The sequence below is a fragment of the Saccostrea echinata genome, unplaced genomic scaffold (assembly GCF_033153115.1).
Source record: "Saccostrea echinata isolate AGI-Se365-2 ecotype Australia unplaced genomic scaffold, CSIRO_AGI_Sech_v1 ptg000009l, whole genome shotgun sequence".
Lineage (NCBI taxonomy): Eukaryota > Metazoa > Mollusca > Bivalvia > Ostreida > Ostreidae > Saccostrea > Saccostrea echinata.
In genome coordinates this window covers 43,899,771-44,043,949 of record NW_026889758.1, presented here as the reverse complement: position 1 = coordinate 44,043,949, position 144,179 = coordinate 43,899,771, and the positions used below count along the sequence as shown (strand labels likewise).

General features: G+C 32.6%; 6 protein-coding genes and 1 long non-coding RNA gene across 10 annotated transcripts; 3 read left to right on the top strand and 4 right to left on the bottom strand.

Annotated features, from left to right (window-relative positions):
* Positions 1 to 3,625: 3,625 nt before the first annotated feature.
* On the top strand, positions 3,626 to 19,257 carry LOC133182584 (long-chain fatty acid transport protein 2-like). The gene is made up of 12 exons (XM_061317432.1): positions 3,626 to 3,713; positions 4,021 to 4,094; positions 4,210 to 4,604; positions 7,760 to 7,870; positions 8,577 to 8,789; positions 10,797 to 10,952; positions 12,444 to 12,568; positions 14,186 to 14,377; positions 14,662 to 14,761; positions 15,947 to 16,151; positions 16,279 to 16,376; positions 17,600 to 19,257. Exons 3-12 carry the CDS (start codon positions 4,235 to 4,237, stop codon positions 17,911 to 17,913), a joined length of 1,884 nt encoding a protein of 627 aa, XP_061173416.1. The 5' UTR covers positions 3,626 to 3,713; positions 4,021 to 4,094; positions 4,210 to 4,234; the 3' UTR covers positions 17,914 to 19,257.
* Positions 19,258 to 23,282: 4,025 nt separating this feature from the next.
* On the bottom strand, positions 23,283 to 45,006 carry LOC133182582 (DAZ-associated protein 1-like). 2 transcript variants are annotated; one of them, XM_061317428.1, is made up of 14 exons: positions 44,914 to 45,006; positions 44,663 to 44,703; positions 43,210 to 43,376; positions 42,941 to 42,979; positions 42,695 to 42,829; positions 42,106 to 42,154; positions 39,632 to 39,714; positions 35,338 to 35,598; positions 34,309 to 34,414; positions 33,997 to 34,050; positions 27,888 to 28,142; positions 26,452 to 26,601; positions 26,239 to 26,310; positions 23,283 to 23,898 (listed from the first exon to the last, which is right to left on the bottom strand). In XM_061317428.1, exons 1-14 carry the CDS (start codon positions 44,967 to 44,969, stop codon positions 23,735 to 23,737), a joined length of 1,632 nt encoding a protein of 543 aa, XP_061173412.1. In that variant the 5' UTR covers positions 44,970 to 45,006; the 3' UTR covers positions 23,283 to 23,734. The 2 variants fall into 2 exon arrangements, with proteins under 2 accessions (XP_061173412.1, XP_061173414.1); XM_061317430.1 differs by lacking the exon at positions 26,239 to 26,310.
* A 270-nt stretch (positions 45,007 to 45,276) lies between these two features.
* Positions 45,277 to 53,705, top strand: LOC133182778 (rootletin-like). The gene is made up of 11 exons (XM_061317626.1): positions 45,277 to 45,314; positions 48,183 to 48,339; positions 49,571 to 49,634; positions 49,717 to 49,883; positions 51,420 to 51,435; positions 51,876 to 51,989; positions 52,090 to 52,171; positions 52,630 to 52,757; positions 52,904 to 53,037; positions 53,258 to 53,314; positions 53,523 to 53,705. The coding sequence occupies exons 1-11, from the start codon at positions 45,280 to 45,282 to the stop codon at positions 53,667 to 53,669; spliced, it is 1,101 nt and encodes a 366-aa protein (XP_061173610.1). The 5' UTR covers positions 45,277 to 45,279; the 3' UTR covers positions 53,670 to 53,705.
* Positions 53,706 to 55,188: 1,483 nt separating this feature from the next.
* LOC133183778 (uncharacterized) lies at positions 55,189 to 67,680 on the bottom strand. Of its 3 annotated transcripts, none has more exons than XM_061318686.1 (5): positions 67,324 to 67,680; positions 60,781 to 60,951; positions 57,928 to 57,969; positions 56,670 to 56,886; positions 55,189 to 55,702 (listed from the first exon to the last, which is right to left on the bottom strand). In XM_061318686.1, exons 1-5 carry the CDS (start codon positions 67,540 to 67,542, stop codon positions 55,695 to 55,697), a joined length of 657 nt encoding a protein of 218 aa, XP_061174670.1. In that variant the 5' UTR covers positions 67,543 to 67,680; the 3' UTR covers positions 55,189 to 55,694. The 3 variants fall into 3 exon arrangements, with proteins under 3 accessions (XP_061174670.1, XP_061174668.1, XP_061174669.1); XM_061318684.1 differs by lacking the exon at positions 67,324 to 67,680 and adding an exon at positions 61,854 to 62,443; XM_061318685.1 differs by lacking the exons at positions 57,928 to 57,969; positions 67,324 to 67,680 and adding an exon at positions 61,854 to 62,443.
* Positions 67,681 to 70,516: 2,836 nt separating this feature from the next.
* On the bottom strand, positions 70,517 to 91,581 carry LOC133182572 (treslin-like). Its single transcript, XM_061317417.1, has 19 exons — positions 90,826 to 91,581; positions 90,399 to 90,693; positions 90,090 to 90,150; positions 89,595 to 89,699; positions 86,753 to 86,909; positions 84,404 to 84,641; positions 83,895 to 83,988; positions 82,457 to 82,578; positions 81,625 to 81,807; positions 80,910 to 81,061; positions 80,721 to 80,821; positions 76,419 to 76,512; positions 76,000 to 76,082; positions 75,288 to 75,521; positions 75,117 to 75,204; positions 74,675 to 74,714; positions 74,321 to 74,443; positions 73,047 to 73,214; positions 70,517 to 72,468 (listed from the first exon to the last, which is right to left on the bottom strand). The coding sequence occupies exons 1-19, from the start codon at positions 91,516 to 91,518 to the stop codon at positions 70,721 to 70,723; spliced, it is 4,779 nt and encodes a 1,592-aa protein (XP_061173401.1). The 5' UTR covers positions 91,519 to 91,581; the 3' UTR covers positions 70,517 to 70,720.
* Positions 91,582 to 93,374: 1,793 nt separating this feature from the next.
* LOC133183777 (uncharacterized) lies at positions 93,375 to 97,527 on the bottom strand. Its single transcript, XR_009720724.1, has 3 exons — positions 97,452 to 97,527; positions 95,116 to 95,202; positions 93,375 to 94,791 (listed from the first exon to the last, which is right to left on the bottom strand). It is a non-coding gene; the product is annotated as an uncharacterized LOC133183777 (long non-coding RNA).
* A 4,837-nt stretch (positions 97,528 to 102,364) lies between these two features.
* Positions 102,365 to 131,179, top strand: LOC133182571 (ceramide glucosyltransferase-like). The gene is made up of 11 exons (XM_061317416.1): positions 102,365 to 102,461; positions 116,276 to 116,408; positions 117,586 to 117,701; positions 118,103 to 118,244; positions 120,702 to 120,804; positions 122,811 to 122,912; positions 123,047 to 123,162; positions 124,876 to 125,054; positions 125,206 to 125,292; positions 130,095 to 130,287; positions 130,566 to 131,179. Exons 3-11 carry the CDS (start codon positions 117,589 to 117,591, stop codon positions 130,755 to 130,757), a joined length of 1,227 nt encoding a protein of 408 aa, XP_061173400.1. The 5' UTR covers positions 102,365 to 102,461; positions 116,276 to 116,408; positions 117,586 to 117,588; the 3' UTR covers positions 130,758 to 131,179.
* The last annotated feature ends 13,000 nt before the right edge of the window (positions 131,180 to 144,179 follow it).

Genomic DNA, 144,179 nt, shown 5'->3' with positions numbered 1-144,179 from the left:
TACTTGATACTCTTTTAAACCTCTAGCTATCCCGATTTGTAGAACCTTGGTCTATTTATCAGTATGGAGTGCATACACATCTCGTTCGTACATCTCAAATAAGTTATACTGAGAAAAATGTTAGGGCTTTACCATCCTGTGATTGAATGTATTTCTTTAAAAACCTAAAAATAAAAAATCCCTGGCAAGAATATCCTCAAGGGCTCTTCTCCCCTTAAACACTGAATATCAGTCGAATCCCCTTAATGAGGTGGCTATAGGTGGGTGAGAGAGGACAACATCGATCCGCTCCACGCGGATCCTTATTTTTAAAAGTGTGTGTGGAAGGGAAGGGACACTATACTTTCAACGTTTAATTTTGCAGAGCGATATTTTGCTAAATTTAGACCATGTTTATTAAATATCAATTGTGAAATTTATGCTTCTCTTCATCCTCACCCACGAAATTGTTTTGTGTTGGTAAATTTTGGGAACATTTTCTTAATTTGTTTGATTTTTAAGGCTGAATAGCAATTACCATAATAAAGAGTCTGGTCGGTTATCATTACTGAAAGTTATTTTCTTTCGTTTCCTCAAGAATATAAGATATCATTACCCAAAATTCAAAATGATTGAAGTATTAATGCTCACACTTATACCCATCAATATGGGCAGCCATTCCAAAGAAGCAGAAAGATAACGAACAGTGGGCCAAAAGTATTTCAATCAAAGATTTCAATTGCCAGTTCGGAAGTGTCATATTGCGACGATGTTAAACGGAAGAAAATAGTTTTCACATTAATAAGAAAAAATCCGGTTATGTAAAATTGAATGGAAAACTGTGCTTTAAATCTGCTTTTGGTTTTGCTTGTTATTCTTATAGGTTAAGAATTAACTGTGCTATTGTAATAGTTTATATTTAAATCATAAACTAGTAATCTTACAAATAAAGAAATCTTCCTTTATTGCACAATAATGACCAAATTCAACATTGATGAAAAAGCTAAAGGTATGTGTAACAGGCCATTTTCCCAAAAATCCCAATCCTCGACCATATGATTATCGGGGGGGGGGGATATGATGGGGTTCCAAAAGACATCTGTTGTACATGAATTTAAAGGGGGTGCAGACTTCTGTTGTAGTAGGGCCATCTTAAAAAAAATTATTTGGTTGGCCTCTACCGACCGACTGGCTAAAAAAATGCCCGACTCATTTTTTTTTTACTTCCAGGGAACAATTTTTATTGCATTCTGGAAGATAGATTTTAAAAAAAATTTAGCTTTGATGTTGAGATTTTCTTGGGGAAAAAATTTACCCACCTACATGTACCTACCAACCCAATTTTTTCATACTGAGTCGGGAGAGGGCAAACAAACATTAGTTTAGTTGGCCCAGTGCATGTAAAATGTTATAAATACTAAAGATGGCCACAGGCGCAGATCCAGGGATTTTTTCCAAGGGGGGGGGGGGGTGTCCGCCCCATTCCAAAAATTTCCAACCCAGAAATTTCTTGACTGTAAGCAAAAAAAAAAAAAAAACAAACAAAAACAAAAAAAAGAAACAAACAAACAAACAAAAAAAAAAAAAAAAACAAAAAACAAAAAAAAACTTTCCCCAAAAAACGTATCAAACCCATAAAAAATTCTTGACAAGCAAAAAAAAAAGGTGTAGTCCTTACCCAAACGTGGGAAAAAAACCCCTATTATTTCGTGGTGGTGATAGTGTGGTCTACGTTTTCAGGGGTGGAAGGGGGGGTTCAAAGTCATTTTTTATTTGATGATTCAGTATATACATTTAATAACTCTGAAAATTCCAGCCATCCCCCCACCCGACCCCCCCCCCCCTTTAGATCCGCGCATGGACAATGATTAACCGGTAAATCGATTGATCGGTCGGAAAGATCGTAATTTTCATAATCGGAAAGTCAAAATATTAATAGTTTTTGCCTCAGTATATATACATTTCAATAATGTTTCTATCTTTTAAAGTTAGAAATATTAAGTAGCATGTTTAAAATTGAAATGCGACAATCGACCAAAATCTAAGATTAAATATTGCAAGATTTATACAAAGAACGACAACTCAAAAAGTATACCCAGCTAACTTGAAGAAAATTCAAATCATGACCATAGACCACGAATGAAAAAAAATCTTTATGTCAGTGGAAGAAGCTACAGTTGGCCTTTGAATGAAATTTCCGAACAAAATTAACAGGTAGAGACGCTTATCAGAAAATAAGTAGGAGGGGTATCGAGCTAATGCTTATGTAGTGTATATACATGCATGTATATAAATTATATAAAACTAAGTACGCGATGTGTTATGTGAACTTTACTTATTACATATAATTGTCTGTCGGTAGATTGACAATTTTCCATTACCCTTTTCTCTGATATATTTTGAATGTCTCTGAAAACTATATTCTCAAAATACTTTTCAAATTATTTTCAAAATCATATAAAGATGGTAAAAAGATACTGTATTTGAACCAATAACGTCATCAATTATTCTTCGTATACAATTTTGCCAACAAGTTTTTCCATTTCCTGCAAGTTTTTCATCTTCTGAATATGCATGCATGTTGTAAAAGCAAGTTTCAGTTCTCCTGATTTGAAACAAATTTCTGTAATCTGTAATAATATCTATATAATAATTTATATATTCTGAAATCAATGGGAGGAGAAATTAGAAGCTTTATTATGAACCCCTAAAATGTCTTTAAAGATGAAAATTCAAGTTGATTTTTTTTTCAGATGGAGTTTTGTCAAAGTCTTTTGTCATTTATGTTTAAAATCACTTACTCAAGTTTCCGAAGCATAAGTCAAAATTGGTATAATGCATGATTCGTATATCTTAAATTGAAGCTTTCCCGAGTGACTGAGTTTGTTTGATAGTTTTGATTTGATTGTAAATTATACCTTCCTTGCTCTACCTGCTAAATTCTCACATGCATTTTTCAATTTACCATTATTTTTGGGACAACACCCACATATTTATATTCGTCAATAAAATCAATATCTTCTTTATACCTCATTGTTTTCAAGATTCTTGCTATGGAAAATACCATAGCATTAGTTCTGTGTGGATTAACTTCTATCTTCCAGTCACAACAGCCCATCTGCTGATTCTGATATAAGAAATAAATCGTCTACAAAAAAAATAAGCTGTTTATGTGAATGTTGTTCAGTTTAACAGGGCATGTTTTTGAGAAAGCTAAATATTTTTGTAAAATCATCAATAAATATGCTAAAAAGTGTCGGACTCTAATTGTCTCCCTGTTTCACTTCACGATTGTAGGAGAAAAAGTCAATTTGAACATTTGATTGTTTCATAGCACATACAGTAGTAGAATATTTATTTATTTATTTAATTATTTATTTATCTTTTTATTTATTTATTTATTTATTTATCTATTTATTTATTGTTGTAGTTGTTTCTCAATGATTAAAACCATCTCTTTAAATTATAATTTTTATTTGTGTGATGATCGTAAAAAAAACAAAAAAAAACAAACAAAAAAAAAAAAAACAAAAAAACAAAAAAACAAAAAAACAAAAAAAACAAAAACGGATCATAAACTTTGTTTTGTGATCGGGATCGATGTTACAATAAACTTTGAACTAACCCACATTTGCTCACCCTGCTGTCTGCAAATTCCTATCTGTCGTCTGATTGTCAGCTTGACATCATTAGTGAGATGTGTAGTTTCTACATACTGATCCATTAAAACAAAGGTAAGTATGTATTTTTTAAGAATCATGTCAAAGAGAACTTAAAGAGTTCGACTGTAACGGACATACTGTGCTGAGTTAAGCTGTTATTAGCAAACAAATACACAATATTTTTAATCAGAGACATCGTGTTTAAAGGTAGAACGTTCTCCAAATTGACCTTATCATTAAACCACAGATATTTTATCTATTAGCAAATGTTTAAAATTCAGTGATCGTACAACACACTGAACATACTGCACTACACTTGCCAGTGTTTGATGAAGTTGAATTGTTTTTCAGAAAGTTAACATGCTTATTATTATTTCAGGGTAGAGCAGCTGGAGAGTACATTTTTTTGACTTCATATTTCGGAATTTGCACAGAAATACCTGAAATTAAGAGGTTGCTTGAATTTTAATCATTTGAAAAGTCTGAAGTAATTTAAATGTTCATTCATATGATTATAAGAATTTCTGAACTCTTGTCTGAAAGTAACTCTATATATCCTCTTTTGCAGCAACACAAAACGAAATTGAGAAAAAATGCCAAGTACCAGGGATAAAATTTTGATGGGCCTCGGAGGGGTTGCGGGTGTGTCTGTGGCAGCATGGCAGACAATGTTTCCATGGCTTAAGTATGACCTGCAGTACATGAAGTATGGAAAAGGGATTGGACAGAGATTGGCACAAGATGTAGCAAAGGGGAGATATATAATTGACATGTTTGAAGATAGTGTTGAGAAATTCCCCAAGAAACCCATGATCATATTTGAGGACAGAGAGTATACCTATGAGTTCATAAATGAACAAGCCAAAAAAGTGGCCAATATTGCGTATGAGTGGAATTTTCAGATTGGAGAGACAGTTGCCTTAGTTTGTCAGAATTCCCCAGCATTTGCTTGGACATTTTTAGGTAATTAAAATAACTTACTGATGCTGAATTGCTGAAATTTGCGGTTGGTCAAGCCGACCAATTTATATTTAAAACAGTGACTAAATCTGCATCCAGTAGTCTTCCGTCAAGTGACCAAATTTTTCCCAAAGTCTTTGATGAAAAAAATGAGTAATTTATTATGAATTGGTGATTTAGTGTATGCATAGGAAACTGCATGGTTCTCCAAGAATATCCTGATTTTTAACTCACCAGGATGAAATTGAGACAAGCTTATGAATATATATGCTATACTTCCAATGTTGGTGTTGGCGTCCCAGTGAAAGTTTTAGGAGCAGTTCTCATTCCCAAGTAACTATAAGCCCTACTGGACCAAACTTGCATGGTTCATGCATCACAGGATTGATATACTTTACCTGACTTACTCCAGATGCAGGATATGACCTACATACCCTGAATGAGAGACCAGGTTAAAGTTTTTGGAACAAGTTACAGGGGTCTAGAATTTTTTTTTAAAACTGCTTGACCATGGGAAAGCGCTGTCTGAAATTTCACTCTCCCAACTCCTAAATCCACTTGGCCAAGAAAATAAAATAAGACAATTAGCATTTTGTTGAATATAGTAATATTCTGAATTATTTTATAATTATTTTTTATTTACTAAACACCAAAACCCATCACATGTTTGTTTATTTAATTCCTAATGTAATGTAATTCTTTATGTAAAATATTTTCATCAAAACAGCTAGGAAAATAGATTTTTTTTACCCATGTATACTTTAACTGAGATACAGTTCGCAATCAGTTATAATTACTGATCAGATCAGTTTCATTTTTAGCTCACCTGAGCTGAAAACTCTGAAGAATTTTTTTTTATCATCCATTGTCTGGCATCCGTCTGTAAACTTTATTGACTTCTTAAGAACCAATGGGTGGATTTTCACAAAACTTAAATTGGCATAGAGCATCCCTGGGTAAAGGGGATTCTAAATTTTTCAAATAAAAAGCCAAACCCCATTCCAAGAGGAGATAATCAAGAAAAGGCAAAAATAGGGTGGGGTCATTAAAAAATCTTCATCTCAAGAAATACTAAGCCAGAAAAAATGAAACGTATGTGGAAGCTTCCTGAGGTAGTGTAGATTGTAAATTTTTCAAATCATGACCCCTGGGGGTAGGATGGGGCCACAGTAGGGAATCAAAATTTTACATTGAAATGTATAGAGAAAAATCTTTAAAAATTTTCTCAAAAATAACTGGACTGGAAAAGACAAAAGTTATGCAAAAGCTTCTTGAGGTTATGTAGATTGTAAATTATGTAAATCATTACCTCTGGGACTAGGGTGAGGCCACATAGGGGATGAAAGTTTTACATTGAAATATATAGGAAAAATCGAGATTCTCAAGAACCACGAACCAGAAAAGATGAAGCTTATGTGAACCAGAAAAGATGAAGCTTATGTAGAAGCTTCCTGAAGAATCATAGATTCTAAATTGTTCAAATCATGATCCTCTGCGATAGTGTGGGGCCACAATCACTCGGCACACCTCAGCCGATTCGTACCTCATCATGAAGGTGACGGAATCAGCCGAGGTTTGCCGAATGGGGCCACAATAGGGGATGAAATTTTTACATTAATATATGACATTTTTTTTTTTCAAAAAATGCTAGGTTCGGAAAGGTGAAAGTTATATGGAAGCTTCCTGAAGAAGTTCTCAATTTTTCAAATCCTGACCCATGGGTTTAGGGTGGGGCCACATTAAAGGATGAAAGTTTACATTGCAATGTATGCAAGAAAAATCTTTTTCTCAAGAACCATTGGGTCAGAAAAGATGAAACTTATTTAAAAGCTTTCTGGGGAAGTGTAGATTCTACCTCTTGGGGGCAAGATGGGGATCAAAATTTTACATTGAAATATCTAAGAAAATTTTTTTACATTGAAATACATATATATAAGAAAAGTCTAGAAAAGATGAAACTTATGTGAAAGCTTCCCTAATTTAGATTGTAAAGTGTTTAAATCATGGACTCAGAGGTAGGGTCAGAGTTTCCAAAAACCAGATATTACTATCAATCATTTTGACTGACGACTTAATGTGTTCTACCGTCTGAAGCAAATTCTATCAGTCCGAATAAATTGTAGTATATCATAATTCATGATGTAATTTAAAAAAAAAAAAAGGCACTGGTTGGGACTGGTCATGTCATTTCACCTGAAAGTATAGGGGCCACAATAGGGCATCAGAGTTTTGCGTGGAACTATATATGATTTTTTTTTTTTCAAAATGCTGATTATCTGTGGTAAATCTGGTATGATTATTACGTACACATGATGTACAAAATGGTTTCCCCTGTTGAAATGGTATCCCACCATGTTTTCTATGCCACAGCCAATACTTGCCACAGTCCACTTGACATGTAAATGCAACATTTTTTGGGTAAGAGGGTTAATGTTTTTCTTCCCATAATTTTTAAAAATCAGCAGTTATGTAAGTAACTGAAAATGCACATGAAAATGTGACTGAATTCCCAAAGTAATGTGAGTGTACCCATGCAATGGTCTTGACAACTTTATCATTTATTCATAAGAAAAAGAAAAAACCAAAATGTAAAATATTTTGATTTTTAAGGAATGTTAAAAAAAATGCATTTTAAAAACCATTCTGCAAATATATTTCAGGATGAAAAACTATAAGTACGGGTATCAGGGCATCTTAAAAATGCATGTTTTTGATATTTTTAATTTTAATTCTATTAAATGCAAATCTTTTATGATACAATGTGGTATCATTGCAAGATATCATATTAGTTTCAATTTATTTTCCTGCCAGATTAAAGGAAATTTGAAAAAAATTTAAAATGTCTTTGAATTGTCCCTTTTGTTTCAAAAACTTCAAACTATCTTGGATCATGAAAAGAAAATTTTTACATGAAAAAAATTTAATTTCAAGCTTCATTTTAAGACTTATTCAAATAAATGATAATTTCAGTAGTTACTAATCCTGGCTTAGGGATGAATCCTTAAATAGGGTTTTTAAGAAATGACTTCACTACAGAGTCATGCAAAGGAGTTCTGGTATTTCACTCTCATTGCTGGCAGTAGATTCTAGCTATTGGTAATTCATTTTGACAGTTTATTTATACTACATGTATTTATGATCATTTTTTCACATTTCAGGGCTTCAGAAAGTTGGTTTAGCTGTGGCATTCATAAATTATAACAACAAAGGAAAGCCTCTTCTACACTCAATCACAGTCAGTAAAGCAAAAGCACTAATTATTGGAACAGGTTAATATCATTGCTCTTACCCTCTGGATATTCAGAACCTGAACTTTTGTTGCACAGTAAATTTTTCAGCACTTGAAACCTTTTTTGCACAGTAAAGATACTAGAGTATATATATGTTCTGTCTCCATAATTATTACACTGAGACCATCTTTAAAAAAAAAAGTTTGTTTGCCCTCTCCCGACTGACTGACTGAAAACGGCCCTTAACTCAAAACTTTTTTTTAACCCCCAGGAAATGATTATTTTTTATTAATTCCAGTTTTCTCATTCCATTAATAAGTATTTAAATTTCACATTTGCAGGTGTTTTTAAATAAGAAAAATTTTCCACCTTACATGTATACCTACCAACCCAATTTTTTTTAATCCTGATTCGGGAGAGGGCAAGCAAACATTAAAATTGGCCTGATCGATAGTTAAAATTTCATGAAATGTTGGATAAACTGTATTATACAAGTCCATTTATCCAAATTCTAGACAATAATAAATTAATTATGGACTTTTGAGGTGGCTAATTTGGTTGATATTGAGCAGGAAAAAGCCAACCATTTTAACTATACCTTAAAAATCTATAACGGTATATACATGTATTACATGTACTATAGAAGCTGACTTGCAGATTAATGCTAGGATTATCAGCTGCTTAATAATATGAATTTTTTTTTATATGGAATCTCATTAGTAATGTAGAGATTTTTTTTTTTAAGGTGATGAACTGTTCCATTCTGTTGAGGAGATCCGTCCAGAACTAAACATTCCATTATATTTATATGGTACTTCTGGCAATAATGTTCATGAAGGTTACATTTCAATGGATGACCTTTTGCTTAATGCCCCTGGGGCTGAAATCTGCCGGAGCTGTAGAAGTAGTTTCACTTTGGTCACCCCTTGTATCTACATATTTACATCAGGAACAACAGGTAACATTATTTGTTCACCTCAGCTGAAAACTCAAGTAAGCTTTTTTGATCACATTTTGTCTATCTGTCCTTCTGTCTAGCTGTCTGTCTGTCTGTAAACTTTTCACATTTTCGGCTTCTTCTCCAGAACCATTTGGGCAATTTCAATTAAATTTGACACAAAGAATTCTTGGGTGAAGGGGATTAAAGTTTGATCAAATGAAGGGCCACATAGTCTTTCAAGGGGGAGATAATTAAGAATAAGTGAAAATTCAGTGGTATCTTTTAAAAATCTTCTCAAGAACTATTTGGCCAAAAAAGTTCAAACTTATGTGAAATCTTCATTACATAGTGTAAATTCAAATTTGTTCAAATCACTTCTACTCACGAACAGCAAAATCATGAATAGTTGTATTTATGTGGAAGCATCCTCAGGTAGTGTAGATTCAAGTTTGTTCAAATCATTACCCCACAATGGGCAATCAAAGTTTTGCAGAGGATATATAGGAAAAATTTGTAAATATCTTCTCAAGAACAAAAATACCAAATTCAGTCTTATTTCTATGGATTCTTAGTTATAAAATTTTAGATTTGATTCATGTCACCATTGCTATTTGAAAGAGAGCAGTCATTTCATTAATATTATGTTAAAGTGGTACACTTCCCAACAATTTTTTATGACGTCGAGCTCTTGGAGCTCGAACGTCATCTAGCAAGCGCCCAGTTGACATCGCGACCGGATATGTACGCGACCGAATGTGTCAGTCAATGCATCCGCAATAGCAAATAGCAATAGCTCTAAACCAATTTCTTTGAAAACGCTCAAAATGAATAATAGTTTGAAAATAAAATTGCATCAACTATATCTGCAATTAATTCTATTGCAAAACAACAATATTATGTTTTATTCTCACACAAGAAAAATGTGATGGTTGTTGCGGATGAATTTCTACAGAAAGGGTGCGTTGAATGACATGAATAACATTTCGGAACGATAACCGTGTAACATAACACAACAGGAGGTAAAATAATTACAAAATTACATAAACACGAATACTACAAGACTAAAAAGATTGAATTTCTAAATCTTAGCTTTACTTATAAAATCTTCTAACCAACTCTATCCTAAAAGCCGATGATATTGACCAGTATTACTGTATTTCTCCATTTCCTCCATTTCCCAGTATACCGTATACCACGCCCGATCGTAACTCGATCGTAATTGTAACAGAACAGAGTCTTGGTTGTAGTTTAGATGCAATCACTAATACAACGCTTTGACATTGGCAATTAGAAAAAATTTTATATAAATTCATGAAATCCTTCATAGTTCTTCAACTGACTGAAAAGAATTTAGCATGAACATGTTCAACGGTGTCTGGTCAATTCGAACCCTGCTCCATTCGGACCATGACATAAGACCCCACACTGTAATTGTGATATTTTGTTTAAAACTATTTTTTTTATTATGTCTCCTGGGTCACTCACTTGACTTATTGCTATCTTCAAATTCAAAATGATCTTTTGAAATTGTTTTTCTTCTTCGACGTCATTGAAGCCTTTCAGGCTTTTGATTTTTTTTCTGATCTGAGTGAAACTTTGTAATTATGTAGACGAAATAAGGATACACAATTCTGATAATTGATTTTAGATACTAATTGATGAATGGATGTTGCTCCTTTTACTGGAATCAGATGTTATTTTTTTAATTTGAATTCGTCATTTTCTTTATATGCAGTTTTTGAGGTCCGATATAAGTGTACATTATGTGAAGAGTTATTTGCATTGATTTTATCAGTACATGTATTCTAAATCAATTTGCTGATATCACTAAAAGTAGAGTTAGGCTTATCTCTTAATTTACGTTAAATTGTTTCAAAATTGATTTAACATGCTGGTCCTTTCTATCTAATCTAAATTACAAGAACTAATTAAAAAAAGAAATGTTGTACGACTCATCCCTTTATCAGGATTGTTTCAAGTCCAGTGGAAGTGCAGTCTATCAGAGAACTTATTTTTTTTCTCAAGGTTTGCCCAAGCCAGCCATATTGAATCAAGGAAAGTGTATTGGCTACTCTAAGTTCCTGCAGATTGGTATGGTAACGCCAGAGGACAGAGTATATACCACTACACCACTTTATCACAGTGCTGCCACCCTGGCTCTGTTTAGTGTCATGGATACAGGTTAGATAACTCATACACAGACTTCCAAAGCTACTAAATTTGGAACTCATTAAGTACATTGTTCTAATACAGTTAGGGGCTGTATCAATATGTACCAATATTCAAGAATGTATCGTATAAAAAAATCACTTCCAATACATATTGCACAGGCAGTTTTTTTTTTAAAATTCTGTGAAAAAGTTGAGAATTTCAATCACCAAAGATTATATTTAACAATTTTGAATTGAAAATGATCAATATATAATGATGTAATCATTAAAGGGGTCTGGGCACAGGTGCTTTGTTTACAATTTTAAAGTCTATTTTTATTCAAAAAACTTCAAATTAATGATTTTGAACTTACATGAATATTCTAAGAATTCAATAACAATGGCATTCTTCATAACATCACATCAAACACCTGGGTTTGTAAACAGGGCTCGAGCTCTGTCATTGTTAGTGTTTATGTTTTACCGAGTGTGTTCAATTTGTTTTGTCTGCACACATCACTGAGCACAGACTAACAATACTGGTGAGTTGGTTTTGCTTTCTCGCAATTTTACTCTGAACTCTCTGGATTAATTTTTCATATTTTTCATTAATACACAACAAAATTTCTACTTTTCTTAAGTGTTATGGATAAAGTTTACTTTGTGAAAGTGCAAGGATATGTGTCAATCAAACACATTCCGGAATTCGTAGTTCAATTAATTTCCAGGTAAAAGAAGTTTTTAAGCATGCTTTTAATATATCCCGGTGTGAAATGCTCTACCTACATTTGTCATGATATTTTACAGAAATTTTCAGAAAATATGAGCTTAAATCTGTGTCCCAGCTCCTTTAAGGAGATAGCACATCTTAAATAATTATTTAAAAATTCATGGACAATTTTATTTTAACATGTTGATTTTACAGTTGTTAAAAGTTTGAATTTGAAATGTAATTTGTAATGAGAGTTAGACAAGAACTTCAAAAAGAGTTATAAAACACTTAGTTTTTATGAAATTCATGCATGAAATAATTTATAAGACTCTTTTGATAGGCTTGTTAAGGAATCCAATGTGGCATATCGCTTGATAAAATATTGTAATGTACAATTTTTTGCTCGATACACAACCCTAAATACAGTATCATTATTTTGCATGATCATAGTGTCACAATTTACTTGTTTTATACTTTGGAGAAAATATTGCAGTACTGTACTTTTTTGTCATAATTCAATGATTTTGTATTGCATGTACTTCAATTTTGTTCCAGGGAGTATTTAGTTATAATAACATTGCTTCTATATTAGTAATTAAATTAAATTTTCTCTCTATACATGTATATCTATCTGCTATTGGTTTGAACACTGTTGATGAAGTGAACATGTTCTTCTTGTATCAATTTCTATAATCTTACAAATGTAACATTACATGTACATGCATGTTTTAATGTTCATCTATGTTTATCTATATGTAAAATCCTTTAGAGCTTTCTTTGTTGTGGTATGTGGTTATGCTACTTTTTCAGGTGCTACAATGGTTCTCAGAATCAGATTCTCTGCATCACATTATTTTGAGGAATGTAGAAGGCACAAAGTAACCATTGCTCAATATATTGGAGAATTAGCCAGATATCTCTTGCATGTTCCAGAGGTATGCCTACTAACTAAAGTTAAAGAGGATTTAACCATCATTTTCTTTTTCTAACAATATGGCACATCAGATAAGACAATTAATGTACAAAGTGAACAATAATGCATAATTATAGTAGACCTGGTGCATTACATGTATATACAGTTGGACTTTGGTATCTCAAACACTGATATCTCAAATACCATGGATATGTTGAAGTGATTTGGAGGTCCCAACCCCTTATTCTTTAAGTATTTTACCCTGGATATCTCGAATCCTCTGATATCTTGAAGTTTTTCCTCGGCCCTGTGTGTATATATATATATATATATATACAGTAAAACTTATCTAATCCGGACACAACTGGTTCCAAAAAAATTGGCCCGATTAGACAAGATTCCGGATTAGACAAGATTTAAAACAATTGAATTTACTGCAAGGGACTTAAAGTTTACACCGTATTAGACAAGATTTCAGATTACACAATATCCGGATTAGACAAGTTTTGCTGTATATATATTAGGGATGGCAATTTGTAACCGATTACTCGGTCGGAACGATGGTAATCAGTTAGAAAATCTGTAATCGGTTAATCTGAAAAATTGAAATATGTGTAAGTTTGAATGCAATTTTCTTAAAATTCATTTTTAAACCAGAATCCTCTGCAAAAACCTTGATAATTTACAGCTTTCATTTTTTAATTTTATGCTGATTTTGAGGTAATTATGGGTCTCCGGATTGAAATCTCTGGTTAATTGGCCATTTTGTGAAGTGTTAATTACTGTTTAAACACTGTATCTGTCATCAGAAGTGCACTGTAATTCTTTGATGATATTAATCAAATCAGCATTGAGCTCTGTGAATTGGTATGTGTTTCTTTTGCTGTTATCTATCAAATCATATTATTAAACAAACACTGTAAATTGAGTGATATAGTCCAGACTTGGTTCTGGTATTACAGAATGAACTAGTGTGACATCTGCTCTAGAAAATTATCAGTGTCTGATTCCTAAGGCAGGTTTTATGATTTTCTTCATTTTTAGCTCTTCTGGTCTCTGTAGGAAAGTTGAAGGTAGTGCCTGCCTGCATTCATGCCAGTACTCACGGTTGTAAACATTTTAACCTGCTACATGTTTCATACATCAATTAATGAATGCATTTTCATTTATCACTTTCTCTGTATCTATTTGTATGTTAAATGCATACATATACAGGGACAAGGCACAATGTCTACTTGACTTACTTCACAAAAGAAACTAATATTTTACAAAAAATATTGGATTAAATTACACAAACACTGTAAATTCAATCAATCCTAGTTGTTTTCCTGGCACGAGTGCTTCTTATATCCCTTTAGATATGTCTTAGGATAAGCACATCATCGTCTTAAAGTTCAGACAAAGATTAGGAAGTCTCCTAATATAGGATAACTTCACTGGCCTCACTTTAGACTATGATTATATTTCGTAAGTTCATCCTAAGATATGTCTTAGTCCTAAGATAGCTTCAAAAGCATGCCTGCAGATTTTCACTATCATTACAGAAATTCGAAACTTAAAATTGTTCCTTTTTAATAATTCCAGTCAGGGGGCACATGTGATTTTCAAACATTTCTTTTGTGTATTATTGATTTTTTAGAGTCCTGAGGATGGAAATCACTGCATCAGATTTATGATAGGAAATGGGCTCAGATCAGACATATGGGAAAAATTTCAGACGAGGTTTAAGATTCCAAAAATCATAGAGTTCTTTGGAGCTTCAGAAGGGACCGTTGCTTTTGTGAATACGTGGGGGAAAGTAGGAGCCTGTGGGAGACTGTCCCCATTCCTGGTGAGTTTGAAGGAGACTGATATGTCAGACTGTAACTAAACAAAAGTTGTAATAAGAGACATGACCATAACAATTTGAATTCAGATTACCATTGTCTGGTAAATAAAGCTGATGATTTTCTCACATCATATCTGATAATGTTTGACAGTGTATATGTACATGACATAATGTATCTTGTATTTTTGAAAAAGGCTTGTTATACTCACTACTGGTTCTGATTGTGAGACATACCTGTAGATTCTAGAAGAATTGCTCTGAGACTGATGACAAAATCATTTTTACAGAATAGGTTGGCACCAGCCAAATCATATTTAGTGCGTTATGATCCAAACACTGAGACTCCATTGAGAAACAAAGAAGGACGATGCATTCCTTGCAAAATAGGTAAATGGACTTTTTTTGTTGAGAGAAGTTCATTCTCTTTTCAGGTCACTTGAGTCAGTCAGTTCTCATGCATTGTGTAGAAAACTGAAAAAAAATATTTATCTTTTTCTCTCACATTTTGTCAGAACTAAATGTGTGCATTTTGATAGTCTATGTATATAGGATGTGTACCATCTATAGGCAGAGGGAAACAAAAATTTCTAAGACCTAACTCCAGGGCCTACGGGAAGGGTCCAAAAATTCTGCCTGTTACACCAAGGAAAGCTATTTTTGTCCCCTGCTTTCACTAAAAATGGGGGAGATTAAGTTGGGTCTGTCTGTCCATCTGTCTGCCTGTCTGTATTTCTGTCTGTGTGTAACACTTTCTTTTCTGGCAATATCTGGAGAAGCCTTTGAGCCTTTGCTATGAAATTTTATATCACAACTCCCTATGATATAAAGAAGACCCTTATCAATTTTGAGGTCAAAAGGGCAGAGGTCAAGATCATAAATTCAGTTTGTGTGTAACACTTTCTTTTCCAGAAAATATCTTTAAAATCAATGAAATCATATAATACAACTCCTTTTCCTAATGGCTTAAAGAAGACCCCTTTTGATTTTGAGATCAAAGGTCATAAATTCATACATTGCAAATAACATTTTCTAGAATATAACTTTAGTTTTCTTTGGGCTTTCTTTGTTAAAATTTAATATCACAACTCCCTAGGGCCTAAAGAAGAACCCTATAGATTTTGAGGTCAAAAAGTCAGTGGTCAAGGTCATTAATTCATACATTTTGTCTGTGTAAACTTTTTTTTTTCAAGAAATAGTTTTTTTCAAAACTACATCTTAAAAATACTTTGAGGTTTTGAATGTTATATTACAACTCCCCATGACCTTAAAAATCCAAGAGTCCAAAGGCCAAGGTCAGAAATATATACATGTATTACATTTATAGTTTTCAGATAATAATTTTATTATACCCCACGCAACAAGTTGCAACTTGAATATTCAAATCAATTTACAATTAACAAATTTGGAGGATTAGATACTAGACCAATTTTAATTCCAAGTTGAATCTCATATATTTCACATATAATGTTTCAAAAGAAAAGTTGGCAAGAATGATACATATGGTAGGAACCCTAACCGTATAGAACACATCTATCTTTATCCATACTGTATATTAATTTAAACATTGAACAGGTGAGCCAGGTCTTCTTATTGGAGGAATGGCTAACCCAGCTCTGTTCAAAGATGGCTTTTATCTCGGAGGCAAAGCAATTAATGAGAAGAAATATGTTAGAAATGCCTTTCAAGAGGGAGATGCCTTCTTTAATTATGGAGACTTGATGTATGTTGACAAGGATTACTTCTTATATTTCAAAGATCGAGTTGGAGATACTTTTAGGTGCGTATGTCCTAAATGACATTTACACCATGAATTTTTGTCTCTTGTTATCTATTCATTAATCTTATGAAATTGACTCTCCAAGAGTTATTTATTTATATTCAAACCCAATTTTAATTTTTATCAGGTGGAAAGGTGAAAACGTGTCCACAAATGAAGTAGCCAATATTCTGACAGGACTACCTTTCATACAAGATGCTAATGTATATGGAGTAGAAGTACCAGGTCAGTTCATTCTTCTTCCTCTTACAGACCAGTTTATAATGATAAGTAAATCTTCAAGCAGAGGATATTCATTGATATAGAAATGGATAATAAAACACATCTATTGCTACATGTATCATGCTTATAGTGAACATATTGTGTTATACCAGTGTCATATTGTGTCTTAAGAAGTGCAAAATAATAAAATATCTCTTGCCTGGTAGACACAGCAGATTATAAATAAATGTACATGTTTACCAGTATAAGACTGTTTCCATCTGTCATTGTGCTGCATCAGGCGTTAACATTTGAACATTTTCAGCTTCTTCTCTGGAATTGCTAAATGAATTTCAACTAATTTTGGTATAAAGCATCTATGAGGGAGACACGATCTGTAAATTTCATGGTTCTTGCCCACAAGGGGCCTGAAGGGTGGGGCCAAAACCATCAAAATTAATGCAATCTTCAAAAATCTTCTTTACTCCGCGACATCAAACAGTCAAACTGTTAGCATAATTGTAATAAGCATTGAGCCCTCTACCACAATTTAGAAATTCATGGCCCCTGGATCAGGGGTTCTGTGCTAGAGAGGAGCTCTGTTGATCATATAGTAAAAATGCATAAATTCTTCAAAAAGCTTCTTCTCTCCCCCTTTAAACTTAGCAGACAAAATAGGTGCATAGATATGATGAGCAAGGGTGTCTTTTTCCAAAATTATATAATTCATGGCCTCTGGATAGGGGTCCTAGTGCTATTGTGGGGCTCTATTAATCATATGGTGAAAATGAATAAAAATCTTCTTCTAGACTCTTGAGTAGCAAAGAAGGTAAGTGCATGGTTATAGTAAGAAAGAGCGCCTCTTCCAAAATTGAGAAATTCATGGCCCCTGGATCTGGGTTCTGGTGTTATGATGGGGCTTTATTGATCATAATGTGAAAATGCATAAAAATCTTTTTCTCTGCTCCTGGGTATATAGCAGAGAAACTAAGTATATGGTTATGGTGATCAAGGGTGTCATTTCCAATTATTTCATGGCCCCTGGGTCTGCTTTTAGATGCCCTAAAAGGTTTGTTATAGCTATATCCTACTGTATAAAAGTATTTTTATAGTTTAGATTGTGAGGGAATTGTTATGTGATGAAGTATTAGGAAGGCTGTAAATGTAACGTACTGCTTCTTACATGTAAGCACAATATGAAATTGAGTACATTTATTTATTTAAAGATATGATATTTTATTCAATAGGTAATGATGGTCGAGCTGGAATGGCAGGAATTTTACTGAAGAAAAATGTAGAGTTTCACACAGACCTGCTCCCCAAGATCTACCACCACTGTGAAGAGAACCTGCCACACTATGCTCAGCCATTATTCCTCCGATTCATCAAAGAGATGCCACTTACAGTCACTCACAAACAGAGGAAAGTGGAATACGTGAAGGAAGCATTCAACCCAGCCGTCATCACTGATCCTCTCTTCCGTATTTCACCAGAAACAAAAACCTATGTTCCACTCAACACTGAAAATATTGCTCAGTTTTTGGCAAAAGCACGGTTGTGATTGGAACAACATTTCCAAGTTCAAATTATGGTCGCTATTTTCTATTTTAAAAGACTTCTATGTATAAGAACATGTAAATTGTGATGCAAGAAGAAAAAGGTTCATATATTTTTTAACTGGTAGGTGCTATATTTTTTTTACATGTACCAGTGTCGTATTTATTGAAACAAAGAGTTTCATAGCAATGATATATTTTATATCTGTCAAAAGAGTTTGAAGAAATTTATTTAAATAATTTTTAATTTTTTTGAATACCTGGTAATTGTGAAATCCAGTTAATTTAAATTTAAGTTTATATGTAAATTAACTAGTAAATGCTTAATTTACTGAAAATGTGGTGATGAAAATAAGTGCACATGTACAAATATAAAGCCTAACTGGGAAATATCAGTATTAAACAAAGTTTTTTTTTTTTTTTTTTTTTTTTTAATTAAGGTTTGAAATGAGCAGTTTGTTCCTCCCTTCATTACCAGTGAATTTCAAGTACATGTATGAATTTTTTAAAATGCATGCACTTATTAAAGATGAAATATAGATTGTTTTAAGGCCAAAAGGGAACTTGAATTTTGTAACACTATAACAAAGCAATATTTGCTGATACATTTATATCCATGTTTTATTGTATTAAAGCAGTATAGTCCATACCAGTAATTTTGCATAATTTTGACTTTGATTGATGTACATGAAGAAAAAACTGTCTCTGAGAATACTTGTGAAGTTTGTAATGTACAATGTACCGTGTACATGCATTCTGTAAGCATGTTGGTAAGCAAAGATTTGATGAATACTTATCATCATTGATGTATACATACATGTACAACACCTAATGAAAATTGAGATGATACTATTGATGAACTTTCATGCTTTTAAGTTGAACGAATCATGTTTAAAAATCTATTCTTATACAGGTTCATGTCTGAAAATGCTGCTTTGCACACACAGATTCTTTGTTTTGATTCTGTTTGTAGCTACAATGATTTACATTGTTATAAATGTAATTTTCTTTTTTTTCCCCATGTAATCTAAAATCATTAAATAATCAGGATTGCTGTAACTTTGGCCAAGAAGAGAGAGTACATTTGAAAATTTTTTTCTCAAAATGTATGCAGTTACAGACTATATTGCTTTAAGTGTTACATGTATGTATAGTGTAAACAAACTTTTATAGACTTTTGTTCAATATTTTAATATGTATATTGTATAAATTATCTTGTTACAATTACACAATTATACATGTGTATTGATTTATAAATGCATGGAGATATGCATTGTTGATTATTTATCCTTGGTAATTATAGTATCTGTGATTCCATTTTTATCTTTTATTTTACATCATGTTAAATATGGCGCCATGTTGAATGTTACATTAGTGATTGTTAATTTCGCTTGGATGCGTTATTATCAAGATGTTTTTGTTAAACAATACTGTATATACTCGCCTATACGTCAGTCCACCTATAAGTCGGTTGTAGTTTTTTAAGCTTAAATTAGAGGGATTGACCCATTAAAATACTAATCTTTTTATAACTCCGGTGTAAGTCAGATAAAGAGTTTTGGATCAAAGTTTAACTCCCAAAAAACTGACTTATAGGCGAGTATATATGGTGTTTTGTTTGGCTGCAAAATCTTAATTTCAGTTTAGCATAAATTACCCCCCCCCCTTCCCCCTCTAGTCAAATTTCGCAAGTGCCTCTATTGAATGATGAACAGAAGTATATTTCTTTTTGAAATACATCTTTGCTCATTTTGATTTACAATTATGCACTTTTATTTTTTGCAGACACTTGAAAGGTTAGTCAATCATCCTCCGGTTTTCATCCATGAATTATATTAGCATTTATTGATCATTTTAAAATAGGTACATGATTTATTTACACAATTTTTTTTATAATTCAATTGATGAATAAATATGTTATGAAATATATGTCAAATTTGTTTTGAATTCTTTTATGAGATTCAGAGTATTTTTTTTTAGCTCAACTCACACAAGTTTATGTTACCCCCTGCATTGATGTCACGATTTAAAGTTTCAGGAGCAAGTCCATCCACATACATAACTATAGGCCTTGCTTTGATCAAACTTGCATGGATGGTGCATACCACCAGCTTGCTTCAGATGCTGGATATGATCTAAATTACATGCTTAAGTGACCAGGTTAATTCTTGAAACACATCTATTCCAAAGTAACTATAAGCCCTAGGTGACCAAACTTGCATGGATGAAACTTCTAGGGATGCACACTACCAGGCTTGCTTCAGATGCTGGATTTGACCTACATTCTTCAGATGGAAACATGATATGCCTGTTGGGAACTACAATGTCAGGCATGTCTATTTAAGCATCCTCATAGTCACAAGCTGTGACCCCATCAATTGCAACTACACATACTTTAGAACAAAGCCCAAGGGCCCTAATCATCACCCGAGTATAATACAACACTGTAAAGGATCCACTGAAGTAAAAAATAAAATAAGAGATGAAGATATTTTGCCCCAAAGCAAGAGAAGGAGGATAATTAACCTCCCTATTGCATTGGCCTCTTTGGGTCTTTAAAGGATGTATAATGTACAAAGAAGATACATGACACTGTATGGTATTTTTGTCTCATTTTTATCTATCAATTATCTACAAGTCTATCTGATCATTTAAACTATGAAAATATTTTCATATTATAATTAAAAATTCTTGCTTAATTCTGTATTGAATTTGACCTATCAGTTACATTACAAACAGTAATTTTAAATTATCATAGGTATATAGCAAAGGGGAAAAAATTTTCTCGGTAGAGTACAAATTTCCTTATAAAATATCAATAAAGCCCAGCCCAGCACCATAACATTTGACCAAGTGGTCCAGAATTTCACAAATCTGGTCAAAACACCTTGCTCTTTACAACTTTGTACTCTGTGTGCCTCCTAGAAGCCCAGGAGAAGAGAAATTTCAAAGAATTAATCCATTTTCACTTTAAAACCAATAGAGCCACTCTTTAACACTGAAACCACTGACCCAAGGGCTATAATTTTCACAATTTTGGAAGAAGCATCCTTGCTTAGTTTGTTTACAAAATATTCAGGGGAAGAGAAGAGGATATATAATCAATAAAGCCCTCCCTAACACCAGAACCCCTGACTCAGAGGTTATGAATTTCAAAATTTTGAGAAAGGCACCCTTGTTTATCGTAATCATGCACTTAGCTTGTTTGCTAAATACCCAGGAATGGAGATTTTCAAAGAATAAATACTTTTCACTATATAATCAATAAAGCACTGCACTAACACAAAAATCTCTAATCCAGTGGCCATGAATTTTACAATTTTGGAAGAGACACCTTAAGTTTTCTTATTATAACATTCACCTAGTTTACCTTCTAAATACCATGGAGAGAGATGATTTTCAAAGAATAAATACATTTTCACTATATAATCAATAGAGCCATGCTTGGTAGAGGCACCCTTGCTCATCATAATCATGCACTTAGCTTGTTTCTTTAATACTCAGGAGCAGAGATTTTCAGAGAATAAATACATTTTCACTATATAATCCACAAAGCCCTGTCGTAACACAAGAACCTCTGACCCAGGGGCCATGAATTTTGCAAAAGGCATCCTTGTTTATAACCATGCACTTGGATTACATGCTAAATACCAATGAGCAGAAAAGATTTTCAAAGAAATACTGCATTTTCAGTATATAATCAATAAAGCACTACTGTAATACCAGAACCCCTGATCCAGGGGCCATGAATTTAACAATTTTGGAAGAGGCATTCTCACTCATAACCATGCACAGATCTGGTTAAAATTAGTTCAGGAGTTCTAGATTAGAAGCTGAAAATGTTCAAATGTTAATACACAATGCAATGGATGAAACGCGATGAGGGACAAAAAGACTGTTACATTCTTGAAGTTCTCTATAATGTTCAGAAAAATGTAAAATTCCTTCCCTTGTCATCTAATGAAAGAGTCAAAGAAAAGATAAAGACAAAATTCATAGTTTGATGGTCCTAGGTCTCACTGAGTGTTTAAGATAGACTGTGTAAGGCTATGTTATTCCAAAATGAGGCCACTGACCTATTTTAGGGCAGAACCAACCCCCCCCCCCTCCATTTTAAGGTACATCAACTAACCAAGTTTGATATTATAGTCCTATGCTATTCAGTGTACAATAAATTAATTCCGACACAATTTGACTGGTATGTGGCCATAAAATTTGGTCCACAAAATGATCTGGCAAAAAATTCTACTTTTCAAAAGCAACTTATCTTACCCCTTGAACCATCAGGTGACTAAAATCCAAAAGATGAGCATAGGGACTGGCAAGCCAAAAACCATAATATGGGCCATCATGAGATGGGCCACATTAAATTATCTATACCCTTGACATAATTTTATCATCTCAATGAATATGACCTTTGTAATATGACCTTTGTAATACAGCCTTGAGGTAAGATGAAGACATATTTTTGTCAGGGGCCACATTTCAAACAAGGGTTTCGAGAATTTGGCCTGGGATGTCATTATGAAGCAAAGCAGCGAAGCAAAGACCAGTATCTTGTGGGTTAAGACATTTCTATAATATATGGGTCACCCCTCCTTTTTCTTTCCACAAAGTACATTGTACCTCACTCAGATTCATACACACCACTTAAAACTTACATTTTACAAATAATCAATTTTGTACATTTACATTATCTTGACACTCAACTGATCACTCTTTGAGACGTTTCTTTTTCTCCAATAAATCCTTTCCAGCATACCTTATTAAAGCCTCTTTGTTGTAAACCACTCTTCATCAATAATAACCTCAACATATTTGTTACATATAGGGATGATTAAAATATGCTTGGGGTTAATCAAACTTCTGCATATTAGTGTAATCACAGTCTGGACGCTATTTAATTTTGTCCAGGTGACCTTGTCCTTAACGTTTGATCTCTTTAGTTCATTGGTTAGAAAGTTTTTTTTTTTTTTTGCATAACTTCCCCTATCCTGGGGAAACTGAATTACTCATTTACATATAATATGGTATAGGAACATCGTGGTACAGTGACGAACTTGCTCAATTTCCAGACTCTAAGCTCATTTCACTAAGGTAACCCTACAAACAAAGTTAAAGATACTCACAGTCAGCTATTTTAAGAAAAAAGGCCAATTGCCCTCGAGGTCACCTAAATATTTCATTACCTCATAGCATGAAGCTTGTTTGCTGCTAAGAAAAAAAGACTTTGAAAGATGTAATGCATAATCCACTTAGCCCCCCCCCTTCCCCCTTCGGCCAAAGCCCTGGAGACAAATTTCATAATTTGGTAAAGGGATCCTAGCTTACTGCTTCAATACCACCACCACCAAAAAAAAAACAGACCAAGAACTACACTTATACACATTTAATGAAGAAAAAAAACTTTCAAATCTCATGTTATAGCATACATGTATATTTAATAAGAAAATTAATAAGAAAAAATTCTGAATACATCGGTTTTCATGAATATTACAAATTAGCTGCCTATTTTGACTGACTTAAATTTAGCAGAAATATGTCATTTATGCAACTATTTGACCATTTTCAGTAAAAAAGTATTTCTTCTGTCATATTTAAAATACAGTATGTGGCAACATTTAAAACAGCACTGAGAACATAAAAATTTTTATGAACAAGAAGATATTACAACACAAATGTTCATGATACTAAAGAATGAATTATTTGATTTTGCTAAATATTGAGAGATGACGACAACGCCATCAATTGGAATCAACCACACTGTGATTTTAATAGCCCAGGGCAACCTCTACACACTGTATAAAACACAGTTTAAAATGATGTTTATCGTCTATATGGATGGTAGGCCGCCTGTGTTGAGGGCACTGAGGCTCTCTGATACCCCCCTCCTGGTTGGGCTGCATATCCTCCAACCTGTCCATCACCCTGTCCTCCATATGCTGGAGCTGGCTGTGGAGCTACACCAAAACCTGGGGGATCACCATACCCTGAAAATATAAGACAATGAATCTATATATTCTTGAACAGAATTGATAATTCTTAAACAAGAGTACATCCAGTGCCATTTGAAGGAAAACAAATCTACAGCAAACATGAAGTTGAACACTGCTATTTAATATAATCTTGTTAAACATGACCTTGTTTTGTAGGCATATGGTGTTATTTACCACGAATAAAATTCAAATCGAGCAACAGTTTATCTACTGAATGCATGAGGCATCATGCGTGTATACTAAGGACATTGGCAAGGTTCCTGGTTATCGATAGAATTTTTCAAGAACTCTTGAGTAGGTTTAATTGTACTAAACAGGCTATATTCTGGATTGTTTAACTTACCAAGCCAACCTTCTTTTTAAGATTTTGTCAAATCAGTGTTTTTGCAATTCTCAATGCATTTCCTATGTAAAATGTTGATAAAAGGCACCTACATAATTTTTCACCATATTTCTCCAAAACCCACTTACTTCATATAGTTTTTGTATTATATACATTATTGTATCTTCTTTTCCTAATTTTTACTTCTAGATATTTTGGTAGAAAATTTATATATAGAAACAAGACAAGGGCATGTAGGTTAAAATTATAAAGATTCTCAAAATTACGAAAAAAATTTAAACCAAAATTTCATGCATTATTGAGGAATAAATTAAACTAGAAATATGTCCATAGGACATGAATGCCCCGCCGAGGGTATATTAGTAATTTTCATGAGAATATCTTGAATTGTTTCTTTAAAATTGAAATTGAAATCTAAAAAGTTGGATATAGATGATAAATTCTCACCAAATTATGTATAAGTGCATAAACTTACATAAATATATCTTAAATGGTTTCTTTAGAATTAAGCAAAATGCAAATCTAAGAAAATGAGGTCAAGGTCATAGGAACGTTCAAGGTCAAATGTTTTAAATGCAGTTGAATACTTCTCACAAATACGTATCAGAATATTTAAGTTTGATACAAATTTTTTGAATGATTTATTTAAAACTGAGCTAAACACCAATTTAAAATAAATGAAGTTAAGGTCATAGTATATGAAGTTTGATAAAAATATTATGAATGTTTTCTTTAAAACTGAGTTAAACACAAATTGAGAAAAGTGAGGTCAAGGTCAAAGGAAAGGTCAAGGTAAAAAACTATTGATGCAGTTAAATAGCTTACATCAGTATGTATCAGCATATGAAGTTTGACACTAATTTAAGAAAAGTGAGGTCAAGGTCAAAGGAATGGTCAAGGTAAAAAATGTTGATGCAGTTGAATAGCTCTCAACAGTATGTATCAACATATGAAGTTTGATAAAAAATATCTTGAATGATTTCATTTAAACTGAGCTAAACACTAATTTAAGAAAAGTGAGGTCAAGGTAAAAAAGGTAAAAAAATGTTGATGTAGTTGAATAGCTTACATCAGTATGTATCAACATATGAAGTTTGATTACACTATCTTGAATGGTATCTTTAAAAACTTAGCTAAACACTAATTTAAGAAAAGTGAGGTCAAGGTCAAATGAAAGGTCAAGTTCAAAAAATGTTGATGCAGTTGTATAGCTCTCATCAATATCTATCAGCATATGAAGTTTGATAAAAATATCTTGGATAGTTTCTTTGAAACTAAACTTTGAACAGAGCTAAACGCAAAGTGTGATGGAAAGACAGATGGAAGACGGACATGACAAACACTATATCCCCCGGCCATATTCATGGCTGGGCATAAAAACAGTTTGGCAATGTTAACTGATCCACCTAATTGAATGCACTGGTTCAATAGGTTAGCACAAGCAGAGCATTCTTTTATGAAAATAAATTCTGATATCAAAAGAATCTATTTCATGCAACACAAAAGCGTGGATGTTTAGCAAGTGTCATATTTTTTCAGAAGCATCATTTGGAATCTTTCAATAAAATTTGTAAAATCTCCGTTTACAAATATACAAATATGCTTGTGTACTGCACAATAGCTTGCTATAGGTGTTGGCATTACTGAAAAATTTTCTGATTTTTTTAAAACATAATTAACCATATTTTCAACTTACATGTATAAATTCAACAACAAAATTACACAGAATTACAGACCATCACTTTGAGTGAAGCTAAAAGAGCATTATAACACAGCAATACATTTGCATCAAATGCTATGACAGTAACACGTTTAAGAAAGCAATTTTCACATAGCTCAACTTTTTACTGAACTTAAATCTCTCTTCAAAATGACAAAGAAAATCTAAAGATTTCTTGTTAGGATAAAAGTTCTGGACAGACAGACAAGCATAGAAAACATTCTTCATGTAGAAGATGATGGTCAACAGTGCTTCATGCTGGTAAGCTTACCAGGGTTAGTGGTAGGTTGGGCTACTGGAGGTTGGGCATATGGGTCTGGGACTCCCATGGGAACCTGTGCTCCTGCAAAGAACCATCTTACCTATTAACTTCTTACTATGTCCAGGGTACTTTATTTCCTCCATCTTTGTTTTTACAGTGTACTTTTTAAAACTTCCTTTAGACTAAACCTAAAAACTGTTACATGAGGCAAATTTCTTTTACCTGGTGTAGTGGCTGGCTGTGAATTAGCAGCGTATGGATCAGGAACTGAAGAAGCAGGTGCCTGTGGGGCTCCATATGGGTTATAGCTACTGTATCCTGTCTGGGCAGTGGTTGGGGCAGCAGGCTGGGCAGGATCTGCTACTGCTACATCTATAAATCAGTCCTTACAGTTAATATTTTACATTTATATAATGGTGCATAAACAAAATTTATTTTTATTATAAACAATATTCATATTCTCTTGTGATTTTTAGATGGTAATACCATGAAGTCAATTACTAACTAGAACTGTCCAAAAGGGACAAATACCCCCCGCTGGGTTTTTCAGAGATGGTACCAAATCACTAATGTTTTCTAGATGTGAGAGGTGTTCACAATTTGCTTAAACATTAGAGTGAAAATTTAATTACTCATTATATTTTTTTAATGAATGAAACTAAGGTGCAGCCTAATAAAACATCAATACTAAGTGTTTTTTATTACATTGAAAAATAGTTTGCAACTATCTGTCATCTTTTTGAGACATGACACTCTGCAAATTAATTGTTGAAAAAAAAATATCATAATTAATTATACAAAATCAAATTGATCTGAACACCTTTTATATCAAACTCATTTTAGAAATAAATGGCTGGTTCCAGTAACTATGTATTTTGACAGACATAAATTACAATTAAGAGACTTAGACAACAGAGATCTTTATTTCTTTCTGTCCAATTCCCAGGAGATATAGATAAGACCTGCTTGATCAGAGATGCCCTAACAGCTTCCCACACTGAACTCATTAATTAATCTTTAACTGGATGCATGTCCACTCACTACTCCCAAGGGACAAATGGATTTACACTATCTGCTGTGTAATGTAAAAACTGTTTTTAATACTTCGTGATTTTTTTTTTAGTTCTAATGAGTAGTTTTAAGCTTTCACATTTTTGTACAGATGTTCTAGATTCTATGTCTCAAACCTTAGACATGAACCTGAAATGACTAAGTCAATAAAAATGAGAAAAAAAAAAACACCTGTAAAATGCAGAAAAATCATCAAATAATGTTGAAAATACCAGGTGCACATCTTCATATGGAAAATAATAAATGTACAAATTTTCATACAAATCTATGCAATAGTCTCTGGGAACAGATCCGGACAAAACCACATAAAAAAATTGAAAAAAACACCTGTAAAATGCAAAAAAATTATCCAATCATGATGAAAATACCAGGTGCACACCTTCATATGGCGAATAATAAGTGTACAAATTTTCAGACAAACCCTTGCAACAGTTTCCAAGAAATGGTCCGGACAAAATCTCATCTACAGACAGACGGACAGACAGACAGACGGACAAGCTGATTCCAATATACCCCCCCTAAACTTCGTTTGCGGGGGGTATAAAAAGATGAAGACAGCATCTTAAGTGGTTACTGTTTTTACTTACTGTAATGTGAACTGTAAGTCTGTGTTCCTGGGGCTGCAGTATAACCAGGTGTTGCTGGAGCAGCAGCAGCGGCAGGTGGCTGTCCATACAGGTTATAACTGGGTTGTGCTGGCTGCTGGGTGGTGGGCTGGGCAGTAGCAGGCTGTGGTGCCACTGGTGTGTTTGCTGTGGATCCCCACTGAGAGTATGCTGTAGTAGGGGGCTGGCTATAACCGGGCTGAGGAGCACCATATCCAGAATAAGATTGCTGTGTATCTGCATGGTTAAGCAAAGTCTTAAAACAAGGCAATTCATAGAGACATTTTTTTCTGTCAGTAAACAGATATGAGTAAGCTCTATTTTTTTTTTACTATAAGAGCTTAATTCCAAACAGTATATAAATGTGTACTTCAAGGGATATAGCAAATGTTAAGTTTAATAACAATGTGTGCATATCATTGAAATGATAACTATTGATAGGCTTCCATATTTAGCAAATGTTATGAACAGAATGATAAAGCTAAAGGAACTTGTAAAGGACTGTAATTGGTGAAAAACATTTTGTATGGATTTTACAAAAAAAATGTTCTGACTTGGAGCCTGGATTCACATCAACAGGGATTTTTTTACCCTTTGATTCCAGGGGCCGGGGCCGTCAAGATTGGGAAAAATAGCGATATTTGGTTGAAATTGGGAAAAATATCTTCATACAAATAAATAGGAAAAAACAAGCAAAAGTCAAATATTTAATAATTTTTCTTTTTTTTATAGTATGAAGCTGGCTTAAACCAGCTTTAGTGATACGAAATAATAGCAGCTGTTGAAATTCAGAAGCTTAAAAATGGCAAAGCCGCAGGGTATGATAACATTGTAAATGAACATATTTATACGTTATCTTTATTACCATTATGCAAGAAGTTCTTTCAAATAACATTTAATAGTGGGTTTGTTCCAGATGAGTGGTTAATTGGTATTGCTTGACCAGTTTATAAGAATAAGAGCGATTCAACACAGCCTGAAAACTAGTGCTAATTGTAACGGGAACCGTTACAGATGTTCCCCAAACGGCTCCCCAATCCCTTATGATGCCCCATTCCCTACAAGCTTCAATAAATTAGACAATACTTTTGTAATCTAGAGGGACACTTTATTTTTAAGGGTATTTCATTGGAAAACTACTCCGATATAGCCATATGGGTATTAGCCAATCAAATTTCAGCGCATGTGCTTGCACATGTTTTCTATATTTTTCACAATAATTTTCTTATAGTGTGTCACAATACATACATTTGTGTTAAATATTAAAGAATTTCATTGAAAAATAAGAGAGATGTAACCCTTTAAGTATTAGCCAATCAGAATTCAGCATACGCGCATGCATGGCCTTGCATTCAATTTTGATAGTATCATAATGTAGGAGCTCTATGTGCCTATCCATGTCGTAAATTTCATCCTGTTTTGTTGAAAACCAAGGGAGTTATGGACATTTAAAGTTTCAACCAATCAGATTGCAGCACACCTGCATGCGCGTGTTTTCAAGAAATTTCCTATATAACATGTTGTAGCACCTTATAATATATACTTATATTCTAAATTTCAAAGAATTTTGTCAAAAAACAAGGAAATTATTGAGATTTTTGTATCAGCCAATCAGAGAAGAGCGCACGTGCATGCGCGTGAGTTCACACTAATTTGACCGTGTTATCTTGTCTAGACTACTAATATATCTTTATATTTTGAGTTTCAAAGCAATTCATCAAGAAATATAAAAGTTACGGCTTCATGAAGTATATCAGTCATTTCACTCATTGCACGCGCGCGCACGTGCATGCATGTGCGCGCAAAATGACCTTCGTTCCGAACACCTACACAACATGCCTATTAACCCTAAAAAGGTTTCATGTCAATCGGATGAGTGGTTCTATGAGAACACTCCTGGACAAAAAAGTACCGGAGAAGAAAGTAGAAAAAAAGAATAATAATAATAACTAGATGCGTTTCTTGTTGCTAGGGCAACAAGTGGTCTTCCGACCGAACTTTTCTCCAGAACTCTATGCTATCTCACTTCATTTAATACTTTATTGAAGGTATTTTTCGTTTGCGTTTATGTAACACAGTCTTTCAACATAGATCATAATTATTAAAGGATTTCTGTAGAATCTCTGTTAACAAAACTTTAAAAAATAAGCAAAAACTATCATGCATCTCTTCACGGAGAAAAATATTATTTACAACTGAAAAAAGAGAGAAACAATCTCTCGCCCCAGCAGGATTCTAACCCGCAACATACGAGAAAGTTTGGATTGGTCATATCTTTGCAATAAATGCATCAATCAAAATGATGGAAACATACATAGAATTCTTAGAAGAATCCCTATTAGCCCTGTAAATTTCAAAGAAAAATATTGAAAAACAAAAAAGTTGCAAATTTAACATTTTTAAATTCACTTCCGTTCGCGACCGGAAGTACGAACGACGAAAAATAAAGGTCGATCACCATATTTCCATTTGATGTTCTATCACGTCAGTGAGTTTCAATTTCATATCTTTAGCCGTTCTCGAGAAAATTAATGGACAAAATTCCATTTAAAAAATACAATTTTCCCCAAAAATCGCGAACGGAAGTAAAATTTCAAAAAAGTGAGGGACACCCCTGGAGATATATTCATGATGCATCTTCCCTGCAAAAATCTTTTAAATTGAACCACGCATAGCTGAGATATGGCCTGTACTATGAAAAAAGAATAATAATAATAATAGAAAACAGACGGAAAACAATAAGTTCTTCCGAAGGAAGTCGGAAGACCTTAATAATAATAGAAAACAGACGGAAAACAATAAGGTCTTCCGAAGGAAGTCGGAAGACCTTAATAAAAAAGGACGGGCTGCGTGAGAAAACGTTAACACTGTTCCCTAATGAAAATGTATTAATGGACTGTAGCCCGATTCATCGATATTGTGAGCATGCTGAATTTTTTGAAAATAGCTTTGTTGTAAGCTTAAAAGATCGGGTTCGGATTTTAACATTTCTGACTGAATATCCTGAAATAAATATGAAACATTTAAATAAGCATTTCTTTGGGTTAAATTAAATATGTGTAGCACAAATTAAACTCCCAACATGCATTTTTAGAAGGGAAACCCAACAATGAAAGCGAGAATTGTTTTTAATATACCGAAAATCGCTATTTCTGGAAACTGATTAATTCTAAATAAAAATCAAATAAATTCCAAATGTAAAAGAAAGAGAGAATGCTTGGTATTAAAATGTCGTATCATATCAGGAAAATCGAATGCTACTAACGACATCTGAAGAAATAGCCGATAAAAGGTTTAGATCATTTCTTCATTCACCTGCACTTTAATTTCAAACACAACAGAACTTGTAGTTTTTGCCGTGAAACTTCATGACTTCTATAAACTTATAAGACTCATCGTAAAACTCTCAAGAAAGTTTCTCTGAGGTCTATACTACAAATGTACCAAATATGTTGTCGATCCGAGGTCTGGTTTGAATTTTACAGAAATATTCTACGTTGTTGTTGATGTGATTTTTTTTAAGAAGGGGGGGGGGGGGGGGAATGAATTATTTATTTTATGCCTCTTTTAAACTAAGAATTGTAACTACTTTCACATCTTTAAGCCTGATTGTGACCTTTGGGTCAAGATCAAAGGTCAAGATCAAAGGTCAAGGCCATTTCAAAAAAAAAAAAAAAAAAAAACCAAAACAAAACAAAACAAGGAAATCTTTACTTTCTATGTTTTTACCTGATACTGGAGCTGGATGCATGTCCTTACTTTTCATTTGACCCAATGTCAAGGCGAAAGGTCAAGGTCAAAGTTCAAGGTCATTTGGTGAATTGCTATATTTCACACATATAGAAGGAATTTCTTATGTTTTTAAATGACTTTGACCTTGACCTATATTTCAAGGTCAAAGTCAAACATGCCGATGCAGTTGGTCCCATGTCTCTAGGATACACCGTTTTAAAAAAGGTTCATTAAATGTAAACAGCATAAACTTTCAGGGGCAGTAACTCATACAAGGGACCAAAGAATGCTTTTGCAATGATAGAATGAAGAGAGTATTAAATGAGTCGAAGACACTGCTGAAGGCTTGGAATCTCTACGTTTTACGGTTTGGGAGGAGTAGCGATAACAAGGTTTTATTGCAAAAGGGGTGACAACTTTTGAATGGGTCAAGCTTTGGGGACAAGAATGAAATCTTAAAATAGTTTTAGAAGGACATATCATAGATGCAAAGATATTCAGTATATGTCGAAAGGTTTTCTACAGAATCTCTGACAAAAAAGCTTTTAAAAATCAGCAAAAACTACCATACATGTTTTTAAAGAGAGAGAAGTCATTAGCAACTGAAAAAAAGAGAAAAACAAAGAAAAAAATTAACTACCTCCAGCAGGATTCGAACCCCAGACAGTGGGACAAAGTTTGGATCAGTCATATCTTTGCAATAAATGCACGCATCAAAATATTGAATACATATTTAGAATTCTTGTAAAACACTCTATAAACCCTGTAAATTCTAAAGAAAAATATTGAAAAACAAAAAAGTTGAAAAATTGGATTTTTTGAATTCACTTCCGTTTGCGACCGGAAGTGCCGACGACGAAAAATAAAGGTCGTTCCCCATATTGGAATTTGATGTTCTATTTATTCATTGAGTTTCAATTTCATATCTTTAGCCGTTGTCGAGAAAAATTCTGGACAAAATGCCATTTAAAAAATACAAATTTCCCCAAAAATCGCGAACGGAAGTGATTTTTGAAAAAATGAAAAACATGTCTGGAGATATTTACATGATGCATCTTCCGCGAAAAAATCTCTGAAATCTGATCACTCACAGCTGAGATATCGCCATAACTATGAAAAAAAAGAATAATAATAATAATAATAATAGAAAACAGACGGAAAACAATAAGGTCTTCCGAAGGAAGTCGGAAGACCTTAATAATAATAATAATAAGAAACAGAGTAAAAACAATATGTTCCCAAACTTCGTTTGGGGAACATAATTACCGTCCTAAGCAAACTGGAGAGACTGACATGAGCATGATGCACGTTTATTTTTCAGATAACGATCCCGACTTTAATTTTTAAACATCAATCCCGCTTTAAAAAGTATGCATGCAAACATCCGGAGTATTCCGAATAACTTCTTGAAAGTCCTCGGATGGCTGGTACATCGCACATAGAGAACATAAACACCTTTTTGTCATTATTTTATTTTAATAATTTACAACCTAATACTTTTTTTTTCATATTGGGAATTTTTAGGTATGATTTTGGGAAAAACATGCACTTTTCAGCATAGGGAATGGGGCCGAATTTCCTGATCAAACACTGTTTGTTAATTCCCCCAGGTACTCGAATGTGTGTGCATGAAAGATTGTATTGCGGAAAATTAAATGTAGATGTATATAATTTCTAGACATGGACTTTCATAAACATCTGCCTAGACCGTGACTTTGGAAATAAGAACTCTACTCAAGATCACTACACTACCTTTTCCCAAAGGCATTGTTTAGGTGAAGAAAGAGCCAGGAGAGCCAAGAAAAGAGAGAATCTGCTCAAGACAAGCATTTACTGACTTTCATCTTTGACTTAGAAACTTGGATCAAGATATTGTAAAGAGTGAGCCAAACTGGTTCATAAGCAAAAAATATGCTAAGTATACACTCAAACAAGATCTGCTTCAATCTTGACCTTGCCCTATGAAATTTGTTTACAATCAATGCACACCCTTACCCAGAGGCATTCTGTAGGTAAAGCATTGTCAAATTGTCCAAAGTAAGAGAAATACCCTTCAGATAAAGAAAAAGTCCTCTTAGACAAATATTCCACATAGAGACCTGTTTAAGTATAACCTTTTACCTAGAAACTTGAATCATGGTCATACCCTTGACTCATGTGCACACTGTTTGTGAAGTACAAGCCAGGCTGGGCTAAGGGGGAAGATAATATATGCATGCATTGAGTACAGACAGGAAGTTTAACTGGTAATATCTGACTCCCACAAAGCAGGGCCCTAATGATTCAACTGTTAAGAGCCAAGTGACTTTTGCTGCTTGATTTAGCAAGCATAGCTCTATATGCAACAGAAAGGACAAACCTGCAGGAGGTGGCACTGCCTGGATTGGAGCAGCAGATTGGGGTGGCCAGGCACCTGTTAAATTATAAGAATTTATGACTCTTCCTTGTATTATTTACGATATAAATTTCTTCAGGTCTATTTTGCTATAACAAATTAAGATGGCTTTTTAACCACAATGCTAAAAAGGAGCCAAATTTGCAATTGACCATTTATCACTGTGATTGTATTTTACTTAACATAAAGCCATCATTTTCCACAAGATCATTAAATTAGAAATGTTTGCACATGTATTACTGGTGGATTTTGGCTTTATAATACTGGAAATTTTACCTTGTTGTCCTGGTGAAGCATTAGGGGGCTGAGCATTCCATCCTCCTTGCTGGTATCCAGGGGGTGACTGGTATCCTCCCTGATAATTGGGCTGTTGTGGGGGAGCCTATCAAAAACACACCATAAACAGTTTCTTATTGTTACTGCAAAATAACTCACAGTGTAAATATTCACTATATGCAATGTGTTAATAAATCTGTGAATTCAAGAATCAGTGATTAAGTTTTTAATAAAACCTTTATTTTGTTTCATTTATTTGGAAATTTGAGTCTAGACTACCGGTAGATACATAATCATTCAGTAATTACAAGTGGTACATGTACTTGTTATTCAACTGTTTTAATATCACACTTTCCTTACATTCAAATCAACAGATAATGAACTATATATAATATAATAGTCAAAGCTACTTCTTTGATCAATCAAAACACAAGGTCATGGGTTTTGATTACCTGTGTGTACCTAACATTATTTACCATGTGTGTGTGTTACCTGATCATGTGTATTATTAGTTTTGATCGACATTTCAAAAAAAAAAAATTATTCTAATTACTATCGGAAGAAAAAAGTAATATATTTATCATTGTCCATTAGTTTTTACTTTTAAGTTTTATCCCTTCAGAAAGAAGAACTGGGGGTGTACATATACTCATTATAGTAGCATACAGGAAAGTCATTTGAGCAATGTTTATCATCAAAGCTGTTTAATGGCACTTGTTTTGATTAATTTGTAAATCAAATACCAAATCTAACCATTTTATTTAAACCTCCCTCAGTATTGTTCATGAAGTAAATACTTAGGGAATGTTTTTTAAGTTTTATGTGAGTTATTGGTGTGTAAATCACAGACTTGTCAAGTAGGCATATTTCATAAAGCACACTAGCCTCAGTATGTAACTTATTTTATACCAATTCCACAAATTCATCAAACTGTGATCATGTCAGAGGAGAGAAAAACATGAAAATTACAACCCATGGAATTAATCCCACATAAAAAAAATTCCTGGTCTAATTACTTTTCCTAATTACCTGTGGAGGTGGTCCTTGCTGAGGAGGAAATCCTTGCCCAGGTGGAGGTTGCTGCTGATAGCCTTGAGGTGGAAATCCCATGTTTCCCATAGGGGGCCCTGAAGGGGGTGGTCCATGCTGGGGTGGGCCCTGGTTCCAGTTTCCTCCCTGGTTCCAGCCCCCATCCATTCCATGAGGGGGTCCCATCATATCCTGACCCCGTCGTCCAAATCCCTGCTTGTTGTCTCTTCCATCTCTCGGCTCTGCACGTTTACATTCAACCTAAGATTATAAAAAATCGAAATGAAATATAATCATATGACTTTTTTATTTTCTTAATATTTTACATACATACTAACAATTCTATAATGTAACTATATCAATTAAATTTAACCTTAATATCTTAACTTACATTCTAGTAACAACACACAATCAAGTTTTTTTGTTATCACTTAAATATTATAAACAAGAGAAAAAATATTAACTCTAATTCATAGCTTTGAAGTAATAAAAGAAATACTAACACATACAATCACAAAAAAATACTCTAAACACATATTAGAAACCTCTTAACACATGAAGGAAATTTGTATGGGAAAATTAAATTTCTGCTTTTCTGTGGAAAGAACAGCTTATGGGTTTGTGGTCACTTAAGAAATAGAGCTTACCCCGGTATACCAAACATATATAATAGCTCTCCATAAGAACAAAGACTACCATGAATTTTCCAACATAATACCACTCTTAAAACTACCTTAAAATGTATTACCAGTAAGTCTACTATACAACTGTTAAGACTCCCCTATTAACCTTCAACATGCTTTTATCTAGTAATGGTGCACATACAGGAACCTGCATATTTTGTCATGCATTTGTGAATTGTTTAAGATTTCTTAGGCTTACATGAACATGACCATTTGTAAATCTACATTCATAATGGTCCTATGAAGTTACATTGGTGCAAAAAAGCTTTATTATTTGTCATACTAGACTTCTTGTAAGTCTCATCATATACTTTTAAAGACAATATTGAAGACTACTGATTTAATGAATTAATAGGCATGGTTGTAAGAAGAAACTATAGTGAACTAAGCAACAAAACATGTGTGCTAGCAAGGTGCTTTATTCCCTCTTCTGGTGCCTCATAAAAAAAAGTTTAAGTAACTTAACAAATTACCTGTATTTATATTTTGTCAGGAAAACCTTTGCTCCTTATTTCAAGAATAATTGCTCACAATGAACAAAAGTAAGACATATCACAACTCATTCCGAGTTAATGTGTATTTCATGTGACTTTCTAAACATCAAACACTAAATTAAAATATTAGAAGCTTTTTAATATTAAATAAAATATTAAGACTAAAAAAGGAAAAATGTTATTAGTACACCATCCTAAGAAAGTCTCCAGAATAAATTAACATATGCAGTATCTGCCTTCCAAAAATGATGTACATCCCCAGTTCTTTACAACTTTTCTAATGCAGGCTTATTTACTACAGCTATGTGACTTTAATACTAATTAATGAACTACATCATATGTAAACAATTACAGTAACAAGCATGAATTCAAAATCAGTTGTGTTGGTACAATGTATATTAAATTCTGAGAACCTTAATATGATACTCAATATGTACAATGTACATGTTCTAAGCAAAATGTCTGTTGTGCTAGAACTAAATACATGTAACAAACTAATTTGTCTACTTGCACACTAAATCACTAAGTCAACAGTCGATAGTACTTATGAAGAATGGAGGACCAGTATGTGTTGTGAATTCATCTTGTATTTACAAACCAGTCTAACATGTACATACCAGTACACACAATTAATAACATAACCCCCCCCCCCAAACACCACCACCAAACAAAAATTCCTGGCAATCTACTCTCTTTGAACACTCTTTCATTACTAAGGAATGAATGGCACATGAATTATAGTCAAGGAGAACTGCAATGTATTAAATATTATTGCTACCTAAACACAAGGTTTCCAAAGGTATCTAATTGTTACTTGCAATAGCAACATTACAGATATAAAACAAAGCTGCAGAGGTCACATGAAGTGGTTCACAAGATACTTGTGTACACGATACACTGACTATCATGCATAGGGGAAAACTAGTATAGAGTTAACAACACATGTAATAATATTTACAACTCTTGATTCAAAAAGAAGTTTTTGTGATGATCAGATGCAACATATACAATATGCATACCAGAGTCCACATTTTAGATAAACACATTACAGGTGTAACCGTGACTTGGATAAATGGATTTCTTAAGTTTGTGGAATAAGCCAACACATTAACAAACATATTGCAAGCTCAAAGATAATGATGGATTAGTATTCAATAAATTTGAGAAAAATATATACTAACAAATTTGAATTTTACATGCATTTCCTCTTTACAGTTTTTATTTTTGTTTTTAATTTTCAAACAACTTCAGAAACAATACTTCAAAAAAATAATTCATTGATAAACTTGTAAAGGTCAAAAAGTAAATTTAAGTAAAAATGATAATCTTCTAGTATTGCTTTGGTCTTTATATTAAAGGTGACAATTACCCTGTAACAACAACAAATACCTAAAACACCAACCACCAAAGCTCTACTTATTACAGATATAAAATTGCCATAGTTTTATTATTTTTTAAAAATTAGATGAAAGGTGAAGGTCATGGGAAATCTCATTAAGGATTCATATTATGGTCATAATTTTAATCTCAAGTTTTGAATGTAACAGGCTAGAGGTCATACATTCTATTTGAGAAATAATAAGTACCACAAGATGTTTAGTAACAAATATTTAAAAGAATTTTGACATGCAATATACATGTATAAATCAAACCTTTATTTAACCCATCTTCCCTAGCCAAGTCAGGGTTCAAAAAATTGATTTGATGATCTGCTGATCTGGGGCCAGTAAATTTTGGATATGTGAACTAGTGCTTTTTAGAAAGCACTATCTGGAAAGTAACAATTCCTTGTTTTGTTAAAAGTTTTGTTTTAAGAAATAATGCTATGTAAATTCAATTAAATAAATAATTTTAACAACGTTTTCTAGATCAGGATATTCTTAATGATCGTAATGTTTTCTTACTACTGGGTCACCAAGGTGTAACAAGTACATGAAAATTAAGTTAACGAAGTACATGTAGTATAAAATAAAAAATATGTTCAGTTAACATCAAGGATCATATAGAGACTATGCAGAATCTGGATCTGGCACTCGTAGAGGTGATTAAAGCAATATGAGCTGCGTTTTTGAGAATTTTATTTTGCTATTAAAATGTGTTGTCAATTAGACTGAAATAAAGTAATAAATTTTTTTCAGAAGAAATATTTCTGTACAGTGGAATGTATAGTATTATATAAGAAATAAATATTGTACAGGACAACAATAATGTAATTTTGATTCAATCAAAGATTATAAATAGTTCTTCCATTGCAAATATGAACAACAAAAGTTTATAAATGTTCTTTTTTCTGTCACTGAAATAGTTAATTACAATATTGCAACAAAAATTTCCGACATCAAAGTTGCAGCTCATATTGCTTTGAGAATCAATGGAGAAATCTGATTTTTTAAACTGTTGGTTATCAAAATCAGAAAGTAAACTGTTACATTGTTAGTACGACTTTTTAAGCATTGGTTTGGGGCCAGTCTAGCCCAGTGGGAGAGTGAAATTTATCGACCAGCAAGAATTTATGTTGATAGTCCTAGTGACCAGTGTAAAAAAAAATTACTTTGAGCCTCCCTTGGAGAGGTAAGACTATTGAAGACTTGGCTAGTGAAGATGTATTTACCCAATCTTACTACATGTATTAAAGTCCCATCATCCGCCGTTAAATAAGAGTTTGAAGGAAGTGATTCTTACATGATTTTCAATATGCATATGAGGATTTACCGTATTTACATAGATATATACTGAACATATTAATGCTTACACCAAATGCTTTTGACTGTAACATCTGTATAATTTATAAGCCAACCAAATCAAAAAGTGTTAAAATTCATGAAAAATGAGAGTTGTGAAAAGATGAGAGCCAAAAGAAAAAAAAATTAATGCAAAACAAGAAATCGATTCGATTTTACATCTGAACAACTTGACTCTATACCTCACTGTCTAAACATCTATCTCACAAACTGTTACATGACAGTATATTATCCATACTAATTCCACACAAGCATTTTAAATAATAATGATGTAGTTTAGGGTCAGAATCACAGAATATTCAGGCCTAGAAAAGCTGTAAAAGTTCAGGTGCTGCAAAAGAAGGGGATTAAATTAATAAAAAAGTATACTAAGAACCTGTTTTCCATTGATGTTTATAAAATGTTCTGCACAAACTTGATCTACTGCTTCTTCCGACTCGAAGGATAAAAATCCAAAGCCTATTTGGTTAGAAGGTGGAAAATTAGACTTCAGTAAGCATGTGTATAATTAAACATGTACAATGTTCCAGTAAACTTATCATTCTTATTGGAAGAAAGAAATTTTAGTCCCAATTTCTTTTCAGCAGTAACTGCTCTACTGCAACATAATTCTTAATTTTTAACTTAATATATTTTTATATTCTAGTACCCTTTACATTAGGTAATATGCTTCAACATCATGCATTTTTTTTTTACTTTAATCATGACATGAACAAATCTCATGTTTGAAACTTCTAAACTTCAGTCTAATAATATTATTGATTACTGAAATTCTGGCATTCTACTGGGAAAAAATAATATACATGTATTAACTAGAACCTTAAAAAATCTTTATGCTCATATCATATGCTTTTTTTTTTTATATTTCTCAAAACTTATCATGGATATTATTTGCTTAAAAATACTCACAAAGCATGTACAATTGAACATACACAAACTTAATGTATTACTCTAAACATACTGATCCACTGAATCTTTTGCATTTCATTCTATATATTCTAAGTTGTTGAAATCTTGTTGGCGTAGTGAACATGGCTGCCTTACATTCTCATGATCTAATATTTTTCATCTTTTCAGTACTTGTTTTTCTTCAAAATTTTATTCAATCTTACTCAATGCATGGCCTAAATCTATCTATACAAATATCTTCTTTTGCCCGCTCTCAAATTTTCTAGACTTAAAACTTTGGGAAGAAAACTTTAGAAGAGTAAAAAAAAAAAATTTCTCTGTGTGTTTTTCTTTTTTGGTTCTCAATTACAGAAATTTGACAGATATTATTAAAACTATTCTATTATGACATACATGTACCAATCAATAAACCATCATAAAGACTGTCCCTTGTATACATGCATTATTGTATACTATACACATAATTAACAACTACTATAAAAATTTGATTTTCATATATTTTCCAAAAAAAAGTTTTGAAAAGGGTGGGGGGGGGGGGGGGCTTTTGAGTCGATTTTTCATTTTTACATTGATCAGACAAGAACAAATAAATATTTTTTAAGGCCTCAAAATACAAATTTTACATTGGTGTCAGTAATTTAATCTGAGGATTGTTGCAAGTTCTTGATGCACCAGTACATTAGGATTCTGTCCAACAAAAAAAAACCTTAACCAAATTGAACTGTTATTATAAAAAAAAATATATATAGGATTCTTGTTCTTTTTTTTAAGAAATTAGCAAGGTATATAAAAGCAAACAAACTTGTTTAAAAAAAACTTATCAAATTAAATTCTATCCAACTGACACAGGTCATGATCATAAACTACACACAAAATTTATCTGATATCCTTGTGCTATATTTGTGCACAATTGTCCAAATCAATATAGTGAAAATACATGTACCAATAAACCATTTGTCATCCTATATCAAACTTAAAATATAAAGCAATTATTATTAATGAAGTACATTCTGCATTTGTTCACTAATTACAAATAAGTTTGTACTGAGAGTTAACGTAATTGATAATGAAGCTTATAAAATTACAGTTCTTGGACTTTACAGAAAAGAGATGTACATTAGAGTAAATCACATACAGTCCACTAATGATTTAAATAAGCATAGACCCCAAGCTAAAATATAAAGCATATGATGAGCATCAATACTACAAGTAGTCCTACAAATATATACATTTCAACTTTCAATCAGAGGTCAAACTCTTGAAAATACTGAAGATTAGTTTAAGATACTGGCAATTTTGGAAGACATTTGATAAAATAGGAACATTGAGGCAATTCATGACATCAAATTGCAGAGACTAGCGAAATACTGACTTTTAGTAAATTAAGTACCCTTATGGTTCCAATTGATATTTTACACTTTACTCAGTAAAATTCAGCATCTTAATTTTTTTTTTTAATTGGGCCCAAATAAGACTCTTTTTGAACAATGCTTTTTAATAACAACAACTTTGACTACTAAAAAGATTGTATTATACCTTATCAAGTTTTTCTTCAAATGCATTTAAAAAATACTTTAACTTTTCATACATATATACAAAGATCCAAGTAATTAAAATGCCAGAACTTCAGCAATATAAAGCTTTGAAGTACGCTGTGTCCTTGCCCTTATCAGTGGCATACAAATATTACTTAAAACTATTCTTACACTAAATAATTCATTATAAATAATAAAGTCCCTTAAATTACAAAGACTATCAAACTTATCTACAACAAACTTATTAAAAATGGTAAGGTAAAAAATACAATGGTAATTAGCATATAAATTAAAATACTTAAAACAATTATGACTAAATATTACTGGAATTAAATTGTATTGTACCTTTTTATTTCTGATGAACAATTTTACAGGTGTTTGACAACCCCTTCAACTATTTTCTTACCTCTTGACTTCTTGTTTTGCTGGTCTATCATAATGTTGACATCTAAAACCTGCAATTACAAAATATTCAATGATTCAGAATATCTGTTCCCTCCTCCTTTATTAGGATAATACATGTGACTTGATTTACAAAATAAATATCTCCAGCATTGTTATTTCCATGTTCACAGATAATGGCACAACTACACTGTACCTTAAGTGTATACCAAATAAGAAATGTCTTCTTTTTTCTTGCTAAGTTTATTAAAGAACATTTACTTTTTCACACAGACATATTCATTAGAATTAGCATTTTATAAAAAAAAAATGTGTTTTGTAAGAAATCTATATTAAAAAAAACCCTAAGACAATATTTTTGTTTAGACTTAAATGCTCTTTTAAATTAAAATATAAACTGAAATTCTACAGAAGATTTAATAAATTAGCATGGGATGTTGTGAAAGTGTTTCTTTTTTATTATGTCTTTTCTCCTCATCTGTAAAGAGGGAGATTGTTTGTTAGCTGTCACATCAAAATTTGCTGAATAATCAAGGACTACAGATTAAAGATCAACTTGAAAAGTTCTTCATTAAATAACTTTTTTTCCCCACCTTTCCATATTTTCCAAAGAAGTTTCTGAGGAAGTCTTCATCAACATTAGGTAATCCTCCCATGAAGATCTTCCTGTCTTTGTCTCCTCCCCCTCCTCCCCCATGTCCTCTTCCACCACCACCCTCTCTAGGGCCCTGTTGAAAATAAAGTGTAATTCTAAATACATGTATTAACATGCAACTTTCAAATAAATAACCATATTCTGCTGGACAAACATGAATTGGGGGGAAAAAATCTTTACTTGCCTTGTTTGCAGCTTTTGGATTGCAAGGCTTGGCATCAACCTGAAAGCATTACAAATCTCTTATTTTATGTCCACTAAATTCATTTCAACATGCTCGAGTAGAGCATAGATGAAGTAAATTTTATTAAATTTGCAAATTTTTCAAGACAGTCGGTTATGAAGTTATCTTAACTGATCTTTTAAAAAGATGATTGTTAACTTCCATTAGGTAATTGTTTTTTGGGGATTTGTGCTTAGATATAAATTAAGACCATGTTCTGTTGTCTGTACCTGTCTGCCATCAATGCTATGTGGCGATGCAGATAACACTGTGTCAACACACTCTGCATCATTAAATGTGACGAACCCAAATCCTCGGGACTTTCCAGTCTGTTGATTCTTCATAACAACACAGTCAATGACCTCTCCATATTGACTAAAGTAGTTCAGCAGGGAATCTGAAAGTATGGCCAATCCAATTTAATATCTGTTACACTTTACCTATTCAAAGTTAAAGCAAAGCACTCAGCAGCACAATAACAACTGACTTTTACATTGACAAGTGTTAATACCCTTTTGCAGGGTCAATTTTGTGTCATTTACTCATTACAAACTTTACAGACAATGCTTGAAAATGACATCTGAATGTGTTCATTGTGTTTTCTATGTTGCAGCATACTTATGAAGAACATTTTATCATTAAAATGATAATGTACCTAGGACAGGTTTAACCATAGAATATGTTCTGTGTGTTGTCAATGTAGCTGAATAAACAGGCCATGGGCATATAGTTCTAATATACACTTTTTCTATGAATAATCCAGAGAATTTCTTGATGGAGTGTACATTTGGAGCAAGAAAAAAAATTGTTTAAAAAATGATTTAGTTTTGGTCTTCATATGGATTTTTTTTATAAGGGTAAAAGACATACACAAGCTCAAAAATGCTTGTTATGACTAATTTCAGGGTTGTTCATAAGAACTGAAATAACAGGAGACATTAAAAAAGTAGAAGAAAGGGGCTGAAATGTACAGTAGCCCAACAACTGGGGCTAGTTGTTTTAAGACTTGGGCTAGCTAATTTAAATGTAAATATAATCTGTCAGACTAGCAGCCCAAAAAATTCTCATCAGTTTACTTTTGTTTTCTATGTAGACTGATTTCTCAACTGAGAACTAGTTTAATTTGTTTTCAACACAAAATAAAACAAATGTTGGGCTAGTTAGTTTGAGCTAGCATTTTTTTAATGATCACTAGCCCCTGGGCTAATGAGTTTTCCAGGAAAATTTCAACCCCTGGAAGGGGGTCTGGGGTTCATACCCTAACAAGGGGTTGAATCGGTTGAGGGGGGAGTACCAGATTAACTGGTGGATTATGTCATTATAGGCGGGGAAAAACCCAAACCCAGGTCTTAAGGACAACCCTGAATTTTATAGTTATTTTCAGTGTATTTCTTTTTGTATTCTTCAAAATCATTTTGAAGCAGATCTGCTCCGATAACCTACATTGCTGCTATTGGACATATTCTGAGGTCTTGCCCCTTAGACACAGATTTTTCTAACTACCCAATAATATCGATAAAAGAGTGTTACAAAATTATACAAAAGTGTTTGAAGGTTAAAAAAATTTCCAGGTATGTTATACAATGGATATGGAGAGAAATAATTACGCCGACAAAGGGGAATAACTTAAGAATTAAATGAGCTACGATTTGATGATAATCAAATTCAAACACTGTAGTTTACCTTGATCTGTATCCCAGCTTAATCCTCCAATAAAAAGTTTCCTGTAAGAATTAATCATCATCCAATTAATGATCAATTAAAAAAAAAAACGACAATCCTTCAGTTCCAGAGGCACTGACGCTCTCCGAGAAGGCATGGCATGTACCGATCATGTAGCATTGTGAATACTTAATGAAACAGAAATGCAAATAATAATGAATTTTTCAACATTCTATGTGAATATTATTACATAAAAATGCAGTTAAATTTACCCTGCTTCATTTCTAGAATTGCTATTAGCGTTTTTGTTGAATCCACCTCGATGCATGATTGATGAAAATATGGCGAATTTCTCACAGCGCCGTCTATAACAGGAAGTTAATAATAAAAGGTAGATAATTCCCTTTTCCAGTTTGGTCTTCTTTCTCATTTCTATGTTAACTTAAAACTCAACTTATAACTTAACTTACACCTTTAAAAAATGACATTTTTTTCAGCAGGCTTTGAGCATGTTAAGCAAGGAACAATTTCAATTTAGCTAAAAAATCCGGGGAAATTAAAAATACGAGCACTTCAAATATTAGTGTCTTTGTTCGAAATCCGGTTGTAGACAACTTATACAGACGACCTCATTTGAGATGGACCAAACCACAAATAATTTTCTTCTTCCAGGGTAAACAACATGAATATCGAAAAGATATTGGCGAAATAATGGCATATGGTGGTTTATAATTTAGACCATTGATTTTCACGAAAATTTCTGTCTTAAAACAAAAGAAAATAGAAATTACGGTAATGGCGTTAAATCAGTTCCGTCTATTCTTTATAAAACTTGTCATACTGGGCAATTGTGTGAAGATAACACAGTTTTTCTTACGAATTTATGTTAACAGAAGCTTTCTTTTATTCGTAATTTTAGTATTTTAAAGAATTTTGCCCTTATACTTCTGCCATACAAATTTTAAAAATGGTTGCTCAAAGAGGAAAATTCGCTCGATGGACCTCCAATATGGCGGCCAACGGGAAATAACTCTTGCTAAATTCAGGCCAGTCGAAAACTATATTAAAAGAATAAATTTTGAAAATTTATCTTGTCCAACCCAACTAAAGATAAAGTTGATAATTTAGACAAATATCCTTATCCCACTTCACTTTTTTTTTCATAAAGATAAAATAAATGTCTATTGAGTAAATCAATTCAATCTTAATTACTGAAAAACAAAAAGACCTTGTCATCAGTTAGTATCATGAATATAATTATAGTTTTGATAAGTATTTATGATATTTTTCTATGTTTTAAAATATTTTTTTCGTCTTGTGAAATTACGGCTGAAATAAATTAAAATATCAAATACAAAATGAATCATTTTTATTCCCATTCTTTCCGTAGATTTTCTTTCTCCAAATTCACAACTATGATATAAAATATAGCAATTAAGTTTACTAATTATCTTACCTGAACAAATTCCCGTTTAGCACACATTTTTTCAATAATTGAAATTCAAATGTGTGCAAAACAGGAGCAAGACAGCAAAGCACTTTTGTCTTTGACACTCATCCAGTTCTCAAGTTGCTTGCTGGTGTCACTCAGGTTCTGCTCATCACACAGCGAGTCATCAAAGTACTTGATGGCAGGCCCATCCATTGGAAACAATTTCAAAGGGGGGGGGGGTATCCTAAGATACTTGATGAACCAAAAAAGAGGGGTTATCAGAATTTTTTAGGGACATAACAGCAAATTAACGAAATTATTTTCTAATATAAAGTACATGTATAAACCGGCAAGATCATATTGAAGGGGCACAACTTGAAATTACCTTTGTTGTCAATAGAAAATTATATACTGGTAAAATTATTGGGGAGGGGACACGAACCCCCTCCCCGGTTTCTACGGGCATGGATGAAGTATTTCGAACTTCTCTCCACTCGGTCTTCCTATCTTCAACACAAGACTCCTAGACTTTGTTGGCTTGATTGATGGTTCTTAATCTTTTTTTAATGTCCATCTTCCTTCGATAATGATCTTTGTGCTGACTCTTATACTATGTATCGTTCATAATCGCTCTGGTGGAGGTTGCCTCACATCTTCCCTTATCCATGGATCTCTATGCATCTTTTCCACCAACTTACTGGACGCCGAGAATGAGTTTGTTTATACTGCACTGTGTGTACGATTCCTCCCTCCAGGCGTTGTCACGATGTTGTGACGTCCTTAACGGTGAACCTTAAATGCATTCGCAAGTTTTATGACCGATACAATGACCTTGTCAGCAAATACAACCTATCATTAAGTCAAATGCTGACTGACGTTTTTCGCACTAATTGTTAGGCCATTATTTACACACTGAATTGTGTACGGATTTTTCCGTTTTCCCGATCGTGTCAACGAGCACACGGCGGTTGTGACCGGTCGGCAGGGGATGCTTACTCCTCCATGGCACCTGATCCCACCTCTAATGTTTTTGAAGGTCCCTGTTTGCTCTGCTCCCGATTTGTATTGCCTAAATGGACTTTGAGCTTGAATACTGTTCGTTATCTGCATATTTCATTCTGTTAAAGAAAATCCTAAAATTTCTAAATCGCTAGAAAATGTCTCTGTTCAACGATCAACAGTCATAAGGTACGGAACTGACTGTCTCCAATTTTCCTCTTTTGCGATTAAGCATCCTTCTGAGTTAAGCTTGACGCCAACTATTCGTGAACTAGCCCCCTCTCCAATGACTCTCAAATTTTTCCATAATCGTTGTGTCAACCTCAGACTGTTCTAGGCTTTGTATAGAATTTGGATTGGTCCAGGTGAAGATCCTATACTAGCCACCCAAATTAACATTCTTAACATCTCGCAGCTTTGGTTCTGATTCATTGAACAGATGTTCCGGTTTGGCTGTTTGAATTACTAGTAGCTTCTTGCCTACATTTTTGTTTCTCCTGAGGTGACTATGAACATCTCTCAGATGTTGGTCAACTTCTTCCTTCCCGGGTGTTAACGTTCCTGATCCTTTTATGCTTTAATGTAAATTTGGAATAAATTAATTGAACATCGTGCTCTTGCCCTTGATCACCCGTTCTTTCCTTCTTCCTTTGCTTCTTTTTGCCCTTCTCAGCATCTTCAACTTCTCTCTAATGAAGAGTTTTTTGGCCTTCTCAGGGTGATTTTTTTTTGGGGGGGGGGGGGGGAAATTCACAATTTTCGCTTTTATAGTCAATTAAAGATGTATAAAATGAAGAAGTTATAGTTCAGTCCATTTCAAAAAAAAAAAAAAAAAAAAAAAAAGAAGCTGCATGAAAATGTTCAAAAATTACACACGTTACACAGCATTCAATTCACAACGATAGACAGTAACAGAGAGCAATTTGTCATCTGAATGGAACCCTTGCCCCGTTGAATAATTTTACTGAGTCATTTTTTGAAACCAGATTTATATATGAACCTCACCCCACGTAAACACACAACAGAAAAAAAGTTTTGGATTCACACTTGCATTTATGTATGATGATATTAAATACATTTTTACATTTTTTTTACTGTGATTTTTTTTAGTCCCCCACAACTATGTCGAGTTATCTTACCAATGCCAACTTTATCTGCATCCTCACGGGACCGTCCAAAACTGGATCTTAACAAACAAAAAGTATGTTTTACTGAGGGTGAGGCAGAAATTGGGATCTCGGCAACCACTGCTGCCAGAACTGAACAGGTTTTTTTTTTTTTTTAATTTGTACATCCTCAGAAACTTAGTTTTCCTTTTACTTGTTATGTGAGATCCTAGGTTTAAAAAAATTACATTTCTTTAATCGAAAAAATTGCTTAGTTACGGACTTTATCAATTTGAAAACAAGATGTGTTTGTGAAACACTGATGCCCCCGTATGGCAACTCATAACAAAGGTAAAACTTTCTCAAATGCAAATCAAATATGTTAGTACCCAAAGTAAGGTCTTGTCTCGAGGAATATACCTGTGAAATATGAAAACCCTAGCAGCAACCATTGAATAGATATGGAAACGGTTAGAGATTTTCAAAAGTAAGTCAAAAATCAAAGTCAAGTTCAATTGGTCAAAATTAATGGTGCACAAGGAAAGGCCTTCTCACAAGAAATACACATGTGAAATATGAAAGCCCTAGCACCAACCGTTTAAATTATGGCCAACGTTAAAGTTTTGCAAAAGTAGGTCAAACTCCAAGGTCAAAGGGTCAAAGTTGTTGGTATCCAAAGGAAGGCCTTGTCACAAGGATTACATATGTGAAGTATGAAAGCCCTAATACTAACTGTTCACAAGTTATGGCCAAGGTTAAAGTTTTTCAAAAGTAGGTCAAACTCCAAGGTCAAGGTCAAAGTTGTTAGTATCTGAATAAAGGTCTTGTCACAAGGTATACACATGTGAAGTATGAAAGAGCTAGCACCAACCGTTCAAAAGTTATGGCCAAGGTTAACGTTTTTTCAAAAGTAGGTCAAACTCCAAGGTAAAGGTCAAAGGGTCAAAGGGTTGTTGGTTTCCAAAGGAAGGTCTTGTCACAAGGTATACACATGTGAAGTTTGAAAGCCCTAGCACCAACTATTCAAAAGTTATGGCCAAGGTTAAAGTCTGAAAAAAAATTAGCAAAAGTGGGTCAAACTCCAAGGTCAAGGTCAAAAGGCCAAATTTTATGGTACCCAAAGAAAGGTCTTGTCATAAGGAATGCACATGTGAAATATGAAAGCCATAGCTCCAAGCAATCAAAAGTTATGGGCAAGGTTATAGTTTTTGCGGACAAACAGACAGACAGACGGACGGACAGGGCAAAAACTATATGCCCCCGAATCTTCGATTACGGGGGCATAAAAAATCAAGTAACTCTGATTGATAAATAATAGTATTACAATTATATGATTTCCATTATTGATGTCATTGTGTTTGCATAAAGCGATATACCCGCTAATATTTTCAGAGACAGAAAAACGACCAAGTTGTGTCTTCAGAGTCTGCAATGTCTGCCACATCTAGCGGTACATGTAAGTATTAGTGTTATTGTTACACATATTATCTCATTTCTACCAAGAAACAAATTTCAGAAATTTTAATTCTTTATTGTAGTTCACAGCCCTGAACATCGGTCCTCTGTGGACATAGAAGGCGCAATGGTTGACAAAGCAATTGAAAATGTACTGACTTTACCTCAAGAATTTCAAGAGGTTGTGATGATGCAAAAATTACATAATAATGAAATAGCAAAGTTTGAAAAGTGTTTATCTTCTATACTGGTGAGTGATACGACTGTACATAGATGTATCTGAAATAATTGCTCTTAATTTTTGGAAGTTGTATACGGTGGGTTGTTTTCTTGAAATTGAAGGTTGAAAATCTATGGAAAGAACATGGTTTTCATCTGCGGTTTTAGAGATACATTCTTGTGTATCCATCAAATGTTCAAAAAAAAAAAAAGAAGACTAAAATGTGTTTGTGAAACACCGATGCCACAATGGCAGCTCAAGGCCAAGGTTAAGGTTTTTCAAATGAAGGTCAAACTCCAAGGTTTAGGTCAAGAGTTCAAAAGTGTTGGTACCCAAAGAAAGGTCTTGTCACAAGGAATACACACTTGAAATATAAAAGCTCCAGCACTAACAAATCAAAAGTTATAGACAAAGATTTAAATTTGTTCAAAAGTAGGTCTTTCTCCAAGATCAAGGTCATGAGGTCAAAAATATTGGTACAAAAGGAAAGGTCTTGTCACAAGAAATACATAAGTGAAATAAGCGCTAGCACCAACCACTCAAAAGTTATAGGCAAAGTTAGAGTTTTTACAAATTTAGGTCAAACTCAAAGATCAAGGTCAGGAGATCAAAAATGTTGGTACCCAAAGGAAGGTCTTGTCACAGGGAATATATACATGTGATATACGAAAACCCTAGCACCAACCGTTTAAACATTATGGCCAAGATGATTTTTTTTCGAAAGTAGGTTAAAACCCTTACTCCAATTGTGCAAAAGTTATGGTAATAAAATTTTTCAAATGAAGGTCAATCTCCAAGGTACCCTAAGAAATGTCATATGGAATACGCATGTGAAAAAATGAAAGCCCTAGCACCAATAGTTCTAAAGTTATGTTTTTGCGGACAAACGGATTAACAGTCGGACAGACCAAAAACTATATGCCATCGAATCTTCGACTACGCGGCATAAAATCGCGCATTTCAGACCCCCATATGCTTTTTTCCCACAATGAAAAATATGAGACTGTATCTCGGTAATCCAACTGTTTAGGGGTTTCTGCAAATAACTAAGAGACGGGAAAAACATATTTATTGTTTTTAAAAAGTAGTTCGTTTAAAGGTGCATAGACACAGATTTGAAGTTTATATTTTCTCAAATTTTCTGTATGATATCACAACTTATATGTTGCTACAGCATTTCACATGAAAATAAAATTAAAAACTTTTTTAATCTGGAAATTATTGAAACTACGAATTTCGGGAGACAAAGCTACTTTTCTAAAGTAATAAGGATAAAGTTAAAATTTGTGAAAGTGCAAGGATGTGTCTATCAAACGCGTCCAGAAATTCGAAGTTTCAATAACTTCCAGATAAAATAAGATTTTTATCAAATTTTCGTATGAAATGCTATAGCAAACATATAAGTCATGAAATTATACAGAAAATTTGAGTAAATATTAACTTTAAATCTGTGTCTAAGCACCTTTAAAAAGATCCTACCGAAATTTGACTGTTTGCTGAAATAGTAATATACACACGGCACACTTCTGATAGTTTGAATTTACATAATATTTTATCTAATTACAGGAAGAGGAAAAAGAAGGTAAGAGTACAGAGTAAATCTTATTTGTCATTCAAGTCTACTAGTATATAATTAGATGTGTTTAACACTATCGAACAATAAAAATTGCCTCTTCAGCATTTGCATATCGAGAACTTCCCTGCTCTTGATTGGAGATTAGGTTGATTAATATGCATTTGAGGTGGATCTGATATTGTAAGAATAAATCTAAACAAAATCTAGGGAAACGATGCCATGTAAATACAAAATATGTATCCTCTCTCTCTCTCTCTCATATATATATTATGAACATTCTTGTAAATAAATTGAAAGTTTATTTTGTCGCAAATTTCGTACGTCGTGAGTGCAGTCATTATTTATCCAAAGATACTGGCAACATAATTCATACGATATCAATTGAATAGTTTCTTTAGTAAACTCTATGATGGTATAACTGAGATAATTAGATAACCAAATTTCAGCTGCGAACAAGAATGACGCTGTTCTGCAAGACATTTCTTCAGTTGATCGAAAAATTTATTTCACAAAAGAATCTTCCGTTTTGAAACAAAAGACGTGTTCTAAACTGCTCAAAGGTAAGGGTTTTTTTCTTGAAGGTATTAAACTCATCTAGCTTTGAAATCTGTCAATTTGAAATAAATATTGATTATATTTTCAACATGTAAATGTTGGCAGATAATGACGCAATCATAGCTGAAGTTGAAAAATTGAATCGAAAAATGCAAAGTTCTGAAAGCAACTTAGATGAGGAGTACAAGTTAGTAAGTTTAAAGTATTCAGAGGAAAGTATAAAGTTAATTTGGTTATTTGTACAAGTAAGCAAGCTTAAAATATTCAGATGAAAGTATAAAGTTAATTTGGTTATTTGTACAAGTAAGCAAGCTTAAAATATTCAGATGAAAGTATAAAGTTAATTTGGTTATTTGTACAAGTAAGCAAGCTTAAAATATTCAGATGAAAGTATAAAGTTAATTTGGTTATTTGTACAAGTAAGCAAGCTTAAAATATTCAGATGAAAGTATATAGTTAATTTGGTTATTTGTTGATATTTTTATTGTAAAACTGATTAGGAGGATGTATTTATTCACTGCAATTTACAATGAATATGTAGCATGAGCGAATTGTGAAAGGGTTTAGATATTCATCCCAGTTCCTATTTCCCCTCAAATTAAGATATTTAAGATAAAATATTTTTTTTCACCATGTTTGGCTTAGATCGATATTGAGCTATGAAGATAAAATGAAAGACTACAAAATTAGTGTACAGAGTTGCGAGGCCTCTTCAGATCTGATGAAAGAGTTATCGGAGACAAAGGAATGTATAGAGCACCTACAACAACAAAGTGAGTGACAACCGAATAAGATTACAAAGCTATCTAATATATAAATAATCTCACGTCTTACATATAAATGAACACGGAATAAACTTACATAGTATGGTTCCTAGTTTGTAATAGCAATCTTTAAGTTGAAAGTTGTCTATTTTTAGAAAACAATTTACCACTACAGGCCTCATGCGAAGAAAATTTTAGTAACTTTAAAGAAAAAATTGAGGACCAAATAAACGAAATTAAGAAATTAATATCAGAGGATGAAAGACAGATTGCAGAAAAACGGTCCCAAGTAAGAAAACGTGTTGTGCATTTTATCCATACTTCAAAGAAAAATGTAATCGCTTTTACTGGAAATTAAAATCGATTTACTCATGCAGTATTACTTCAAAATTGATGAATAATTAATTTATACTGCACTACGTTTTATATTGAATTCTTATCTTGATTGCCAATCAGCTCTATAAAACAGCACCCTTCCATTTTTTAAATGTTATCATTTTTTCTTGAAGATTTCGCTTGAGATGAAAAGACAAGAAAATGTGCAAAAGAGCCTTCAAGTTCTTGAAGTATGTTGGCTTATACTAGTATAAGCGATGAAAACACAATATATTCTGCCAAACATGCAAATGTAATATTTGTATTCTTATTTACTAGTACACATCAATTTGAAAATTGTTGGAAAAGAAAAAATATACTTTAATTTAACCAATGAGGAGAAGAATTATGTAGACAGGCATATACGTGTGTATTCAGTGCCAAATATTGATAATTTAGAAAAGGAATGCTGCCCAGCTACTTCGAATGAAAAAGCAAGTTAAAGAGGCACAGATGAGAAATCGCAGCTGGAATAGTCAAATACAACAACTTGAACAAAATTTATCGATATTACATGAAAAAATCCAGAATAGTACTCAGCAGTAACAGGGAATGCAGTAAAATATATTGATTTGGTTAAAGATGCATTTACATGTTACAAATGTTTCAAAGAATAAAATTGTGACAGTTACGTTGTTGTTAGTATTGAATTTTTTTTTTTAAATTCTTTAAAAACTATTATTTAAAACTTAAATCATGCTTTGTTCAAAGATACAGATCTTGTTTTGTTTTTCATCCTTAAGAATCGTTCGTTTTCAGTTTTAAAAACTGAAAATGAAGATCCCGAATTGACGTTATAAGGAGGTGAATGGCATATTCAACCAATTTCGTTATGGAAATCAACGAGATGGTTTTGTGTACACTGAACAGAGCACTTGGAGGGCTTTATAAGAGTACATGGTTCATTTGTAAAGTGTTAAAAAAGACATTTGAAAAAAAAATATATATATATATATAATTGCAATACATCACAGATAAATATTGCTATCTTTTCAAACGAATTTAATTTATATTATGTAATTGTAATCTATGTGCATGAAAGATGAACAGTTTTAAAAATACTACAGGGTGTTTTCAAGCTTCTGAATTTAATGCCATGTATGTTTTTAAAACCACCCCAATTCTCTATTCTAAGAATGTGACCAATTTAAAGAATGGAGCTCATTGTTAGTTTCTTCTTTTCACAAAACTTTTTACACAGATTCTTAAAATTCAAATATACAATTCCTGCATTCAGTTAAGAAATATTTCATGTACATAATGTACATGTAGCATGTTTCCCATTTGTTTGATTTCTTTTGACTTTGCATTACAAGAAGGCGTGTCTGGGTAGAAGCGATCGAAGGAATTAATTGATGGCTTCCTGAGTCAACATATTAGCCATAGTAAATGTCTTATTTGCTTCTTTGCGTTTTTAGCTCCTTTGCATGAAAAACATTCTGTACATTGTGTGTTCAAAAACACCTATATTTTCTATAAAATGGTTTTCCTATACAAACTAAAGTTAAAAAGAAGCACACCCATTACACAACATCCATGTAATCTGTCAGGTTTTCCCATGTTATTGGGATTTATTTAAGTTATTGCATTGCGGTTTACTCGTGACTCTACAGGCACATAGTATCGTTTTGAAAGTGGGGAAGGGGACCCAGAAAAAATTTACAACTTACCTGAAAAATCCATGACAAAAAAAGGAAATAATGTTCTCAGTTAAAAATCGTATTTCATGGTGGTAGTGGGGGCATAGGTCCCAACTTTTTAAACAATGCAACAAAAAGTGGAGGGGGCGGACTTTCAGTGAAGATTTTCAATAGTGAAAGTCAACATTTCGAAAAACGGGGGCTACTACGTGTCTGCTATAGAGACAATCTACATAGAGCAACAATTACTCTCTCTCTCTCTCTCTTTCTTTCACACTCAGACACAAAATATAAACTATACTATGTAAAGAATTTAGTCAGTATATATTGTAGTGTTTTGTATGGAACACTTCTATGTATTTTTGAAGGAAAATGTACATTATAAACATTACTAGTCAGTTTTTGTTTTTATTGGCTTTCTTCAGTCGATTGCATATAGTTAAATCCTCCAAAATAATTGTAAACATTTGATTTACAATGAAATCCTCTTGAATCTTGAACAAGTAAAAAAGAAAATGTTAACACATTTAAGAGAATTGATGAAGCATTGATTTATATCTACCACTGAGAGATAACCATAAATAGTCAAACTGGAATCATATTCACAACTCTATGTTAATTCTCTGAAATAATACGGCAATGAAATTTAAATTAAAAATCCTTCTTCTTCTTTGATTCCGACACAGTTTGACATTTCCCCCGTACTAATGTATATTAAAAGTACATGAATTACAATAAAAGAAAATCACAGTGCAGTTTCATAAAGAACTAAACAGAATTTCGATAAGATTATTCCTTCGCATTCTTTGTTAGCACCAAGTTTGGAGGAAATGTCTGTGACAACATCTTGTCTTCACACTTGGCTAGTGTTAGAGGATCACTCCTAGTGATTACTAAGTACTAGTGATTCTGGGATCACACAATTTCTTAGTCAGGAATCTGAAATAATTAAAAAGGTAATTAGTAAAGGTGTCGCCACACTCAAACATGCAATCGTAAGCAATAATTTTTGTGGAAGTGCAGAACAAGTGTTTTAGTGTTTGTTTGATTAACATTGGTGTGATTATATCTCAAAATTTCAAATAATACAAACACTTTCCATTTATGTTGAAACAGAGTAATTTATTAACAGTAAACAAGAAACATTATTTAGAACAAATGAGACGATTGAACCTGTAATTCTTGATATATAATGCCTGCATATTATGAAACATTCAATGTTATCCAATAATACATTTAATAACTACGGATTACTTTAATAATTCTTTTGTATAAGATTAATTTTCTCCGTATGAAGTTGTAATCCTTTTTGTGTCACTAGTATTTTGAAATTTGAAAGTAGGCTGCATGATACTACAAACAATTAAATTTAGGCATTGGCCCAGATAACATTGCCAAATAATCTGAAAATGATTTATTCGGGATGAAGTTAAAAGTTGAACAATTAGATATACTACTTCATGAATCATGGATTAAACACTTTTATTTTAGGCTTGTGGTGCATATTAATTGTAAATATGATATTTCTTATTTATAGATCAGTTGGTCTAATCACTGTCATAAAAATACTGATTAAAGTATTTCTTCCGGTTTAACTGTTGGCAGGGATATATTCCCCATTTTGAATAATGATCATCTCCTTCAGTAAACTGTCTTTTCATGATTTCACATCTCATACATTTACAATTGTCTTTCCATTTCTTTCTTCGGCTACGCCGACCAATTTTGTCATTTTCCAGTCGTTTTTTGACATCAGAGCTACTTCTGGCCGAGTAAGGACTGTTTTCACGAATGGTGGACATGGAGCGATTTTGGAGGATTTCGCTCCTATCTAACCGTTCTGTCTGAATGTCTTTTTGAATATGAACTACACCTGTGAGGTTACTTAAGTCAATATGGTATATACCGGATTTCTCGAGCTCCTGTAGCTCCTGTTGGGGCTGTGTTGTCGATTCCTCATCCTTCTCTTTCTTCTCCACGCTCCTGGTCTGCAGTTTCTTGCTGTAAGAAATTCTCTCAAATCTGTGCTTGGAGGAAGTCTTAGAGTCATTCTGGACAGCTGTAGCTATATTTGGTAAAGATCTCGATAAAGAGCTACTTAGATCCTTTTCTTTATCTTTTACCTGCAGAAAAAAAAATATGTATTATACACAACTGCTAAAATTTGGAAGATTGAATATTTCAACTTTTTAAAGTATTGTCACAAAAAAGCTTCATAAATTAAACGGAATTTTTATAGCATGGAAAAGTTCAATAACAACGTGGTTTCTAGGAAAAAATGAATATTAAATGGGTGACATATACAATAATATGCTAGTAATACCATGTTTTACAAAGAGAATTGAATATTTATTAGTTTTGATGCATGGTTTACTGTAGTTAATTAAGAAGCATTGATTAACTATTAAGGATTTAGTTTTAGCTAAATAATACGTTATACGAACAAATTCTAAGAAAAATAAAATAACAAAAATTAAATTTACTGACATTTAATATATTCATATATAATAATATTATTTGTAATTAAATTAACCGTAGTACAATGATGTACTGTAAATAAAAAAAATAAAGAGTCATGCAGAGTTCCATTAGCAGAGTTATGAGGTTTTCGAGTATCAAAATCAGCACTTTCTAGTTTCTACATGTACATCTATTAGAAATCGTAAATAAAATTAACCACAGTACGGTGATATATTGTAAGAAAAAATAAAATAAAATAAAGAAACATGCAGAGTTCCAGTAGCAAAGTTATGAGGTTTTCGAGTATCAAAATCAGCACTTTCTACATCTATTAGAAATTTTAAAATGTTAAGATCAGTGGAATGGTAAGGGTTTGGTTTTCCACGATACCTTGACGTTTACTCTGAACTTGTGGTGATTGATGATATTGTATACAGTTGGCTTTAACAGTATCTGTGAAATTGTCAGAAAAAGGCAACAAAGAATGATTTTCTAATTGTGTACTAAATGTACCTTAATCTAAACTACTAATATATAGTAAAGACTGCTATAGTAGCTAAAAAGCATAAATAGTGAGAAAAACAGCTGGCTAAAGACTAAAACAAGATATAACCTTCACCAACGAATATCAACGACATAAAACAACTGGCTTTCTAAAATACTAATTGCAAGCAAAAGAAATAGAAATCTTTGGTTCAATTCACCTGTGTTTCACCGTATTTCCATCTCGTAAAATGAATCGTCACCTTTGAACATATTTAAACATTGATTTAAGTAATAATCAAAAGTATTTGCAAGGGCTTTCTTGCAGATATTACCGTAAAGTACACATGGAGTACAGTGCGTTTTAATTTTGCGATCATAAAAATTTTCCGCAAACATTAAGCTACGGTGAAAATGTCGACATATTCTATCAAATACGCGCAGTACACTTTAAAATTCTGTTTTCCTATTGCGTAATATTAAATTGTAAATCACTGAAAATCATTAGGAAACCCGGGTTAATAATACTGACGGTGAAATGTTAGCTACTACATGAGATTTACCACAACTCTCTTTTTTTTTTTAAATTGCAAATACTTGGCAAAGGGAAATTAAGTGAATGTGAAAAAAATAAACCACCGTAAAATGTATCAACTTAGAGAAAAAAACGTGAAAAAACGTCAATTTTTAGACGCTCAACAGTACAATAAATCAAGAAGTTATTATGGCGAGATCTCGGTTAATTCAGTTCTCGGTTCAATCTGCCAGATTGGAAGGCAAATGAACATGCAGCAACAGAAATATTTTACACCTTTCTGGCGAGTTTGGTTAACGATCACTTTCACGAACCAATAAAATGTTTTATAGCCAGGAGATCCCAAAGATCGTTTTATATGTACAAAGGTATTATATTCTTGGTATGTTATTGCATGATCCCTAGCATCACAAGATATTACCATACATATGTAGTTGTGAGGTTCTTAATAAAATATGGCACTTTAGATCTTGATTAATTGGAGGTTTGCACTTAGTATGTAAAAAGAAAAGTTTAATAATTGATTCAAAAGCTATTTAGAACAAAAATTTGATATTCTTTACGAGTTGTTTATATAAAGAAAATGAGAAATTCTACGGGAAGCCCGCGCATTTTATTCTTTACAGTCTCGTAAATAAAACAAATACTGATAAATAGTAACAGCTCACAACTCCGTGGCTACATAAGCTTCTATAAACCCTTTTAAAAAATATATAGAGGATATTCAATGTTCTGTAGATGAATATGGAATTTATCTCACGAGTGGGACAGGATTTTTTTTATATTTTCACGAGTGCGAAGCACGAGTGAAAATATCAAAAAATCCTGTCTCATGAGTGAAATACATTCCATATTCATCTACAAAACATTGAATTTTCTGTTTATTACATTTTTTAAAAAATTTTCCCTTTGCCTCACAGTGCCATAGGCTTGACGTCATAGTCGAGCGATTGAGACGTCATAGCTGACCAGTTGTGAGATTGAAAACATTACATAGCATGGATTTTAGCAATATATTTGTGAAGAAATTTGCAGTTTTTAACTCTATCAAGATGGTTGGTTACTATCTCTATCTTATGACAGGCCAGAAATTATTTTTTACTTACTTTGATATCCTTTCACACTGTGAGAGAATATCATTTTGGTATCCTTTCACACTGTGAGAGAATATCACTTTTATTCAATAAATAAATCACAGTATTTCACTGTTAAAAATGTAATAAATGTTCATATTTTGTATGTTTAAATAATTGATGACAAAACCTATTGAACCCGAGAGAGGGGAAACCTTACAAGCTTCCTTGTGGGGTTGCGACGCGGAGACCTAAAACCTTAAACCTTGGTTAAGAAAAAAGATATCATTTTTTGAGTTTCATTGGCATATGACATGTAGTTGGTCACGTGATCAAATCCTATAACACCCGAAGAGCGTTATAGTAGATTTGATCACGTACCAACTTCATGTCATATATCCCAATGAAACTCTAAAAAAAAAAATGATATTTTATTTCTTATATTTATATTTATTCGTATTACAAAGAAAAATACGCTCCATTTAGTCTTTGTTATGAAAATGCAACATAACGTACCTACGACGTCGTGACGTCACAGTCGGAACTTTCCAAATGGCTCTCGCAGTTTGCTTTCTATACGCAAGAAAGTCTGATCACATGACCAACTGCATGTCATTGAAAATTGAATGTCAATTTAATTTGTATTGTAATATAAGGAAAGACATTTGCAAATGTAAATATATTAAAATAAACTTTACAGCCCCGCCAACCGGATTACACTCGAGTTTTTAAATTCCTATAAATATAGTTTTTGAAATATAGTAACCTTATTAATTCGAAACCTATTAATTCAGTCAGATTTTCATTCTGAAGAGGGAAAAGATGAACCTCCCCATACATAAATTAATCTAGTGTCAGTAGATTCTATATTGTAGCACTCATGTGCATATAAATATGAAGAACATAAATGTATTACTTTTTTAAACATTGTATGTATGATTTGAATGATTCCTAGCTCCCTGACTGGCTGAAATGCAACATTCAAGAAACCATAAAAAGTTAATATTTACATTGTATCTGCACCCGAACTTTTGGTAATTATCACATTTGTTTTTTTACTCTGCACCATAATAGATTGAAAACTACCAAACTGATACGATTGGTGATGTTTATTTTTGTCGTCTAATGACAACCTATGCTTCTTACTGTGTTCGGAATTCAGCAGACATAATATCAAGCAACCAAGAAAGATGGCGAAAATTGCTGAACGAGTCTGTATCATTTAATAATTGAATTCCTGTAATAAAACATTTTTTTTCAACACAAGTACAGTGATTTAGCAGCATTTGAAGTACAGTATTTATCTCGCCCTTCGGACTTGGTGAGTGTAAAACTCAGTACAATATTTATCTCGCCCTTCGGACTTGGTGAATGTAATTCTCCTCGGGTAGCAAAACCATCGTATTTACCTCAAAAACAGCAATCTTTGTATATCATTAAAATTATTTACTGATAAAATTAATTACCTGGATCCCGACAGTCTTTTTAGTGTTGGCGACGACATCAGACTTAGGTGCCACTGAACCCGATGCGTTTGTTGAGGTAGTGATGACGCTTGAGGCCGTGCAGAGTGACGGTAACTTTAGACTGTCCAACGTCAGGGAGCGGGCACCAATCCCAACGGACTTGTTCTGTCTCTGAAAGTATTCAGAATGTTTTCAAAGCAAGCAAACTTAACAAAAATAGTGTGGTGGGTATGTGTATGTCTACCAGAAATGGGATCTTTCTTTTCCCGTCGTATAATTCAATACTAGTCTCACGAAAATTTATGTCGTCTACCGTTTGCGTTCCCCGCGTTCTCATTATAATCCTCTATATTATTATTTTCAAGTATATTTAAACCTGACTGCTTTCATTATTACAGTTTTTTTCATCTTATTCGTAGAGGCTGGTTATGAAAGGATTCCACAAATATTGCTTTTTAACTAGTTTTGAAAACATTAAACACTTAAACTTAACCAAGAGACACTTGTGTGCATAATTATATGAATTAAGATCTTTCAACTATACACTTTTCAAAGCCAAGTAGATCATTGTGAAGAATTTCATAAAAAAAACTTATAAAACCCCACAGCACCCTTCTTATTTCTATGTAAAACTGTCTGCTAAATATCTTTAAAAACATACTGTAGTGTGTATATTTTTAAAGTTCTGGAGTTTTGGGTACACCACACAAGAATAAAAATTCCTATTTAAATTGAACAATCACTTTTAAAACTCTTTTCTGACTACACACGTGTTAAGGAGCACGCGAATTCTGTCAAATGTTTGAATTGTAAACGACTTGATATTATCACAGTCTACAACCTTGCATTCACGAGAACAAAGTAAATATTTAAAGTACCAATTCATGCATCTTTGAAAAGATCTTGTGTTAAGTTTGAGATTCAAATTTTGACATTAGATATGACCACAATGGAGCAAATGCCAAGCAAAAAGTACATAACGGAACCCATTCTTTTTTTTTTCAAATTTTATGTATGTATTTAAGTTTGAATTTTGAAAGTGAATCTGTTATCTATCATTTATCTATTCCTACCTTAGGAACAATTTGAGCTTTAACTCCGAAATCGATTTTCGGTAAATTTCTATTACGGTCTTGAAGAACTTTCCATCTCTGAATATATGAACTTCTGTCCGTTTTGCGATTTTTACGAAAAGTCACTGGGCTGGGTGCTCGAGGGCTTGTTTCTGGAGAATATGTAGACATTTCCTCCGAAATTTCCACTCACGATGAATTAAACCAGTACATAATTTTCCAAACTTTACATCAGTTTACACAAGTTCCGCGATCTAGGTCCATGTTATTTGATTCTTCATGAATCCATGACACATTTCACATTACCATTCTCAGATACTGAGCATCAAAATAAATATACACTGAATACATGTATACCGCCAACCACTTTTAAAAGACAACCCTTTCTTATATTCTTTAGGCTGTATTTACACAGTTACACTATGATAACTTCCCAAAATTCTTTGTTTTGTTTATTTACACTTTGTCTCTTCGTTTTTATCAAAAGAGAAATCGGGACAACAGATACACAACATAATTAGTTCTGCGTTGACATGGGGGCTTAAAAATAAGTAAATCCCTTGCAACACCGAATCAACCTGATCAATCAGGGAGCGAGCTAGTGGTGGAATTCTTATTGCCCACCGACGGATTTCAATGGTGATCCGCTTTTGATCTCTTGTCCCTGTAAAGACGGCTTGTGATTTCCCATGTACTCTGTACTAATGTAGATTACCCTAAGCGCTATTTATAAGGAATAAAAATATATCGTGCCATAAGCTCGTTTTATTGATTTTATGTTCAAACTTTCATGAGCTTAACAGGTTGCAAGTAAGAAACTTAGTTTCTTGACATGTAAATAGGATAATTCAACAGCGAACTGTTTGTATTGGGAATCTTTTTAAATTACACTATGGAAGCTATCAATTATAAAATAAACCCTGTAATGATCAATTTTAAAATCTTTTTGTCGGTTGTATTGATCAATAATTTAGATTCAATGTTCATAATGATTTGACGTTTAAGCGTAGACTTTAATAAATTGAGCACTTAAATGCCTCAATTTTGTATATTGATTTCCGTTAATCAACACTTTTTAAAAGAATAAATAAATCGATAATCTCGTTTTAAATTTTTAAAAAATTAAAATACTACATACGTAATTTACGTCAAGAAACCCATATTTACTCATTATATATATATATTCATAAATTATAAGTGTAGTGTACCAATCCACTCTCTGTCTTAAGTCAATGTAAATGGCACAAATTTTTAATAAAACATAATATGCTTATATGTTTAATAGAAGTGAACTAATTTTAAATCGCATAAAATACAAATATACATGTAATTTGAAACTAACGTTTAAAATGAAATCAAAGGAGATGGGCGAACATAGCGTGCAGAAAGCCTATAGCTTCAGAAATATAAAAATCATGTTCAGGTTGTGAATTTAATATTTAGAGTAAAATTCTCATATTGAAATTTATGTAATTGTGATAAACAAAACTTTTCTAAGGAAAATTTTCTCAGCAAAATTTATTCTTTTATTAAAAAAAATTAATGTGGTATTCGTGGGGTTCGAACCCTAGCAATAAAAATCCTGAGTATCATTTTCTTGCGAGACTAACACGCTTACCACTAGACTACACAAGTCCTAACGAACGGTGGCATTTAAATCATGTTTGTGATATGACCCTTGACTTAAGGTCAGACGACACGTTCCTCAAAAATATATAATTTTTCCCAAGAATTTGTCATTGAAGTATTGCTACTTAAACAAGTTTCCTCACCAAAAATTGAGGTACCTTACCAGGCATTTGGGCAAGATACCAGAGGGTGATATTTCCTATATAATCCATATAGGTAATCTTTTGAATTGCCAATGTTACAATTTCTGGTGTACTTATTTTTTAAAACATATTGAAAACAATTAAGAAATCACAAGAGAATGACAGTTATGAATAATTTTTGATATAATACCAAGGTATACAAAACATATATTTGAGTAACGTGTCGTCTGACCTTAATGGACTTCAAGTATTTCTCGAAAAGATGCGAATATTATGTCATAAAAGTATATTTTTAAGGTATAGTGGGTCATTGCTCCATATTTTTGGTAACCAAACAATGTATATTTTTATGCAAACTTTGAGGATTAACTTTCAAAAAGGTGGAGCGAAGACCCACTCATATCGAAAAATAGTGTTATAGTGTGCGAAAATGACTCCTTTTGCCCGCTTTAGTGTGTGTCTAATATTTCACAGGCAAATAACTTCAATCTTTGAGGGATTTTTGCAAATTGTAGAGATTTTACATAAAGTATATTTTAATGTTAGACGAAATATCAAGGAAAATTTTGATATAATTGAAATTTAATTTTTCATCTTCATGTTTGTCACACTATAGGCTTATCGCTCGTCATGTTCACCCATCTCCTTTTAAAAAAAGTAAGATATATAGGGAGAGGCATCTCTTTGTTCACACTCAGAACCTCTAAAATATTTTGTTGGATCTAAACATGGCACTGGATAAAGGATATTTAAAATTATTTAAATTAGACTGCATATTGCAAATGTCCTTCAAAATGAGAAGTACTATAGTAACTAAAATAAGTATAATATAAGGTTTAAGTCAATTGAAAATCTTCATGTGAGGACCCGTAGGACTAAACTTATGTGAAACGCTTCCTCGGAGTGCAGATTAAAATTCTTCAATTCAAGCGTCATTATTTTGTATTAATTTACACCCACCGGGTAAAATCAAAATTTAGAACATGACATGGGCTACAGCTCAGCACACCCTGTGTTGCGGATGGTCGAATAAAATCTGGGCAGCGACTTATCCCATGACATGAGAGAGTGATTTTCACGAGTCGTTCTAACCTAGAACACCAAAGCCCCGCTCTAGATAAGCTCTGATGCGCCAAAGATTTGCGTCAAGATAAGGTCTGACACATATCAAAGCCGTGTAAAGAATGGTTTTTATCGACACATCAAAGCAATGCGTCAAAGCAAAACCTCTCCCCTCAAAGTAAGCTATTACACACCTAAGCCCATTGTCAAGGTTAGCTCTGACACATTAAAGCCCTGCGTCATGGTCAGCTCCGACACAACAACGCCCCGAGTCAAGGTAAGCTCTGACACTTCAAAGCCCAGAGTCATGGTCAGCTCTAACACATCAAAGCCCATGGTAAGCTCTGACACATCAAAGCCCATGGTAAGCTCTGACACATCAAAGCCCCGAGTCAAGGTAAGCTCTGACACATCAAAGCCCATGGTAAGCTCTGACACATCAAAGCCCCGAGTCAAGGTAAGCTCTGACACATCAAAGCCCATTGTCAAGGTTAGCTCTGATACATCAAAGCCTTGCGTCATGGTAAGCTCAAGGCCCCGAGTCAAGATAGGCTTGACACACCAAAGTCCCGCCCCTCAAGGTAAGCTCTGACAATGAAAGCCAGAGGTAAAGTCTGACACATCAAAGTCCCGTGTCTTAGTAAGGTCCGATGCATCAAAGCCCCGTGACAAGATAAGCTTTGACACAACATAGCAACGCCCTTCAAGATAAGCTTTGACACACCATAGCAACGCCCTTTAAGGTAAGTTGTGATACAGCAAAGACCTGCATCAAGGTAAGGTGTGACACATCAAATCCCCATGTTAAAGTAAGGTTTGACACATCAAAACCATGCGTCAAGGTAAGGTCTGGTACACCAAATCCCCTTGTCAAGGTAAAGTCTGACACACCAAAGCCTTCGTCAAAATTAGCACTGACACATCAAAGTTTTATGTTTAAAAAAGAGGCCCATGTGCCTTAAATATCAGCTGAAAAGCTTGTCTTTTACCAATTTAGTCCCACCTTGAACTGAAACACAAAAATGTTACGGTTTGAGGAGACTCTGTAATTTGATGCTTGTCTTCTGGAAGTCCAGGAGTAAGAAGATTAGGTACAATGTATAATACAGGGTCGTAGGAACTGGGGAAGGGGGCGTCCCCCAATAATTTGCCGATATATAGTATACTATAAAAATATAGCTACTTTATGCTTGTGTCCCCTCAATAATAATATCTGATGACATTTTATTTATATTTTTTTTTCTTGCTTGTCAAAGAATTTTTCCTTGAATGATAGCGTCCCCCAAAGCTGAAAATGTTTGGTTTGGTCCCCCCCCCCCCCCCAAAAAAAAAACAACTGAAATTTCTTCTTACGGGTCTGCATGCAGCAATAAACGTCATACATGATCAACTCATCCTCTCATCCTCAACCTAATGACAGAACTCAAAGGACGTGAATATTATAAAGGATTATTTGAAGTCTAGCTCTTCAATATGCCTACTACATGTCCAAGTAAAAAAAGTAATTCAAGGTGTAATGCCCTTTCCATATTTTCCAGATTTCCATCATAGTCCTACCCAGGGGGTCTGAACCATTGGTCTAGGGACCATGAAATTTATAATTTTGCTAACAATTTAAGTACTCATGATAGCCATACAGTTTCCTCTTAGATGTCCATGAATAAAGAAAAAAAAACCCTGTAAAATATGCATTTTCAATATCACACTTAGCCCTACAAGGACCTGATGCCTAAACCCTGTATCATGGAACTTCACAATTTTGTTAAAGGGCTTATTGCTTATTACTCATGTTTTCTGCTAGATGTCTAGGATTTTTGAAGATTGCATTATTCTTGATGATTTTATCCACATCCCCCAGGCACTAGGGAGACAGAAACCATAAAACTTGCAGTTTCGTTCCCCTTTACTCATGGATGATATATATTGAATTTAGCTAGTAGTTAAAAATGTTCAAAAGTTTACAACCAACAGACGACGCACGTCAACGGTAAATATATAGCAAAAGGTCATCAAAGGTCACAAAATGAATATGAATAACAATTTAATTTCATTTTCATGAAAAATAAGCATTAACTTCGTTGAGTTCATATATGCAAGCATCAGGATTTATTCCGCAGATTTCTTATGTGTTCCTTTGTATAACGTTGGGCCTAACTTTTTGTTCGTCGTGATCTCGGAAACCATTATACCACATATTAATTATAGTTGTACTTTTGAGGAAATACTATACAACGTTATTTATTTAATTTTGGATATTTCATATTGAGTAAACTGTGAATACTCTTTTCAACTATATCAAGACTATACATAAGAAACACGAAGAAGAGCGAAGGAGTATTCTCAGTGTATAATTTCATCAAAAACTGTCGGGTAAAATAAAACTCTTCAGAGTCCAACATATTCTGAGTTATGTCAAAGACAGTAGGAAGGTTTGTTGTAGGCCACTTTAAGATTAGTGTTTTGAGCCACACAATGAGAACGTCTACAGTTAAATAACAATGGTATAGCATTCTCTATACTCATTAAACATATAAAACTGAACATTTTGAACCTCCAGATTTTGCATACTTTTCAAAATACTACATAATGCCAACATTCTAGAAATTATAACTAAGGATGAATACAAAGAAACTTACCTTCAGTGTTAACATCGACATCTTCAGTCTGTCTTTGCCATAGTGAGTAGTATGTTGTCGAATGTGACTGGGAAAGAATTGTCCACCCGATGTGGTATTCCCTTTGTCTTTATCTCCGTCTTCACTACTTTCTTTCTCCTCTTTCTTAACATTGCTCTCCTCTCGATGGAAGTATTTCAAAGACACGCGCCTTTGCTTAGGTTTAACATTACACTGCATTTTCAGTCCCTTTCTGTTAACTTTTGTCCTCTGTCATTATTTTGCAAGCCTGGGTTTTTGATCTTTGGACGAAATTTCTCTGTGTTTATGGTCATCTCAATAATATAAAATAATCCAGGTCCGCAATTGTGGGTAGCATTAAGCCTTCAACTTGACATGTGGCCAAGATTATATTAAAAATCAAATCTGTAAGTAGGACATAAAGTTGCTAATTAGAAATGATTTAATATGATGAATTTGATGAATGATTCCTTGTATTGCACAAGTGAGTACTTTCACTGATTTAGAGGATAGTAAGAACTATTTGAGTGTCGGATCAATTAAAAATCATTATTTACAGCAAACAAATGCTTATTTAGGCCTCCACTTATACCCACTTTACTCCACAAATAGAAATCTCGATGGTCACAAACAAATTTCCGATACTGAGCGGTATAAAGACGAATAATGACCACAGCAGAACAATGCCGGGGGTCATTTTTCGACGTCAAAAATGACCATTTTGTCTGTAGAAAAAGTCGCATCACCTTTAAAATCTGCTTACCTTACGTGAAGAAAAATGACCCCGTAGAATAATGACCCCTTTTTGGGAATATGTTTTTCTTTATGGCTAAAAAGATGAAGAATTATAAATCAAAAGGCCCATGGGCCAAAATGCTCACCTAAAATGAGGAAAGATATGAAATGTTGGTCTCATGAGATCTTTCGAATAATTTTTTTCTTTTTAAAATAAATTAACAACATTAATCCACTTCAATCTGCACCATGTGGAAATTCCTCCATTTTGATTTGACAAATGTATCATTGTTTTTTTTTTATTCGAGAGAGAGAGAAAATTTTTTTTCATGTCCATCTACCGGTTTATCAAGTTGCGTTGAGTGCATATACTTTTAATTCAATGATTTTAACAGTGTACATACATGTATTTTTGGACATATAGCAAAAGTATCATGCACTTTAAATAAGAATTAAGGATTGTGTGGCGTTTTTGATACTTTTGGTACATTTTCATTAAAACCGAAAGAACAAAAATTCATTATCCATTATATTTGGCAAAAAAAGTGGATATGTAAGCAGTTTTAACCTAAACTGCAAGTAAAACTTCCATGAAACCCCAGAAACCGCAAAGGAATGGAGTCAAAAAAAAAAAAGAAAAAGAAAACCTTGATCATACAGTTTCTCTTAGTGCAATTAATCCATGTGCTTTATACATGTACACATTTGATTTTCAGGATGCTCTCCTTTATCAGAGGAATTAATTTACATTACATGCTGGGGACCATTTTTCAACGTCAAAAAATGAACCCCAATCTTCTACGGGGGTCATCTTTCGTCTTTACACCGGCATACCCATCTGAAGTACTTACAAGTTTAATTAAGTTCCCATATAGTATTTATAAATTCCTGTCCTAAATTAAAATTTTGCTAATGCCAAAAACATACAATGCATATATACAATTAATGTAACAAGAAACTGTTCCTACATATTTCGAGGATGAAATCAATGTGTCTGCGTTTTTTATTTAAGAAAAAATTAATACATGTCTGTCAGATAGACTGTGGGTGAAAACAAACACGGGACAAAAATATAACCCTGTATACAGTGTATTCATGCAAGCAATTTTCCTAATAGATGTCCAATAAATGAAAAAAAATTAAAGATGTATGTACTTTCAATATATGATTATGACCAACTAAGCCCCACCCAACAGTCTGAAGACTGGATCCAGGGGACGTGAATTTTGGTTCAGGGTCATTGTAATAATAAATTTAGTACCCAATAGATGTTCTCTATAGAAGGTTTTCAAAGATGTAATGTATTTTCAATATATGACCAACTTAGTCCCACCCTGGAGCCTGAACTCTGGACCAAGGAGTCATGAATTTGATTTTTACAGTTTTAAGTTCTTATTACAATTAATCATGCAAATATTTTGCCTGCTAGATGTCCATGAATATAAAAGAAGATTTTTTCAATGATGTTATGTACATTATATTTTTTTCAATGTATATGTCCAAATATTGCATGATAAACTCAGACTGAAAACTGAGCCTTGGACTAAGGGTTTGTGAATTTCACAATATTCAGGCACGCAGTATCGTTCTGAATACAATTACCTGAAAAAACTAACTTTTGACAAGACAATAAAAAAAGGAAAATTGTCCAAACTCGAAAATTCTATTTCCTGGGGGTGGAGGTTAAGGTTCCAACTTCCTTTCAGAATCAGACCCAGGAAGGCAAAAATCAAGCAATTCACAATTTTTGTTTCCCTCTACCGGTAGATGCTTTATTCTTAAATAACTTGAAATTGGTTCATCAGTTCCAGGGGAGAAGCTGGAAATGTTCAAGATTACAACAAAGCAATTTGCACAACACTGGTTGAAAAGAGATAGCAATATGTCACCTAATTGACTTATATGATCAGCCAAACTGAAGCATGCATCATACAAAAGCAGTATCCTATATGACAAAGGCAAATAAGGTCCTAAACTTCACATATTGAGCAAGATAATTTATTCCAAAGGCTTCAAAAGAATTATCCTTTTCTTCCAAGTTTAAGAATTTTCTCTTAGTAATGAGCCCTATCACAATGACACAGTAGCAGAACTGTTATCAAAATTTTCTTACTACCAGGTTACCACTAACCAAAATTCAACCTTTGAGGATAAATTATCAAAATATTTACTAGGAATAAATGTAATTTTGTAGATGGATAGTGATAACTTTTTAACACCTGTACATTCTAGCAGGGCCCTAATAAATGTGATAAGAGCTTCCACACAGTATATCACTACAATACACTCGGACTAAAATCATTATGATTGTATTTTTCCTAAAGCTAAATATCATGGATTTGGTTCTCCACATTACATTTACCAGCAACTATTTATCATATAATAGGAAGTTTTCATAGATAGTATATTCCACTTTATTTATATTTTAAAGATTAATAGCAAAAAAGATATAATTCAATGTTTTAAATCTGATTAAATATATTTCACAAAAATAGTCTGTTGTGCCTAATCATATTTTCAAAGCACATCTAACAGCTAGTGTACACTTGATTAAAAAGAATGTCAGTTCATAATTTACATATATACATGTATATGCGTTTATTGTTTCCTGAACTTTTGTGAGACGGTGTCGTCTAGCAAGAGCAAATGCACCATATTATAATCACTGTTGAAGATTTAATGACCGTCTTGATCGAGGTCTTTGATGCCTCACAATAGCAACATTCCTACTCACATTTGGACTTTTCTCTACTTTCTCAGAGGTGACAAGTGGAGAATTCATTAGATGCATGAGACTTTTGGCAGAGACATTAGGAGAATATTTCCTCCCAGAAGGAGACACTTTTTGTCCTGAATTTCGTCCATTATTTGCTCCTGACAGATGTATTTTTCTGGTTTTATTCCCTGATCCAAACACTGGAGAATTACAGCCAATGTCAGCATCTGTATTCTGTTCTGTAATATTTGTGTCAGTCTTTTCTCCACTTTGACTCTCTAACAAGAAAACTTCATCATTAGCATTGGAAAATTCCATGGAAGAGGTACTTGCTTGAGACATTCTACTTAAGTTAGAATGGAGACCCACACTGCTAGTCTGGGAATCTGTCAAGCCTGTTGTGTCAAAACCTTCACTGTTTCCACTAGCAAAAGAAAGCAATGAAGATTTTTTTTCTATTATCTTGTTATGAAGGGTATATGATGTTCTAAAACTACTCTGGTCAGAGTTTTTCAACAATGTTCTCTTTATTTTACTTGGTGAGAATATGGTTGACAAGTCCTCTGTAGATTCCAGGCCTCTCTTTTTGTTGTTGACTTGTTTTTCTTCCTGAGACAGTGAAGAGAAGATCGTATCATTGTCCTCTTCAACAGCCTTGCTTTCCTGACTGCTTTGTGTACTCTCAGTACCAAACTTCCTTGACAATTGTTTTGGAGATAGCATGCTTTCATCTCTGCCCCTTTTCCGTCTTTGCCAATGATTAAGAGAACTTGGTGTACGAATTTTCCTTTGGATTTTAGGGGAAGGGGTTCTACTTTTTTCTGGTGATTTTTTCGCATCTCCTTTTCCATCATTTATAGATGTTGAACTTGAGGAATCATCTGTACATGTATGTTTCATTTCATCCAATTTTTTCTGAGTCAGATTTTCTGTGTTGCCAGTATGCTGGTCAATAGTGATAGACTTCTGACCTTTCACTGGTGTTTTACTCAGTATTAATCTTCGAGCTCTTGGGGTTGATTTTGATGGAGTGTTTCTGTTTTTACTGTCTTCCACAGGCTTTCCCTCAGGACTCTTTCCAAACAAAAGAGCCCGGACAGATTTTCTTGTTGGAGTCATCAAAGTTTTAGATCTTGTGTTATTACTGGGAGACTCAGCTACTAGAAAGTCAGGAGATTTTCTGGGTGTGTTGGTAAATTTTACATTTTTTTCATCCTCTTTTCCTTCTGACTGCTCTAGACTTGGTGAGTGTCGGACAACTTTTGGTTGACTCTTTCTACAATTAGGACTCTCCTGAAACAAAGCTTTTGGAAAACCTTTAGATATACATGGCGACCTGGATCTTGTGAACATACTAGGAGACTCTGCAATTACTTTGTTGGGAGTTCCTTTTCCTGGTGTCTTGGATGTTTTCTTCTGTGGAGTTGGACTTCCCATCAACTGTGATAGCAAGAATGAAGAATTTTTGTCTGGTGACTTGAATAAAGCTGACTGACTTGGAGGTTTTTTAAGAATACTGTTGAGTTTTCCTGAAGAGTGTTGGATCCTGCCTGCAATTCTATCTCCCAATTCAACATTTGCTTGGGTCATTGACCTAGATCGTATCAGAGGACCTGCTGAGGCTGAATAAAATGAACGTCTGACCTTATGCAGAGCGCGTTTATTCTGGGATGGGCTGAGTAATGATGGTCTCTCTGCAGAAGAAAACAATTGAAATTCTTATTCACTTCACTTTGAAAAGCAACATACACGTATTTCAATTTTTAAATCATACAGCAGTATTGAAGTTCCAATAAAAACTGACAAATTGTAATTTCAGAGTTATGGAAAAAGAATCAAGCCACATACATATATTTTACAAGGACACTAATGGAAGCTGTAGACTAACATGACTTGAGGAAAGGATACTGACTTGACTTGCAAGAATGGAGACTAACCTGACTTGAGGAATGGTGAATGACTTGATTTGAGGAACGGAGGCTGACTCGACTTGAGGAATGATGACTGAACTGAATTGAGGAATGGAGACTGATCTGACTTGAGGAATGGTGACTGACCTGACTTGAGGATAAGGGACCAATCTAACTTGAGGAATGGAGACCTACCTAACTTGAGGAATGGAGACCTACCTGGCTTGAGGAATGGTGACTGACCTGACTTGATTAATGGGACTGATCAGACCTGTGTGATGGAGACCAACTTGACTTGAAGAATGGAGACTGACCTGACTTTAGGAATGGAAACGGACCAGACTTCAGGAATGGAAACTGACCTGATTTGAGGGGTGATTCCTCCACCACCTTAACAGCAGTATTACTAAGGGATCTCCTTCTTTCTGCCTCCTGTCGTTTCCACATAGCAGAATTCTTCTGTTTGTGTGATGGGGTTTCTGTGACCAGAGGTTTTCTGGCTGGAGACTTGAATGGTGGAGACAACAAATCTGTAAGAAGCAAGTACACATCAAGAAAATGATATCAAATATATATTATAAATCATAAAGTGTCTTCATAACAAAATACATATTGTAGCAGATTACTATGAAAAAATAAAAAAAAAACCCTTATCTGTATGAAGTGAGTGGGAAAAAATACATAACTGTTTACATAGCAAATCATATTCTCCCCCCATGAATAACAAAACCTTTATTTATGTTTAATTTTGGGAAGTTTTATAGATGTGAAAATCAAGATTTCATCAATATTAACTGGGAGTGCATGTGTAAAGTAGTGTCAAGGAATAAATATTGAGTTCAGAATTCTTTTTGTAGGCAAGTGAAACTAAAACTATTAAATGATTAATTTGAAGTGTTAATTCATTGTCTTGGCTGTTATAGTATTTCATGAATATTCTGTTATCCTATCACATAAACCTAAAGTACCTTAAATCACAAAATTGTTTGTGAAACTTGGTTACAAGAGTATTATTTTTGTTCAAATACACAATGCCTTGGGCAAGAAATATTATTATACATGTACCTCATTATAATTATTCTATAAAACCTTCAAATGATCTGGTCTAGACACTTACAATACATGAGTAAGAAAATAAAAATGTTGAGTCCCTTGGGAAAAAATATTGAATCCCACCCAAGAACACTCACTTTTTTATCAGAGTTATTTTTCTTGGCTGAGAATACCTATTAGACATAAACAGTCACCATATCTGTTGTATAGGAGATTCCACATAGCATTCCCAGTAGAAATATGTAAATATCTTATATACCTGACAGAAAGGATTTTAAGAACACTTGGAAATCACAGAACTTGCAGTAAAGTGTTTCAAATACCTGTTTTAACTGCAAGTGAATTTTGTCCTCATGCTAAATTTGAACTTCTGTGTTTATTTTTAAAAGTTTGTCTTCATTTAGTATAATAAACAATTTAGTACATGAATGTTGGGATATATGAAGAGCTATTTAGCTAAGGAAAATCATATTCCCTTCAGCAGAGCTCTCGAGGAATATGATTTTTCTCTGCTGAATAGCTCTTTATATCTCCCTCACAATCATACATTAAATATACATGTATAAAGAAACACTGTACTAACGTTTAGAGGACTTGAGTTTAGAGGATGCCAGTTTTCTTCCTTTGGGGGACTTGATGGTCTCCATCACTGCCACTGACTGTCTTCTCTCTAGCTTTATTTTGCTCTTAAACTGCCTTGTTAAATCTAAATATTATAATTTAAAACAATCTCTTTAAAAATTCAACAGAGTATTAAACTGAAATTTCAAAATATTTTTTAGAGATGATTTTTCTCAAATCAATGTACACAATAACTCAATGTACATGTACTTGAGTGAAATTATTTTTTCTCCCTAACAAACAAAACAATGAAAAAAGTTCTGAGGATCCAATTTCAATTTATTGTATATGTATATATTAGAAATAATTTCAATACCTCTTTTTGATTTTCTCCTCTTCCGTGAAGAAGAAGGCTCCTGACAAGATGAAACAATAGTACTTTTTATTGAATAATAATGACACAGATATCTAAAAGACATGAAAAATAAGTTGAGCCCTTAGCCGTGCATTAGACCAATCTGTACTGAAAATTAGTACAATTCTAAAAAAGCATATGAAAATAAATGAATGTATGCATCACAGTAAGTTTATAACAAAATTCTGTCTTAGCTAAGTTTTTTTTTTCCAGATCAACCCCTGCTGAAACTTGAACATAAAATTCCAAGTCTCACAAGTGATTTCATTGAAACAAGTTTGACAGACAAAGATAGTTCATTTACAATATTCCAATTAATATAAAAACAAAGAATAAATAATCAATTGTATATCAAAGGATCATATGAAAATTCTCATTGTTGGTAAATTCATATGATTCTTACCTTAACATTTGATGTAGATGTGTTGACAAATATCTGACGTTTTGATCCAATATCTGACAAACTTGGGTAGTGCATAATTTTTCTGGTCCTATAACACAATATAAAACAAAATATGTATACATTGTCTATTTTCCTTTGCATAAAGACAGAAAATAAGATATATTTAATTACCTTGTTTTACTAACTGGTGCATCATTAGATTTTGGTAACACTTCTGAGATAGAAGGAGGCTGTGAGGAGGATGGTTCTATACTCTTGTCAAGCTCTGCCTCCATGACTGATTTGCTGAACACTGATTGGTCAGCACTATTGTCAGGGGAAAGAATGGCTTCCAGGGCAACAGGAAGTGGCTGCATCAATTCATCATAAACATTACCCAGAGTTTGTGGCAATGTGTGGATGTAACTACAATATACATGTATTTGGTAATTTTGGTCTGTACTCTGGACAGTCTTATTTACATTCTACTTATACATGTACATTGAATTTGACACAAATGAATATTATGATAAAACAGAAATGTTCATTCTCAAAGAAAACCAGAAGTCTCTTACAAGACTGTAGCTCTAAAACCATTCCCACATTTGAATAAATATTCTAAAATGTGTGAAATAATTCTGAACTTTGTGTTTGTTTTGAACAAATACATGTACATGTATTTCAAGTTCTATTATGAACAGCAGTGCCAACACTTCTCATCAAAATCAAGGAAGCAGTACATAGATATATTTACCTAAGCCTTATATATGTATATGGTGCATTCACTGTTTCAGCTATTTTAATTTCTAAAATTCAATTCTTTAAAAAAAAAAAAACACTTCAGAGTTAAATCTGTTGCATCAAACACATCTGCTATCTCTCTGAAGGCAGATATGTGTCTTACTTTTCAACAAGACTATTGTTCATAAAGTCAGACAGGGACTTGGGATCTGTGTGAAAGCTGAGTGTCCTCAAAAGGGTGACAATCTACAAGATAAAAATGTATTCAAAGCTACACATAATTCAAAAAAGGGAAAAAAACTTAAACAATTACTGTATAAGTGTATAATTTTAAAAAGTTCATATGCATGTAAATTTAACACAGTTGTTGGTGCTGGAATTCACAATCACTGCCAAAGTAATATTTTACATACATGTACTAGTATGTGATAACATACATGTACATATAAACCCCTAGCTCTAATTTTTGAATGCCAAATAACAAATTCCCTAAATAAAGTGCTATGTTTTAAATATGCTAAGGCATGTACAAACATAATACTTTTATTGTATGAACACTAGAGAATGAGAAATGTTATTTACATCATTAAGTCTGTTATCTTCTTCTGTCATAGACTGGTCCCCTTGTTGTAGAAAAGAGAGAATCTCAAATCTCAGCACTGTCTGCAGCTGTAGTCTACAACAAAATCATTCAAAGAAACTATGTTTAAAAAGTGTACATTATACGACTACAAAATTTTGTACCTTTTCATGCAAAATAGATGAAAAGAAACACTTGAAATACTTTAAACCACTGTAAATCACAAACAATTACCACTAAAATATGTGTATCAATAATTCTGTCTAGAAACTAAAATCATGTTAAATGTTTTTGCAATCGTGTCATGTAATTCATGAGAACTTTGTTTTCGCCTACTTACACAAGACCATCTGCTCACAAAAATTCCATTCTAGCATATATACAATGTATGTATTCATAAAGATTATATAAAACGATAACCAAAATTCTTGAACATTTTCTCTCACTTGAAAATACCAAATAATTATCTGATGAAAATAAGGTGTTGCATAAAATCTGGTGTTCGTCAGTACACATATATTAACCTGCCCCAGTGGCTACAATATAGTTGACAAATTTTAAAAGCAGTTTATCTGATGATACAAATTTATCAGGTTTTTTTTGTTTTCTTAATATAAACATCTGTCTGAACTTTAAATTAGTGCATGCCACAAACCTTATCACTAGACAAAGCACTGATGGAAACAAAGACAAAACTACCACTAAAATATATATAATTCTGTCTAGAAACTAACAAGAGGCCCAAGGGCCTTGAATCGCTTTTCTGATAAACTGTACAACCTATCACCTCTATTTGAAGCCTCTAAGTATCCTGTATATTTAGATAAACCCTTGAAATTCCAATTCACACTACACTCTGAGAACCCAAGATGATTCTAAGCCAATTAGTACCTGAGAGTTGGTCATGGTGATCTACTTATCACTTGTCATTCTCTGAGGACCCATCAACTAAGTTTGATGATTCTAAGCCAATTAATACCTAAAATATTTTTTAAAATTATAACCATAAAATTTTATAAGTAGGTCAAAGCGACCTACTTTTCAGTTGTTATACTCCAAAGACCAAAGATGCATCAACTGACAAAGTTTGATGATTCTAAGCCAATTTGTACCTGAAATATTTAATTAAAGACATAAATTTTAAGTAGGTCACAATAACCTGCTTTTCAGTTGTTGTACTCCGAGGACCCAAGATACATTGACTGACAAAGTTTGATGATCCTAAGCCAATTAGTACCCAAAATATTTAATTAAGGTCAAGATCTAGTAAATGACTTCAGACTAACTTTTTAGTACTAGATCCATTATGACGTCATAATCAATTTTAACTTTCTTTTTCCCGTACTTTATGGCTCTAGTAGAATTTTGTAGAAAATAAAGTACTTTCATAGAATTCAATTTGAAATCATGTGAAAAGTAATCCCGATACCTATATTCAATTTAACATTATTTTAAAGAAGAGGCCAAGAACATACAAATTACCGTTTTCTGAGAGACTGTAGGCAATCTGGATGCATTTCTTTGTCTGATATGGAAAAAAACTCCCGTATTCATGACCAGTTTTCTTAATTTTCCATTGAAAATGACAGTTTAAAATATGATTTTTCGTCTTGTTCATCTACAAATTATGCCCGAAACACCTTATCTGACCAAGCTAAAGTTATAAAGCACCATTAAAGGAATTTATTTCTCAAATTTGAGAAATCTGTAGGCACCTTTCATTTACTAGATCTTGACCTTAAAGCCATAAATTTTCAAAAGTAGGTCAGGGTGACCTACTTTTCAGTCAACCTACTCTGAGGACCCAAGATGCATCAACTGACAAATTTTGATGATTCTAAGCCAAATAGTACCCGAAAATATTAATTCAGCCATAAAATTTCAAATGTAGGTCACCGTGACCTACTTTTCAGTCAACCTACTCCGAAGACCCAAGATGCATCAACTGACAAAGTTTGATGATTCTAAGCCAATTAGTACCCAAAATATTTAATTAAAGCCATAAATTTTCAAAAGTAGGTCACGGTGACCTACTTTTCAGTCGACCTACTCCAAAGACCCAAGATGCATCAACTGACAAAGTTTGATGATTCTAAGCCAATTAGTACCTGAAATGTTAAATTAAAGCCATAAATTTTCAAAAGTAGGTCACGGTGACCTACTTTTCAGTCAACCTACTCCGAAGACCCAAGATGCATCAACTGACAAAGTTTGATGATTCTAAGCCAATTAGTACCCGAAATATTTAATTATAGTCATATAAATTGAAAAGTAGGTCACGGTGACCTACTTTTCAGTTGATGTTTTTTGAGAACCCAAGATGCATCAACTTACAAAGTTTTATGATCATAGGCCTTAAAATGTCCAAAATATGCCTCTAAAACGCTTTGAAATCGAATGCCTGCTAACTTCAAAAAGTACATGTAGGTCACTGTGACCTACTTTTTAATAAAAATGTTTTATGGCCCCAAGATGCATCATCTTACAAGATCTAATGATTCTAAACCTCTCAGTATTCGAATTAATGACCTTAATTTTTTTGAAAAAGATTAGCCATAAAATTCAAAAAGTAGGTCAAGGTGACCTACTTTTAGTCAACGTACTTCGAAGACCCAAGATACATCAACTGACAAAGTTTGATGATCATAGGCCTTAAATTGTTCAAAATATGCCTCTAAATCATTCTGAAAAAGAATGGCTGCAAAATGTAAAAAGTAGGTCAGTGTGACCTACTTTTGAGTCAACATGATACGAGTTCGTTAGACAAGATTTGATGATCCTAGTCCTTATAGTAAGCAAAATATCAACATTTTAATAAAATGTAATTTTTGGTCAACTTTGAAGTGACCTTGAGACCACGCCCTTTGCCCAAAGGGAAAATCCCCGTGCAAATTTTAATCTACAACATATCCTCATTCTTTTGCCTAAGTTTGGTGATAATCTGCCCAGTGGTTCTTGAGAAGAAGATTTTTTAGCAACCAGTACTTTTGTTTCTATTTTCCTAATTATCTCCCCTTGTTTAAGGGTCACAACCCTAGTTTTAAATTTAGTCCTAAATTTGACAATAATTGGCCAAGGGGTTCTTGAGTTATGGCCCATATTCTAAAAAGTTTACGCACACCGTACAAATGGCCATAGCATTAGCTCTTTGAGCCTTTGGCTCAGAAGAGCTAAAAATAAATGTCATTGTAATTGTGTTATCAGTATTTTAATGATTTGTACAGCAAAGTCTAAGATAAAACAAATAAGAAAAAATCAAGAATTTTCCAAATAAATTTGCAAATATTCAGGCCTCATTTGACAACTTGAAATACAGATAATGCAGTAATTACTGTGTCTTAAAAAGAAGGAACAAAAAGTGCCTCTAACAATTATTCAAAATGGGTCTGTAATATGTTCCTTACATTAAAATACTGTAGATATATTTTTTCCATGTGGGATTAAGAACCATGCATGCTAACTCTCAATTCCCGCCTACATTTCACACCCATTTAATTCAATGTTGTTTTAAAAATATTTTCCATTGATTTCTAAAATGAAAAAATGCAATTTTTACCAAAATTATAGAGTTATCTCTATTTGTTTTCCCAAATTAGTTATAGATTTTTTTTTTTTTTTTTTGAAAATTCACATGAATATCTGTATAAATATGAAAAATCATTCAAATATGTTAATCTTTGAAATTTGACTTGGAGGTAGGCAGCAGAACAATACTATCGTTCAAAGTTCTTTATGCTATGTACATGGTTACCAATTTTCTGCGGGAATTTGTCACAGCGTACTTAGAGTGCATGCAAAACATACAATGGCAATTCAAGAAAGCCACATAATTTTCTACCCACGAATTGAATAGAAATTGTGATTCCACAGAATTATGACCCTGTAGAAAAAATTACATTTACAGTACTTCAGATATTTTGATAACCTGCTCACTGCTATAAAACAGTGAAAACTATAACCTTTGGTGATTGAAATTCCCAACTTTTTCACAGAATTATAAGAAAATCTGCCTGTCCAATACATATTGGAAGTTATTTTTTCGATACAATACATTCTTAAATATCGATCAATATATTGATACAGCCCTATTCTACACTGCTTCTTGTCCGCTAATTCAAGTACAAGTCTTTATATCAAATATACAAACTGCAGCCATAATGTGTAGAACCTTATGCAAGGATTGTTCGTCTAGCTGGCCAATTGTGCATGTATCATGGTTGTTTTGTGTATCTTTTAAAGCAATGTTGTAGCCACTGCATATTGTGTATATGTGTACATGTATATATTTTCAGTCAGTGACTTACTCTATCTGTGTCTGACTTTTTCTTTCCTCTTTCTGATGTCTCTCTTTCAAGGATCCAATGGGCAAAACTACTCCTCTCTCCAGAAGCTCAATACACTTTTCCTAAAGTTAAAAAATTATCTTTTAACATGTAGATCAGTTGTTTAACTAAAATACATGTACATCAATTTTTGTTTCATAAAGCACAAACCTGGGGATTATCCACATTTTGGTCTTTTACATAATGCAATGGCACCATCACTAAACTCTGTGCTGCCAAGTAAAAATTCTCACATCCTTCCACCACCCTCTCATTGTAGGATTTAATCAAATATTCCACAAGTTCTTCTTCTGATTCAAACTCTATAAATACATTAATGTACTGAAATGGTATTGAAAGACAGAGTCAAATTAATAATATTCATGATTTTATACACTCCACAAAGTTATGTCACATATTTTCATAGGGCTATGATACAAACTTTCAAAAAAATTTAAATAAAATGAACTAGAAAAAAAATTACAAATATTGTGAACAAAATATTAGTTTCACTCTGTATTAGATTTATAATTGAGGACCTTATGGCATTGTCTGAATTTAACAAGGTCTTAATTAATCTGATGCTTCCAGAAGTAAATAAACATTGACACAGTCTAACATTACGCATCCTAGTAGTTTTATTAAGTTTTGATGCATTTAATGTTTTTCAAAAGATAAAAAATTTCAATTTATTTGTGTAGAAAAATCTTTAAAATTACTCTCTTTTGTTTGTTGAACCATTATGAAAAATTTGAGATCATGTCCATTTTTCATATACATATACACATAATGAATAACCATGTACATGTACAATATACTTAGGCATTTTTTTTTAAGTAAAAGACTGAATTTCTATCCATCAGCATGTCATCACATGTACATGTACCAGTTTGCAAACTGGTCATATCTGTGTTGGTATTTTTTACAGTCTCTGGAGTCTTTGTTACTGCAGAGTTGTCCTCCTTGAATACAGATGATAGTCTGCTCTTGTTTACCATCAGAACACCACGAGAAGGCAGTGTATCTGTACTCTGTGACCCTGGCTGAGAGGGAGTTCCTTCTTCAAATTCTTAAAGATTGAAAAATAATTATAAGATTTATGTCACTTTTCTTAACATACATGTATTGTACATTGATTTTCACTATTTCTGGTTTTTGACTATTGTATGATTTCTTTTATATAGGAGTGAAACGGTTCACCGCGGTATCGATGCACCGCGGTATTTTTTCTCGGTTTGATACACGGTGCAAAATCTCTAATTTTCGGTTCGGTTCATTTTTCGGTCGGGATCGTTATTCAGTCGGGTTTGGCATAAGGTATAACACGTTACTCAGAATAAATAAGTATAGAAAATGTAAATTTTTGATGACTGAGAGCTTGTAAAATAATTTTTGACAGTCAAATAATTTTAATCAATTTCTTCTAGTCAATTTGCAAATAAAATTCGTAAAATATGTGACTAGATTTAGAAAAAGAAAGCATAAAACAACGTAGAATTTGTTTCCTTCTATCAAAATGTATCGTATCGAAAATAACCGAACCGAGACAAAATTATACAATACATATCGAACCGTGAAGGAGGTGTATCGTTTCACCCCTACTTTTATAGTGTACTTCAAAATCTTTTTTAACCATCCTGTTCTTGATAACAATATTACTAAATAATGTTTCTATTGATAAAATTTTTGTATGATTTTACACTGATGTGTTTACAAACCTTGTAACTGGGGCTGCACAGTCTCTCTTGGTCTGATGGGTTTATTCTCTTGCCGATAAACCTGTTGTAGTTCTTTCAAAGTTTCAACTTCATTTTCATTCAGAAATTCCAGTTGAGATATTCTTTGGAAATAATAAAGCAAGATGAATGTAAAACTTCAAAACTATATGCAAGTACGAGGGCTGTTAGGAAATTATTGAGACATTTTGTATATTTTTCTTTCTAATGAACGTCTTTCGGTGAAAATTTGCATATACGTTTGACAAACATTAAGACTTCATAAAAGCAAGAAATATTTTACAAATATTAAATTTCTTCTCTTCAATGGTATATAAATGTGTCAATGGTAGGGGTACCCGGCGCAGTCATGAAATCAGATATTGAAAATATGTAACACCAAATTTCAACACCCCGGTGGACCCATAATAAGAGCGAAAATAATTCAATTTATGTATATGATTTTTTAATTTTATTTTGACTTCATGTTGTGCAAGTTTGTTAGAATTCTGATCAGAAATACGGAGATCATTAGAAAAATTAAGTGAGGTAAAGAAATCTGATAACGACGACAAAATGGATTTTGACGTCAAGGAGGAGCAGCATGAGACCTAAAATTTTGTGTAGCGCTATGTAAAACTCCTTTCCAGACTGACAAACCTGCTAAAACAATAACAACGAGAAAAAAAAAACATGCCTAAGGGTTTGTTACATGTATTTCATTGGTATATATATTTTTTCTAACTTATAATTCAACTACAGTAAAATCAAAAGCTCCGGAAGACCACCAATTTTTACCGTAACGGAATTAATAACGTTGATCCTCATTGCATAAATCGGCACTGCATGATGCTAAGTCATCCTGTATAAATGACACATGAAAAATTTACAATAGTGAAGCAACAGCACACATTTTCTAAAGATTCATTTAAGAAAAGAGACAGTTTAATTTTTGTAGGGTGTATAATTATGATAATAAAGAAAGAAGAGTAAACGCTTCCCGATTGTTTCACATGCAAAATCATCTCCGGCTGACGTGACGTCAAAATGACGTAGCGATGCTGCACCAGGTCAATAAGACATATGCATGTTTATTATTTCACCGGAACTTATCTAATTATCCTTTAAATTAGAAATTTTGAATAATTGTTTTGTTCGTTCTTTATAAAATGTTGACGAATTTTCCTGAAATTATCTCTGCCCTTTATGGAGTTAAAGTAATTGTCTCAATAATTTTCGAACAGCCCTCGTAATTGAACAATTTATCATTTGGCAATGATATTTGGAGGTACTGCTATGACAAAGACCATAAAAAATAATACACTTACATATAAGTCATGAAAACACATGTTGATAAGAATGGTAATATTGCAGTTCTTCAAATAAAGCTGTTTTCTTCAGCTTCAATTTCTTATGCCATATTGTTGGTAAAACTTTTTACCTGTTGTTGAGTTTCTCAATCAGAGACACCAGACCAGATCTACAACCAGGTAAATGTGTCCTCCCCAGAACATTGGGATCAAAGCACTGTCTGTCTATGTAAAACAAAAGCTAAAAATTTAAACAGACTGCAAAACCTAACATTTCAAAGCAAAATCTTTCATTTCAAAGCAAAGTCTAACATTCAAAAGCAAAATCTGACAATGAAAAACATGCATTTCCATTATAAAAAATGTAGCAGCTTTTTGAGTAACCTAATATTCCTTCATTTATACCTATTTTAAGATTCATGTAGTTTAGAGAATTTTTTTATGGTTAATGTTTGTGAATATTAGCAACTTGTTAAAAAAATTTGTCAAACGATTTTTTTCTTTTTGAAAACACTGTTCTCAACTTTTCATCAGTTTCTGGGTTTAATCCTGTACGCAATGTTTCCTACTTTTTAGATAACAAATACTATATACATGTACATGTGAATACAGTGCAGAGTCTTTATATAATTTTTTTTACTTTTCTGATCAGTGGAGGTGCTAGCACATTTGCTGCTATGTTGAACTGCTCTAGATATCAACTGATCCCATGGTTTTTCCTTCACAACTTTAGTTTTCTTTTTAGGTGAGGATTCTGAACACAATAGCTTTTTTTCCACATCCAGGGATTCACTAAGGCAAAGTGAACTCAGCGTAGCTGATGTGGGAGTCAAAGGTCGCAGGACAAATAAGACAGGGGTGCTCTTTGTCACTAAAATCTGAAATGGTTAATAAATCATACATGTTCACATATCTAGAAAGTATATTACATTGTAAGCAAGAGAACACACTGTTGTACAAGGGTTGTCCATAAAGTTTGTGGACAATGACGTTTTTATCAAACTGAATAACCTAGATATACAGTTGAACTTCGGTATCTCGAACACTGATATCTCGAATACCATGGATATGTTGAAGTGATTTGGAAGAACCAATTGCTTATTTCTTATTTTTTTACCCTGGATATCTCAAACCCTTGGATATCTCGAAGTATTTTTTCGATCCCATCAGGTTCAAGATAACAAGGTTTGACTGTACTTATAATTACTGTATAACAAAATATTTGTTAGGAAAATCCATGTAAAAATAGTTTGGTTTTGATTGTTTAACTTAAAATTTTTGTAAAAATCACGGTCTTTACAGGTCGAAGATAGTGCGCACAGGGTCCAGGGTTAAATGCTATATACTTTGAAATAAAGTTTTTGGATTCAAATGATTATTTTCTTCATAAAACAATTCAAAGCTTAATAAAAATTATATGTGTCGCAAATAAAGCAGCTGTCATCATTTTCTGATATCATTAGTGTCTGTCGTTGGACAGATAGTGAAGATATTAAGAAAAAACGCAAGAATATGTTTCTAAATTTGACAGTCTATTCACAAAATTATGTTTTAATATGGTTGAAACAATGCAGAGACAAAATAATTATTCTAACAACTGGAAATTACTGGAATATAATTATATCAAGTTCATTGATTTGCAATTGGTATATATGGTTTTTCAATGGTGTGCGCAATTTGAGAGCAGTGTTTAACTTAAGAACCGGTTACCGTCCAAATTGACCGCTTCAATTGATAAAAATGCTGCTTCGAAATAAAAAATATATATATATCAAATTAAAAAAATCGAAATTAGACTCTTGTAAGGTCCACAGAGATTTGTCATAAACTTCAACCCAAAGCCTGTTACAATTGATCTCTAACCTTTTACTTTGAAATAAAGGGAAAACACTGTGAAAGACACTGCAAGAAGTGAAAAAACACTGTTTTTGATGAAAAAAGAATATCCCCATTCATGACATTGTTATGAATCTAGCTCAACTTTGAACTTAGCCCTGTGTATACAAAGTGTTTATACTGACTGCACTCGAAAATTATAGTATATTGTTTTGAATTTTAAAAATTTACTCAATTACGATCTATATATAAATTTTATTGTACACACTTGGAAGTATGGCATAATTAAGAAAAAAGAGCTGTGTCAACAAACATGTGATATAAACTCTAAATCTATATTTTTGATGCTATCATGAAACTAGCTTAATGTTAGGGCTGTGAAGCTTGCATTTACTGTAACAAAGTATTCATTCCTATAACATTCGTAAAATAGTGTGCATTGTTATAATTTTCATACATTTACTAAATCATGGTCTTTATTAAAATATTATTGTACACATTTGGCATTGTGGTCATTATTGAGAAATTGTAGCATTTGTCTACAGACTTAATGGACAACCCTCATCATTTCACAAAAGGAAGTAATGTCACCATTACAGGATACGATGTAAATTTTGTACCACTTGTAACAGGTTTTTTTTTTTCTTGTGTGTTTATTTGGGGGGGGGGGGGGGGGGGGGGAAGAACCATTCAATTAATAAACTGTAGATGACAAAGAATTTGTTTTTCTGGTTCCACAATAAACCTGCAATAAAATTTTAAATTTGGGTTCATTGTAAAAGATGTATTCTAAAACAGCCTTTAATAAAAAATATTATTATGGGTGAACCCACTTTGCATTTGATTATCATTATGTTAACATTTTTGTCATGCAGGTTTTGAGTGAATTGTAAGAAGACAAAAAAATACTTTCTCTTTCAGAAAGATATAAAAAAGAATTCATTGCATTAAACTTCACTTTACTACAGGTGCCTTTGGAAAATTTACCACCCCTACTTTGAAAAACTTTTGTTCAAGGCTATGACACACCTTTGTATTAGTATTAACAAGTATTACCTATTGATATCAAAGGTTTTGGTAAATTTTTCTTATTCTTTATCTGAAATTTGATTTTAAACTCAAACTTCCACATTAGAAAGATTACATTACAAACCAGAACTTGTGTGGATGCTATTAGCTTCCTTATTAAGTCCTCAAATGGCACCAGACAAACACTCTCCATATCTGTATCATCCTCACAACAGATGAAATCTTCTCCATATTTGTACTTAATAAATTCAGTATCTCTTAAAGGGAGAACTCCATACATCCTACATACAATCAAAAAAAAAACCAACAGATTTTATTGTCTCATTATTGATTTGCATAGACAAGTACATGTATATAATTATATACATTGCTAGATTATCATACCAGTAAGCAAGCGACACATTATTTGACTTCAATTAGTTGCTGCAAATACCTTAAAGAAATATCAAATGTTATTCAATTAACATAGCATATAAATAGCAGTTGCTCTGCTGACATACTCTTTTTCAGATATGTGCTAGTGTTTCATAACTGGTGAGTAAAGATTCAGAAGGAGTAAACAGACAGGGCTCAACATTAACGCTTGTCCGGTACCAGTGAAAAAAAATTACGGACAAGTGAATATTGCTGGGAACTTGTCCGATTGGACAAGTGCATATTAATGTAAAGGAGTCTCTAAATAATAAAAAGAACGACTGTTGAAAGTTAATCAGTAGTTTCAAGAAGCTGTACATAAAAAACCGGACTTCGATCCCGATAGGGATCGCTATTAATTGAGTTCACATGCGATCGGGATCAAAGTTCACTAATTGCATACTACTGAAAAGGCATGGATCTTACGAACTTAATGAAATTTGGATTCTGTTTGATGTTGACAAGTTCACTTGTGGACATTTTTGTTGTTGTCAGAACAGAAAGCCTAGATAAAATTTCGTTTTATGTGTTTGTTGTATTTATCAACAACATCACAAGTCAATCAAGCACATGTCATGTGTAACGGACTTTATTTTAGTTTTCAAGTTGACGGTATTAGATCTTTATTGAAACATTTTCTGACAAGTGAAGTTGAAGTTCGGACAAATAAATGTCTTGGTCACTTGTCCGAATGGACAAGTAGGAAAAAAAGTTAATGTCGAGCCCTGACAGAGCATATACAAAATACAGCTGAACTTCGGTATCTCCAACACCATATCTGGAATACCATGGATATGTCGAAGTGATTTTGAAGTCCCAAGTGTTTATTTCTTAAGTATTTTACCCTGGTTAACTCGAATCCTCGGATATCTCGAATTTTTTCCTCAGTCCCATCGAGTTTGAGCATGTTGAGACAACAAGGTTTGACTGTATATACATGAACAAATAAATACTCATGGATATGGTAACTGTAAGCTAAATTATTTACAGTATTACATAGAGGATATCTAAACAATATGATTTTATCCAATGAGTTAAAAAAGTATATATATATACATATATATATATATATATATATATATATATATATATATATATATATATATATATATATATATATATATATATATATATATACATGTATATATATTCAAGAGGTTTGCTGAGCACACATACATCATTTCAACTTGTAGGAATAAGAAAATATATACTGAAACGCAAAAGAAATGCAACAAGCAGTAATCTACAAATGTTTGAATTCTTTATCTAATGATTTTCAAAAATGAATACAGTAAGGTAAAACTCGATATAAAAACATCAGAGATTTGATAAAAATGTTAAATGATTATCTTTTAACTTGAGAAAGTAACACGTGACTGTTAAAACACCCCCACCCAGACCATTCAATAACAGCATGCAAGACTGCCATGCACAACAATTGCAGCTTGATTTCTGCGAGGTTCATCAATCTCGAGATCTGAGTGAAGAAATATTCTTTGTCATTTTTAAATGCCCATTTTTCAGATGATAAGGTCGAATTTTCTCTAGCCTAGTGCAGTGTAGTAACCCTTGGACTTTCGGTCCAAGGACTGTCATTCATGCTAATGAAACGTAAGAGCCTCTTGAGGCGTGATGTAGTGCATATTTTCATCTGCAACTCTCCATCACCTTTACTTTGAGATTTTCCAGCTATCTTGCAATGGAAATGCGTACTTAAGTCATTTTCAGGAAGCCTTGGCATTGCTTACGGAAAAGAAATGAAAATTTATTTTTTCGGAATATTGCTGCATTACTTATGATGAACAGATACAAACACTTAAAACCCCATATTATTGCCAAATGTTTTGTTAAACATGCAATTTTTGATTTCTGTTACGCGGACTAAAACTTAACTTCCGGTAATGGTATGAAAATCATTCAACCGTTAAATAACGGATATTTACAAAGTTGAAGATGTCCTTACTTTTTAGATACAAAATTATATCCTATATATAATATTTCCCCCTAAAATAGGATGTTGTGTTTCTTTTGCATTTCATTTTCAGTATACATTTTAAATCACTCTATTATAAATACTTCAGTTCATCTTAAACACATTTTTTTCTTTTTTAAATTATACTGGTACATATATTAATGGCATTATTTACAACTTTGTATTGTATGTTTTGTTCCAATTCTCATATCAAAGAATTATTCTACTATCAGAAGTCGAATTGTGGATTCTTACATGACCTCATGCTATAAAGCTTTGCTTTATTCAACTTGAGCTATTCATCAATGTAATGTAGATGTGTACTTATCAGTGTATTACGCATAAATATGTACATACAAGCAAAAAGCAGAGGAAATTTAAAGATATCAGTATTCAGTAAAATTGATTCAAAGATTACCTTTCTTTAAATACATTGTATTACTCCATATTTTAGCAGAAGTCGTAATCATTTTGTTTAATTCATTGCATTCTGAAGCTTCTTGTAAACTAAGATTACAATTGGCTTTCATTAATGTAAACATCATCACAGGACAACTGCCTCTCTGCAGACTTACTATACCTTAGAGTTATGCTGTTATCATTAAGAGGTAACACTGAATATTTTTCCTGAGCCTTTAACTTGTCTTTTGCATGGCTTCTTTTGTGTCTCTTTGGTGACCTACCACTGTAAAAGAACAAAATATAATCTGAATTTTTTTTTCAGAACTGAATTAAATCTCTTACATGATAAACATTGGATATAAAAAGTTGAGTATTTGAATTTTATAGAATGGCAATGTTCATTCTTTTAAGATAGGGGTTAAAGGAAATGAAACAGAAATAATATACAGTGTAATTTACGGAGGAATGCTACACCAAAATTTTATTTAATGGATCTAAAAGACATCTCATTTGAAATATGGTTTCAGCATGGAAAGACTGTTATTAGCGCTTAATTGATTTTACTGGGTATATGAATTTTTTGTATTTTTTTTTCAAAGAAAATGTAAAAATTGTTTTATGGTTTAGCATCATAGTGCTGACTATCAACAAACTTTACTATATGCTCAGTCACCTTGCATTAAGTGTTGAAGTCTGTGCAGGGGAAATACTGAATTGGCACATCAGTGAGTCATCTGTCAAAAAAGTATGTCATTGATAAACATACATACTCATCACCTTATCATAAACTATACCAAATTATTTCATTTTTAAAAAGTTAAACCTTATAATAAATTATATAAAACTGTCATTTAAAAAAAAAAAAAACAAAACAATTATCAGTCAATAAATTTTGTATGATTCATACTGTACCTAATTATAATTGCTATTAATATTTTTTTTTCATGACATATGCAAAGTATGATGATATCATGGTTCATACCACTCGATGTGAGATTACACTTGATAGTGGAGGAGTCAATAGTCTCAGCTCCTAACTTGGACTGATGTTGCAGATGATATTCTATCACAGAGGTGTAGGAAACAAGTCCCATGACAGCTGATGAATCTTTCCAGGTGTGTAGAACACCTTCAACTGGTTTTGGTTTTAGATTCGAGAAAATATTACCAATGCACTGTCTATTTGACTGAACCAATGTTTCCACTGGTATAAGGCTTCCATAAAGTTTATGGATGGCAGATTCCACAAACTGGACACTCACTGGGTTTACATCAAGCTGCACAAATATTCAAAATTGAGATATACAAATGTGAACTGGTAACTACTTTAAATTCAAAATGCTTCAATCCAATATAATCCAATTAACAAATAAGTTTAACTTATAAAACTTTAACTGAAGTATACTTACAAAGGAAACATCAGTGTCTATCCAGTTCATTGAGAGCCTGATATTGTGAGAAAATGTACTTATTAAGTCTGGCGGCATGAAAGAATCCAGAAAGATCTCATCATCGAGTACAACTTTTCCTGAAAACTGTCTTAATCCTACTGGGTTTTTAGGGCTGTTTGCAAATAAAAACACAAAATTTTCTGTTTTGCTATGATTTTCATTTTTAACACTCTTTCTCCTACTTTTAACTGGTGAGAAAATATCTGGATCCTCCCACTGATAATCCAGAACAATTTCATTTAGAACCTTATTTAGTATGTTTGCTGGGTATTGTTTTCCATGTATGTGTCCTACAGTGTCAATATCTGACTGAATATCCTGTATTGCTGTTTCGATATTTCTCTCAACTTCATTTTCAAATTCTTCGAAGTACCTGGTTTTGAATTCTTTGAAAGGGTTCACAAGTCTTTTCAATGTGTATTTTGAAGAATTATAAATTTTGTAACTCCATTTCAAGTGTTGTGTTTTGTTACCTCTTTTTAAGTTCGTTTTACTCGTGACTCTTTCGTTTAAAGCAGTCAAGATTCGAAATGCTGAAAGAGTTACTCTGTTAGCCAAAACTTTTGCTTCATTTTTCACGTCTTGTGCACAACCGCCTTGATTCCCATCAACGAGAAAAAGTATCTTACATTTCACTGAAGATTCTGACATCTTCAAAAAGAAGCCTTTGTTCTTACTTCATTATTCTGGATATGGCTTTAAAAAAGTTTAAGGATCACTGTAGGAATCCTAGTTTATGATTGTGATACAAAGTAACAATGATTGAGTTACAATTAGCAATGTTTTTAGTTGAATTTGGCGTAGACTGGTACCCTGACATTGGTTAACGGGCGCAAGCGACTGGAATCAAGGGCAGAGAACCAGTGCTAGTGCTAAAATTTGGGATTTTTCTCGGGGACGGGTGAGATTCACTCCGGAAATCGCAAAGCGCATGCGCCGAATTTTCACTCTAAAATAGTATATTCCGGAGTAACTCAACTATTTCCGATATATAAAACTTTTTTTCGTAACAGTTATGCTGAAATAACTCAAAAAAGTATTTTATTATTTAAAATAATGCATACTCCTAACTGAGTCAACTCTACATTTTAAGAGGACGATAGTTTAATTCGGGGGGGGGGGGGTAGCGTAGCGGGGTGTTTAGATTATTTATTTATTTTCAAACTAGAAGATTGTTTATTTCCAAGATATTTAGGGACGAATTATTTATGTTTAACAGTTAAAGAAGCAAATAATAATAAGAAGAAAAGGAAAAAAAAACAGCCTTACTCCACAACTCTATTTGGGGGAGGGGTACCAACAGGCAATAAAAAAAATAATTATATATATGAAATAAATATTAGATAGATAATTAAAAAAAAACAGACTTACTCCACAACTCTCTTTTGTGTGTGTGTGGGGGGGGGGGGGGTGTAGTTTGGTAGTGGTGGTTGTCGGGGGGGGGGGGGGTGTTACCAGCAGGCAATGAAAAAAAATTCTTGCCAGCTGGGGAAAAATTATCTATTTCCAACATTACGGTAACCATATGTTTCAAAAAACTAGCAGCCCCCCCCCCCCCTTTCAAATATATGGTCGTCCTCTAAACAATCTGAATTTGCAAATACATTTTATTTAGTACCTCTCAAATAAATATTGTAGGTTGTCATCTTTTCATTTTGAACAAACAAATTTATACTTTGCAAGCATCATGGTAAATGTATTTTATTTTTGCCATGTGTAGGTGTATTTGTTTGCATGTGTTTATGCATGTTTGTTTTGTAAAAATGAAAAGTACTGTAAATAAATTTACAAGAATACAGATAAAAACTGTGTAACACTATTTTAATATTAACTTTTATATTACGTGTACTACAGAATTATAATAAAAACTCATGTTTGAAAAATTTACAAGAAGAAGTCCCAGGCTTTCACATATTTTAATCTTTATGTGAATTGTTCAAATATTAAACAGTAAACATTGAGCCAAACATTTGTATAAGCAGTATATAAAAATAACTCAGAATAATCATAATTTAATTTCATAATATTTTTATTATGACAACATACATGTACATGCTGAATAAAAAGACATATGAAATCAAACTTTAAAATGTTTTATTCTTAAAATAAAGGTGACAATTGTACTAGTGATATTCTTTACACTCATACAAATATGCACATGTATTTAGTTTATCCTGCATTTGTTTATAAAAGTGTCTGCCTATTATATCATTTTATTCAATAAGATTTTCAAATTATAGACAATAAATGTTAACTAAACAAAGTTTTTTGAATGATCTATGTACAGGCATGGGCATGTCATAACACATGAGATATAAATATTTGACTAACCCAGATATTACATTCTTATTTGCTTTAATAGGAAAAATGGGTAAAAAATGTTCTCAGATATTGGATGAGGTAAAAAAAAAAAATGAATCAGAATCTTTTGAAAGATATTGATAATAATTATGTAAATTAATAATTAAATGATTTTGTAAATTTATGTACATACATGTATTGATAATAATTGTATAAATTAATAATTAAATAATTTTGTAAATTTATGTAGTACATGTTGTTTTTTTAATTCACATCTTATGAAGCAGGTTAAACTACATTATAAGGTAACTTTCAAGAGTACTAGCTGTCTGGGCTTCATCATTTAAAATAGTTAAAAAACATTTTTTCTTTTTTTTTTTCAATAAAGAACCTTTATGCATGCACCAAAAGTGCTAAAATAACAAACCAAAATAAAAAGGGAAAAAAGGACGCCCATGGGCCATAACTCTCACAAAGTCATATTAGCCCTGTTCTTCTGAAGAACTTTTTAAAAAAAAAATTCCTCCTTATTCCCATAAAAAAATTTTTACCCAATATGGTGACCCTACCTTGGCCCCGAGGGATTATAATTAAACTAAATTTAAATTCACTCAAAATGGAAGGACTTCATTATCAAACTACATTGTACATACTGGATATGTACATTATCAATATACATGTAACTAAATTGACCTTATTGTAGAAAAGAATGTTTTAAAAATGTTATTTCATTTCATACACTATTTTAGCCTCAACCTTATCCAAGGATCCATAATTTGACAAAAAACAAAAAGCCAAAGGACCTTAGTGGTCACCCAAGTTTTTCATTATCGTTGTTGAATAATCAAAGGGGACTAACTTCTCTCAAAGTTGAGTGAAAATACCCTACATAATCAATTGTGCATTTCCAAGGCAGCAGAAACCCTGACCCTGTGGTTATGAATTTTACATATGTGGTAACAACACCCTTGATCATTACAACTTTTCAATTGATTTGCCTGGCAAATGCCTACAGAAAAGAGAATAAGATTTTCAAAAATTTAATGCATTTTCAATATACGATGAGGACAGCCATGCCTTAAGACCACCCCTCTCCCCGAATTTTTGCTTTTTCTTGATTATCGCTGCTTCCAAGAAGGTATAGTCCTCTAATTGAAGAAACTGAATTTCCTTTACTCAAGGATGCCTTGTGCCAAGTTTGGTTGAAAATTGACGTTTCTGGAAAACAGTTCAAATATGTGAAAAGATATAATACATTGACAACAAAGGACAGATTTCAATCAGAAAGGCTAGCTGACACTTCACCCTTTGGTTCAGATGAGCTAAAACATATGAATGCTAAAAATTACCGGTACTTCAAACATGCTTTTAAAATGTAAACATTAACTAATTAAGTTCTCTCTGGATTGTAAATGTCAGGATAAGGAAATCTGATAAAGATTGGCAATAATCTGAGGGTATGAAAGGAACTCCTCATCACCCAACAAAACACATGATCCTGAGATGAATTCCTGCACTGCCAGCTTAACCAAATGAGCAATGGCCTAAGGCAAAAGTCTGTCTACCATTGCCAACCTGCTACTGGACTTAACGCACAAGTTATAGGTCCATTTCTGAGTGCTTCTAGGGTTGCACACATGAAAAGAAAAAGAAAAGATATTAACTACAAGAAATGCTAATCACAAATTATGCATTCAATATATTCTAACTTTGTAAGTTGTATATTTTGCTTTCCTAATCAACAAGATGTTCAATAAATTAAGATTTCTTCTGCTTGAAGCCTTTTCTTACTTTATAACCTAATTTAAGATTAAATTCAAAGATTAAAATAATAATTTCACAAAGCACTTCATTTATTCGAATTAGAGTCTCGGTGAAGATTGTTATTTGCATTTATATAAGTGACTCCTTTAGCATGTGTAGTGAATATCAAGACTGAAGTTTTACCATCTTTTGTCTTCAATTTGATCCTCCTCCCAAATCGTTGATGGTGGCACTCTCACCCTCTGCTGGAATCCAAGCTGACCATTTACCCTGCAAATTAAAACACACACAATTCTGAGCTTACTTTGACTTCAATATCAAAAAGAATCTTTTGTAAGTCATAGGTAATTATTTAAATTTCACATTAAAGCTGGTTTAAGAAGGCTCTTAGGGATATCATTTAGAAATTCAGGTATTATATATGTATATATAGTTATATACGTATATATACATGTACAATTGCAAATGTTTTCCTTTATATAATACTATTTGAAGAAGACGTACTGTAAAAGTATTATATTTAGCATGTATGATATTTAGCGGAAATTGATTTTTGAACAATTTAGCACAGATTTGAATTAGCACATTTTTAATGTTCTTATTTATGTGTAATATGTTTACAGTACTTAATTCTGTATACAAATAGGTTTGTCAATTATGACCATAAATTCATTGTCATAAAGGATTGACATAATTTTACAGTGATGTCATAAGCAGTCAACTTGTTCACACATTCAATTTATACCATTGAAGTTTGAAAAAATAAATCATTTCATGGATTTAAAACTAAAGTGTGCAAACAATTGTTATAAATCGGTCCAGCATGTAAAAATAAGTAATAAGGTATCATTTTAAAATTTATATCATGATGAAAATTTGGGTTGGTATATGATCAAATCTACCATAAGGGATTTGATCCATATTTTACATTATGATAAAAAATTCAAAACAATACCTTATTTCTTAAGTATAACAGATAGACTGACAGACAGATGGAGAAACCCAAATTAATATCCAATGCTTTCAATAAAATCATGGGCCAATCAGCTGATTTTAATGGCCTTTTCAAAGGTATTGCTGGCAAAAAAGAACCATATATAAGACCTTATTGAATCTCATTACAAATTATGTTCATAAAAAAGACTTATGATATCATGATGATACTTTTTTTCAAACATGATCATCAAATTACCTCCAAGTGCAATAATTTCATTCAATAGTATACAGTTATGGAATGGGTATGAGGGAAATAGCAAATTTATGGTTCCCCGAGGGAGGAAACTATTTCCCGAGGCGGCGAAGCCTCAAATAATTAATAAATTTATAATCCAGCCTTGTATTTTCACCAATTTTGAGATAATGGGTTGAAATATTTTTTTCTTTAAATATACTTTCTTTCTTTATTGAATAACTTTAAGCCATACGACCCATCTGCATAAGCAAAATAAACATATGTAATTGTGAACGCAAATTGGTAAGTGTCTGCATGGGGTGGAACCCCTAGTGTTCATCTGTCCAATCTAGGATGAACTGAATTAAAATATTAGTTTGCTTTGAATTATGAGAGTAAACTATACTTTATAAGTTGTGATTTTGATATCTTATGTCAAAGGAGAGTCATTCCCTCCATTATAACTTTTGCAGAGTAAGCAAAACTCCAGCTCAGTATGAGGACCTGGAGAAAAATGCATATTTCATTAATATGACAATTTTTAGTGAACTAGTCTCGGAGCAATAGGTCATCATTCACAGAAAACTGCATGGATTGAAGAGATTCCTGTGTTTTGATTAAAATGTTTGTCAATTGCTATGATTATTTTACCAAAAAGGGATGAAATAAGTTCATTTTTTTATTAGTGGAAATTTGAAAGGTGAAAAATTTATATTGTACTTTGTACTTGCCCACTTATCTTAACATGAACTTGCCAACATTGAAAGTAGTAAAGGGGTCCACATCTATGGTAACATACATGTATGTTACGTTTTCCAAAAAAGGAAAAAGAAATAAAATTAAGAAAAAAATAAAATAAAATTTATTCCTCAGATTGATAACTAATATAACATGTGATATTACTTTAATAGTTCAACAGCTAGTCTCAACATTGAATTATTTATAAATAAAATAAAAACAAATGAGAGATAAAAAAAATTATTCGTTGCATTATAAATGTAAAATATTCTTTTGCCAGATTTTTCACCAAGGATTCTTTCCTAACCTTTTCTTCTTCCCCTTCACACCATCCTAGCTTTTTACAAGCCCATAGGTTGGGGTTGTGTGTGTGTAGGCATGGGAGGGGGGGGGGGTCATCCTTCACTCTTTTGGAGAAAGTTATATATATTTTACTATGTAAATTTTCATTAAAGATAATCCCCCCCAAGGCTATACATATGTACCCCCCCCCCCCCCCGGCCACACACACACAATAATTTAATACCTATACTGTTTCCAATAACAAATATATATATAACGTAAATTAGAAACGCTTTTACTGAATAAGAAGTAGGAATTGTTCACTTACGATCAGTTTAAGAAGAGCGCACATTGATTGATTGAGCTTTCTTCTATTCATGGACGCCGCCATGTTGACTTGGGTAATTATGATCGGGTTTGAGGTTTAGAATTTTGCGCATGCGTACTTTTAGTTCCGGAGTGAATCTCACCCGTCCCTGAGACACCTTCAAAATTTGGCGCCGCCATTTTCTTCTTCCGGCTTCAGTGATCGTACGAGAAATTTTCGATTCGCATAGCAATATTCTTGCAAAGTAGTCATAAAAAGACAATATGCCGGAGAGTAATTTAAATTATAAAATTAAATGCTTTATTTACGCCGAATGACAGCTGGGTGATTTATAGGCTGCAGAAATTAAGCAAAATAATAGAAAAAAGTCCACGTATCATAAAACAGTTATCATGTGAAGGTATATAATACTGAGTTAGACCTGAACACTTCAAAACATATACAAATGAAAACTTTTTCTAAACCGCCTCTACATCGCCTGTGCACTAACCTACAGTAGTTTAATTTGATGTCTGAGATATCTCCTCGAATCAAGATCAGTGACACAGTCTAGGTCACTGATGATCAGCATACACATTTTTTTTTAATTCAAGTATAAAGGGCTCCAAAGATATATGACCCTGACACGACTTTAGTGCTAAGTTCCCCATAACTCTTAATTGGAGAACATGCCAAGAATTTCTGCTCCTTTTCTCCGGTCTGGATTTGGGCAGAACTAAATCAAAGTTTAATGATATTCCCATAAGCGTGGTGATGGGCAAATTATTAATGACAGCTGCCTTGGGAAAAAATCCTATATTAAAAAGAGATTAAAAATAAAAAGAAAAAAAACAAAAAAAAAAAAAAAAAAAAAAAAAACGAATAAATAATGGCAAACGAGCAGAGTATTTTTTCACAGAGCAATTAGAGACCTTTCCAATCTTCTAGATTGTTTCCATATCATTTGAGATGAAAAAAAAGGAAGAAAAGCCAAGAAAGTATATAAAATACAACAAATGCTCCTTTTTTCTAGGAGGAATAAACATCGGGTATGCGGTGGACATGTTTGTTTGTGGTACCGAGTAGAAAATAGTTAAAACTGAGAGACGGGATTGATGTAAGTAAAATAAAACTGCCGATTTTCTGATAAACTTTCCTATTTGAATCAGTTGTTTTATGTTTTAAACGAATTAAGATGATCAGTTCAGAGCCTATAAAATGGATAAGAATTACAGTGAAGAGACTGTAATTAGAGGTAAATTTTTAGAAAAACAAGGAAGGTCGATTCGGGACTGAATATCCTGAAATAATAAGTAGGATTATAAATAAGCATTTGTGTTGGTTGATTTAAGTGTAACTAGCACATATATTTAATTCCAAACATGTATTTTAAGAAGAAAAACCGAAAACGTGCAATCCTATTTTATAACGAAAATCGCTATTTCTCCAGACTGATAGCATGAAAATGAAGAATTCCTGCAGGAAATATTTGACTCATATTCAAAGAAATGAATGCCATTAATGACATCCGAAGAAACGCTTTCATTTTTCTATGACTCTTTGTTAAGAAGTTTTCAACGAAGAAAGCTAAAGAACTTAAGAAACCTTTCTACACTGCACACTAAAGAGTAATTTGCCCCTAGAACTAAAATAAAAGAAATTGAAATCTACAGTGTTTTACTCAATTTGTAATCAATTCAAGCATTCTCATCATGTTAAGGTATGTCACTCGTGAAATTTGTTATATCAAGGATTTTTTTAGAAGTATATTTTGGATAAGTACTCATATAGTATGACTCAAAATCGCAGAGAAAATGGGGGGGTCAGTGTGCATCTAACTGAGCTACGGTACAATAAAGTTGACCTTTTTTCACTTAAATTGTAACTCTTTGGTTAATCACTTTAACCGTTATCATATTTTATAAGATGTAACCATGGCAATAAACATAATCTTATTTTACGTAAAATAGTTTGAATAATATTTATCATTGAACAAATCATGCAAATTAATGCGCGTAAATTATTGTGTGACCTTTTTGCACTAAAAAAGTCTCATATTTGGGTATTGAAAATCTAAACAGGCAATCATGCCAAGAAATCCCGTCCATTTTTCCACAGCGATGGAGTCAATAAAAGTGTAATTGATGCAAATCACCCATATTCCCCTAACGCTGGCGAGACAATTAACGGCAGCAGATTTGAGGGGGTGGATCCTAAGTTTTCCGTTTTCTTAGTCAAAGAAAAATAAACTTCTACCCCAGGAAGTAGCCTCCTATGCCCTGAAAAAAAATAGTTCCTGTCAAAAACCTTTATTTATTTACAAAATATGTAAAATGCACTAGACACAGGTACCAAAATTGTAAAAATAGACTGGAAGGAAATTTAAAAAAAAATTCAAAAGGAAAAAATAATAATTTTATATGTATGGAACTACAATTGACAAAGTTCATTTTCATTGGTCAATTACCGGTATGATACCTTAATAAGGCGCGAGACTTCCACAACAACCAAGTTCATCGTGCCCGATGTTAATTTATACTAGGAAAAAAATATTTTGATATATAAACACTGAAAAATTTGAAAGGCGTCTAATTTTTACTGAACAATTTTTTAGTTCACTACAATTTATTTCACTTTCTTTTTCTTCTTTTTTTTTTTTTTTACTTTTTTAACCGCATATGATTTGCATGGAAAATCGCCCCCCCCCTTTAAAAAAAACAACAGGAAAAAAGGTGCAAAGGCTTCCAAATAGTAAGTATTCTAGCTTTAATTTCAAACCAGTAAAACTTAAGATCCTTCCCTCAAAACTGCTGACATTAATTGCCTCGCACACATCTCCCTGGGGAAAACTCACAGATTAACGCTAATTCCGCTTTTATTGAGTTCGCTCTAAGACTAGAATGCGTACCTTTTCTTGGCATGAGAATATTTTCTTGTATCAAACTTTTTATGACTTAAGTGCTGATCGGTCAAAAGTACCGAGTAGTTTAAAATAATGAAAGAAAAAGTTGGGGTCAGTGATATAAATTTTGAAACATTGGTCAAAATATGCGATTTTCAGGCAAAAAACTGTGTAAATTTTATCTCGACTTCCTTAATATATCTTCATTTCTTGGCAATTTTTGTTGAGCGAAGGTGTAAATTTTGTTATAAAAATATATATTGAGGCCTATGTTTAATATTCCAGGCATATCAAAACGGAAAATATTCTCTGAGTAAAAGTATGTGAGGCTAAAGTTCCAAGATATTAAATTTAATAAATGTGTAGATTTGCAGAATTTTCTGCTAAATATCCTTCCGCCACAAGAAATAGTCCCTCATAAATCTTGTTTCTTTGTGAATTTTTGAGCAGTTTTTTAATTGAATGTTGAACATTTTATATTGTTTAATTTAAATATGTTATAAAGATTGAATTGTAATAAATAGTTTTTAAGTAAGAGGTTCTGACTGGAATTTTCTAAAGGCTGACGAGTGACATACCTTAAGGAGTTATGACCCTCTGCTCACATTTTTTTTTTTACTTCCCAACATTATTTATATAGCATTAGTTAATAATTAATAATAATAATTATTTAATAATGTTTTCAAATGGAAAACAAGATAAAGTGTTAAGCGTTGCTTATTATTTTTTTCAGAAAAGACTTTTATGTCTGACCATGATATAAAGAAAGTTTAAAACAGAGAATAAGAAGCGCAATTATTTAAAAATTATCAAAACATAAAATTAAAAATATGCCATATGAAAATAATATCTAGTGTCATATATATTAAATTCACATAAAACATAATAAAGTTATCTTTCTTTAAAATATTTTAAATTTTAACTATTAATACAAATACCTTTTTATGATGCATCAGTTTTACAACTGTTTAAAATAAGATAGTACTGTATCAATTTGTAAGAGTAAAAGAACTGGATGCAGATGTTGAAGGTAAATATAATGTTTAAAAAAAATCTTTGAAAAATATAAATAAAAGAAAAGTGAAGTCAATGTTTCAGTCCCTTTTGAAATTTTATTGAATTGACGATTCAAAAGTCCCCACTGCTAAATTCTGGTATGACAAACTGTGGATAATCTCAGGATCATGACAACGAACATTTAGGTTCGGAAACATTTTTTTAATTCATTTTTATTTTTATTGTACATATAGAATCAAATTCCACTACTGTAATTGTTTACAAGAGAGACTCGAATCTCTCTTCCCATCACCTCAGGGCCTGTAACTGCAGTTATATTGTTGTTGTCGTTCCACTAACATAGAATTCATCTTTGGAATGAATAGAAAAGTTATGTGTTCAGTGTATCTATTTAAGGACCCTCTATACACTTAAGAAAAGTTTTTTTGGACATTGAAAAAAAAATATAGTATGTAGAGGTAATAGCTAGGCCCTATTGAGCTTATCTTTTACATTTTCAACATAAGGTACCTTGCATTTATCCCCAGGAAAAATTTTCAAATACAATGAAGTACTGATGAACAGAAATCAATGTTGTTACTTAAGTGGGCAAAATACCTGCAAATGAAGTGTTCAATCTATCCATCTTGGCCTATTAATAATGGCCTGTTATGAATGCTTGATTTGATCACAAATTATAGAACAGAACAGAACATTTATTTTCTAATTTAGAGCCCATAAAAGACAAGTATGAAATTATTACAATAATATAAGAAATTAAGATATACACTAAACATTTCAATTTAGTTTATTCTAGAACAAAGGACAGATTACTCTATCTGCATAAAAATACCACAAATCAGAACTCTTTAATGCGCAGTGTATAGAGGGTTCTTAATTTACATAATTTTAATTAGACATCTTCCATTCACGGGACGAGTTAACATTTTTGCTTTTGGACACGGACCAATGAATTTTTTCCATTTATTCACGCCGTGTGCGTTGCTAGTACAAGCGATCGGGTACCGATCAATCAATCGTAACAAATCAAGACATGTTGTCCAGTTATGAATCAGAGGAGATGAGTCTTTGCTCATTTTTTTCAGCATAAGTTTAAGTTCTGATTAGAGCCGGTGAGTATATTTTTTAAAGGTAGTTTTGATGTTCCATATTCGGGACGTTGCAACGTCATTTGTTCTTATCACATGTAAAATGTAAACAGCTAGGTATCGCGTATATCGTGATATAATGACCAAATCTTATTTCGTCATCGTGCAAATATTTCCGATCTTTCTCGAATCATTTGTGTTATATGTCATTTGTCCAATAATATCTAGTATTTACTAATCTTGAGATAAATAACAATTAAATGTTTATGTGGCTTTAGTCAACTGATAATAGACAAAAATACCATCATGTTTTAATTTGTAATTGTCATATCTGTAAACAATATTCCTTTTTAAATATGTTAGTAATTAAGTAATGCTCCCTAAAATGTCGAGAATGTCTTGTTGCATACATGATCTAATATGCATGTACGTGTGTATCTAACAACATACATGTAGAATTAGCTAGACATTCAGTGTAACACCCTCAGTGATGTGTTTCAACTATTTACCTTGACTTGTATTAAAAATATAATATATTTTTAATTTTTATATTATAGCTCAATATGATTAGTTAGTCACATTTTAAGATGTTTTCTATTGATCTTTATGAGTACTGAGTAATATGTTGATGGTGTGATGTTCAAAAGCATAATATTGTGTATTTTTTACTGGATGCGGGTACCTATATATTCACTTTTAACTTAGATTTCCCCCTTCAATGCCTAGACTGTGACTTAATTCACAACTCCAAAGTATAAATTCTTAACAAAGAACATTAAGTATACAGTGCCTGGGAAGGTCAAGCAACATGCAGGTAAGGGCCAATTTGTCCCCACTTTTTATAAAATGATTGGCCATTTTGAAATTTAAGGGGCGAAGGGGAAATATATTGGGGCCATTCTAAAATTATTATAGTATGATGATATGATAATGCATATATCTCTGAGAACAAAATGTAGGAAAATATAAAAAAAAAAATGCAATAGGAATTGTCAAAATGTCAAATCTTATGACACTGATAAGTGGAAATGATTTTTCTGTTTCTAAGAGCTTCATAAATCATTTGTCAACTAAAGATTTTAACACAGCAAGTATTTAAAAGAATTATATATGTAAACCAAAAGAGCCCTTTTTTCTTAAAAATGTAGATTTATAGATCAAGGGACAGGCCAAGATATGTAAACTCCGTTGATAAGGTATTTCATTGTAAGGTACAATGTAATATTTTCCATGTGTGTGACTTTCGTAAGGCTGTGGTCAGCCATCAAAAACTACTTGACACTTGCTAAACATGTGTGTCCGCATTTTGTGAGGTGCACCCCATGGCGCAGCGCACCATTACTTCATTGCGCCATTTTTCAACAATATGCGCATATGGCATGGCGCCTTCCCAGGACCTAAGAATACTGTCTATGATCACCATGCAATAGCTGTTGAAACAAGATGAGTTTATTTTCTGGTGAACTTTTGCTGCAGCTGTGAGAACATACATGTAGTTTGCAGTGAGAAGCAATTCATAAAGGACTATTGGTCCAGAGGTTACTGCATAAAGAAATTCATTTGGATGAATTGTGCACTGTCCAAATTTTCTCTTGGCCCTGGTGTTGCTTTAAGAACTCTCTGTTAAAATACAGATAAAGTAAAAAAGATTGAAGCAGTAATTAATTTTATCTCTGTGTTACCAGGCAACTAATGAAAAAGTTTGTGTTCATGTATCAATCAAAAAATGATATCCTCATTTCCATGTAGCATAAGGGACAGTCATTCAGAAATTTTTCAAATGGGAGGGGGGTATCTTTTTAAAAAAAAAATTCATTTGCTTTTGATAGTTAAGAGTATGTGTTATTGTCTTTTCTTATTTTAAAGACTTTTAACAGATCCTTGATCAACTGCTTCTTTTCATCTCAGGGTCTTGTCAATGAGTACTTACAAGGCTTGTTTACTACCATAAATTAAAACAAATATTGAAAACATAGGGTTAGGGAATGAGGGTTATACATCAGATTCTTCCAAAATGTCTGTTCTCCCCATGGATTTACAGACTGGTGTGTTTTCTATTCTGAAAAGTTACTCCTGTAACAAGTGGGAAGACACTGAATATAAAATACAACACAATCACATCCATTATGATTATAAGATGATTGAGAACTACAAAACATTTATTAATCAAACTTCCAGTGATGTATTTTCGGTTAAAGAATTCTTGTCAGTCTATCATGACAATTACCAGCTATCAGTATCCATTATCACCAACATTGCTGGAGTACTCAGGTGATGAACAGCATTTCAGAGACATGTTTTTTTTTCTGCTATAAAGTGGAATTCTCTTATTTAAAGTTACTCAGTCCCTTTTAAAATATATGGTTTCTTTTTATATTTCCCAAGTTTACCTGATAATTAAAATTTAAATTGAGTTTATATGTTTGCTATATGAATTTTTTTTTTTTAAGAAAACATTAATGAGTATTTTGACTCAGTTGCATCTATATTTTCTATATTTCAACACTGCCAGAAATGCAAAATCTGATTGATGTATATGTAGATCACAGTACTGGTACTAATAAATGGCTATACATACCGGTAAGTGCTAAAAATTTTATTAGCAGAGAAGTAAATTTTTTTTTCATTTTTTGCTAGTATCTGCTAGGCATGCTAAAATTATTGTATTAAGTTACATGTACCTACTGTAGATGACATTGTATTAAGTTACATGTACCTACTGTAGATGGCATCTGAAGTCTGATTATAGACTAGGATTACATGACTACCTGTTTCACTAGATATTAATGTACAGGTGGATAGTTTATAATCGCCGACATCAAAGTTGGAGCAAATAATTATATGAAGGAATTTGATGCAACAATTTTGAATTAGGCATTATATCTATAAAAAAATCCACTTAGTGGTGTCTAACTATTTGTAATGTATTTTTTAGTCACATTTCATGTCGATATTTTGCCAGTGTGGCATCATAACTTGATGTTGAGTGCTCGTCATGATCGATGTGTACACTTGATTATATATATGGGAAGAACCCTTAAGAGTAAAGGACATAATGAATTTAATTCCAATTCTCATACCTACAAACTCTGGCATATTAGTAGTAAGTGACCTTGAAAGCCTTAGTCAATATTTAGTTTAAATCCCATGATCCTTTTTAAAGGAGATTCTCTGGATATATATAGCCCATGCACTTCTGAATTTTGCAATATGTTTTTATATTCGTTTGTTTATCTTTTCATTGGATTGTATATACAGTAAATACAGTGTAAATGTATTGTGGGCACAAATTAAAAACAAAGATGCCAATTCTTGATTTTTCTGGACTAAGCTTATCAGGGCAAGTATTGAGGGGGGTAATAGTCGAGTACATATGTTATGTAAGGTACCAGTGAATAATGTCAAGTACATGCATTATATCAAGTAAACCTTAGTCTATTTATGGTTGTTTTTTAATACTAAAGGGATTGTCTTTACTATTGATAAATGACCAGATATTTGTTATCCCATTGCAAGACATAAGGAGATTAGTATGACAATAGTGCATACCAATAAATGTGTGTTTGGATAAGAAGCCTGTCACTAGTTGTAGCCCCTCTGCAGATGTGAAAGAATCACTGTCACTTGTGTGTTAAAATCAGTCATGTCCCTTTGAAGTAAAGAAATTACTGTCACTTGTGTGTTACAACCAGTTGTAGCACCTCTGATGTGATGGAATCACTTTAATAGTCACTGTGTGTACAACCAGTTGTGAATCACAATATAGTCACTGCGTGTACAACCAGTTGTGAGGGAATCACTTAGTCACTGTGCATGCATGTGTACAACCAGTTGTGAGGGAATCACTTAGTCACTGTGCATGTGTACAACCAGTTGTGAGGGAATCACTTAGTCATTGTGTGTTAAAAACAGTTTTATTACATTTTCAACAGTGAAAAACAGTGATATATTTATTAAATAAAAGTGATATTCTGTCACTGTGTGAAAGGATACCAAAGTGATATTCTGTCACAGTGTGAAAGAATATCAAAGTACCGGTAAGTAAAAGATAATTTCTGGCCAGTCTCAAGATAGACATATAGTAACTAAATCATCTTGATACAAGAGACTGAAACTGCCAATTTCTTCCCAAATATGTTGCTAAAATCCATGTTAAAATGTTTTCAATTGCATGATTGCTAAGCTATGACTTCTCAACCACTCAACAGCTTATATGAAAATGTGTCCAGAAAAGACAGAGGCAAAGGGAAGTTAAAGAAAATGTACCCGGTAATAAACAGAAAATTCAATGTTTTGTAGTTGGATATGGAATTTATTTCACAAGTGGGACATTTCCAGATTTCCAGATTTCCATATGCAACTACAAAACATTGAATATCCTCTATGTATCCCCTATGATGTGAGGGAATCACTGAGTCATTGTGTGTTATAACCAATTGTATCCCCCCTGATGTAAGGAAATCACTTTCATTGTGTCTTATAACCAGTTGTATCCCCTCTGATGTAAGGAAATCACTTTTGTTGTGTCTTATAACCAGTTGTATCCCCTCTGATGTAAGGAAATCACTTTCATTGTGTCTTATAACCAGTTGTATCCCATCTGATGTAAGGAAATTACTTTTGTTGTGTCTTATAACCAGTTGTATCCCCTCTGATGTAAGAATATCACTTTCGTTGTGTCTTATAACCAGTTGTATCCCCTCTGATGTAAGGAAATCACTTTCGTTGTGTCTTATAACCAGTTGTATTCCCTCTGATGTACGGAAATCACTTTCGTTGTGTCTTATAACCAGTAGTATCCCCTCTGATGTACGGAAATCACTTTCGTTGTGTCTTAAAACCACTTGTATCCCCTCTAATGTAAGGAAATCACTTTCGTTGTGTCTCATAACCAGTTGTATCCCCTCTGATGTAAGGAAATTACTTTTGTTGTGTCTTATAACGAGTTGTATCCCCTCTGATGTAAGGAAATCACTCTCGTTGTGTCTTATAACTAGTTGTATCCCCTCTGATGTAAGGAAATCACTTTCGTTGTGTCTTATAACCAGTTGTATCCCCTCTGATGTAAGGAAATCACTTTCGTTATGTGTTATAACCAGTAGTATCCCCTCTGATGTAAGGAAATCACTTTCGGTGTGTCTTATAACCAGTTGTATCCCCTGTCACTTGTATGTTATAACCTATTGTGTCTCTTGATGTGAAGGAATTACTGTCGCTTGTGTGTCACTATACAGTTTAAGTATATTATTGAGGGAATCCGCAAAATTCCAGTTCCCTAAGAGCAAGCCTATTTTATTACATTTACAGAGGTGCATGAAGTCAAAGTAAATATATAGGCTTGCTCCAGGGGAACTGGATTCATGCTGACTCCCTCAGTGAATTTTGATATAATTTAATTTTTTTAGTAAACAGAATTTTATTAATATGAAACAAAGGTAAAATTGTAAGGAGATTCTTTATAATAATATACTTTTTACTGTGAAAGAGTAACCTGATCCACACTGAATGTGTCAAATTTTACTATGATGATGTCACAATGACAAGTTATTCATTTTCCATATATATTAGGCCCCACCTCCTTATATGTAGCTAAGTTAACTGAGCTGCTATTGAATAATCATGAATTTATTTGGAACATATCAGAAATTTTCATGATTAAAAGAAATTGCTAGATGTTCCAAATAGGTGTGTATCAGTGGGTACTACTAAACAGAGAACCCTAGAGAACTCTAAAGAACCCTAGAGAACCCAAATGATTTTTAATTATTTATCATCTGTAAATGAAATATTTATGTTTTAAATAACTCGCACAATAATAAATATTACACAGAAACAAAGTTAAATTTGAATAAAGAACATTTTGCCACGTTTTAAGCCTAATTTCAACCGAATACTAATCCATGATGACTTTATCATTGACCTTCTGTGATAGAAATAATAAGAAATTAATTTTATTAATTTGTTTTACACCAGAATAAATTAACTACTTAAAAATTACATTACATAAAAATTAATGTGAGAGAGAATTGTAAAATTATGTGATAAAATCATTATTTTCAATATACACTGTTTCTGAAACTCAATTGGGATCAGGATGACATAAAATATTTAACCATCTATTTTGTTACCTTTTTTTAACTATTTTCGGGGGAAATCATTCATAAAATGATCTAGTTATTGATTTTATACATAAAATATGATTTAAAAAGTGAAAATCAACTCAATTATGCATGAAATCTAATTGAATTCACCAAATAAAGTTGAGTTCTCTAGGGTTCTCTAGAGTTCTCTAGGGTTCTCTGTTATGTAGGACTGGTGTATCAGTTCATGAAACTGACACACCTTTTTGCAGGGAATTGCAATTTTTATGGTGATGTTAAGGGAATCAGCAAAATATATCAAATTATACTTATATAGTGAAAAATCAGTAGAGGTATAATAAAACAAGCTTGTTGAAGCCCCTCTGATGTGAGGGAATCACTAGTTGTCAGTTGTGTGTTCATAGTAATTTAGTTGTCACTAACTCAATTTGTTGCAAGGGAATGGCTTAATTTGCATGCAGTGCTATTGTTTTAATATATATATATATATATATATATATATATATATATATATATATATATATATATATATATATATATATATGATTACATAGATAATTTGTATCATAATTCAGAGATTCTCATACCAGTGACTGAGTCAGCTTTAAGTGAACTACAGGTAGTCATGCAGTGTAGACTGTCAGATGTGTAGCACCAATGGTTGTAGTCTTTAATCCTTAGGGGCTTGTCTTCTTGATTGTTAAATGTAAAATAAATTAATAAAATTTTTAATCTATTTTAAATAAACTTAAAAGTTGTTAAAGTAAAGATTCTGACACTTTCAGTCAAGAAAAACCACGTTTAAAAAAGACGTACCGCACCTAAATACATAAACTCTACAAGGAATGGAAACTCGCACCTTGGAAAAATACCCCCACCCACTTCATCACCTATTTCTGGACTCTAAAGCATTTAATTTATTTCATTGTCATGGTTCTGTCCCCTAGAGTGATGATTTTCCTAAATGTTGGTGCATTTGTCAGTCATCAATACGTGTTTAATCAACAGAAAATGGTTACAATTTCTTTGATTTGGAGCTCATCTCTCTAAATCACCCCCCCCCCCCTTGTCCCCCTCCTGTCTTTTGCATAATTAATCAACTTCTGTTTTGTTTATTCAAAATAAGAGAAACCCAGCTCTTTTTCTACAACAGTTTGTTCACAGGCTTATAATGGTAAGATCATATTAATTATAATGGCAACAGATTTTATGTATTTCAGTCTATTTGAAATCACTGGGGACAGTCACTGTCAACACCTGCTGTGAACATAAACATTTTATATTATTCAGACATCTGCTATTTCTATGAAGAATTCATAGAGTTGTTATTATTTAGTATGTATTATATATATATATATATATATATATATATATATATATATATATATATATATATATATATATATATATATATATATGTATATATATATAAATATGGAGGGTGGCAAAGATATAGTGTATTGCATAACTACAATTTATTTAAGTTATTGCTTAACTGTAATTTAGTAAAGTTACTGCATTTACTAGAATTAGTTAATATCGTGATAAAAGTTTCATATAAAGCAATTTCTTATGAACATTTATAAATAGCATATTAACTAGCTCTTAAATTAATTTCATTACATTCTTTTTATTAGCTTATATGAGCCAAAGGCTAAACTGAGTTTTTCTGATTGATGTATTGTTCAACAACTGTTTGTCTGTCTGTCATGTATGTTGTGTTCCATAACTTAATTTTTACATTTTCAACATCTTCTACAGAACCACTGGGTCAATTTCAACCAAATTTGCCTCAAAGAATCCTTGGGTAAAAGGGATTCAGATTTGCCTTTTTCAAGGGAGATAATTAAGAAATAGTGGAAATTTGATGGGGGGGGGGGGTTGTACATAGGGATGCATAGGAAAAATCTTTAAAAATCTTCTTCTCAAAAATAGCAAAGCCATGATTAGTTATATTTATATGGAAGTCCTCAGGTAGTGCAGATTAATTCATTTAATGTGTTCAAATCATGACCCCAGGGGGTTAGATGTCCCACAATATAGGGTCAAAAAAATTTATGTGAATATGGGGAAAAAAAATCTTTTAAATCTTTTCTCAAGAACACCATTGCTACAAAGTGTGACTCAGATAATCATAAGTATTGACATCTTGTTCTTTTATGTCTCACTGAATGTTATGCAAAATATTTTATTCTTTGGATCAAGACAACAGCTTTTAAATTAACATAGAGATGTTATTTTCATGAAAAATTTTAATGTTTGACTTAAAATTATTTTAATTGTTGTATGTGTTCTTGCCTTCTACATTGTCCAGTTGTTTGATTGGATGTATAAATTATGTGATATACAAATACTGAATCAAGAGAATTGAATACTTTTGACTAATTGATCCTAATGCACCACATTACAGAGAGAAATGGAGAAAAAAAATCAATATATTGATTAGTTTTGGAGAAATAAGTTTCAAACTACTGAATATGGATTTCAGAAATGTGAAAGATGGAAGGGCTTACTCAAGTCCAAAGGAAACAAAATATATTCATTGTATAAATTTAATTATAATTAGACAGTGTGCTTTTGTACAGCACCTTGAAATTTAATCTGTGAGAACTTGATGATCTCAATGTACGAAAGTGCATGCAGATCAACCTTGGAAATTTGATAATTTTGATATATAACGATTGATGTGGAATGTCAATATAAAGGAAATGAAAATCAATCAGGGTGGGATTCAGAAGCATGTTGATTTGATATTGTTTTCAGACATATTGTATTGTTTTCAAACATGTCTAGGATTGAGTAATATTTGCCACAATGAACAATCTAGAGATGCACAATAACAGAATTGCTTTGGATGCTGAATCTGACCTTTGTTTACTGGATGACTGAACTGTTAAGTTTTCAAAGCAGGTAAAGCTAAACAAACTTGCATTGATGTTGCATCTACAGAGAACAATCATATGGCACAAGTCTTTGCTTTAAAAATTACTTCTAGATAACTTATAATCTGTCGAGATGAGCTCTGTATTCTTTAATTACATGTACCTATGTTTTAATATAAAATGAATTTTATCAAAGCTGCTCATGTCTTTTGTGAAATTAGGTCAAATTTGAAATAATATTACTGGTAGGTCTCTAAAATCTTGAAATAAATTAAGTCCTAAAATCACCAAAGCATTTTGTGATGATAATTAAAAATGTATGAAAAGATTTGTTTGACATTTATAGCATGGATGAATGAAATACATGCACGGATCTAGAGGGGGGAGGGGGTCCCCCCACCCCATCCCCAGAATTTGCAGAGTTATTAAAAGTATATACTGAAGCAAATAAGAAATGATTTTAGCCCCCCCCCCCCCCAAAAGCATGGACCCCACCATCACCAGAATGAAATGGTTTTTTTTTCTCATTTGTATTGGACATTTTTTGACACCCCCCCCCCCCAATTGAAAAAAAATTCCTGGATCCGCACCTGAAATGATGTGTATTCAAGAATAGCAGCTAGAATTAAATGTCCAGAAATTCTGACAATGGTCATCTTTTCTTCAGTTCAACTGCATTTATATTATTACATCAGTTGCATTTATATTATTACATCAGTTAGTGGTTTTTTCCTCTGAATGAGAAATCTGTTTGTTTTATGATAACTTAATTTTACTTGTATTAATCACTTTGATAATCTCTCAGTTGTCGATCCTGATGTGATATCATCTCCTATGGTATTGCATGTACATGATTATTAAAGTTCATCTAAAAGTTGCATGGAAAAATGTCCCTATATTACATTTATATATATGTGTATAGTTGAATGTATAAATTGTCCATCAATTAAAATCTTTAGTGAATCCTTAAATTTAACTACCTGGTACCATCTTATGAACAAGTTTGAACCTTAAAAACACAAATACACACTAGTGTTTAAATGTCAGTTTATAAATGTGTTCTTGAATGCAATACTCTGGGTATCTTTGTAATATATTTATTCATTACTAAAAGATATTGGATGGATTTCAAATTCTAGTAGATTTATAAGGCAATTGCTTTAAAATAACTCCAGATCACTTGTAGTCTCCAATAATGTATAAATACCTGGTACTGTACTTATAATTTCTAAGACCAAGATCTACCAGGTAAAATTTTCATGTTCTATAAGGATTAACCCATGTGGCTATACATGTAATTATATCATATAATGAGTTTCTTTCGTGATTTTATCAAATTTGCATATGACATTGTTGACTGTTAGTTTTGATTTGTTAGAGTGGAAGGATAATTATTATAAAGTTAAAGCATAATAATTCTGAATTAATTCAAGTTTTGTGGTGGCATATACATATGCTGCATTAAGCCCTTAATTTTGCAATAACTTCAGAGCAGATTTACTACTAGTGTAATATCAGGGTTGTCTATAAGACCTGGGGGCTGGGGAATTTCCCCCACCTATAATGTTGTAATCCCTGTTACTCCTGTATTCCCCTCATCTCCCTGTTTAGAGAGGAACCCAAGACCCCCTTCTACTTTTTTTAATGTCCCCAGCTATTTTAATTCTTAGGGACAACCCTATTAGTACATGTAATGATATTATAAAGAAAAGTGAAGTGTTTCATTTCTGGTAACAATTAAATGTACTTTTTGGTTTGTCGTACTTTAATACTTTTGAAGAAGTATTTTAGATGCCTTTTTTTCACATTAATGAATTGTAGTTTCCTTTTATTAATTTTTATTTTCTGGCCTGTCTTAATTATAATCTATATTACAAAACCTAACTGTAATAAACATTTTAATTAATATAATTATTTTTATAACTACATATAAATAGTAAATGGTTAAGACCCCTATCAGCTAGTCTACATTTATACACACAAGATAGCAATTGCTATAAATTTAAAATAAACAGTACTACAAGTTTTTCTTTTACAAACATTGATTTGTGTATGTAAGTATTAAGAAATTCATCCTTGAAGGAAAATTGGCAGCTAGTACGTGTATACACTGTCTTATTAAGCTGGTACTTAACAAAGGTCCAAATCATGTACATATATATACCCCTTTAAAAGAGAGATAATGGAGTTCTTAAGATACATGATACAGGAAGCTGATCTCAGTTTCTCTGGCAGGAAGGGAATAAGCTTTCCTACTCCATGTAGTGTACAGTCTGTATACACTTAACTGTCTTACGTCCAACAGGAAATGATCATTGTCTCCTCCAATGTCACTCCGTGTGTCACACTAAGGGGGCAAGTTCTATACACATCAGGTAGTGTTCAGATTATCTGTATATTTTAAGAAAATAGAGATACCAGTATAATGATTACTCATTTATTTTCTGTAAAATTGATTTGCAATATGACTACACATTCAAGCATGTTTTAAATTAGGAAAAACTATAATTACTCGATGTATATAAATTAATTTACTGAAATTTATTTAGAAGTAGTGTGACTAAATAAAAAGAAGTTTTTAAGTAGTGTATTTGTTAAATTACTGTGTAGAAAGATATTTTCAAGAGAATGTAAATGATTGAAAAGTAATAACATATTAAGCATTTTATGAGTTAATATGAATTAAAATAGTCAAGCAAGCCTCATTATTTCAAACTCAATATGGGACCAAGAAAAAACCTCGAGATATCAGAGAGTTCAAGATATTGAGGTTAAATTTAAATATATAAGAAAAAAGTGAGACTTTGTTCCAACTCACTTGAATATATCTATGGTATTCAACCTGTCACAGTAGCCTAGTGGGAGGGCATTTACTTTGTGATCGGATGGCCCAATTCAGTTCTCATTTCTCAAACCCAAGACGTAAGCAAAGGTATATAGTGACTATTCCTTTAGCAAATACCCAACATTTGAAGTGAAAGTCACAGGTCTTTTGGATGAGACCTTAAAAACTGAGGTCCATACTGTGATGGTAGGCATTGGCATTATGAAGAACCCTTGCTGCTTTTTCAATGGCCCTGAGTTCCGAGTATAGGTGCATGAAGCACCAGCATATGGTGATCGACATCTTTATATGAGTGAAAAATTCTTGAATGGGATGTGTAACATCTTATAATCAATCAAACCATGGTATTCAAGATATTGATGTTTGAGATATCAAAGTTCAACTACATATTTTGAGTTTAAAAAGTGTTCTAAAATTCATGTTGAAGTGAAACTAGCTACATGTATATATACACATCAATGTCAACAATTATGATACCCTTTTGTATCCAAAAAAGCTTCAATAACCTTGCTATAGGAAATGTTTGTTAAAAGTAAAAAATAAAGTCTCTTAATTATGTATATGTACAGACATAATCAAATTGATTCATTTTAATTAAGAATTAAGCTGTTAATGGTTTATACATATTTGCTGTAGAAGATACTTTATATCATAAAGCTGTTCTAAGTAAAATTTGGTTCTTTCCGTATTAATTTCATTCATTACTCAAATTGTTAATTAATGAGCTATTTTGTAAAGACATGATATTATTTATTGTGCATGTTCCTGCAGATAACAATTAAATAGAACATGTTTTCTTTCATTTTCTTTGAGGTAGCTTATAAGTATTCAGTAGCTGAAATGGAAATAAATAAATCCCTTTCACTGTCTGTAAACAGATGTTGACATTCCCAGTTGAATGTTCTCCGAGTATTGACTTAGGAGTTCACAGAATTCTTTCAGGTTCATTTAGTCAAGCAATCTTTAGGTATAGATATTGCAAAATGTCGAGGTAATGTTCACATGACTCTGAGATGAAATGTATTATGCCATAAATGGTATTGTTTAACATACAAAGGTATTTCATTGACTAGGAATATTAAGATCTGTTTCTTTGGTATGTTAATTGTCTATATTGTTTTGATTTATATTTTAATTAATGCATGATGGATATATGTGATTCATATGTTATTGAATATTAACTAAACGAGGGACATGTGAATTATTTTGTGCATACTTAGCATAAAAAGATTCAAAGATGTGTGTTTAAAAATATAAGGGATAATAATTGTCTGTGTTATGAATTTTTTTAGAAAACTTTTTTATGGACAGGTGTACCTCACATATTTAATTCATGTGCAGAGATTTTTTTTTTGAAGCCTGAATTTCTTATTTGTATAGTTTGAAATCATTTTAAGTGAGTTCTATCTTTCATCAAAAACCTTTTACATTCAATTTTAACACTTTAATTTCACTTTGTAAGTCATTTCTAGTTAAGACACCTTTCATGCTGAAACACTTAACGAGTACCTGTATAAGTGTCATGTAATTACTTTCACTTTGAAGAAGGTTTTACATACCTGGAGAGCTTCCAAGTTTGTTTTAGGTTTTAAATCCTAGCATAAATATAGGAATGAGGTGTGGGTTTTCTGTTCTTAATATTGATCACTGTTACCTGTTTAAATTTGGAGGATTTATTCAAACTTTGATTGAATGTTTGTTAAATATGAAACTGAACTAGCTGAATCAGACCGAGTCCTTCAAACTTATATGGTTATTCAACTTTTTTTGCCAGCTTTTTTGGTCAGCTTACTTTCAGATATAGATTCATTCACATGATTAAATATGTAATTTGGATTTTTTTGTAATGTAGAATTTTTTGTTCACTTTTTTTTAATCATGCAGGTTTTAATTAAGCTCAATTATATATAATGCATTCATCTTAGAAGCAAACCAGCATGCATACATTTTTAGTATCTAGATCATGCAGTTTTAATTTCTTTTATATTTGCTCATTTTTATTTGTTTTAGCTAACAGAATGACACAGTTGACACATTTTCTATAGCTGTTAATTGGTTAGATGTAAGAAGTGTGAATGTATTCAAAGTGACCACCACCACCACCATTAGCTGGCTAGATTTACAGTTCTTCTGTGAAGAAGTGGTAAGAATGAATGTTCTAGATTAGCTTCTAATTTTAATATAAATAACTGGTACACTGAATGGGGTGGGTGGGGGCTTTATCCTTTCAATTTTGCTTTACAAATAGCTCAGTCAGTACAGAACTGCCAACCCTTATGATTTTGGGGTAAGGCTTACGATTTGAGCATCTTATACTGGTGTATGTACTGGGTTTATGCCTTACAGTTTATCTATTTATCCTTACGTTTTCCGTTTCTCTCTGTCAATAGTTTTAAATAATGATATTTCTATACCTGTCCTTCAGTTTTCACTATAAATTAAAGTTAAAAAAAAAAACCCCATAGTTCTTACAGCACTTGATTGTATTAATTGTCAGTTTTTGATTCAATGCTATAACTTAATGCGATCTCAATCATTTTGACGGAATAATAGATAAATGGAAAAATATCCAGTCTCTAGGTGTCTGAGTGGCCCTTGGACCTATATATTCTCACGATTTTTCATTTTATGATGTTGACAGCCCTGTTATGATGATATATTACCTAAAATTTATGTAGACATTATCATACATTTGCCCTTATATTTACACACATAATTCAAAACTTTAAGGATGAAGTTCAATTTCTGCAATTTAATATGTTTTTAAGATGTAAATTAACATAATATATTATTAAAGATTGCTATTAATGATGGCTATATGTATACATTTCATGATTGTGTACCCGAGGGTTTAATGATAGAATAACTTGAGAAAATGCTGTTAAGGGTATACTTTAAAAGCTCCTTACTGGCTTCATGAGGAGACATGTATTGATTTGGTCAAGATCATGTATTAATAGAATTGGAATTTTTTAGTATACGTTTCAGTATTTAAAGTCTCGTGTAGGTCTTGTGCTCTCTGGCTTGTTACAGATGGACAATTTTAAAAGGATTATTATCATTGTAAATTGGCATGTTTTCATTGTAGACATTTGATTGATTTTTATAATCCAGACAATGGTTAATTTGTTCATTTTAAAATGCCATATAATAAAATTTGACTAGACATTGACAGAGGAATTTAGGAGTTTTGTTTTGATATAAAATAATAAGCAATTAGATTTATCTTTGACAAATTTTGTATTCTTCTGTTCTAGCATTTTTTCTTCACTATAAACAGATTTTTTTAACTAAAGAAGTCTACTTTATTTTATCCTCAGAAAATGTATTACCTGGACCCACAGAGCTTGGACTATATCCTGTTCTTTCTGGCCACGGTCTCCATTATTTTCTTTGTTATTTTCTGGTTCATGTCAATATTGTCTTTCATAGGAGCGTAAGTATATAGAGATAATTCAGAAAATTTTAGGTTCAGTTATTAATAAAGTATTCAATTAAATTACAAAAGAAAAGTTAACTTACAATTTAATGAAAGCAATATTGTTGTTACTTATTAAACTTTTCTTTTGTAATTTAATAAAGTACTTTTATTTTCAGTATTTGCTACTGTGTGTAATTTGTAAATGTAGAGAATTTATTTGAAAGAAAAACTCAAGTGATGTTGAAGATTGAATGACATAAAATATCAAAAGAAAATTGGCTGAAGGGAATCTTTGATTTACAATAATTAAAAACAAAAAAGTTGTAATAAGTATTAAATTTTTAACATATCCATACTAGCATGTAAATATTCAGAAAAAGAGTGCACTGTCTTTAACCTGTGATTTTTTTTCCCAGGAAATGTGTTCTGTATCGGAAGTCTGACCTGATCTCGTTTGATGAGAATTTACCAGGAGTGTCTGTCATAAAACCATTGATGGGAGTAGACCCATTACTGGAGGAAAATCTAGAGAGCCATTTTACCATGAAATATCCAAATGTAAGCTTGTAGCTTAATATTGAATTCATTAGATGATTATTTGCATTGTAACATCAGGTCAAAGAAATATGTATCAAAATCAAAAACACTATCAACAGACCATATGAAAATGTAATGACAATAACTACAAGCTGAATGCTTTTTGTACTTTATTTGGTCAGTAATATTATCAAAGATACACTGTCCTATCTGTCGAGTTCTAAATATCTTTTGTGAAGTCTTTTTCTTATTCTGTCATCAAATCAGATCAAGTGTTTGTTTTGTTTTTAGCTCTACTGGTCAGAGACCAGAAGAGCTTATGCGATAGTAAGGTGTCCGTCGTCCGTCTGTCTGTCTGTCTGTCTGTCTGTCTGTCTGTCTGTCCGTCTGTCTGTAAACAATTTTTCAAAACGCTACTCCTCCTACAGTTTTGGTCCGATTTCAATATAACTTGGCACACAAGTAGACTACACTAAGATACATAATTAAGTGCATCGGTTTTTGATTTCGATGGACGGTGTTGCCATGGTTACTAAAAATAGAAATTTCTGTGAAATTTCTTTAAAACGCTACTCCTCCTACAGTTTTGGTCCGATTTCAGTATAACTTGGCACACAAGTAGACTACACTAAGATACATAATTTAGTGCATCGGTTTTTGATTTCGATGGACGGTGTTGTCATGGTTACTAAAAATAGAAATTTCTGTGAAATTTCTTTAAAACGCTACTCCTCCTACAGTTTTGGTCCGATTTCAATATAACTTGGCACACAAGTAGACTACACTAAGATACATAATTTAGTGCATCGGTTTTTGATTTCGATGGACGGTGTTGTCATGGTTACTAAAAATAGAAATTTCTGTGAAATTTCTTTAAAACGCTACTCCTCCTACAGTTTTGGTCCGATTTCAATATAACTTGGCACACAAGTAGACTACACTAAGATACATAATTTAGTGCATCGGTTTTTGATTTCGATGGACGGTGTTGTCATGGTTACTAAAAATAGAAATTTCTGTGAAATTTCTTTAAAACGCTACTCCTCCTACAGTTTTGGTCCGATTTCAATATAACTTGGCACACAAGTAGACTACACTAAGATACATAATTTAGTGCATCGGTTTTTGATTTCGATGGACGGTGTTGCCATGGTTACTAAAAATAGGAATTTCTGTGAAATTCCTTTAAAACACTACTCCTGCTACAGTTTTAGTCTGCTTCTAATATAATTAGGCATACAAGAAGACTATACTAAGATACATAATTTATTGCATTGGTTTTTGAATTCGATGAACAGTGTTGCCATGGTTACTAAAAATGGAAATGTCTGTGAAATTCCTTTAAAACGTTACTCCTCCTACAATTTTGGTCTGATTTCAATCTAATTTGGCACGCAGTTAGAATACACTACGATACATAATATGTATTTCTGTTTTTTTTTATTTGGGTGAATGGTGTTGTCATGGTTACCGGTACTAAAAATAGAAATTTCCGTGAAATGCTTTCAAAACGCTACTACTCCTAGTTTTCATTTGATTTCAATATAACTTGTCACAAAAGTAGACTACATTAAGATACATAATTCTATTTATTGTTGCATGTTGCAATGTTTCAAATCCAAGTGCTACTTTTCTTTTGTTATACAAACAGACCAGTAGAGCTACAGTCTCATCAGAGACTTCTGGTTATTTTTTTTATATAGTAGCTGGTACATATAATCCTGTATTAAATAAGCTAGAGCTGTAAAATAAAATATTGAGATATAGCCTAAAACCCAACTAAAAGTATAATAAATCTAACATGGCACTGTTTTCAGCCATTTTTTTTCCCATGTTTAAATACTCTGCTTTGACAAAGTAATTGTTTGAAAATCACCCGATTTAATGGTAAGCTTGAAATTTGCTAGAGGCTAGCTACAAATGCATGAATTAATTCGGTGAATACTATGATCAATACACTTAATAATGGAAGCTGCATTGGAAATCTCTGTGTATTTTAGTTTCATCTGGCAAACCTTTCAGACAATATGCTTTATCTTTAGTTTAGCTGTATGTAATTAGGACTTTGTCCTAAGACTAAGTAACCATCAAATGTTTTAATGTTTAATGTCTCATTTGCCAGAATATTGAACAAAAGAACAAAATAGATTAAATCGCAGGAAAAAACTAGTATGTAAATGAAAAATAAACATGAGTTGCATTTACCAGACTTTTCATCTCTTATAACATGAGTACTAGTATCTGATAACACATCCAGGATTGTTTTATATACATGTATAATATTATTCCATAAACTTACACAACCCCAACATCCTTAAGCAAGTATTGTGAATGACTAGAGTGCCACATAAAAAGTGAATAGTAATTAAAAAAATTCTCTTCACTTAAATAATAGAAAGCATGTATAAAATAATATTTCAAAAGTGGTACATTTTTGTGCTGATCAGATCGATGTATGACGTATTATTTTCTCTTTAGTTTGAACTTCTGTTCTGTGTGCCAGATGATCAAGATCCTGCAATTAACCTTGTGAAAAGACTGCAAGAGAAATACCCTAATGTGGATTCACAGCTGTTTACTGGTAAGTTCTGGTGGGAATCAGGTACATTTATCGCTTACAAGGTAAGCAGGGAGTGGACGGGAAAGGAAGAAGTGTGTATATTAAAGGCCATATATTTCTGTAGAGTCCACTTGAAAGATACATAGTCTCTTAAGTGCAATGGTGTATGCAAACAAATTGAGTAACGATCGAGACTACATCTTTCAAAAAATAATGTTTCAATGCTTATATTTATATTTTATAACTCCCTGCTTTGTCTACAAATGTTACATGTTTAAAAATTCATATCTAATCCTTCGAGTAAGTTAGACAGTTACAATTACTGGATGAGCCATTGTATCAGTTACTACCATTAAACTGCTCATGTGAGCCTGAATTTTAATTTTCCCTTATGATGTTGCACGCTGTTCAATGTTTTGACCTCAAAATACGTAAAAATCATCCTTTATTTAACTTTTTGACCTCCCCATCCGTGTTATGGTGTTTTGAATGGTGTGGCTTTCCACACGCTTTATAAGCAAAATACATGTGGAATGTAAATATATTTATTTACTAGATTGTGACCTCAAGAGTTTGCACTGTATTTTGGTGCCAGATCTATTATGACGTCATAACTAATTCAATCTTACTTTTTTCCATAATTTACAGCTATCCTTAAATTATGTAGAAAATGAAGCACTTTCATGGCATTCAATTTGAAATTATGTGAGAAATGATCTAGAGACTCACTTTTAATCTAATTATTTTAAAGAAGTCAAGAACATATGAATTTCCATTTTCTAAGAGACTGTTGGCAATCTGGATACATTTCATTTGTGTGATATTGAAAAAAGTCTCAAATTCATGGCCAATTTTCTTCATTTTGCATTGAAAATGTTGGTTTAAAGCATGTAATTTTGCTGTGTTTACTGAAAAATTATACCGTAGTACACTTTAATATTGAATCAAGATATGGTAATTAAGCATCATAAAGGAATTCCATTTTTTCATGTTTGAGAAACCTGTAGGCTCCTTTCATTTACTAGATCTTATCTTAAGGATGATAAAACTTTAAAAAAAATTTAGTAGATGGCTTTTTTTAATGGTTACAAATATGAAAAATTGCTTTATATTATGGAGGGGCAATATTTCAATGGTTCCAACCATATTTTGAACAGTTTTATCAATTGTTATATAATATCAGATATATATTATAAGATTATTTTGAACACTCAGGTCAGGCCACTAATTATATATTTGAGAATTCAAGGGTAACGCTAAGCAAAAAAATATACATTTTATGCGTTGCGCTGTTCTCTTTATAAATGAATTATTTTTGAAAAAAATATTGACATTTTTCACCAGGATGCAAAAAAGCACATGTCTACTTCTTCTGGAGGAGTGAAATTAGCTGTGGTCAAATGGTTACCATTATACACTTGTTCCATGAGATGTAAAAATTTGTTTTGTCCACATTGAAACTACCAGTAAAACAAAACTCTTATTGCACTTGGTTTATTGTGAAGCAAGAAAGTAAATAAAATGTGAGGCCCATGGGCAATGACACTTACCTGAGTTATAATGGTCCTGCTGTTCTTCAACAGATTTATTCAATATATATTCCTTTATAAAAAATTTTATCACCAGGTGTGGCTTCACCCTATAGTAAGTTTATCATTCACAACAGAAGTTCAGTCCACATAGTTACCTGGTAACTATAGTGATGATCAAAATCCCAGACATTACTACCTCAGTTTTCTTCATTTATAAGTACTTTCGGACTCTCAGTAACAAAATCCCTTGTAGAATCTACTTAACAATGTAGTTAATTTGATTATAAAATATGTTTATTAAGAATAGTAAATCCTGCAAGGTTTAACATTTAGCATTTTAAAGAAAACCTTATTTTGGGGATATGCAAGAGCACCATAGATATGAGTGATTATATGATTTTGTGTACTTGTGTAATGAAAAATTGATCAGAAAAGTTTTTTTTTATCACCCTGACCATGCAGTCATTAGATTATTTTCTGTTTTCTTATTTTAAGGTGGGAAGGAAGGTATCATTAATCCAATGGTATTTAACATGGCTCCTGCATATGAGAATGCAAAATATCCCAATGTTTGGATTAGTACAAGTCGGATCAAAGGTAAGAAAAATTCTTATTTATAGTTGTTGTTTTTGGAAGTTACCTGTTACAACGTGTATCACATACAAAATAAATAATATCATGAAAAGTAGGCTATTGAGAATGACTAAGTATGTTTTTTTTAACATCTACAGCATCATCAGAAATCATCCTAGATCTTGCTTGTAAACTGAAGAAGCCAAATGTAGGTTTAGTTCATCAAATGCCATTTGTTACAGACCAGAAAGGGATAGCAGCTAGCTTAGAAAAAGTAAGTTTATAAAGCTGAAATATAAAATGTTCTTTGAACTGAACACTTCTTGCTTGTCCATAACTTAATTAGCATACATGTAAATGAATAGAAGTGGGTGTTTTATTATTTTTGAAATGTGGAGTACAAAGTCTAGCTTTTTATGATAAGCAATTGAATATCATGACAGATCTTCAACCCAAATTTTGGTCCCTTGTAATGATAAAGGATATATAGTAATAGAGTAATACAACTGATAAATATCTGTATATGAATGTGTGTATGTGTATGTGGGCTTGTATTTAAGTATCAGTATGAAAAAACAGACCCTGCTACAGAGATACCATGTTACAAAAGACAAAGTAAATGTTTGACAGTGTGTTGTAGAGGACAATTTAAGGTGTACTTGCTAAATAAGTACAGAGAGGCTTGAGATTGAATTTGGAGTTCAACAGGTCTAAGGTCAAAGTCAGATTTAAATGTTTTGACATAGGGTGCAATAGTCACACAGTAAGAGTATCATTTGTCATTTTGAAGTTCACTTGCTAAAGAAATATATTAGGGGAACAGAAGAAAGGCCTATTGAATATTATAGTCTTACCCACAGTACCAGTGTCATCACTTTTTGCATTATATCTCATAGACAAAATACATACTGTTAAATAACATTGGTTTTACAACTTGGCTGTACTAATAAATCATATTTCCTCCAAAGTTCTTGCTTCAGATTTAACCCTCCAGTTTAGCTAGTACACTGACTCAGCAACAAATCCTCAGTTTATGGGGATTAAATAAGCATTATGAAAGTAGCTGCCACTTCAGAGAGGGATCCTCATTATTTGTTATTTTCCATTGTTTTCTAGTAATAACAATGCAGTACACATTCAAAATCAATTTATAGGTTACATTACACTCAGAAATAATGACAACTCCCTTACATGTACGTGCTTGATAGAAGGGATGAAATTAACTTATTAAGTACATTGTAAATTTCCATAGATTTTGAAAAATTGTGTCACACTGCTTTGTTTCAATTTATTTGTATACAGTCTGACTGAAATGGCCAGAAAATGATGAAAACTTTACTGCTTACTGATTTTTCTTTGAAAACAAGTCAAAATTTATATGATATTATTTAAACTGTTGTTGGAGCTCCCTTTTGGAACAGACTATAGGATTAAGAGACATGATCAAATTTAAAATAGGATTGTCAAAGATAATTAGGACACCGTTCAGGCCTATGCATGCAGCCTACAGAGTAATTAAGATAGCCAGAGGATGAAATTGAAGGTGGAAATCAACATTTGTGTTGTTTGTGTGTCTGTAATCAGGCCTCAAGACCATAAACTTAGAACAGACTTAAGTCAGAATTTTAAATGAATATAACTTCTGAAATAATTTTTATAATCAAACAAAATTTTCATCATTTGTTCAATTTAAGATAGTTAACAAACATGCAAATTTCGAAACACCTATGTAAAATAAAACTCAAAATACTGAGAATCAAAAATTTGACTTAAGTCTATTCTCAGTTTATGGTCTTGGGGCTAGAGCTTTTGAAGAAGAGATGTCTTACTTTGTGATGCCTCTAACCCTGCAATAAAGATAAATGAATTTTACATTTGTCCTCACTTCCATCAAATTATTTTATAGAGAGAGTGAAGGCTCTGAAAGAAACAGAATAATGTTGATGAATATGTTGACTTACTGAGACTTGTATGGTTGATTTTATAGGTGTACTTTGGTTGTGCCTTATCCCGGTTTTACATTGCCCTGAACCAGTTAAGCCAGGCTTGCTGTACAGGAATGTCCTACATGTTCAAGAAGTCAGTAGTAGATGATGTCAATGGATTGATATATTATGGAAAATACTTGGCAGAGGATTTCTTTTTAACACAAGCTATTCATAATAAGTAAGAATTGGTCACTTTGAACATTCATAAACTAGGTATCATGAAATTTATCATCAAGCACGTGACTTTATGTGTATATATACTAAGTTTAATATTTCAATCTTTTTGTGAAAGGAAAGATGAATATTTGACAATTATTTTGATTTTTAAGAGGATACAAGCTGGTTTTATCAGCTTTTCCAGCCCAACAAAATGTGGCAGCACCAACTATCAGAGCATTTAAGGATCGTATGGTCAGGTCAGTACACAAAATAATGCACTGTAACATATACCAGCTAGACTGTCTTTGTACTGTTTAGACTGTTTTAGGTGGTCATCAAATGAAACCTTTGATATTTTTATACATGTATACTTTTTGATGACAAGTGTATTCTGATCGCAATTGGAGTGAAAATCATTGTCAAAGTTTAGAAAAAAACCAAACAGAACATTTTTTAGTTTTGTTTTATTTCTATTGTTTTTTCCACTCACAAATAAGCTTAAATTTCAGTTAAAATGTACACTTTCTTCCATACTTTTCAACATAGGGAATATTATTTTAGCATAAATCAGTTAAAAAGAAACATTACTAAATTTCTCTTTACTGGACAAATTAAAGGTTCTTGCATTCAATTTTGGATCAGTGGTCACAAGCAGAGCAAGATTGTCTGATGTCATTATCAGTCAATAAACACTGTCAACTGACATGGTGTAAATTGCTTTCAGAAATTCTAAGTGATGCATCATCAGAGATTGTATAATGCTGTAAATAGGCAAAATTGTGTGTATAACATAATGCAAGAGATATTTTCTGGATGCATGTATATTTTGCAAGTAATGATGAAAAGTAATTTAGAATCTTCAAACTGATAAATTTTCTTGCACGGGCATAGAGATGGTTTGAAAGAAGGGAGGGGCTGGGTCAAATGCATACTTGTTTGTACCAGTAGGCACTCATGGACATGCAGTGTAAATACATTGTTTTTATATATTAATTTATATAGGTATTTTACATGTGATATTTTTCCTTTTTTAGCTCTACTGGTCAGAGACCAGAAGAGCTTATGCGATAGTAAGGTGTCCGTCGTCCGTCCGTCTGTCTGTCTGTCTGTCTGTCTGTCTGTCTGTCTGTCCGTCTGTCTGTAAACAATTTTTCAAAACGCTACTCCTCCTACAGTTTTGGTCCGATTTCAATATAACTTGGCACACAAGTAGACTACACTAAGATACATAATTTAGTGCATCGGTTTTTGATTTCGATGGACAGTGTTGCCATGGTTACTAAAAATAGAAATTTCTGTGAAATTCCTTTAAAACGCTACTCCTCCTACAGTTTTGGTCCGATTTCAATATAACTTGGCACACAAGTAGACTACACTAAGATACATAATTTAGTGCATCGGTTTTTGATTTCGATGGACGGTGTTGCCATGGTTACTAAAAATAGAAATTTCTGTGAAATTCCTTTAAAACGCTACTCCTCCTACAGTTTTGGTCCGAATTCAATATAACTTGGCACACAAGTAGACTACACTAAGATACATAATTTAGTGCATTGGTTTTTGATTTCGATGGACGGTGTTGCCTTGGTTACTAAAAATAGAAATTTCTGTGAAATTCCTTTAAAACGCTACTCCTCCTACAGTTTTGGTCCGATTTCAATATAACTTGGCACACAAGTAGACTACACTAAGATACATAATTTAGTGCATTGGTTTTTGATTTCGATGGACGGTGTTGCCATGGTTACTAAAAATAGAAATTTCTGTGAAATTCCTTTAAAACGCTACTCCTCCTACAGTTTTGGTCCGATTTCAATATAACTTGGCACACAAGTAGACTACACTAAGATACATAATTTAGTGCATCGGTTTTTGATTTCGATGGACGGTGTTGCCATGGTTACTAAAAATAGAAATTTCTGTGAAATTCCTTTAAAACGCTACTCCTCCTATAGGGTTGGTCCGATTTCAATATAACTTGGCACACAAGTAGACTACACTAAGATACATAATTTAGTGCATCGGTTTTTGATTTCGATGGACGGTGTTGCCATGGTTACTAAAAATAGAAATTTCTGTGAAATTCCTTTAAAACGTTACTCCTCCTACAGTTTTGGTCCTATTTCAATATAACTTGGCACACAAGTAGACTACACTAAGATACATAATTTAGTGCATCGGTTTTTGATTTCGATGGACGGTGTTGCCATGGTTACTAAAAATAGAAATTTCTGTGAAATTCCTTTAAAACGCTACTCCTCCTACAGTTTTGGTCCGATTTCAATATAACTTGGCACACAAGTAGACTACACTAAGGTACATAATTTAGTGCATCGGTTTTTGATTTCGATGGACGGTGTTGCCATGGTTACTAAAAATAGAAATTTCTTTGAAATTCCTTTAAAACGTTACTCCTCCTACAATTTTGGTCTGATTTCAATCTAATTTGGCACACAGTTAGAATACACTACGATACATAATATGTATTTCTGTTTTTTTTTATTTGGGTGAATGGTGTTGTCATGGTTACTAAAAATAGAAATTTCCGTGAAATACTTTCAAAACGCTACTACTCCTAGTTTTCATTTGATTTCAATATAACTTGTCACAAAAGTAGACTACATTAAGATACATAATTCTATTTATTGTTGCATGTTGCAATGTTTCAAATCCAAGTGCTACTTTTCTTTTGTTATACAAACAGACCAGTAGAGCTACAGTCTCATCAGAGACTTCTGGTTGAAAAAGTGTAATCTTCAGCACATGTTTTTAGCTCTACTGGTCAGAGACCAGAAGAGCTTATGCGATAGTAAGGTGTCCGTCGTCCGTCCGTCCGTCTGTCTGTCTGTCTGTCTGTCTGTCTGTCTGTCCGTCTGTCTGTAAACAATTTTTCAAAACGCTACTCCTCCTACAGTTTTGGTCCGATTTCAATACAACTTGGCACACAAGTAGACTACACTAAGATACATAATTTAGTGCATCGGTTTTTGATTTCGATGGACGGTGTTGCCATGGTTACTAAAAATAGAAATTTCTGTGAAATTCCTTTAAAACGCTACTCCTCCTACAGTTTTGGTCCGATTTCAATATAACTTGGCACACAAGTAGACTACACTAAGATACATAATTTAGTGCATCGGTTTTTGATTTCGATGGACGGTGTTGCCATGGTTATTAAAAATAGAAATTTCTGTGAAATTCCTTTAAAACGCTACTCCTCCTACAGTTTTGGTCCAATTTCAATATAACTTGGCACACAAGTAGACTACACTAAGATACATAATTTAGTGCATCGGTTTTTGATTTCGATGGACGGTGTTGCCATGGTTACTAAAAATAGAAATTTCTGTGAAATTCCTTTAAAACGCTACTCCTCCTACAGTTTTGGTCCGATTTCAATATAACTTGGCACACAAGTAGACTACACTAAGATGCATAATTTAGTGCATCGGTTTTTGATTTCGATGGACGGTGTTGCCATGGTTACTAAAAATAGAAATTTCTGTGAAATTCCTTTAAAACGCTACTCCTCCTACAGTTTTAGTCCGATTTCAATATAACTTGGCACACAAGTAGACTACACTAAGATACATAAATTAGTGCATCGGTTTTTGATTTCGATGGACGGTGTTGCCATGGTTACTAAAAATAGAAATTTCTGTGAAATTCCTTTAAAACGCTACTCCTCCTACAGTTTTGGTCCGATTTCAATATAACTTGGCACACAAGTAGACTACACTAAGATACATAATTTATTGCATCGGTTTTTGATTTCGATGGACGGTGTTGCCATGGTTACTAAAAATAGAAATTTCTGTGAAATTCCTTTAAAACGCTACTCCTCCTACAGTTTTGGTCCGATTTCAATATAACTTGGCACACAAGTACACTACACTAAGATGCATAATTTATTGCATCGGTTTTTGAATTCAATGGACGGTGTTGCCATGGTTACTAAAAATAGAAATTTCTGTGAAATTCCTTTAAAACACTACTCCTGCTACAGTTTTAGTCTGCTTCTAATATAATTAGGCATACAAGAAGACTATACTAAGATACATAATTTATTGCATTGGTTTTTGAATTCGATGAACAGTGTTGCCATGGTTACTTAAAATAGAAATTTCTGTGAAATTCCTTTAAGACGTTACTTCTCCTACAATTTTGGTCTGATTTCAATCTAATTTGGCACACAGTTAGAATACACTATGATACATAATATGTATTTCTGTTTTTTTTATTTGGGTGAATGGTGTTGTCATGGTTACCGGTACTAAAAATAGAAATTTCCGTGAAATACTTTCAAAACGCTACTACTCCTAGTTTTCATTTGATTTCAATATAACTTGTCACAAAAGTAGACTACATTAAGATACATAATTCTATTTATTGTTGCATGTTGCAATGTTTCAAATCCAAGTGCTATTTTTCTTTTGTTATACAAACAGACCAGTAGAGCTACAGTCTCATCAGAGACTTCTGGTTGTAATTGCCACTGTAGACCAATTTCAAAACTTTGAAATATGATGGGAGGTTTGTACCTAAGGACATGTTTACCTGTGAAGTTGGTAAATCATTATCACTGATTGAGCTGATTATTCCAGAGCAACAGTGCACAAAGAGCAAAATTATACTTTTCAGAACATTTTCCTCTTCACTCTTAGACATTTAGCAGCCAAACTGTTCACATGATTATATTATAAAGAGCAGATAGCCTCTAGCTACCTGCAATATTGTAATTTATGTTCCCTAAAACGATTCAAGCCCAAGGTGTAGCTAAGATGTGTATTGAAAATTCATTATGTCTTTGAATACCTTCATTACTCAAGACAACTAGCACACAAAGTGTTGGATGATTATAAAGAGATAATTATTTATCTTACTCATTTTTTGAAATTCTCACCTGCTTGTTACAGGGTACATATCCAAAAGTTTGATGAAATAGTGTACAGAATTTTCTTTGTAACTGAAAAATCTGCTGCACTCCAATTAAAGGTACCTTATTTTGTAAGGCATTTTAAAAAAATTAATGTGTACTTGTATGTCTATTCATTTTTAGGTGGATTCGACTACGTATCAATATGATGCCATTAGTTAGTGGGCTTCTTGAACCTCTACATGAAATTCTTATTCTTTCCCTTCATTCGTCCTGGGCCTTCTATCATTTTTTTGGAATCAATCCATATTATTTCTTCACATGCCATATTATACTCAACTGTGTGTTGGACTACATTCAGCTATGTAATATACAGGTATGAAAATTGTAATCAGCTAACTAATTATTGTGTTTAAATTATAATATGAAATTAATTATATCTTTATTGCAAAGGCAACTCTACCGGTAATATGAAATGATCATAATATCATTATTGCAATAGCAAAAAAATGCAGATTATGGGTAGAGAATGTCTGCTTATAACATTTTAAAAGTTGTGTATAGGTAAGAATGAAGCATTGCAAAACTGTGTACCATATTTAACGAGTATTTTGTTTTATTTTCATCAATTATTCTTATTTTGTCTTTTTACAGGGTGGACCCTTGCTATTTTCAAAACTACAGTATATTTTTGTTTGGTTATTCCGTGAAATTTTATCCACATGGACATTTTTAGAAGCTTTCATTCAACCCAGAACTATTTCATGGGGAGCACGCACTTACCAAGTACGACTTGGAGGACTTGTGACTCTTATGAGGGACGATAACAAAAAGTCCAAATCCTAGCTGTCCATGTCTTCATTACATTGTCATAGATTCATGTCTAGCAACTGATGTTTTGAGGTGTGTGTTTGATGCATATACATGTAGACTTAGTAGAATGGCATTTTGACATAATGTCAAGTAGACTAAATGACATATCATTGATATATATGTGAAACATTTTGAACAACAGGCAGATATCACATTCTAGCATTTAGAATCATTGACATCTTGTATCATTTTAACTCATTTTCATCCTTAAGACGGATTCAGAACCAAAACTGCAGCAAAGGAATCTGTGTTTCAATCCATTCATCAGCAATATTTTGTTACAATTGTTTTTAAGTACATTGTATTTATGTATAAATATGTATGTAATCTATGTGTAGATCTTATAATAAGATGTTTATATCTAAGGTGCATTGTATGTCACAAAACTATCTATTTTTTTGATTTTTAACATCTGATTGATTGGTTGTTAAATTTTCAAAACACCAAGCTGCCTATAAGATGAAAGATACTATTTTTGCAAGTATTCTATTTTTGTTAACAGATAATTTTCTAAAATTACAAAGTACATGTATATGTATATGGGACATGCTGATCTTATCTCCAATTATGCTAGAGTCACTAATACTCAAGATTTTGAAAAAAATAAGATCATTGCATATAAATTTAGAGTTGTTTTTTTTTTTTGAAGAAAAATGTACTTTTGATATTAGTTCATATAAATCCATATTTCATCTACTTATCAGCAGTTGCTAAATTAAGACAATCTTGCTTATTTTAAAAAAGTACTTATAAGAATGATTTACTATGTGTCTTGCACTGAAAATAAATATGATTGCATTGTAGTGGAGATTTCCAAAACTGTTCATTTTTTCACAAATGTTTTAGCAATAAGTTGTTTTTTCTGTTTTACAGTAAAACTTAAAAGAGGAAATTCTTGGCACAACTGTATAAGAGATCATAATAATTACCACTGGCTATAAGAAACCGTATAAGAAAGTTATGCATGAGGAAGTTTAAAAAATGTTTGTTTCACAGATAATACATTTTATTTCTTCTCGTTGTTAATTGTTAAGTGCATGCATCTGTATTCAATCAGTTAATGTTGAAGAGAGAATGACAAAAGGATAACATTGTGTTACAAGCATTCTAAAATCATACTCCATAGACAGACCCCATAAAAACCATTCAGTTTATGTTTTTTTATGATTAATAATGACGATAACTTTATTTTCTTATCTTTTTCAGAACTATTAAATTGTATTGTAATTAAGAATATCATATGACACAGTTCTTTAAATATTTTCTTCAAAAGGCGATCAAACGTATCTATTAAAATTTCAGAAAAATTGAAAATGATTTCCTGCAAATAAGGATTCTTTCAAAATTTTTTTAGCAAGTTTTACAGCAGTTTTCTATATGTTTTGTATATGTAATACAAAAAAGGCAAGATAAATGTCTTGTCATAAAAATACTCCCAGTGGTTGATGTTGTGCAGTGCAGACTGTTATAAAGTGAGTCTCAATAGATGAATAATATTAATAAATGATGTTTTAAACTGTGGTTTGGAGATGGAAATTGAATATATAAGTATTTTGAAATGAGAATATCAGGCCCAAATAGCTGTAAACTTTATACATATATAGACTACTTGACAAATTCAAATAGACTTTTCAGCTTTACTTATGTTTATGCTATAAACTTTACTCAATTTCTTCAAGTTCATACATTGTATTGATATTTATTTTAATGATTGTTACATATATGTATCTAAAGGGTAGCTTGACAATTTCTATTTTGTTGTGGTATGTATATTACTGTATATATTTTTTACTTTATAGGTACTTGCAAGGAATATATAGTGTAGATGAATTTTTTTTATTGGATTGTACAAGGTAAAATGCCAAACAGTTCTTTTGCTCATAGTGATGATTACATTTATAAAGAAGGAAGTCACTTACTTTACAGAATCTCCACATCTTTAATATTAGGAAAATGAAATTTAATGCTTTATAATAGGAAATGGACTGGGATAATATTAGTGTATTAAATTATATTACTGAACACATACTTTTTCCATGTGGAATTAATTTATGCTTTGTGTGTGGTCACAATTTTTCAGTGGAAATTTGTCACAGCTCATTGTCGAAGTGCAATTAAGACATACTATGGCATTCCAAGAAATTTGTGTTTTTTTTCTATCGCAGATTGAACAGAAATTGTGATTCTGCAGAATTATGAGTCTCTGGAAAAAGTATGTTTTCAATATATCAGTGCAGATGTCACACCAAGAAACCCAGAATAGAAAGTTATGCTATACCCTAGAAAGAAAGTATGCATCAAGAACATTGTATGTTAGAATTATGCAACATTACAGGAAATGGGTTTTTTTTGGTTGCAACCTACAAAATGCAGGGATTTTGTGAATGATATGGGTATTATTAAACATAGTCAATAAATGTTCTTATACACTATACAGAGGACATGTATGTATGCTCCTTTCTGTAAATTTGATTTTTCTATTATTAAGTTTTGAGAGGAGAGTCCTATGCAACTTTTTAGAAGTGGAGTTACTATGTTGACAGAATTGCATAATATTTCTTTATTCATTTCTACAGAGAATATATAAAGCTTTAATTGTTTTTAATAGAAAGTATAGAAGCATAAATTAATTTAATATTTGTATTTGACTTCTTAGAAAGAGGAAATTTACATATTTATTGAATTTTATTTCTACAATTCACACAGTTATTATCATATATTTTGAATGGTATTATATTCCATTTATTTTTATGTTTTGATAACAGGGATAAATTATGTTCTGAGGTGAACCCCTGATAGCTTGAGACATTCCAATATACATATGAGAAAAATATGCGATGTACCTGACAATGAGAGTAAAGTATTATTTATGTAGAGAGTGTTTTTTTTTGTTTGTAGCAGTCCAAATATTGTTAAAATGTAATAATTCATTAAGCCAGTTTTCTACAAATTGAAAAACTTTCAAATTTAACCTTATTTTAAAAATGTTTTCTACAACTCTTTTTGAGATTTTTTAAAGTAATTTTTCCAATTTAAGATGAAGAAGATGTGTTTGTGAAACACTGATGCCCCCGTATGGCAACTTATAGCGAAGGTTAAACTTTCTAAAATGCAAATCAAATATCTTGGTACCCAAAGTAAGGAATACACCTGTGAAATATGAAAGCCCTAACAGCAATCATTGAAAAGATATGGAAAAGGTTAAAGGTTTTCAAAAGCAAGATCAAGGTCAAAATTAATGGTGCCCAAGGAAAGGCCTTCTCACAAGAAATACACATGTGAAGTTTGAAAGTCTTAGCACCAACTATTCAAAAGTTATGACCAAGGATAAAGTTTTTCAGAAATAGGTCAAACTCCAAGGTCAAAGGGTCAAAGTTGTTGGTATCCAAAGTAATTTCTTGTCACAAGGATTACATATATGAAATATAAAAGCCCTAGCACCATCTGTTCAAAAGTAATGGCCAAGGTAAAAGCTTTCCAAAAGTAGGTCAAACTTTCACACACACTTTTGTATCGTGTGAATGTCTGGGGAATTAGCTTGTAGTACGCCACTCGGCTTTCTACTGGGTGCTATATCTGATGGAAAAGAGAAACAAATTCCTATAAATTAAATGTACTTCTTTATTCTTTAAGCATCGAATGGAAAGTGAAAAAAACACAAGTTAACAAATTTCGATACACCCTGTAGTAAACTCGATGAGAGAAGGTATGATTGTTTCATGCTTATAAACTAAAGATGAATAACTCCGAAGAAATCAAATTATGCATAACGCTTATAAAATGTATAAAATTCAGAAATCAAACTGTTACCTATTGTCATTCAATAATAAAGAAGAAAACATCTTGAAAATGTTTCTGACACTTAGCCGACGAATTTCTATCGCTTAACAAATTTACCTTCCTACATTGAAGAGTTCACTACAGGTTTAACAATATCAGCGCGGGAAGTTCAAATTTATAAAAAGAGATTTCAAAGAATTAAATTAAGAAACTTTGCACAAAAATTTCAATTAATTAATCACAATTTTAACAAACAATACAAAACACATTAAGTAAAAATAAATCAGTATCAAACAAGTATGCAAACAAGTTAAAGGTAAGAAAGTCATACAATTCTAAAATTATGAATAAAGTGACAAACTCAAAGTTCACCAAAAAGTTAAAAATAATAGAATGTTTGCCCATTCAGAATATAAAACATAAAATCTATTGAATTCATCAAAAGAGCATAAAAACAATATTTGAATGAAAATTTACTGAAAATACCAAAATAAATTTATTCAAGCTTACCTGATGGAAAAGAGAAACAAATTCCTATAAATTAAATGTACTTCTTTATTCTTTAAGCATCGAATGGAAAGTGAATTTCATGAATTCGCTTTCCACCCGGCTTAATTCGGAATTGCTCTCAATGACCAATCAGGAAGCTTGATTTCGATGTCCTTAAGCTAATTTTTTTTTGCAGAATTTCTTAGATGAGTTGACACTAATTACTTATGTTAACAAAACAGCGAAAAGTGTTAAAGTCAATTACCTAGTTTCCGAGAAAAGAGTTATTAACAAAGAAAGGATTAAGCTGACCGATGGTGAAAGTAAATAATTTTATCTATAAAAAGTTCCGATGTGTCAACTCAATCTTCGAAAGAATTTATTTCAAAAGAGGCCGAAATTGGAAAGAATTTTCTTATTTACCTAAAGGTTAAAACAGCTGTTAGATGTCCAGTGACATGGCAATTGAGTACAAAACATGCCAAAATCAAAAGAATTGCCGATGTAAATGAAACTGAATTTGCTAAATAACGCATATATTTCTATGTAAATTTATACTCAAATCTAAGAGAGTGATCATTCAAAACATATTAAATTGATTATTTGAAATTGAATTAATTTGAACACTTAAAATAAAATGTAATTAAATTTGCATATTTAAAATGAAGTGAAATATGATTTAAAACAAAAGTAAAAATTTCATTAAATTTCATAAGTGAAATTTCATGCGATATAACCTGTTACATTAAAAGTTTAGACTTTATCAAGTTAAACTTATCTATAACAGTCTCCCCCCTTGCCCACAAAAGCTTTGTCCTCAAAGCAAATAAAAAATTTGTTCATCATGTTGTTTTTGAGTATTATACATTTCTTTTTCTTTTCTTTTTTTTTTTTTATATAACCTATATATACACTAAATTTATTCACAGAAAAAAACATACAAAAAGGCTCACTACATATTCAAACAAAATACATGTGCAAGAAATCATTAAAAACAAACATTTATACATAAACATCAAATTCTAGACAATACAAATGATAAAAACATTTGTAAGATGCATGTTTTCTTGTAAAAAGAATACAATGAAGGCAAGGATATTTTCAAATTAAAAATGACAAACAAATTGAGTATTTACAGATATGTACAGCTGCAGCAAGAAAAGAAATAACAATAATCTCATAGATTATTTTCCAGCAAAATACAAAAGGTGTTATTTTTTTCTATAATATTTCATTCATATTATTTCTTTACAACTCCACAAAACACATTTTATGCACAACAAAAATCTTGACAGTTCCAAGTGAATGTGCAGAAAGAAAAAAAAATGTTATGATCTTGTACATGGAAAACAACAAATCAAATTATGGCAAATGTTCTTTAGGATTCAGTGTATCAACAATATATGTACCATGATGTGGCAAGGATTGATAAACATTATGATGTGATACCAAAATGTGAACATCATATGGTTGTTCAGTAATACGCTTTGCTTTGAGAGCAGAGAAAAAATCCAAGGACACTTTTGATTTTACATTGATAGTCCGGGTACCAGAAATGTTTGTGATATTAAAACCAATCCAATCAAATTTCATAGTTGAAGCAAATGGTACTGTAGTAACATCAATGTGAAAAATGTCTGTAGGTGGTACAATTTTCCAAAATGATGGACATAGTGGCAGATTTAGAACAGGTACAAAAATACACTCACCACCAGTTGTTAATTCAATGACAATTTGTGTAAATCTGTTTTTTCTTTGCAAATAAAAATTATACAAGAAACAAAACAGCAATAACAAAACCACAATTGCATTCATTAAAACAGAGGCATGATTCCAAGAAAAATTTTGAATTAACAAATCAAAATCAGAGTGAGCAGGTGTAGGAGTAGACAATGCTCTGTAAATGAATGAGGGGATTTGAGATTCAGATTTAACAGGAGCTGTTGTTTGTAAAATGGCAATTATAGCTAGTAACTTTCGAACTTTCAAAAATGTAAAAATGACACCAAAAATTGCAATAATAGAAATAGCAAGAGCAACAAAGTCAATAATATCACTTACACTGGGCCAGGAGGAATTGATTTGGATATTACCTTCAAGCAAAGGTTCAGTTAATGACTGAAATACAAGTTCATCTTTCTTTGCAGCTTTAACCATTTTAGATAAGTTGAGATGTGCTTTGTTGTCATTAGCCAAAAATTGATTGTAATTGTGAGCATACAATTTGAAATTTGGTAGATTTACTTTGACAGATTCTGCAAAAGTTGTGTCTCCTAAAATTGATTGCAATTTAGAATCATCAAAGAATTCATGAAGAAGTGCCAAATTTACAGGATGAGCTAGTGAAATGTTTAAGTTTAAAGACTTATGACAATCAATCAGTTTTGGGGAGTAATAGAGATCTTTTGTTGTTAATGTACATTTGCATGGAACATTCAAAATACAAAATTTACATCCTGGCAAAATTTCTTGTTTCTTTGGGCATGTAAGTTCAATATTCCAACTATTGAAAAGAAGAACAGATGTACTGGAAAGTTCAATAATGTCAGGCTTTAAAATATCCTGAAAATACCTAAAGATACAAAAATCTTTTATCCACTTTTTGTTATTGGCAAAAAGGCCAATAGTACATGAAGGTGATGTTACTGGAGTTAATGCCTTGTTGAAGTTACAGTGAATGTTTGATGGTTCATTTTGACATGTTTCCAGATCTGCAGTTGTAAATGTAGTGTAGAATTGTTGGTGTGATGTAACTGCAAAGTATGTTGGTAAATGTAAAATGTTTGTAGCATGAGATGCAGTGGAATTGATGGGTACAGGATATGAAATGACTTTGTACAGACGCAATGGTTCCTGGTGTGATGTAATTGGGAATTTAACAGTTATGTACAGCGAATGTTTCATTCTTGCATAAAAGAAGTCAGCATGTTGATAATACCAGGGAATTTGAGTTTGTGAAATGTAAAAGTTTGGTTGAGTTTTGGATAATATTCTCTGAATTTCACCAATAGTTTTGTGCAAAGTAGATTTTGGCAAAAATGTAAGTGTGAGTTTGCCTTGAATGAGTGCAAGTATTGAGGAATGCAAATTGTCAATTTCTGCTCTGAGTTTACTAGAAAGATCAATTTGTTTTGTCAAAATTTTGGAGGTATTGGCAAGAACCATTTTCAAATGTTGAAGATCAAAGAAAAATGTTTTTGAAATTGTAGAGATTGCTTTGTAGTTATTAGAGATTCCTAATTGTAAATTATCCATGCGCTTGTTTGCAGTAGCCATATATGATGACATGTGCGCACCATGTTGTTTTAAAGCATTAGCAATATTTTGTGTTGTTTTTGTCAAAGAATTAATATGAGAGGCCAAAATGTTCACATCATCCATTGTTGCTGTTCCAAAAAGTCCTTTTGATAGAGAACCAATGAAAGGTAGAAGAGCCTTATGTTGTTTCTTTGAATTGTTTGATTTGTGAAAAGGAATAACACTTTTGATGAACTTTAAGGTTTTGGTAACATGAGAATAAAGTTCTAATTGAACACCATGAACTTGATCTAAAAGACTCTGCTGAAACTGACAATCAGTAAGTTTAGAACAAGACTTTTGATTAACAGTAAAACCTTTTGGGATATCAATGTCACTTGGAATGGGGATCTGGAATGTGTGTATCCAATATTCTCTGGAAAGCTGCAAGGTACCTTCGGATTTGAAAATTGTGCCATAATTGAGACGTTGGATTACATTGTCGATTTCCACTTTGTTCTGGGAGGTTGTGGTGATTGCGGTTACAGGGGATAATAGGCATATCAGAGCACAGACTGTGAGAAAGTGTTGATTAAAACCTCTATGAAAGAAACCTACAAGACACAAGAAAGAACAATAAATGGTAAAAAGAGTCAAAGGAATGTGTTGATCAGACACATATTAGCACTATAAACAACAGTAAGAAACCATAATTTCCACTGATTAAATGACAATTCACCTAATACCATTCAAACTGAATCCTATAGACTTGATTCAAGTCGGCCGAAAGGTTATAATATACTTTCTCAAATCTGATATATGCAAAACTGCTTTCTCTGACCTATTTAGGGATAAGGGGGTTAAAATTGTTTAGTATGTTTTGATTAAGCAACATTTATTTTTTTCTGAGGCGTCCCTTCTTTGTGTATTTCTGAAAGTACTGAGCTACTAAGTCTGGTCTCACATTTTCTTGTGGCTCCCATGTTTTAGATCCATCTGTCCACTCTATGTAAAAATATTGGTCTTTGTGCCGGTACTTAACAAGTCTACGAATATCATAAGGATATTCTTGTGCATCATCATTTGTCTCATCCATCTGATTCTGTGTTTGTGGTTCACCACCATCAGTATCTAAATTTTCTGGTTGAGTGTTTTGGTTGTGCTCCTGTGTATCTACAGTGTCTTGTGTGTCAACAGGTTGTTGATTTTGAGCTTGGAGGTCTTGTGGTTGCGCTATGTTTGCTCTTTCTACATCTGGGTCAAAGTATTTTTTGAGTTGCGATGCATTCATAAATGACTTGAGTTCTTTGCGAGTAGAGCATCTCCTGATTTTGTATGTGTGATTTGGTCCCAATTCAGAAATGAAGTATGGTCCTTGATACTTTTCGGCTAATTTTGGTGAAAGTCCAAGAGGAATTTTGTTAGCTTTGATCAAAACCTTGTCAAAAAGTTTGAAATTTGGAACTCTGGCATGTTTGTCAAATCGTTCTTTTGATTTTTCCTGGCTTTTCTTTATGTTTTTGGAGGCAATTTCATGAACAGTTTTCAAATTAGAGAAAATTTGTTGAAGTTGTTCTTTTGAGTTCTGACTGAGGTGACTGTCCTTTGGAATTTTGTGAATGTCAAAAGGAAGGTTCATTTCAATGCCAAAAACCATATAGAAAGGAGAATAATCAGTTGACTGAGTAGAAGGAGAATTTCTTAAAGCCATGAGAATTCCTGGTAATTTGGAAGGCCAGTTGTTCTGCTCCTTATCAGTGTATGCTCGGAGACACTGAATGAGGGTGCTGTTCGTCCGTTCTACCTGACTATTTGTCTGAGGATGGTAACTTGAAGTCAAGAAATGTTTGATTTCAAAGATATCACAGAGACTAGAAACAAGATTATTCATAAATGATTTTCCTCTATCAGAGACAAGAGATTTTGGACAGCCAAATCTAGTAAAGATATTCTCAAAGAGACATTTAGCAACTTCGACTGCTTCTTGAGATTGCATTGGGAAAGCTTCTACCCATTTGGTGAAAGAGTCGACAACTAACAGAACATACTGATATCCTTGACTTGTCTTGTGCAATTTAAGGAAGTCCATATGCCATCGCTCAAAACGACCAACAACAGGAAGAGAAGTCAAAGGGGGTGGACGTGCATGAGTGTCCCTTTTGATCAACTGACATGTATTACAAGAATGAATATAATCGTATATCTCTTGATGCATGCGCGGCCAATGATACTTTGACTTCATAGCTGCCATGACTTTTTCTATTCCAAGGTGGGCGCCTCCGGCACTGTTGTCATGGTAGGCTTTCATTGCTTCAGCTCGGAGAGTTCTGGGTAGAGCAAGCTGTTGGATCCATTTGTCGTCAGGTAGCTGATTGCATTTGACTCGTCGTTGGAACCAATGGTACAACACTCCATTGCAGATATCATAGTATTTGGAATTTTGAATAATTTTGTTTTGTAATTTTTTATCATCAGGAAGGTCACCAGTTTGTAGATACTTATAAATATGTTCAAAATCAGGACAGGTTTGTTGTAATTTTGCTATTTCAGCAAGATCAGAAAGATTTGGATTTTGCAAACTAATTTCGACCTCTGGTTCAACAGTAATTATATCTGGAAAGTCAGAATAAAAGAATGATACCTCTGTCAATTCTGGAGTTTGAGAATAAGTAGTTGAAACTGAAGATTTAGCTGTTTCAGTTTCATTTGAGTCAGAGTTAAGATTTTGCAAAGAATTAGTCGAGGTTGGTTTCTCTAATATGGAAGCAATAACTATCTCTTCTGTTTCTTTGTTCTCATTATCATCATAATCTCGCCTACTTAAAGCATCTGCAACCTGGTTGTTTTTACCTGGTCTATGGATAATATCGAATTGGTACCCTTGAATTTCCATAGCCCAACGTGCAAGACGGCCAGTGGAACGTTTCTGATCCATGACATATTTGAGAGCTTTATGATCTGTGTAAATAGTAAACTTTTTGTCTGATAGATAGATTCTATAAGTGCGAATGCCTTCAAGAACTGCGAGCATTTCTTGCTCTGAAGTTGACCATTTTTTCTCACAAGGTGAAAGACTCCTACCACCATAGGCGATAACATGCTCTTTACCATTGTCATCTAGCTGTCCAAGAACAAAGCCAATAGCTGATGAAGATGCATCACAAGTGAGAGTAAAGTTCCTGCTCATGTCAGGGTATGATAGAATTGGTGAAGACAGCAAAGCCTTTTTGAGAGAATCAAAAGAGTTTTGACATTCATCTGTCCATTCAAATTTCACATCTTTGCACAGTAAGTTATTGAGAGGAGTGGTAATTTTGGAATAATTTTGAACAAACTTTCTATAATAGTTACACATTCCTAGGAAAGATCTGACGTCTTTTTGAGTCTTGGGTATAGGAAAGGTACTCACAGCTTTGGTTTTCTCAGGGTCAGTTCGAACACCATGTTTAGAAATGATATGTCCTAAATATTTAATTTCTTTGGCAGCAAAATCACACTTACTTGGCTTGAGTTTAAGATTTGCATTGCGTAAGCGAGCAAAAATTTGATCAAGATGAGTCAAATGATCATCAAAAGTTTCAGAGAAGACCAAAATGTCGTCAAGATAGATTAAACATTGACGCCAAGTTAATCCTCTAAGAACTTGAGTCATGACCATTTGGAAGGAGACAGGAGCATTCATCAACCCATATGGCATACGCTTGTATTCATAAATACCATTTTGAGTGATGAAAGCAGCTTTGTGTCTAGAGTCAGGATGCATACCAATTTGAAGAAAGGCACTATGGAGATCAAGACTGGTGAAGAACTGAGCATGACTTTGACCAATAGTATCGAAAACACATTCGAGACAAGGAAGAGGAAATGACATAGGTTTTGTTATCTTGTTCAGTTTTCTGAAATCTGTTACAAGACGAAATTCACCAGAAGCCTTTTTGACAAGCAAGCATGGAGAGTGCCATTCACTGTTGGATTCCTGTATGATATCATTTTTCAAAAGATCTTCAACTTGTCTATTTATTTCAGAATGATTTGAAGGAGTGGTTCTGTAAAATGGCATTTTGACAGGTTTTGAATTTGGGTCTGTTTCAATTTTGTGCATGTAGGTGTTACATTGTCCTAATTCATGGTACCCAGAAGCAAAAATGTCTCTGTTCTTGTGCAAAAATTGTGTTAGTTGTTGCTTTTGTTGTGCATTGAGGTCTGAATTGCTGAGGTCAAAGGTAAGTTTTTGTTGTGTGTTTGCTGTTTTTGAATGTAAATTGGCATTTGTAATGTTTTGATGTGCTTTGATCATGTTGACTTGTGCAGCGTTGTGTATTGATGAAGTTGTGTATTCATCAAAATTGTAAACTGCACTTGAATCTACATCTGAAACACATGCAAGAACCTTACCTTTTTGTAACTGAATTTCTTGATTTGTTGGATTTAGCACTTTGAAAGCTGACTGACCATTTTTAATTTTGACAAGACATTTAGCACCCAATATATTTAAATTTTGAATTTCAGAAGTTGGTTCCAGAAGCACTTCTTCACCTGAATAGCGTTTGGACACTCTGACGGACAAAATGTTCTCAGAAAAGGGGGGCAAATTAATAGTCTTTGCTACTCTTGCTAAACCACTGTTAGTCTTCAAAACATTTACCTTTGCTGAGTCATTATAAAAAGACATAGTGTTTTCAGCTAGATTGAGGGTCACCTGATGTTTTTGCAAAAAATCAAGCCCAATGATTAAAGAGTGGGGTAATCTATCCACAACATGCACAGGAAAAGAAAATGTGCCACCCTTAAATGAAATTGGTAATTTCAATTTGCCTAGCACTTTTAAGTGACCTCCTACACCATTTACAAATTCATAATCAGGTGTTTGCAGCACTGAGTTTTCAAAACTGGTCTTTGACAAAAATGCAGTACTAATTACAGAAATAGAAGCACCGGTGTCAACGAGGGCATTTGTTTTAACACCATTAACAAAAACAGCAACAGTATTCTTAACTAAATTTGTAGCCAAATTAATTTCTGCTAAGTTTTGTTTATCGAGGCGCCTACCTATGCTAGAGGTAGGCATGAGTCCCTATTTAGAAAAATTTGGTTTGAAAAATGGACTCTCAGGGTTTTTGAAACAAACACGTTCAAAATGATTTAAACAAAAACAAATTTGACATCTATAACCAAAAGCTCTACAGTTATGCAAATCACAATAATCAAAACCACAACGTGAACACTTACGAGGTGCAGAGGGTCCACGGAAACGGGTTGGACGGTCAGCTGGGTGTTGATTTCTGTGCTGGGGTCTTGTGGATGGCCCATTGAACTGGCGCGGGGACTGGTGCCGTTGAAACTGGTTTGGTCGAGATTGGTTAGACTGCCACTGAGAATGGTAGGGTTCCCACTGGGACTGGTGTTCAGATTCGTGCACATTATAACTGTCATAGTTGTCATCACTATTCCCATAGAAATTCCTGGAGGAATTGTCAAAATGTCTGTTTTGGTGTCTGGCGGCCTTTCCTCTGTTTCTATGGTCACGGTTATATGTAGGTTTTTCGGTTTTGCTCAATGTCATCACTGATTGAAGTTGATCACTAAGTTTTGACAGCAAACGTTCCTCCATATTTTCGATTGAGGCAATGATGTTGTTTTCACCTTTAGTAATTTTCAAGGTTGATTCAGCCCGTTTGGAAAATTTGAACAGATCTTCAATGGTCTCTGGGTCTTTGTCAAGGACTTTTTCTGCTATGTTTGATTTAAAGCCCTTAGCGATTAAATTGATTAACATTCTGTTCGGTATGTCTTCATCACAAACCATTTGTTGGATTCGCGTAATATATTCCTCTGCAGACTCATCTGCTTGTTGACGGATGTTTAAGACATCAATGTCAAAACTGTTTT

Bases quoted from the DNA above. Each gene is read 5' to 3' on its own strand.
- LOC133183778 (XM_061318686.1), bottom strand. From the start codon at position 67,542: ATGCAGTGTAATGTTAAACCTAAGCAAAGGCGCGTGTCTTTGAAATAC. The intron at 60,952-67,323 runs GTAAGTTTCTTT...GAATACTTTCAG, and splicing joins TGTCGATGTTAACACTGAAG to AGACAGAACAAGTCCGTTGG. The intron at 56,887-57,927 runs GTGAATTGAACC...TTTTTTCTGCAG, and splicing joins GGAAATACGGTGAAACACAG to GTAAAAGATAAAGAAAAGGA.
- LOC133182571 (XM_061317416.1), top strand. From the start codon at position 117,589: ATGTATTACCTGGACCCACAGAGCTTGGACTATATCCTGTTCTTTCTG. The intron at 117,702-118,102 runs GTAAGTATATAG...TTTTTTTCCCAG, and splicing joins ATATTGTCTTTCATAGGAGC to GAAATGTGTTCTGTATCGGA. The intron at 130,288-130,565 runs GTATGAAAATTG...GTCTTTTTACAG, and splicing joins TTCAGCTATGTAATATACAG to GGTGGACCCTTGCTATTTTC.
- LOC133182582 (XM_061317428.1), bottom strand. From the start codon at position 44,969: ATGCATCGAGGTGGATTCAACAAAAACGCTAATAGCAATTCTAGAAAT. The intron at 39,715-42,105 runs GTAAGAAAATAG...CTAACCAAATAG, and splicing joins GCAAAACAAGAAGTCAAGAG to GCTTTGGATTTTTATCCTTC. The intron at 34,051-34,308 runs GTAAAATTTCCA...ATAATTTAACAG, and splicing joins TGCTTCACCAGGACAACAAG to GTGCCTGGCCACCCCAATCT.
- LOC133182778 (XM_061317626.1), top strand. From the start codon at position 45,280: ATGGACCAAACCACAAATAATTTTCTTCTTCCAGG. The intron at 45,315-48,182 runs GTAAACAACATG...GATTTTTTTTAG, and splicing joins AATAATTTTCTTCTTCCAGG to TCCCCCACAACTATGTCGAG. The intron at 51,990-52,089 runs GTAAGGGTTTTT...AAATGTTGGCAG, and splicing joins GTGTTCTAAACTGCTCAAAG to ATAATGACGCAATCATAGCT.
- LOC133182572 (XM_061317417.1), bottom strand. From the start codon at position 91,518: ATGTCAGAATCTTCAGTGAAATGTAAGATACTTTTTCTCGTTGATGGG. The intron at 83,989-84,403 runs GTAAAAAAAATT...TGTTTTACATAG, and splicing joins CACCTCCACTGATCAGAAAA to ACAGACAGTGCTTTGATCCC. The intron at 75,522-75,999 runs GTAAGACACATA...TGTATATTGTAG, and splicing joins AACAATAGTCTTGTTGAAAA to TTACATCCACACATTGCCAC.
- LOC133182584 (XM_061317432.1), top strand. From the start codon at position 4,235: ATGCCAAGTACCAGGGATAAAATTTTGATGGGCCTCGGAGGGGTTGCG. The intron at 14,762-15,946 runs GTAAATGGACTT...AACATTGAACAG, and splicing joins ATGCATTCCTTGCAAAATAG to GTGAGCCAGGTCTTCTTATT. The intron at 16,377-17,599 runs GTCAGTTCATTC...TTTATTCAATAG, and splicing joins ATATGGAGTAGAAGTACCAG to GTAATGATGGTCGAGCTGGA.